A 144,179-nucleotide genomic window follows, 5' to 3' on the forward strand; every position below is an offset into this window, starting at 1 on the left:
GCACCTGGCTATCCGTAAATACATTTAAAAAAAAGAAAATTGTGCCATCTTGTTTGCCTGATATAAAAAATATGAAAGTATCTACCTTTACTTTTGATACTTCAGTATATTCAAAACCAAATACTTTTAGGCTTTTACTAATTCCCTCCCTGCATACACTCGATATTTACAGCGCTTTAATTGGCTCCAATGAGCCTATCATTAACCCACTCATTCGTATTTAATCTAACCCTCGAGCGATTGTACCATCGTTTCACCATGACTGCTCCTCCATCCCCCTCGTCTATCTATCTAACAGATTCTACTTGTCGGAATCTTCACAGAGAGGTTCTGAGTCACTTTGGTCCTTCTGAGGTGTCACCGAGCTTAGTGTCAGGGTGTCTGGGTGCTAACCTCAGAGCTCTGACCAAGGAGTCCCATCTGTGCCTGCTCTTCCTACCATCTGGTCCTCTCTCCGCTCTAATTGGGCAATCACCTCATGAGTCATTGTTTCAAAATGGCCTCTGTGTAACATTGATGGATGGAGAGACTGAGGTGAGATGAAAGATGACTGAAGGGCAACATAAAGCTTTACAGTGTTAACCAGGATTTGGTTATGGCTTCCTAATTGATTAAGTCAATGTCGCTTTATGCTACTGCACACAGTATGTCTCAGCAGAACTTTCCAATCTGTCATAATATAAAGTTAATGTGCTGACTGTCTTAGGAGGAAGATTACTTAGAGAACAATACAGAGTTTGTGCCTAGTCAGACCTAGGCGGTTTCCTCAAATAAAAAAAATGACCTACTGCCAAACTGTTTGGAAAGGGAGAGAAAAGGGGCTAAAATAGACTGCGGTGGACACCATGCCTGCGTGTGCCAGAGAGAGGATGGTGATATAGGTGATCAATAGTGACGATGATGATGATGTGCGTGTACCAGGGGTACTGAGAGGAGATGGAGGTTGTGATTCTGCTGGTGATGGTTGTGATGTTGGTGATGTTGGCTCGGGCTCTCCTGTCCTCTCTATGCAGTTGAGTGTGAGGAGAGCAGCCTGTATGAGAAACATCTTATACAGGCTGTACAGATGCCATGCCCTGGGAGTCCCACTGAGGGACAGAGCTGAGACTATTAATGGTATTATTACTGGGTCTCTGAAATGCCTTAACCCCATTTAACACTGATCAATCAATCAAATGTATTTTATAAAGCCCCTTTTACATCAGCTGTTGTCACAAAGTGCTTATACAGATACCGTGCCTAAAACCCCAAAGTACAAGCAATGCAGATGTAGAAGCATAGTGACTAGGAAAAAACTCCCAAGAAAGGCAGAAACCTAGGAAGAAACCTCGAGAGGAGCGAGGCTCAGAGGGATAGCCAGTCCTCTTCCCTGTGCAAAATACCCCTGTATCAACATCTGACAGGTCTTAACACACATTCCAACACAGCATATGTCCTTGAGTATCCAAATGTGTCCAGGTCTGATACGGACCACATTAACACTTCAACACACAGTTGAACACACTGAGAAACTGTGTGTATCAGACTCAATGAACACATTCAGACACATCTGGGTTACATGCTGTGAAAAGCTTCGACCCACCTTGATAGAGCCCGTCACTCACCATTTCATATTTGTTGACACATCCTGGCATTTCAAAAGTAAGTATTTGATCCCTTATTGAATAATTGTATTATAATGTATCATTAAAATAAGTGTGCTCATTGCTGTAAACATCAAAATAGTTTATGTTCCACGCCCTGTGAGAAAATGTAACTGAAGGTCTAGGTTCTACTGTAGCCTACTGAGTTACAGGCCAGGATTTTTATTAATTACATTTATAAACAGGTCGAAAAAGCTTGAATAAAAAGTTGACACGTAGAGCAGTATCCTTCCTATAAGCCCTGTGGATTCACATTATGCTCTTTTAAAGCTGAAATTGTTTACTTCATTCTCAGTTTCTGGTCATCGGGCTGTCAGATGTAAAACACGTACAGTGTTAACAGTGAGTGGGCCAGGGGTATCCTACTATCTTGGAAAGCAACTTGATGTGTAGTTTTTTTCCCCCAGCCCTGCAATAACACTCTTGATTCAGCTAATCACAGACCAGACTTAAGACCATGATTCTTTGAATGTGTGTTAGTGATGATGGTATGAAGCAAAAGCCTTACCACACTTCTATTGGTAAATGTTGAAGCTAGGATAGGCGGGAGGCGGGAGCGCTCCTGTACAGTAGGTGGCGTTAATGCACAATAAGCCGCTGATAAACCCTGTCGGGCACTGTTTTCCCTCTGTTAACGACGGCGAGGGGAGGTGTTCGGCAGAAGGGAGCGTAGGACACTGTGTGCTAGCTTAGTCGGCCAGTCTGTTAAACAGCAGCCAGGAAGCAGGGGCAACGCTGTGTGCTAGCTAGCTAACAAGCATGCTACCTAGCTAGCACATGGTGTCCCTAACGAGCAAGCTAGCTAGTTAGATAATACACGGTGTCACACCAGCGGGAGGCGGTGGTGACCAGTAGACAGTGTCCTTCGTCCTGCCAGTCGGGCATGGTTTTCTCCGGTATAAAGCAGGCAGGAGCGACACCGTGTGCTAGTGACACGCAGCCTTCCGCTATTGGTACATTTCGACCAGAAGCGGTGCCTCGGTTTGACAACTGTTCACTCCAAAAGATTGGCCACTTCGTGGGCATGGGCGTAGGTGTCAACCTATTCAAGTAAGTCAGTAAGTAAATGAATACATATTGAAAATGTAATAACAAAATATATACGGTTGAAGTCGGAAGTTTACATACACTAAGTTGACTGTGTCTTTAAACAGCTTGTAAAATTCCAGAAAATGATGTCATGGCTTCAGATGCTTCTGATAAGCTATTTGACATCATTTGAGTCAATTGGAGGTGTACCTGTGGATGTATTTCAAGGCCTACCTTCAAACTCAGTGTCTCTTTGCTTGACGTCATGGGAAAATCAAAAGAAATCAGCCAAGACCTCAGAAAAAGAATTGTAGACCTCCACAATTTACAAACGCCTGAAGGTACCACGTTCATCTGTACAAACAATATTACGCAAGTATAAACACCATGGGACCACGCAACCATCATACCACTCAGGAAGGAGACGTGTTCTGTCTCCTAGAGATGAACATACTTTGGTGCGAAAAGTACAAATCAATCCCAGAACAACAGCAAAGGACGTTGTAAAGATGCTGGAAAAAACAGGCACAAAAGTATCTATATCCACAGTAAAACGAGTCCTATATCGACATAACCTGAAAGGCCGCTCAGCAAGGAAGAAGCCACTGCTCCAAAATTGCCCTAATAAAGCCAGACTACGGTTTGCAACTGCACATGGGGACAAAGATTGTACTTTTTGGAGAAATGTCCTCTGGTCTGATGAAACAAAAATATAACTGTTTGACCATAATTACCATCGTTATGTTTGGAGGAAAAAGGGGGAGGCTTGCAAGCCAAAGAACATCATCCCAACCGTGAAGCACGGGGGTGGCAGCATCATGTAGTGGGGGTGCTTTGCTGCAGGAGGGACTGGTGCACTTCACAAAGTAGATGGCATCATGAGGTAGGAAAATTATGTGGATATATTGAAGAAACATCTCAAGACATCAGTCAGGAAGTTAAAGCTTGGTCGCAAATGGGTCTTCCAAATGGACAATGACCCCAAGCATACTTCCAAAGTTATGGCAAAATGGCTTAAGGACAACAAAGTCAAGGTATTGGAGTGGCCATCACAAAGCCCTGACCTCAATCCTATAGAAAAGTTGTGGTCAGAACAGAAAAAGCATGTGCGAGCAAGGAGGCCTACAAACCTGATTCAGTTACACCGGCTCTGTCAGGAGGAATAGGCCAAAATGTACCCAAATTATTGTGGGAAGCTTGTGGAAGGCTACCCGAAACGTTTGACCAAAGTTAAACAATTTAAAGGCAACGCTACCAAATACTAATTGAGTGTATGTAAACTTCTGACCCACTGGGAATGTGATGAAATAAATTGTTATCTCTACTATTATTCTGATATTTCACATTCTTAAAAAAAATGGTAATCCTAACTAACCTAAGACAGGGAATTTTTACTAGCGTTAAATGTCAGGAATTGTGAAAAACTGAGTTTAATTGTATTTGGCTAAGGTGTATGTAAACTTCCGACTTCAACTGTATGTATTGATGTATTATTAGCTAGCTAACTAGCTACAGCAGATCACTGTGTGTAGGCTAATGAGCTGCTTGTTAGCTAGCTAGTTAGCTAGCCAACTTTACATACTATAACTAAGTGAAATATCATCAGTTCCTTGATGTAGGCCTATTTATCGTTGCAAATTAAAAACTCATGCTCCAAATGCATTTGTAGATAACAGCAAGGGAAGAGGGTGAAAGTATTTTCTGCTCCAGCTGTCAGAAAAATCAGTAGGTGTACTAGTTAGGGCAGGTTGTGGAATGACATTATGAAAACTATGAAGACTGACAGAGAGATAATAGTCAGAGCTGTCTAATAGTAATAAATGAAGCCTTGTTCTTTGTGATATCTGTCCTCAGATATGGAGAGCTGTGAAAGCCTGTCTGCAGATGAAGAAGTCCCAGAGAATGTCCCAAGAGACTGCTGGCACATCCTTGTATGCCATGGGTTGAATGTTGTATACAACAATACAGTTTAAAGTCACACGCAATGTAGGCTACAAACTTATTACAACTGTAGCCAATCCTTCTCCTGGAGGTCTGCTGGGTGTGCAGGTGTCTGTTCCAGCCCTAACACACCTGTTTCAACTTATCAAACCTAATGAGTTAATAATAATGTGTATTATTGCTGGACTGGAATAAAAGTCTGCTCAACTTATCAAACCTAATGAGGTGATAATAATGTGTATTGTTTTGCTCCGGCTGGAATAGAAGTCTGCTCACCCAGTAGATCAGGGAGTGGAGTGAGGTTGGCCACTTCTGGTATGGACTTTCTTGTTCACCTGATATTATGTTTTAATAATAATAGCCTACTTACTAAGATGTCTAACATTAAAAAATAAGTTTGATTATTTGTACATTTTGAAAATATATTTCCATTCATTCAATGTTGATTCATTATTCAGATGAACTGGTGTCAATGTTCATTCATCACAGATCCCAATTCTGCAATAAAAAAGTGTGAATGGGATGTCTCATTTTTCTGTGTTTCAGTATTGCTTTCTCAAATGAACATTACCTTTTTGTCCAGTTGTGAGCTCTCCCAATCGGTTTTATTTTTGTCACTCTATCTCAGGATATGAGCCATGTGAACCCATTTTGCAGCTTATCATAATGGCATGCATCACCAATGCAGCCATAGGCCTACAGTATGATGACATTACTGGCCTAATGGGAATGTGCAATAAGGTTTCTTTGTAAGGCAAAGAGTTCAACTTAGAACTTACCCCTTTCCTGCAGTCAAATGACCTAGAGGCCTCATGGGAGGAATGTTATTAATATTTTTCAGAATTTCATAAGTAATAAACATTATTTCCAAAAACCCGTTGAAAATCTGGTGATTCTATGTTAAACAGTTTTGTTCTATTTCAGTCTTCCTTCCGGCGACGCCTCAACACCTTCTCACTAACAGCCAATGATGTTACTTGGAGGGAATACTGACACTACTGTAAACTGTCAGACACAATGTGTCATATGTATCAGGATGTATATAAGCACCTGGATTCAATGTGTCAAAGAGTGCCACTATGTATCAGAATCTGACATAGTGACCCGTAATAGGGTCAGAGGCAAAGAATCCCAGTGGAGAGAGGGGAGCCGGCCAGGCAGACAGCAAGGGTGGTTTGTGACCCCAGTGCCTTTCCGTTCACCTTCGCACCCCTGGGCCAGACTATACTCAATCATACTGTAGGACCTATTGAAGAGATGAGTCTTCCGTAAAGACTTAAAGGTTGAGACCAAGTCTGTGTCTCTCACATGGATCGGCAGACCATTCCATAAAAATGGGTCTCTATAGGAAAAAGCCCTACCTCCAGCTGTTTGCTTAGAAATTCTAGGAATGAGAAAGAGGCCTGCTTCTTGTGACCGTAGCATATGTGATGTGTAGCTATGTATGGCAGGACCAAATCGGGGAGATACGTCGGAGCAAGTCCATGTAATGTTTTGTAGGTCTGGAGTAAAACCTTGAAATTAGCCCTAGCCTTAACAGGAAGCTAGCACCGGAGTAATATAATATTTTGGGGGGTTCTAGTCAAAATTTTTGCAGCCGTATTTTGCATTAGCTGAAGTTTATTTAGTGCCTTATCCTGGTAGCGTACAGCATTGCAGTAGTCTAATGTTGAAGTGACAAAAGCATGGATTAGCTTTCCTGAATACATTTTGGACAAAACGTTTCAGATTTTTGCAATGTTACGAAGTTGGAAGAAAAGTTCCTCTTGAAATATTTTTTATATGTTTGTCAAAAGAGAGATCAGGGTCCAGAGTAACATTGAGATCCTTCAGTTTTATTTGAGACGACTGCACAACCATTGAGATTCATTGTCAAATCCGACAGCAGATCTATTTGTTTCTTGGGACATAGAACTAGCATCTCCAATTTGCTGCCATCCACTTCCTTATATCTGAATAGGGTTCCCAATCCCTCCAAAAGAATGTGGTGATCGATGGTGTCGAAAGCAGCACTAAGGTCTAGGAGAACGAGGACAGATGCAAAGCCTTGGTCTGACGCCATTTAAAGGGCATTTACCAACTTCACAACTTTGGGTCTCAGTACTATGTGGGATCTAAAACCAGACTGGAGTGTTTCATATACATTATTTGTCTTCAGGAAGGCAGTGATTTGCTGAGCAACAGCTTTTTCCCAAAAAATTGAGAGGAATGGGCGATTCGATATAGATAAATAACTATATATAAATATATATAAATTAATATAGATATAGATAAAGTTTGGCATTTTCCGGAGAGGCTTTATTATTGCCACTTTTAGTGAGTTTGGTACACATCCGGAAGATAAGGAGCAGTATATTATATTATACATAGGAAGTACAATCACAGGAAGTAGCTCTTTCAGTAGTTTAGTTAGAATTGGCTCCAGTAGACAGCTGGCAGATTTAGAGGCCATGACTATTTTAGTGAATGTGTCGAGAGATACAGGATACAAAAAAACTGAAGTGTCTTCATTGATCCAAGGTCCTGGCAGTTCTGTGCAGACTCAGGACAACTGAGTTTCAGAAAAATATGCATATTCAAAGAGGATCCCGTAATTCTAATAATCATGATTTTCTTCGTCGAAGTTCATGAATTCTTCACTACTGTAGCGAAGGACATCTTCACTTGGGAATGCTGCTTTAAAAAATATATATATTCTCCTCAATCAGTTTGTAAAGTAGTCTGATCGAGCTGCAGTGATGGCCATTCGATAGTGTCTTTCCAAGCTAGTCAGAAGAACTCCAATTTGGTGGAGAGCTATTTCCATTCCAACTTTCTGGAATCTTGCTTCAGTACTCAAGTATTTTTTGTATACCAGGTAGCTAGTTTCTTGTGACATTTTCTTTACGCTGCGACTGCATCTAGGCTATTATGCAAGGTTAAGTTTAGATCCTCAGTTCACTGATGTTTCTTCTCCGACGTCCTTGGGTAGGTGGAAGGAGTCTGGAAGGGCATCTAGCAATCTTTGGGTTTATCTTTGAGAATTTACATCGCAGCTTTTAATAATCCTTGGTTGGGGTCTAAGCAAATTATTTGTTGTGATTGCAAACGTAATAAGATTGTGGTCCGATAGCCCAGGATTATGAGGAAAAATATTTTGATCCACAATATCTATTCCACGAGACAAAACTAGATTAAGCATAGCCTGAAGGTAGGGAGGGGAAGTTCCTTTTACTGTTCTGCAGGGAAAGTACCATGTTCTTGCAGTAGATGCGAGCTTCGACTGGAAGCCAGTTGAGTGTGCAGAGAATCGAGGTGACATGGGAGAACTTGGGAAGGTTGAACACCAGACGGGCTGCGGCGTTCTGGATGAGTTGTAGGGGTTTAATGGCACAGGCAGGGAGCCCAGCCAACAGCGAGTTGCAGTAGTACAGACGGGAGATGACAAGTGCCTGGATTAGGACCCGTGCCACTTCCTGTGTGAGGTAGGGTCACACTCTATTGATGTTGTAGAGCATGAAGCTGCAGGAGCGATTCACATTTTGTATGTTTGCAGAGAATGACAGGGTGTTGTCCAGGCTCAGGCCAAGATTCTTTGCACTCAGGGAGGGGGACACCGTAGAGTTGTCAACCATGATGGAGAGGTCTTGGATTGGGATGAAGAGCAGCTCCGTCTTGTCGAGGTGGAGCTTGAGGTGATAGGTCAACCTCCATGCTGAGATATCTGCTAGGCATGGAGAGATGGGTGTCGCCACCTGTGTGTCAGAAGGGAGAAGGAAAAAAGTAGTCGAGTATCATCCGCATAGCAATGATAGGAGAAACCATGTGAGGATATGACCAGCTGAGTGACTTGGTGTATAGAGAGAAGAGGGCCTAGAATCGAGCCCTGGGGGACACCAGTAGTGAGAATATGTGGTGCAGACCCAAATCCTCTCCACATCACCTGGAAGGAAGTGTCGGCAAAGTAGGATGCAATCCAAGAGTGTGCGGAGTCTGAGACACCCCAGCCCTGAGAGGGTGGAGAGGAGGATGGTTCACGTGTCAAAGGCAGCAGATAGATCTAGGAGGATGAGAACAGAGGAGAGATAGCTTTGTTGAGTGACTCGTCTTGAAGCCTGACTGGTTATGGTCAAGAAGATCTTTCTGAGAGAGATAGCGAGAGAGTTGGACAGAAACAGCACGCTCAAGTGTTTTGGAAAGAAAAGATAGAAGGGATACTGGTCTGTAGTTTTTTACGTCAGAGAAGTCGAGTGGAGTGGAGGCTGCTGAGGGGAGGATGCCTCATAATAATTGATGGAACGGAGTGTTATGGAGGGAATGGAATGGTATCAAACACATGAATGAACACATGAATGTGTTTGGTACCATTCCATTCACTCCATTCCACATATTATTATGAAACGTCTTCCCCTCAGCAGCCTCCACTGGTCGAGTGTTGGTTTCTTGAGGAGGGGAGCGACTCGGGACATTTTGAAGTCAGTGGTCAGGGTTGAGTTGAAGAGGGCAGTGAGGAATGGAGAATGGTGGAGGGGTTGGATTCGAGTGGGCAGGTTGTCGTGTGGCCGGACCTGACTAGTTGTCGGATTTCATCTGGAGAAAGAAGGGAAAAAGAGGTCAAGGTGTAGTGTAGTTCTGTGTGAGTGGGACTATTGAACTCAATAGGCTGAGTGAATGAGGAGCAGATGTCGTAAACCTTCTTTTCAAAGTGGTTGACAAAGTCGTCCACAGAGAGGGAGGAGAGAGTGGGAGGGGTGGAGGATAAGTTAATGGCGCCGGAGGGGTGGCTACCGTTTTATGGGCTCTTAACCAACTGCGCAATTTTGTTTGTTTTTTCGCATTGTTTGTAACTTCTTTTGTGCATAATATCGCTGCTACCGTCTCCTATGACCGAAAAGAGCTTCTGGACATCAGAACAGCGATTACTCACCTTGTACTGGACAAATAATTTTTCTTTAATGAGTCGGATGAGAATATTTACGCCAGACACCCGAACAGGCCCTCATCCTTGTCAATCGCATGAGAAAGAGACGGAAGTTTTGCGGAAGGGGATCGGGGTGCCTTGTGAGGATCCGGCGACGAGTGGCTAAACTGCCTTTGACATCGGTACTATTGGCCAACGTACTATCGCTGGATAATAAAGTGGACGAACTACAAGCATGTATATCCTACCAATGGGACGTTAAAAACTGTAATATCTTATGTTTCACCGAGTCGTGGCTGAACGACGACATGAATAACATACAGCTGCCGGGTTATACACTGTATCGGCAGGATGTAATGGCAACTTCTGGTAAGACAAGGGGTGGAGGTCTATGTATATTTGTAAACATCAGCTGGTGCACGATATCTAAGGAAGTCTCAAGGTTTTGCTCACCTGAGGTAGAGTATCTCATGATAAGCTGTAGACCGCGCTATCTAACAAGAGAGTTTTCATCTGTATTCGTAGCTGTCTATTTACCACCACAAACTGATGCTGGCACTAAGACCACACTCACACTCAATGAGGTGTATACGGCCATTAGCAAACAGGAAAACGCTCATCTAGAGGCGGCACTTCTAGTGGCCGGGGATTTTAATGCAGGGAAACTTAAATCCATTTTGACTAATTTCTACCAGCATGTTAAATGTGCAACCAGAGAGAAAAAAAACTCTAGACCACCTTTACTCCACACACAGAGATGCGGACAAGGCTCTCTCTCGCCCTCCATTTGGCAAATCTCACCATAATCCTATCCTCCTGATTCCTGCTTACAAGAAAAAATTAAAGCAGGAAGCACGAGTTACTCTGTCAATAAAAAAGTGGTCAGATGAAACACATGCTAAGCTACAGGACTGTTTTGCTAGCACAGACTGGAATTTGTTCCGGGATTCTTCCGATGGCATTGAGGAGTACACCACATCAGTCACTGGCTTCATCAATAAGTGCATTGATGACGTCGTCCCCACAGTGACTGTACGTACATACCCCAACCAGAAGCCATGGATTACAGGCAACATCCACACTGAGCTAAAGTGTAGAGCTGCCGCTTTCAAGGAGCGGGATCTCTAACCCGGAAGCTTATAAGAAATCCCGCTATGCCCTCCGACGAACCATCAAACAGGCAAAGTGTCAATACAGGACTAAGATCGAATCGTACTGCATTGGCTCCGACGCTCATCGGATGTGGCAGGGCTTGCAAACTACTACAGACTACAAAGGGAAGAACAGACTAGAGCTGCCCAGTGACACAAACCTACCAGACGAGCTAAATAACTTCTATGGTAGCTTCGAGGCAAGTAACACTGAAACATGCATGAGAGCATCAGCTGTTCCGGACGACTGTGTGATCACGCTCTCCGCAGCCGATGTGAGTAAGACCTTTAAACAGGTCAACATTCACAAGGCTGCAGGGCAAGACGGATTACCAGGACGTGTACTCCGAGCATGCGCTGACCAACTGCACGTGTCTTCACTGACATTTTCAACCTCTCCCTGTCTGAGTCTGTAATACCAACATGTTTCAAGCAGACCACCCTAGTCCCAGTGCCCAAGAACACTAAGGTAACCTGCCTAAATGACTACTGACCCGTAGCACTCACATTTGTAACCATGAAGTGCTTTGAAAGGCTGGTCATGCCTCACATCAATGCCATTATCCCAGAAACCCTAGACCCACTCCAATTTGCATACCGCCCCAACAGATCCAAAGATGATGCAATATCTATTGCACTCCACACTGCCCTTTCACACCTGGACAAAAGGAACACCTATGTGAGAATGCTATTCATTGACTACAGCTCAGCGTTCAACACCATAGTGCCTTCAAAACTCATCACTAACTAAGGACCCTGGGACAAGACACCTCCCTCTGCACTGGATCCTGGATCTGTCCCCAAGTTGGTAAGGGTTAGATAACAACACAATCCGCCATGCTGACCTCAACAACGGGGGCCCCTCAGGGGTGCGTGTTCCAGGTCCTCCTGTATTCCCTGTTCACTTATGACTGCAACGGCAAGGCCAACTCCAACACAATCCTTAAGTTTGCCGATGATACAAGCATCGGTAGGAGGTCAGAGACCTGACCGTGTGGTGCCAAGACAACAACCTCTCCCTCAACGTGAGCAAGACAAAGGACACTGAATTGTGCACTAAGGAAATGAGGTTCCGAGCACAACCCCCATTCTCATCGACGGGACTGTAGTGGAGCAGGTAGACAGCTTCAAGTTCCTCGACAACAAACTAACATGGTCCAAGCACACAAGACAGTCTTGAAGAGGGCACGACAAAACCTATTCCCCCTCCAGGAGACTGAAAAGATTTGGCATGGTCCTCAGATCCTCAAAAGTTTTCCACAGCTGCACCATCGAGAGCATCCTGACAGGTTGCATCACTGCCTGGTATGGCAAATGCTCAGTCTCCGACGTAAGGCACTACAGAGGGAATAGTGCGTACGGCCCAGTACATCACTGGGGCCAAGCTTCCTGCCATCCAGGACCTCTACACCAGGCTTGGTTTAGGAAGGCCCATAAAAGGCCCATAAATGTTCGAAAGACTTCCAGCCACCCTACTCATAGACTGTTCTCTCTGCTGCCGCACGGGAACGGTAAACGGAGCGCCAAGTCTACTTCCAAGAGGCTTCTCAACACAGCTTATACCCACCACGCCATAACGAACTCCTGAACATGCTAATCAAAATGGGCTACCCAGACTATTTGCATTGTCCACCCCCCCCCCCCTCTTTTACGCTGCTGCTACTCTCTGTTATTATCTATGCATAGTCACTTCAATAACTCTACCTACATGTACATGTTATCTCAATTACCTCAACTAACCGGTGCCCCCGCACATTAACTCTGTACCGGTATCCCTCTTTAATTATTTGTTACTTTATACATATTTTTTGTATTTTTCTTAAATCTGCGTTGTTGGTTAAGGGCTTGTAAGTAAGCAATTCACTGTAAGGTCTAAACCTGTTGTATTCGGCGCATATGACAAATACAAAACAATTTGATTTAATTTGATTAAGGAGGGAGCCTCCCTCCTTAATCAAAGGAGGGAGGGTGGAAAAGGGTGGAAAAGAGGGTGGAAAAGAGTTTCCTAGGGTTCGAAGCAGAAACCTGAAATTTAGAGTGATAGAAAGTGGCTTTAGCAGCATATACAGAGGAAGAAAAGCTAGAAAGGAGGGAGTGAAAGGATGATACATCACTCAGCCACGGAGCAGGAGAGGAAGGCCCAGAAGTCTGAGAAGAAAGGGGACTGTGCGAGTTATCGGATGCGGAAAGGGAGGAGAGTAGGATTTCGAAGAGGCAGAATGAGAAGACATGCGGGAGAAGGACTAATAGAATGAGGGATTATAGGATAGAAGAGGAGAGAGTAGTGGGAGAAAGAGAGCGAAGATTGCGACGGCGCATGACAATCTGGGTAGAAGCTGAGTGGCTAGGGTTGGAAAACAGAGTAGTTATGAGAGACCTGGAGGGGGGTTGCCATGAGATCAGTAGATGAACAGCCTCTTACATTGATAAGGTTCGGCATATTTCCTGCCTTGTGAGTGGGAGGGGACCGGAAAAGGGTTAGGTCAAATGAGGCAAGGAGGGGAAAGAAAGAGTTGGAAAGAAATTAATCGAATGCAGACGTCGGGAGGTTGAAGTCAAGCTCATTGAGGAACTCTCTAAGGGCACCTGGTGGGCGATAGACGACGACAATGTTCAGCTTAAGTAGACAAGTAACAGTGACAACCAAAATGAGGAGAGTTGAGTGAGGGAGAAAAGAGGGGAAATGAGTAGCCCTGTGCCACCACCACGATGACCAGATACTCTCGGACTATGAGAGAAAATGTGATCAGAGAGCAGCTGGAGTAGCAGTGTTCTCTGGAGTGATCCATCTCTCCGTCAGGGCCAAAAAGTAAAGGGACTGAAGGGAAGCATAGGCTAAGATGAACTTGGCATTCTTGACCACAGATCGGCAGTTCAAAATACTACCAGAGACTAGGAATTCCACATAGGTTGTGCACGCAGGGTACACTAAATTAAAAGGGTTGCAAACAAGGGGTGGGAAGCGTCTGTAAAGCGTACAGAGAGATGAGCAAACAGGGATAGAAAACACACAAATAGTTGCCAAAGCTACAAAAAAGCAATTAACTAGCTAAAATACTCAAGTGAGAGATTGGTGTGGAGCCTTGCTCTCTTTCCTTCCTCAAATAACTCGGCAGAACAACTCAGCAGAACCGTCTTTGTTTTGGCGACAGTCTTAGTTTTGCGACGAGACTGCCATAGAGACTGGTATTAGCTTTGCAATGAGAAAGCTGTGGAGCGACCTGGTCTTAGTTTTGCGTCGAGGCCGCCATATAAAATGCTTCAACACTCCCAAATCTAAACCCTTCTTCTCCAGATTGCAGATCTGCATATTAAATCCCTCTTTCCATGAGTTCTCTGTTTGGAATTCCTTTAGAGCCTGGATCCAGCAGACCAGAAATATGTGGTTTTCTGCTAATGATTTCTCCCCAACCCCTTAATGGGTTTGATGAGATGGGGGAGAGCAATGCAGCGAAGCTGCTAACTATTACACCTTCTCTGTAAAAACCGCAAGCATCCGTACACACACTCTTACAAATGAAAGCATGCACACACACACATGCACGAGCACATACACATCCTGGGGCACACACAAACACACACATTCACACAAACTTCAAATCAACAGAGCTGCTACAGTGCTGTACCACCTGCCTCTCATCCACCCCCTCATCAAGCAGAATAAGATCACTGCTAATACAATTGTCTCGACCCACAGCCTCCCTACAGCCTTCCTACAGCTTTCCCACTGCAGGAATGGGCTGTATTGGGTTTTTCCCTCAGGGCATTCGGGACGTCAAGTGAAAAGTGAAGCGCTACTGGCCTATATGTACATTGATTTATAATTGTCTCTGGCTATTTTGCCATGTTTCTCGCACTTTCTTTCTCCCTACTGCATCTCTTTCTCTATCTTCTGTGTGTGCAGTGGAAGTGGACCTCTGAAAGAGACAAGCAGAACCCCGCAGGGTCTCTGGGTCTGATTAGAAATATCACTTAAAATTCTCTGTGACTGAGTGTCCTATCTACCTCATGGGAAGCTCTCTAACCATCAATCTAACATGTGGAACTAACAGAGGCATCAACTAGCCACTCCCTGCTTACCATCCCAAACCCTCCCAACCACCCTCTCACGAGTCTTTCTGATTGTGTTGATCTACTGGCACTGAGCTGCTGTTTTAGTTGGCTGACGAGGTGAGGTCAGTCCTGTGCGTAATGTGTAATTACGTAATACGTCATGTGGAGGGGGGTGCTGGGAGTTCTTTTACCCCTGTAGTCCTCACTGTAACGGCCAGGTAATTTAATTCGAGGCTGCGGCTAATGATTTTTGTGACAGGCAGACATTCCCCCAGCCCTATAAATGCAGTGCACGATTGCAGTGTGTGTGTGTGAGTGCGTGTGCCTGCAGTACATATGTTCAAATAGTGTTAAGTCAAGCATAGCCAAAGCTTCTCTCTCAGACGACCACTAAATCACCCAGACGCGCTATAGAAATACTAAGCACCTCATATACTTTTTACAAACTCTGATGTAATGAAACTCGTTAATATGACATACTGTATACTGGTCCACACATATATAGGCTACTCTAAGTTGCCATAAAACTACATTCATTGTTATAAGACCAGGGCCTCCTTGTTAAAAAGCCAATCAGAGGTTGTTGAACCTTTAACCCTGAAAGAGGGTGACTGAGGCACTATTAGACCCTTTTACACAATGTCCTCAATCAGCTTTTTGACTTTGTCATGCCTTAATAGCTAAGGAAACATCATTAAGCATGTACAATAACCAATGTCCTGTCCTTAGAATGACCGGGCCCCATTAAGACCCCATTTGACCGAGGTTATCTGCTTAGGAACGAGAAGGTTCATTTAGAGCAGTAGAGAACCAACGGAGGACTATCTTGTTGACTCTTAAATGAGTTTGTTGAGTTTGTCGCAGTTAATTGTTTACAGAAACAGCATTTCTGAATGTTCACAGTAACCAATGAACTGTCTTTAGAATGACCACATGCCTACAAGAGCCAATTTGTCACGAGGCCCATTTGGAGTAAAAGAACAACACCTTCCTTGTGGAGGAAGTGGAGTTACAGTAATTCAGTAACTCGTCTTGAACCTTACTACCATTGATCACTAATATACTAGCGATTATTGATACTCTCTACTGGTACTTCCTTCTCTCCTTTTTCTTTTTCTCTCTGCCAGTTGTTAGCGTGATGGTCCCTCCTACCATACTGGTGATGTCATCCATAATGAGTTGACTCCCCACATCAATGTATGCCTCCCGGGCCCCACAAAAACAGAAACACTTCGCTAAAAGCTACCAGATCCACCTCGTTAGTTAATTGTGTGTTGTGTAAAGGTCTACATCTGCACACTGCAACTAACACCACACTGACATTTACACTAATGCTAATAGATTGCCTCTGAAAACCACCAAATTAGGCCCATTTTCACACTCTGTTATTGTCATGTTGGACATCCGTAGGGGAGACCGGTGTTGGTTGTATTTTTACTCGCATGTATATTTCTCAGCACCAGTGTATCCTACAAGACTCTTTTCAATATTAGGATAAGGCCACGGTCTTGAGTTGAAATAGGGACCCATTTTATCCTCATATCTTATTTCAACATAGAGTTATAACCCATCAAACAAACATCACAGACGTCACACAGTATGGGGTTGATTGTCACATTGTTTGCAAGTAGCTTTTTCCTTTTGTAACAGGAAATGAAGCAATATAGCATACAGAGTCTTAGAAATAGCCTTTCTTTGATCTTATTTTATTTTATTTGACCTTTATTTAACTAGGCACGTCAGTAAATAAGAACAAATTCTTATTTACAATGACAGTTTACCCCGGCCAAACCCGGACGACGCTGGGACAATTGTGTGCCGCCCTATGGGACTCCCAATCACGATCGGTTGTGATACAGCCTGGAATCGAACCGGGGTCAATAGTGACGCCTCTAGCACTGAGATGCAGTGCCTTAGACCGCTGCGTCACTTGGGAGCCCTAAAATTATTCCTAACCAAATTCATAATTTTATGCCTCGAGAATAAAATGTGGATAGTCCATCTTTAGATGCTCTACAGACTATCAGTAACATTTCAATCTACTAACCCTAGCCCTGACCCTAACCTTAACCTTAATCCTAACCCTAAACTTAACCTTATCCTAACCCTAAACTTAACCTAACCCTAAACCTAACCAACAATCCCAGATAGCACAGATACTTCTGCCCAACGGATTCATACACGATGCATCGGGAAGATGCAGTTTAGACATTGTTTGCTGGCAAGAAGTCTCACAGATGTATTTATAATACCTGCATTCTAAATTCTACAGTTCTAAGTCGTTTATATGTTGGCCAGGCATCAACATTCTATTCTGATATCTCAGCGACGTCTTCCTAATGCGCAAATGTTCTCCACACTTCATATTTTGATGTCGGCCAAAGGTGTTCATGTTTAATGGGAAGGAAGGTCTTAATAGCAACAGCCTAAAAGAGCTTCGGATTTATTGTACACAGGCAGTGGTAATGTCCCAGAAGAATATGGTTAAAATGGAGTTGATGGTGACAACCAGAGCCATATATGGAGAGAGTTATGTCAGGTTTTAGAACAGCTGCCATTATTCTCGAAATGAAGGTGATGTATCAATACAAGAGCTCCTCTGGCAATACCCTATGAAATGACCCGCTGTAAACAGGCAAAACAGAGCAGCGAATTTAACAGACATTTTTATTGATTAGCATTCAGGATAATGTGGACCCAAGTCTGTACTGTGTTGTGCTATCAACAAACTGCATATCTGATTTCACTTGATATCTTCATAGAGAAAGTGGGGCTCTCAGAACGTTCAGACAGAAACCGCATTGGCCCAACTCTCTATGTACAGTGTATGACTCTGGAGACAACCAACCCCACATTTCATGTGACATCCATCCCCAACCAAACCCCCAATGCTATATAAGATGGTAGTTACCACATGGCTTGATTTAGCAACTCAGAAATATGTTTGGAATGTAGTGCTACCTCTTCTCTTTTCAACAAGCATAAGTGTTCATGTATACTCCCACAATTCAAACATTTATGAAGAAAATCCCAAGACATTTTTCACCTATGAAAAATATGAATTCTCCTCACCTGAACGTTTTGTCATGCTGACATGAATTGACAAGGTGGATAAAGAATTAACACGTTTTAATCTTGAAAATTATTAGACAGCACCCTCTAGATTGGGTGTAATAAGCACTGTGACAACCAACCCATGAGACATGAATCTATGAATCATCCCCGGTATCCCCTTATCCCACAGTTTGTCAGGAATTCTAGTTTGATGAACCCTAGTGAACTTTGGGATGACATTTAATGTAGTAGGTCATTTAAAAGAGCTCTATTTGTGAGGACAGACACTGGGAGACGAGAAGCAAGTATAGGGAGTGAATATTTAATAAATGACAGACAGGAAACAAACAACATTAATGCGGACACGGGGAAGAAACTGAGGAGGTGACAGATACAGGGGAGGCAATCAGTAAGAGTCCAGGTGAGTCCCATGAAGCATTGATGCGTGTAACGATGGTGTCCTGTGTGCGTAATGATGGGCCGCCTTGCGCCCTTGAGCACCAGAGGGAGGGAGTGGGAGCAGGCGTGACAGTACCCCCCCTCTAGGGGCGCAACCCGGCGTCCCACCTGGGTGAGCCTGACGGGCCCGGCCGAGACGTGGGAGCCCGACGAGCCAGCTGAGGCATGACGTGGGATGGGAGCCTGATGAGCCGGCTGAGGCGTGGGAGCCCGACGAGGCGGCTGGGCCATGAGTAGGATGGGAGCTTGATGAGCCAGCTGAGACGTGGGAGCCCGACGAGGCGGCTGGGCCATGAGTGGGATGGGAGCCTGATGAGCCGGCTGAGGCGTGGGAGTCCGACGAGCCGGCTGAGGCATGAAATGGGATGGGAGCTTGCCGAGCCAACCGAGGCAAGAAAACCTCTCGAGCCAGCTATGGCATGGAAGCCCGACGAGCCAGCTGAGGCACCCCCGGTTCCTTAGGCAATGGCACCCGGACCCGACGTCACCAACCCCCCCAAAACAAAACAAAAACTCCCTGATGCTTCCAATATTGGTGTCTGCATTCTGTGAGGACAGACGCTGGGAGACGAGAAGCAAGTATTGGGGGGAATATTTAATAAATGACAGACAGGAAACAAACCACGGACAGGGTAAACAAAACGGCATTAATGCAGACACGGGGAAGAAACTGAGGAAGGGACAGATATAGGGGAGGCAATCAATAAAGTAACAGAGTCCAGGTGAGTCCCATGAAGCGGCAATGAGCGTAACGATGGTGACAGGTGTGCGTAATGATGGGCCTCCTGGCGCCCTCGAGCGGGAGCAGGCGTGAAACTACTAAAAGCTTACAATGCCCAATATCCATTTGTAATCACCCTCTGGTTCTATTCTGGTCCTGTCTCTTCTATCCTAGACACCATGCATCCCTGTTAGTCTAAATCTTTCGTCTCACGATCAAATAATCAGCTATAACATCAAACACCACATAGTAGGTTGTTCAGAAAACACCTACAGATGTAGGATCTTAAATTGATTAAACTGTTGATGGTGAACTTTCCTGCAATGCGGGACATTTCAAATGTGTCGTGTATTTCCACTTCGAAATTTAAGACTTGATTTTCCCTTAAGACAAATATATCAACCACTACAAAAATTAATTATAGTTTCACATAATAATTAGCATTTCCTGTTGCTGCAGGATTATTTTCCTGCTGTAAGAAACTGGCTAAGATCCTACATCTGTAGTAGTTGAAGAACCTAAAACTATGGCAACACCTGGAATGGTATGTTACGTAAACACATTTTTGTTCTACTACTTCTACTTGCTTTTGTGAGTTAGACTTGGTCTATGGAGATCTCAACAATTTGTCTTGTTTCATTGTCTGCCTTCTTTTTAAATGGTGGACTGTCAAAGTCAAATCGGGTCTCTTTGTGAGTACTAGAAAGAAACTGACATGAGCCATTACATGGCCATTGTTGATGACATGGCTACACAATGGAGCTGGTTTATAATAAAAGCAGTAACAATGGGACAAGGTTTTAAATGAATCATGCCTTGAATGAGTGTTACTTTTGTTGTTGGGATGGATTGGTAGCCAAGCACAAACTGTTGCATGAGATTCCCCAGACATTAGACTACAAGACAACCTCCTGCCTTTTACATGGTCGGGCTTATGTGAAATATATCTTACTCAAAGCAATTATTCCCAGGTCAATGACATTAACATGATAGTTTATTCTCTACATAGACTATCATTCTGGTGTCAAATATTAGCAAATGGAAATACAGGTGACAATATGCCATCATCATGATAAAGGTGTTTGTGATACTGTAAATGCAGTTACAGTATGTATATTTGTATTTATATATTTTTTTATTTCATCTTTATTCATACAAGAAAGTCAATTAAGTTAACTATTTGCACGTACTTCACTGCCAATGAAATATATTAAAGAGTTTATTTCCAAAACTCACATTTTTCACATTTGTGTTTTTTCATCAGAAATGATTGCTTATGAGTACCTTCACGTGTGTAAAATATTGCTGTTTTCAGATTTTTTAATACATACATTTTAGATGTGTATGAAAATGTGTTCCCCCCCCCAAAAGGCTATACTGTATATCCATTGTATAGCTGGAATGGAATGTTCGTATCCTGTATATTTGACTGGGATATGTGGTTGTCTCACCTACAGTGCCTTCAGAAAGTATTCACAGCCCTTGACTTTTTCCACATTTTGTTGTGTTACAACCTGAATTTAAAATAGATTAAATTGAGATTTTGCATCACTGGCGACCATAGTGTAAAAGTGGAATTGTGTTTTCAGACATTTTAAAAAATGTATTAAAAATGAAAAGCGGAAATGTCTTGAGTAAATAAGTTTTCAACCCCTTTGATATGGCAAACCTAAATAGGTTCAGGAGTAAACATTTGCCTAACAAGTCACGTAATAAGTAGTATGGATTTAATCTGTGTCCATTAATAATGTTTAACATAATTTTTTTATGTACCCCACACACACAATTATCTGTAAGGTCCCTCAGTCGAGCAGTGAATTTCAAACATAGATTCAACCGCAAAGACCGGGGAGGTTTTCCAATGCTTCATGAAGAAGGGCACATATTGGTAGATGGAAACATTTTTTTATAAAAAACAGACATTGAGTAGCTCTTTGAGCATGGTGAAGTTATTAATTACACTTTGGATGGTGTATCAATACACCCAGTCACTACAAAAAAATAGGTCACCTTCCTAACTAAGCTAAGGACCCTGTGACTAAACACCTCCCTCTGCAACTGGATCCTGGACTTCCTGATGGGCCACCCACAGGTGGTAAGGGTAGGCAACAACACGTCTGCCACGCTGATCCTCAACACTGGTGCCCCTCAGGGGTGTGTACTTAGTCCTCTCCTGTACTCTCTGTTCATCCACGACTGCGTGGCCAAACACGACTCCGACACCATCATTAAGTTTGCTGACGACACAACAATGGTAGGCCTGATCACCAACAACGATGAGACAGCCTATAGGGAGGAGGTCAGAGAACTGGCAGTGTGGTGCCAGGACAACAACCTCTCCCTCAACGTGAGCAAGACAAAGGAGCTGATCGTGGACTACAGGAAAAGGCGGGCCGAACAAGCCCCTATTAACATCGACGGGGCTGTAGTGGAGCGGGTTGAGCATTTCAAGTTCCTTGGTGTCCACATCACCAACGAACTAACATGGTCCAAACACACCAAGACAGTCGTGAAGAGGGGACGATAAAACCTATTCCCCCTCAGGAGACTAAAAAGATTTGGCATGGGTCCCCAGATCCTCAAAAAGTTCTACAGCTGCACCATCAAGAGCATCCTGACCAGTTGTATCACTGCCTGGTATGGCAACTGCTCGGCATCTGACCGTAAGGCATTACAGAGGGTAGTGCGTATGGCCCAGCACATTACTGGGGCCAAGCTTCCTGCCATCCAGGGCTATATAATAGGCGTGTCAGAGGAAAGCCCATAAAATTGTCTGAGACTCCAGTCATCCAAGTCATAGACTGTTCTCTTTGCTACCGCACAGCAAGCGGTACCGGAGCACCACGTCTAGGACCAAAAGGCTCCATAACAGCTTCTACCCCCAAGCCATAAGACTGCTGAACAATTAATCAAATGGCCACCGGACTATTTACATTGACACCCTCCCCCTCCATTTGTTTTGTGCACTGTTGCTACTCGCTGTTTATTATCTATGCATAGTCACTTCACCCCTACCTACATGTACAAATTAGCTCAACTAACCTGTACCCCTGCACACTGACTCGGTACCGGTACCCCCTGTATATAGCCTCGTTATTGTAATTTTTTTGTGTTACTTTTTATAATTTTTTACTTTAGTTTATTTGGTAAATATTTTCTTAACTCTTCTTGAACTGCGCTGTTGGTTAAGGGCTTGTAAGTAAGCATTTCACAGTAAGGTCTACACTTGTTGTATTCGGCGCATGTGACAAATAAAGTTTGATTTGATAACTCAGTTGCCGGAGATGAAGGAAACTGGTCAGGGATCTCACCATGAGGCAATTGTGACTTTAAAACAGTTACAGATTTGAATGACTGTGATAGGAGAAAACTGAGGATGGATCAACATCATTGTAGTTACTCCACAATACTAACCTAATTGACAGAGCGAAAAGAAGGAAGCCTGTACAGAATACAAATATTCCAAAACATGCATCCTGTTTGCAATAAGGCACTAAAGTAAAACTGCTTAAAAATGTGGCAAAGAAATTAACTTTATATCCTGAATACAAAGCGTTATGTTTGGGGCAAATCCAACACAACACATCACTGAGTACCACTCTTTATATTTTCAAGCATGATGATGGCAGCATCATGTTATGTTATGGGTATAGTTGTCATCGGCAAGGATTAGGGAGTTTTAAAAAAAGAAAAGTAAACGGAATAGAGTTAAGCACAGGCAAAATCCTAGAGAAAATCCTTGTTCAGTCTGCTTTCCAACAGACATGGGGAGACAAATTCACGTATCAGCAGGACAATAACCTAAAACACAAGGCCAAATATACACTGGAGTTACTTACCAAGATGACATTGAATGTTCCCGAGTGGTCTAGTTACAGTTTTGACTTAAATCTGCTTGAAAATCTATGGCATCTTGAAATCTTGAAAATGCTACCAGCTTGACAGAGCTTGAAGAAAAAGAAAAAAATGATGGGCAAATATTGTACTACCCAGGTGTGCAAAGCTCTTAGAGACTTACCCAGCTGTAATATCCGCCAAAGGTGATTCTAAGATTTATTGGCTCAGGGTTGTGAATAATTATGTAAATTAGAAATGTCTGTATTTCATTTTCAATAAATCAACAAAAAAAAAATCTAAAATCACGTTTTAATTTCGTCATTATGGGGTATTGTGTGCAGGTGGGTAAGACATAATAATAAAAAATGTAAATTACTTTTTGAATTCAGGCTTTAACACAACAAATGTGGAATAAGTCAAGGGGTATGAATACTTTCTGAAGGCACTGTGGCTATCTTAAGATGACTTTAAATTGCTCTGGATAAGAGCATCTGCTAAATGACTAAGATGTTAAATGTAAATGTTTTACATATAAATCTCATCAGGGCCGGCTCCAGGCATAAGCGATATAAGCGATCGCTTAGGGCCCAGGCTGCTAGGGGTCCCCCGACCAAAAATATTTACTGACAGTCACTGACTGTCACACAATACTCATGTCAGCTAACAATTTTTAGATTGGTAAGTTAGTCTAGCCAGTTAGCTAAACTTGAAGTAATCATGGCCAAATACCAACAGGGCACTCCAGGGGGCCCCCATTTGATTTTGATAGTCACTCTCACTCAGATATCATTAACATGGCATAAGTCATGGCAAAATGTGTATAATTGCAGGAAAGTTGCTTTAAAACTGCAACAATGTCTCTCTGCCCCATGGAAAAATTAGTAGAATTGCATAAAATGTGTTACAAAATAGCAATATTTTCTCTCCGCCCCATGACAAAATGTGCAGAATTGCAGGAAATTAATGTTAAAACTTAAAAGTTAATTTATAAAAAAAAATTGAAAATAGATAGCATTTATGACTTTATTTATTTCTGGAATGAGAATGCTGAGAGTACTTGCTACTGGCAAGAGAGGACACATCTGTCCTGTTCAATCAGCCTGGTCTCACAGACAAGACGTAACACAGTGAATTTAAATACAGAACACTGAAATGAGTGTGAGATGTTACGTTGGTTATGGTTACATAAGACAGATAGTTACTTAAGGCAAAAATGAAAGTAGGTTGGTTGGGTGGGTGTATAACACAAATGTCTAGCAACCCAAACGTTGTGAGTTCAAATCTCATCACGGACAACTTTAACATTTTAGTTAATTAGCAACTTTTCAACTACTTACTACTTTTATTTACTTTGCAACTACTTGTTAGCTAACCCTTCCCATAACCCTAACCATTTCAGCTAACCCTTCCTCTAACCCTAACCTTAACCCTTTAACCTAACTCCTAAACTTAACCCTAACCTTAACCTTAACCTTAACCTTAACCCTAACCCCTAATCCTAACCCTAGTCTAGCTAACGCTAGCCAGCTAGCTAATGTTATCCACCTAGCCACCAACTAGAATTTATCCAACTAGAATTTGTAACATATCATACATTTTGAAAATATGTGACATTTTGTACATTTAGAAAATCCATAACATATTGTATGTTTTGCAAATTGAGAACATATAATACGAATTGTAATTCGTAACCTATCATACTAAATGGAGTGTTACAGATTTACGTACAGAATAATACGAAATGCTCTGAGACCAGGTTGGTTCAATCCAAAATGTTATCACTCAAACAGGAGAGGAGAATTTATGACTTCTTGCTGCTTCTGAGAACATTCACAGTTATATAGAAGCGAAAAAGAATCTGATCGCTGAAAGTCTCAAAGGATGATATTTTTTGATTTAGTGAAGAGGTTTCTTTGTGTGTGAAAATGACTGTCCAGGCACTTTCTCAACAACGTACTGTCAGAATACAGCCTCATTGTCTTGCATAACTGCCAGGGTTCTCCGGATTATTTAGAATAGTGGCGTTTGGAAGGTTTAGAAAACTTTAACACCGCTAACATTCTAAAGGGGGATAAAGCCCTTTCCTCTGTACAGTATATAGAGAGATCGTGCTTTGAGAATGTCCATGACCACTGGTGCTGTATATACAGTTTACTAATCCTCAGAGCCCTTAGTGGTGAAGCATTACATTATGAGCACTCAGCTCAGCTCACTGAGGGTTTATGTGAAGAGGCTGGTGGGAGGCAGGGACGTGTAAAAATGCATAGCAACAGACTCTCTCCTCTCCCTCTCTCTCTTTCACACACACAATCACACACACACACACACACACACACACACACACCACACACACACACACACACACACACACACACACACACACACACACACACACACACACACACACACACACACACACACACACACACACGCCCAGATTAAAGATTCAAAAGTCAGGTAGTGAATCATCAGCAGGATACAGAGGATATGTGTCTCTGCTCTCCCTGCTGGATCCATTCTCCCAGTCTTAACAATGGAACTAGTGACAGTTGGCTTTGTACTTGCATTACACTGCTTTGTGATAAACAGGTGTAGACTAACAGTGAAATGCGTACTCACCGTCACTCTCACCATCACTCTCCTGTTATTGCATCCACTCCCATCCCACTGTGCCTCGCCTCCTGTCATATTACCTTATCGTGCTTCTCTCCCTGTAATACATATCAATATGGCACAATACCTACAGGGAGGATGGGGAAGGAGAGATGTGCAGAAGTAGAGGGAGTAGGGTATTCATTTCCTCTCAGTTTCTCGCTGAGTCCTATTATTCCAACATTGATTCCTGACTGTGCTGTGGCGTGGTATGTACAGTACTTGAGTGTGATTTGCCTGCCTGGTTGGTGGCACCCAGGGATTCTATTTTAGGTCATCCCACACACTGTGGGAGAGGAACCCGCATTTGTCAACTGTTAACTACAGCTTTTTTACTTCCTGAGAAATAATGTTGTGCCTCTGTAGACTGTAGGTAGGAGAGTCCTACTTAACATTTCAGGAACCAATAGGCCTCTGGCAATTGTCACTTCAAATCAAATCCATTTTTCTTGGTCACATACACATGTTTAGCAGATGTTAATGCGAGTGTAGCGAAATGCTTGTGCTTCTAGTTCCGACCATGCAGTAATATCTAACAAGTAATCTAACAATTTCACAACAACTACCTTATACACACAAGTGTAAAGGAATGAATAAGAATATGTACATATAAATATATGGATGAGCGATGGCCAAACGGCATAGGCAAGATGGAATAGAGTACAGTATATAGTACATATGACATGAGTAATGTAGGGTATGTAAACATTATATAAAGTGGCATTGTTTAAAGTGACTAGTGATACATTTATTACATCCAATTTTTTATTATTAAAGTGGCTAGAGATTTGAGTCAGTATGTTGGCAGCAGCCACTCAATGTTAGTGATGGCTAATTACAGTCTGATGGCCTTGAGATAGAAGCTGTTTTTCAGTCTCTTGGTCCCAGCGTTGATGCACCTGTACTGACCTCGCCTTCTGGATGATAGCGGGGTGAACAGGCAGTGGCTCGGGAGGTTGTTGTCCTTGATGATCTTTTTGGCCTTCCTGTGACATCGGGTGGTGTACGTGTCCTGGAGGGCAGGTAGTTTGCCCCCGGTGATGCGTTGTGCAGACCGCACTACCCTCTGGAGAGCCTTGCGGTTGTGGGCGGAGCAGTTGCCGTACCAGGCGGTGATACAGCCCGACAGATTGCTCTTGATTGTGCATCACTTCAAGGAGATGTACTGTTAGTGTGTGTGTGTGTGTGTGTGCGTGTGCGTGTGCGTGTGCGTGTGCGTGTGCGTGTGCGTGTGCGTGTGCGTGCTCCTGTGTATGTGAGCATGCATTCGTGTGAGGATTGAGCCCGCAGTTTTCAAAAGGATTCTTAACATTTTCCTTATTGTCGTCACTGCAACCAAATAAGATTTGGATCTAAAGTAAATAACTGCTGCTATCTGTGAGTTCTATATTTGATACTGTATGCATTTCTTTGTCTATTGTTTTCTCCTCCCACTCCATCCCTTTATTCCATGCTGATATCAGTCTGTCTAACCATGGAGGTTTGGTTTACTCTCATGTGCTTAGGTTTTATCCAGATGAAATTTATAAAGGATTTAATCCTTACGTTTGGATTATGCGAATTGTACTGTAATTGAGCTGTGTATAGTTCCTGTAAACAGTTACATACGGTACACATGGCCAGTCTACCTTTAATGGTCCCATCCACTTTCTTCTGTAGTTGGTCAAATTTAATCCCTTGTTTCTGGAGGTATTTTAAGCCTTTTGTTGTCGTATTAATCATTAATATACTTTCTGATTATATGTATTATGCACTGATTCCATTCTTACCTTAAAAATCTGTTATTCTTAGTTTTAAACAAGTCAGAAGGTACAGATTTCAGAACGATGGGGCAGCTTTGCTCGCATAATGTGATGTAAAGGCACATAGGGCTATTCAGTAGATAAATTGTTACTGATGTTAGCGAGGACAGTGCAGTGTGGATATCCTCTCACATTGGACACAAACTGGTTGAATCAACATTGTTTCACCATCATTTTTGTCACGTATACTCCCTCTCCGGCCTCTATGTCATCAGGCTGCTGATTATCCCGCACACCTGTCACCATCGTCAAGCGCACCAGCGCTTCATGACACTCACCTGGACTCCATCACCTCCTTGATTATCTTCCCTATATCTGTCACTCCCCTTGGTTCTTTACTCAGGTGTTATTGACTCTGTTTTCATGTCGATGTGTTACGTGTTTATTGTTTCATTTATTATTAAAACACTCACTCCCTGAACTTGCTTCCCGACTCTCAGCGCACACGTTAGAGAATAACACCTCACCTAAGGGAAGCATCAGGGAGTGATTTTTTTCTAGGGTTTATTGTGTCAGTGTAAATGACATCGGGTCCAGGAGCCGCTACAGGCTCTCATGCCTCAGCCAGATTGCCAGGCTCCCCTGCCTCCACCGGCTCGTCAGGCTCTCATGCCTCCGCCGGCTCGTCAGGCTCTCATGCCTCAGCTGGATCGCCAGGCTCCCCTGCCTCAGCCGGCTCGTCGGGCTTTCATGCCTCCGCTGGATCGCCAGGCTCCCATGCCTCAGCCGGCTCATCGGGCTTTCATGCCTCAGCTGGATCGCCAGGCTCCCCTGCCACAGCCGGCTCGTCGGGCTTTCATGCCTCCGCCGGATCGCCAGGCCCCCCTGCTTCCACCGGTTTGTCAGGCTCTCATGCCTCAGCCGGATCGCCAGGCTCCCCTGCCTCAGCCTGTCTGTCAGGTTCACGCACCCCAGCAGGCTCGACAGGTTTCCACGCCTCAGCCGGCGTGACAGGTTCCCGTGCTTCAGCAGGGGTGACCGGTCCGCTCCTGATCCCCGGGTTCATCCCCTTTGTCGGTGTCCTGTGGCTGGAGCCGCGCGCCTGGGAGGGGGTACTGTCATGTATACCTCCCTTCCGGCCTCTAGGTCATCAGGCTGCTGATTGTCCCGCACACCTGTCACCATCGTCAAGCGCACCAGAGCCTCATGACACTCACCTGGACTCCATCACCTCCTTGAATATCTTCCCTGTATCTGTCACTCCCCTTGGTTCTTTCCTCAGGGATTATTGACTCTGTTCATGTCGGTGCGTTGTTTGTGTTACGTGTTTATTGTTTCATTTATTAAAACACTCACTCCCTGAACTTGCTTCCCGACTCTCAGCGCACTCGTTACAATTTGTTAACTATATTGTGACGTCGGGATCTACATAGAAAATATATTGGATTTGAAAAAAGTAATCAACAGTTGTTTTGAGGTTGAAATTTCAACCACAGGATTCTGTCATCGTTATAACCTATTTTCAACACAAACAAACCTTGTATAAAACATGTTGAATTTGTACCTTTAAAACATTGACAGATCTTTAATGTTATATCCACTATCAGAAAACATTAACAATAGGCTGGGCAGCACCTACTACTGGTGCGTCGATCTACAACTATTAATTTGGTCTCGCATCAATGTGCTATCGTGAGAATGATTATTGAGAGATCTTTTAATAACATTTTCACAGTTGCTATCGAAGTCATTCCAAACGGTAGGTTTAAAAGAACAAATTAAATGTAACCATACTTTAAAAGTCATATCTTATAAAAAGTAATATCTTATATCTACTGACACTGCTTTGCGTGATGTATTGTTACATTTTTACATTTTTAGTCATTTAGCAGACGCTCTTATCCAGAGCGACTTACAGTAGAGTGCATACATTTTTATTACATTTTTACATACTGAGACAAGGATATCCCTACCGGCCAAACCCTCCCTAACGACGCTATGCCAATTGGGCGTCGCCCCACGGATCTCCCGGTTGCGGCCGGCTGCGACAGAGCCTGGGCGAGAACCCAGAGACTCTGGTGGCGCAGCTAGCACTGCGATGCAGTGCCCTAGACCACTGCGCCACCCTTCTTGCCCTTGTGCTGTTGTCTGTGCCCAATAATCTTTGTACCATGTTTTGTGCTGTTGTCATGTTGTGTTGCTACCATGTTGTCATGTTGTGTTGCTACCATGCTGTGTTTTCATGTGTTGTTGCCGTGCTATCTTGTCTTAAGTCTCTCTTTGTGTAGTGTTGTGATGTCTCTCTTGAAGTGATGTTCTATATTGTTCTATATTTTAATTAAATGTTTTATTTTTAATCCCAGCACCCGTCCCCACAGGAGGCCTTTACCTTTGGGTAGTCCATCATTGTAAATAAGAATTTGTTCTTAACTGACTTGCCTAGTTAAATAAAGGTTAAATTCAAAATTCAAAAATAATCAATGATACTATTTAGGCCTATACAACATTTGCAAAGTCATTAACAGCTATTATTTCAATTCAACCCAGGGTTCAACAAAAAATAGACAATACATATAGGCTTAGGGTTTCAAGCTTTGGTTGATTTCAAATGTAATCTTCAAGTTAATCATTAATATGTTGGATTCATGTCTCCATCTCAATCAAAAATCTCAGTTAAAGAATAGAACAAAAAAAACTAACTTTATTTAAAGTGCATTTAAAATTGGATTAGATTAGATTTAGTCCTATTCTTTAACTTCTTTAACTCAACTTTTGGTTGAGACAGAGACATGAATCCAACATATCAACTATACATTTGCAGACAAACTGGATATTGAACTGTGTTTGGTTGTCAACACAACTAAATTTAAACATTTGAAGGAGATATTCAGCTTGGATAGTTCCATCTGTGCCACTGACTTAGTCTGGTTTTAATTCAAGTTTGTGTACAAATTCATAATTAATATGTTGGATTTGGGTCTAAATGAAGTCAAATTCAACTTTAAATGCACTTTAAATAAAGTTTGATTTGACTTAGTCATATTCTTTACTTGGATTCTTGGTTGAGATGAAGATGTGAATAGTCATGTGCCGCCGCAGTCTTCGCTCTCTCTCCCACTACTCTCTCCTCTTCTATCCTATCATCGTTCCCTTTGACCCTACTCTCCTCCCTTTCCGCATCCTATGACTCACACTGTCCCCTTTCCTCCCGGCCAGCTCGGCCCTCGCCTACTCCTTCGTGGCTGAGTGCCTCATTGTGAGCTTACAGAACAGGGCTGAGCAGAGGGGAAATGGAGGAAAACTAAACTTCTAGAGGACCTATTATACTTTCACTACCTCCTCTCTACCTCCTCTTCCTCTGTACCCGCTGCTAAAGCCACTTTCTATCACTCAAATGTTCAAGCTTCCGCCCCTCTAACCCTAGGGAACTCTTTTCCACCTTCTCCTCCCTCCTTAATCCTCCACCCCTCCTCCTCCATCCTCCGTCTATGTCGACCACTGTGTCAAAGAAAAGAAGGTTGAAGACATCCGCTCCTCATTAACTCAGCCTATTGAATCCACTCAACAAAGCTGACTATCTCTCCTCTGTTCTCATCCTCCTAGATCTATCCGTATCTTTTGACACCGTGAACCATCCTCCTCTCCACCCTCTCAGGGCTGGGGCGTCTCAGGCTTTGCAAACTCTTGGATTGCATCCTGTCTGGCAGGCCGCTTCTACCAGGTGACGTGGAGAGGATCTGTGTCTGCACCACATACTCTCACTACTGGTGTCCTCCAGGGCTCGATTCTAGGCCCTCTTCTTTCTATACACCAAGTCACTCGGATTCATCATATCCTCACATGGTCTCCCATATCATTGCTATGCGGATGACTATCAACTACTATACTTTTCTTCTTCCCCCCTTTTGACACCCAGGGGGCGACTCGCGTCTCTGTGTGCCTGGCAGATATCTCAGCTTGGATGTCGGCCCACCACCTCAAGCTCAACATCGACAAGATGGAGCTGCTCTTCTTGCTGGGAAGGCCTGCCCGCTCAAATAATTCTCCATCACGGTTGACAACTTCACAGTGTCGCCCTCCCAGAGTGCAAAGTAAATTGGCCAAACCCTGGACAACACCCTGTAGTTCTCTGCAAACATCATAGCAGTGACTCGCTCCTGCAGTTACATGCTCTACAACATCCATAGTGTACGACTCTACCTCACACCGGAAGTGGCGCAGGTCCTAATCCAGGTACTAGTCATCTCCCGTCTGGACTACTGAAACTCAGTGTTCCGCTGGGCTCCCCGCTTGTGCCATCAAACTCCTGCAACTTATCCAGAACCTTCCAAAGTTCTCCCATGTCACCCCACTCCTCCGAACACTCCACTAGCTTCCAGTCGAAGCTAACGTCCACTACAAAACCAGGGTGCTTGCCTACGGAGCAGAAAGAGGAACATCCCTCCCTATCGTCATGCTATGTTCAAACCCTACACTCCAATCCGAGTACTCCGTTCTGGCCATCTCTGGTGTCTTGGCCCTCCCACCCCTGCAGGAGGGAAGCTCCAGCTCCGCCCAGTCCAAGCTCTTCTCTCTCCTGGCACCCCAATGGTGGAACCAGCTTCCCACTGAAACCCTACCTCTTTGAAGAGTATCTTAAATGATGCCCCTCCTCACCTTGACCCCCCCAATAAATAAAAAGATATATACCCTGAACCAACACTTTCACTTGATCTCCCCCCCAGCTCTGCTGATAGCTACTGTACTTTATTGAGGAAAAGTGTACTAACTATCCCTGTGAAAATATCATATATGTGGTTGTCCCACCTAGCTATCTTACCTGTAAATCAATCTGGATAAGAGCATCTGCTAAATTACTAAAATGTCAAATGTGAATCCAACATATCAATTATTAATTTGTAGACAAACTGGAATTAAAGCCAGACCACGTCATTGGCACAAAAGATACATCTCCTTCAAATGTTGGTTGCGTTGTCAACCAAACACAATTCAAGAATGCTTTTGTAATACAGTAAATAGCCTAAAGTTAAAGTTATCTTACAAACTAATGTAAGAGTATTTACTCAACCTTAAAATAAGTGTTTTCTTGTGAAACCATAGAACGCGTGCATCGTTCACGATAGAATGCAAAGGTCGCAGGTCTGCTATAATATACTGTGCAGAATGTTTAACAGCATTGATCACTTTTAATGTATGTACTTTTAATGTCAACTCAACCTCCATCCAGGTCAATTGGTTGTGTTATTAGATGAATCACAGTGTAACAACACATTAAGTTGTGTAAATACAGCATATCTGACATTGTATTCCCATTTCAACTTTGTGCTTTTAAAATGGTTGAAAGTGCATTGATAACACATTTAGATGACAACTAAACCAAAAAGCTGACATTGTTTTTCCATTGAAATGTGGTTTAGATAGTTAAAAGCATAGTGAAGCATTGGGAATTCAACAAACTTCTGGCTGTCATGAGTAGGTGAATAAAGGTTGAAATCTTACTGATCCTTAACCAAATATTACCCAAATGTCCATCTTGGAATGATGTGATGTGCCCAATGGGATGTGTCCTTGACTGTATTCTCCTAAACAGACTTCAGAGGCTCACAGTACACACACCTATCCACAAGACCTGCTGCTATGTATCCTACTTCTTAACACATGGAAGATGGGAGAGGGATGGCCGGTGGGCTGGAAGCAGAAAGAGTGGTTGCTGGGTTAATTGAAACCCATGAAAATTGACAACGTGATCACAACACAAATTGTACACTTAACGGCCACTGCAGTCAAACACGTGATTTTCCTGTGTTTTACATATTTCCACACTATTACTGCTTTCACATAGGATTGGCGGTATTTTGTCTGTAAATTATTATTATTATTTATTTTTAAATTGGGCAATGTTTATATGACCCCCTTACAAACAGGCCGAATTTTACCACATTCTTGCCTGCATGTGCCTTTTACACCTCCCGTGAGCATTCTGGCGACAAGTGGTGTGCAGATGTGGGTGGGTGTCTATTTTAATAAATCCATTGAATATACACCATCAAAAATAAATCCATTATTAATTTATTTAGGCAGGTAATAATAAAGAATAATAAAATGTATTTTCAAAACAATAGAATGGCATATTTTGTGTTTAATTATGTTACATCCAAGTGAATGAATTATGTTAATTAAATCCAATAGCTCATTAAACAGACAAGATACACCTATCCCGATCAAAGTCAACACACATACTATAATGAATACACAGGGAGGAAAAGGTGTAGATTCACACGCAGAGCGTGGCAGGTGTTTATTTCGCCTTCGCAGAAGGCAGGAATCGTGGTCACAGGCAGGCAATGGTCATACACAGGTAGGCAAACAGGCAGATGAATCAAAACTAGGACTGAAGGCTATAACTGGTTCTCACAAACGAGCTAGGAAAAGGCTTAGTAGAGTCAAAACGAATAAGACCTCACAAAGGCACAAACAGAATGAACAGAACTAAATGAGGAGCTGATGAGACCAGGTGAGTAACTAACACATGTGAAATCAATAATCAAAGAAATGAAAGACAGGGCTACGTTCAAGAACACAAAGAAACAGGGCTACGTTCAAGAACACAACGGAACAGAACAACACAAGGTTGACTAAGAAAGTAAATACAGAACCATACACTGAGTACGAACATGGAGACCTTCCTAATATTGAGTTGCACCCCACCTTCTTTTGCTCTCAAAACAGCCTCAGTTCAACGGGACAAGGTGTCGAAAACATTCCACAGAGATGCTGGCCCATGTTGACTCCAATGCCTTCCACAGTTGTGTGAAGTTGGCTGGATGTCCTTTGGGTGGTGGACCATTCTTGATACACACAGGAAATTGTGGAGTGTGAAATACTCAGCAGCGTTGCAGTTCTTGAGACAAGCGTGGCACCTACTACTTAAATATTTTGTCTTGCCCATTCACTCGGAATAGCACCTACACAATCCATGTCTCAATTGTCTCAAGGCTTAAAAAGCCTTTTTTAACCAGTCTCCTCCCCTTCATCTACACTGATTGAAGTGCACTTAAAAAGTGATATCAATAAGGAATCATAGCTTTCACCTCTATGTCATGTAGAAGAGCAACGTTGTGTACACTCAGTCTATATTTTGTAGTAAGAACACAATGAAATGGAACAGAATCAAATAAAAATTATAATTTTCCCACACAACTTGCATCACGGCAACGTGTGGAACCGCTGTCCTACAAAAAAAGGTATATTTTAAATAGAACCCAAGGTAAGCCCATGCTTTCTTGATGCACGTTTAATCTACATTTGAAGTCGGAAGTTTACATACACCTTAGCCAAATACTTTAAACTCAGTTTTTCACAATTCCTGACATTTAATCCCAGTAAAAATGACCTGTTTTAGGTCAGATAGGATCACCACTTAATTTTAAGAATGTGAAATGTCAGAATGGCATTAGAGAGAATGATTTATTTCAGCTTTTATTTCGTTCAGCACATTCACAGTGAGTCAGAAGTTAACATACACTCAATTAGTATTTGGTAGCATTGCCTTTAAATTGTTTAACTTGGGTCAAACATTTCGGGTAGCCTTCCACAGGCTTCCTACAATAAGTTGGGTAAATATTGGCCCATTCCTCCTGACAGAGCTGGTGTAACTGAGTCAGGTTTGTAGGCCTCCTTGCACACACTTTTTCAGTTCTGCCCACAAATTTTCTATAGGATTGAGGTCTTGGCTTTGTGATGGCCACTCCAATACCTTGACTTTGTTGTCCTTAAGCCATTTTGCCACAACTTTGGAAGTATGCTTGGGGTCATTGTCCATTTGGAAGACCCATTTGCGACCAAGCTTTAACTTTCTGACTGATGTCTTGAGATGTTGCTTCAATATATTCACATAATTGTTCTTCCTCATGATGACATCTATTTTGTGAAGTGTACCAGTCCCTCCTGCAGCAAAGCACCCCCACAAAAAGCACCCCCGTGCTTCACGGTTGGGATGGTGTTCTTTGGCTTGCAAGCCTCCCCCTTTTTCCTCCAAACATAACGATGGTCATTATGGCCAAACAGTTCAATTTTTGTTTCATCAGACCAGAGGACATTTCTCGAAAAAGTACAATCTTTGTCCCCATGTGCAGTTGCAAACCGTAGTCTGGCTTTTTTATGGCGGTTTTGGGGCAGTGGCTTCTTTCTTGCTGAGCGTTCTTTCAGGTTATGTCGATATAGGACTCATTTACTGTGCATATAGATACTTTTGTACCTGTTTCCTGCAGCATCTTCACAAGGTCCTTTGCTGTTGTTCTGGGATTGATTTGTACTTTCGCACCAGAGTACGTTCATCTCTAGGAGACAGAACGCGTCTCCTTCCTGAGCGGTATGACGGCTGCGTGGACCCATGGTGTTTATGCTTGCGTACTATTGTTTGTACAGAGGAAGGTAGTACCTTCAGGCGTTTGGAAATTGCTCCCAAGGATGAACCAGACTTGTGGAGGTCTACAATTTTTTTCTGAGGTCTTGGCTGATTTCTTTGGATTTTCCCATGATGTCAAACAAAGAGGCACTGAGTTTGAAGGTAGGCCTTCAAATACATCCACAGGTACATTTCCAATTAACTCAAATTATGTCAATTAGCCTATCAGAAGCTTCTAAATCCATTACATAATTTTCTGGAATTGTCCAAGCTGTGTAAAGGCACAGCCAACTTAGTGTATGTAAACTTCTGACCCACTGGAATTGTGATACAGTGACTTATAAGTGAAATAATCTACTTGTCTCATGCACAAAGTAGATATCCTAACTGACTTGCCAAAACTATAGTTTGTTAACAAGAAATGTGTGGAGTGGTTGAAAAACAAGTTTAAATGACTCCAACCTAAGTGTATGTAAACTTCCGACTTCCACTGTATTTTCTACCCTCACTCCACTTTGTTAGGGAGCAGGCCTAGGGCCTTAGATTGAGAGTATCTTCATCATGACACCAATAAAAAATAATATCAATCTATATTTTCAAAAGCATGTGAGTCGTGTGAGTCACTGGCTTTTTGAGTCGCATTTCCACGATCGAGCAAAATAATAGGACTACACTTGATTTAGGCTACATTATTGCATGTTAAAAGTTTCTGATTGGTGAAAGATGAGCAAACGAAGAGATGAGCTCTACCACCTCCACTTATATGCCCAGCCAGAGAATAAATCAAATATACAGACGTACCGTGCCTTCGGAAAGTATTCGGACCTCTTGACTCTACACACAATACCCTATAATGACAAAGCGAAAACATGTTTTTACAAATGTTTGCAAATGTATTATAAATGAAAATCAGAAATATCTTACTTACATAAGTATTCAGACCCTTTGCTATGAGACCTAAAATGGAGCTGTTCTCATTAATCACCCTTGAGATGTTTCTACAACTTGATTGGAGTCCACCTGTGGTAAATCCAATTGATTGGACATGATTTGGAAAGGCACACACCCGTCTATACAAGGTCCCACAGTTGACTGTGTATGTCAGAGCAAAACCCAAGCCACGAGGCCGTACGAATTGTCCATAGAGCTCCAAGACAGGATTGTGTAGAGTCACAGGTCTGGGAAAGGGTACCAAAACATTTCTGCAGCATTGAAGGTCCCCAAGAACACAATGGCCTCCATCATTCTTAAACGTTTGGCCCAACCCTCAGTTTGGCCCAACTCGGATCAAACTGAGCAATCGGGGGAGAAGGGCTTTAGACAAGGAGGTGCAGCACTCCACCAATCAGGCCTTTATGGTAGAGTGGCCAGACGGAAGCCACTCCTCAGTAAAAGGCACATGAAACTCCACTTGGAGTTTGCCAAAAGGCCCTTAAAGACTCTCAGACCATGAGAAACAAGACTCTCTGGTCTCATGAAACCAAGATTGAACTCCTTTGGCCTGAATGCCAAGCGTCACATCTGGAGGAAACCTGGCACCATCCCTACGGTGAAGAATGTTGATGACTGTATCATGCCGTGGAGATGTTTTTCAGCGAGCAGCAGGGACTGGGAGAATAGTCAGGATCGAGGCAAAGATGAACAGAGCAAAGTACAGAGAGATCCCTGATGAAAACCTGCTCCAAAGCGCTCAGGTCCTCAGACTGGGGCGAAGGTTCACCTTCCAACAGGACAACAACCCTAAGCACACAGCCAAGACATTGCAGGAGTGGCTTCGGGACAAGTCTCTGAATGTTCTTGAGTGGCCCAGCCAGAGCCCGGACTTGAAACCGATCTAACATCTCTGGAGAGACCTGAAAATAGATGTGCAGCAATGCTCCCCATCCAATCTGACAGATCTTGAGAGGATCTGTAGAGAAGAATGGGAGAATCTCTCCAAATACAGGTGTGCCAAGCTTGTAGAGTCATACTCAAGAGGACTGTAAATTGCTGCCAAAGGTGCTTCAAAAAGGTTTTGAGTAAAGGGTCTGAATACTTATGTAAATGTCATATATAATTATTACTGATGTTTTTACAATTTGATGCCTTCAATTGCATTAGCCTACTTTATTCCAATATGTTTGTAATTCAGTGATATTTATTCCCATATTAAGTCTTTATGGATCCATCCAGTTGAGGTTAAGAAAACAGTGCACGTGGTGGGCTATGCAAAGAAATTACGGCATTACGGCTACATTTCATACTGAGCTGTAGGCAGAACTTTACCGCAATCATGACTAGGTTGGTTGGTGGAAATAAAACTAGAGGCTTTGTCACCACCAATACCTTTTATATATAAAGAAAAGTCAACAAAAATTTGTCGGGATGCTGAAGTTAGCAGAAAAACGTAGTGGTTTGAAAGGTGTATATGAGGTTGGAATAATACTGTGAAACTGTGAAAAGGATGCTGTTTGAGCTGTTTGAGCCAAGTTTTGGTGGGATGGATTTTTGGCTTGCCTGATGATAGACCAATAAGAATAATAGGTTGTTTTCAATTTCTCCCTCCTCTCTCAGACCACTGTCCTAGCAAAATTCTTGCTTGAGAAATTGCTCTTTGCTAAGAAGCTATTTTTGCTTATTTTTGAACATTTCAATTGACAGCAATCACAGTAAGGTATCTAATTGTTACCCAAAAATGATTTGATATTGACATAAAAATGCATTTGACCTTTAAGGGTATTCAACGGGCGTGAATGTCTTTGACCACACATCATCACATCAGTATGGAAAGTCCTTTTTATTACTTTATCTCCATCTGCATCTCTTTGTCCCCACACTCAGATAAACAGAAGACAGACATTCTGTGCGGTTCCTCCATCTTTGCCATTGTGTAATTGAGTTTTCGCTCTCTGGTGTACCAGGGAGGGCTGGACTGGGGTTACCGTGGCTACTCGCATGAACTGACTCCATGGAAACCAGCTCCATTGGCACACAGAGAGGGGGAAGGAGAGAGGAAGAGAAGAGGGGTGACACGGCTGTCTTCTGGAACGCTGGTTTCTTGCTAAATGAAAAAGGTGTTAAGATGTAAGGAGGGAAGCGGGAGGAGACCGCTGTGTTCTGGAATGCTTTCTTTCTAAATTAAATAAGGGAAGGGGGGTTGGGAATGCTCTTGCCCTCCCTCTCTCCCTCACTCCCATCCCTCTATCACACTTCATTATTAATCGGGGATGGCTGTTTGTTCAAATGGAGAGAGAGGATGATATTTGGACTGCTGCTGTAAGTGCACTCCCTCTCACAATGTCACCACTGCTTTCTCCAGAGTCACCGTGACTCTGTGAAAATGTCATAAGTGTTTTACTTCTTATTGTAGCACAGTGTCACAGGGACGAGGTTACATTCTAGCAAAGCCCAACAGTAAAACAACCGATCGGTCATTGTGCATTATTTCAATGCTGCCTTTGTGAAAGATGTAGACACCGTGTCTGCTCTAAGGTCACATTTGCACCTGTTTGTCAGACTGAAATGTTTTAGTGCCATTTCAGTGACTCACATTGAATAACATGGGCCACAAGAGAATGCTGCACAATATTTGCTGTTGAACAACGACAAAATAACAGTGTGGTCTCAATTGTCTGTAGTGTGATTTCCACCAATCCTTGGGTAGTTTGGATGGCCTTCTACATCAGGAACCTCATTAGAGTGGGTTGGTGTCAGGTACGGTAGCATCTATCTGTTGTCCCATCGTCATTTTCTGTCTCTGTGTTGGCTACTTTAGACCAAGAATATGTCTCAAAGGGAGACAACCCTTTAATAAACCACCAAATCAACTCTCCACACAAGAGAAAATGGCCTTTCAGTCCAAGGTTATTACTGAACAATGGTCTTATTAGCCAAATGAATGTTTATGAAGGTTTAATCCATGCACTGCTGACATCAGCAGATACTTATGTCATTAGAGGAGAGCACTTTTCAACATAAATTCTACATTTATTTACCTCAACTCTGATAATTCAGGCTATTATACACCGGATTTTCAGTTTTGCAATAATTGACCCTTAAGCGCGTTGGTAATTTATGCACTTGTCTGCCACAGCTTTCTCAACGGCCCAAGGGCATATTATAGAAGTCTTTGATGTTTAACAGTATTGCAAAGGAAGGACACAGCAGGCCTAGGGTGGAACTAAGCCACTAGTACTGTTTAACATGAGGAATAAATACACACACACACCCTCTCATCTAGTAAAGGGTATGGCTTAGTGGCTTCACAGATATTCTTTCTTCAATATTTCATTGGATGAGCAGAATCATTGAAGTTCCTCTATAGCTGTGAGTGACAAAGTGCTGTCAGTAGAGCTGGGGAGAGAGAGAAGTGTCTTTATATCTGTCACCCAGACAGACCAACATGCTGTGTGTTCAATCCAGGCAGACTGCTCTCTACAGGTCACACAGCTGCCAGAGGAGCCTAGTCCATCCTGGCCTCAACAGTTAGGCTGTTATATCCATTATTCCTAGGCTTCTAGATCCAGCATTTGTGTGACACAGGCTTTAGGTTTCCGTATCCCACATCCAGCTCTGTCGCTGCTCTCTCAGCAAACCTGTCTGACATAAGTGATAGCCAATGTGTGTACTGTAAAGGTGAGAGGGATATGAAATACAGTATATGGCTTTATTAAATATATGGCTGTACTCAGACAACCCATGAAGTGGTTTATTGGATAGTACATTAAAATCACATACATTATAGAGCTTGTTTTATGGTGCAATAACCCACATTCTATACAGTTAGAGCAAAAAGAAAGGACCATTCTAATGTGTACCACACAATATTTATCATCTCACTCTGGCCCACATATTGGTTACTGATTGATGTACAGTGCAGGAGAGGAGTGAGTGACAGGTCACGTATATAAACGTGACCTATATCTAAATACAAATGAATGGATTTCAGGTGTCTTCATTGAGGATGTAGGGGCTACATCTAGTAAACGTTGGCACGGCAACTTGCTGACATCATCTCTCCCATTCTAGATCATAATAGAGTACGTGGGCAGGTTACGCAACTGCTGATATATCTGTGGCTGCAAATAGAATAAATCACCATTTAGATGTTGAATTTCATTGTTGGGCATAAGATGAGAAAATAACTACTGACCAGTGAATAGAGAGTATTTTCTCATAACTTTGAAGCAGATTAATGTTTTGTAGCCTATAAAAAGATTGGCATGTGTTTATGTATAGCTGCCATGTATAAGATGTAAGAGAAACATGTGTTTTTAAATAACAACGGTGTGACATGGAGAACTCACAACAGTGTGTGATTTGTGGAGATATGTCAGTCAAGAATTAATAAACCATAGTTATAGGTTTTCATTCATCTCAGTTTGTATTTGTATTTGTTTTGGATCCCAGTTGGCTGCTGTCAAGACATCAGCTGCTCTTCCTGGTATCCTGCAAAAATTAAGGCAGTAATATACATTACAATAACATTTTTAAACATTCAAATATATTGTACAACATATTTCACAATACATTAAGTGTGTTCCTTCCGGCCACTACTCTACTACATCACACAATCCAGATGTGCATGTGTATGTTGTGTCCGTTTGTATGTGTGTGTGTTGTACCTATGTGTGTGACTCTTCACAGTCCTTGCTGCTCCATAAGGTGTATTTTTATCTGTTTTTTAAATCTGATTTTACTGCTTGTGTGAGTTACTTGATGTGGATTAGAGTACCATGTATTTTAATTTTTTTAATTTTTTAATTTCACCTTTATTTAACCAGGTAGGCTAGTTGAGAACAAGTTCTCATTTGCAACTGCGACCTGGCCAAGATAAAGCATAGCAATTCGACACATACAACAACACAGAGTTACACATGGAATAAACAAAACATACAGTCAATAATACAGTAGAACAAAGAAAACAAAAAGTCTATATACAGTGAGTGCAAATGAGGTAAGATAAGGATATTACTTTTCTGACTTTCGTGACCAATGTACTTTGCTGCTAACTGTTTGTAATGTTTTGTCTGCTGAGAGCTGTCCTCACATAATCGCATGGTTTTCTTTCACCGTAAAGCCTTTTTGAAATCTGACACGCCAGGTGGATTAACAACAAGCTAAGCTGTGTTTTGGTATATTGCACTTGTGATTTTATGAAAATGTATCATTGTCATTTAGTTTGAATTTGGCGCTCTGCAATTCACCGGATGTTGACGAAAATGATCCCGCTAAAAGGATCGGTGCGCCAAGAGGTTATTAAAAGCTAGTGAAGGAGATATGAGTCTCCAGCTTCAGAGATTTTTGCAGTTCGTTCCAGTCATTGGCAGCAGAGAACTGGAAGGAAAGGCGGCCAAAGGAAGAATTGGCTTTGGGGGTGACCAGTGAGAAATACCTGCTGTAGCGCGTGCTACGAGTGGGTGCTGCTATGGTGACCAGTGAGCTGAGATAAGGCGGGGCTTTACCTAGCAGAGACTTGTAGATAACCTGTAGCCAGTGGGTTTGGCGACGAGTATGAAGCGAGGGCCAACCAATGAGAGCGTACAGGTCGCAATGGTGGGAAGTGTATGGGGCTTTGGTGACAAAACGGATGGCACTGTGATAGACTGCATCCAGTTTGTTGAGTAGAGTGTTGGAGGCTATTTTATAGATGACATCACTGAAGTGAAGTGTGAAGAGTGAAGGATGCTTTGTTGCGATATAGGAAGCCGATTTTAAATTTAATTTTGGATTGGAGATGCTTAATGTGAGTCTGGAAGGAGAGTTTACAATCTAACCAGAGACCTAGGTATTTGTAGTTGTCCACGTATTCTAAGTCAGAGCCGTCCAGAGTAGTGATTCTGGACGGGCGAGCAGGTGCGGGCAGTGATCAGTTGAATAGCATGCATTTAGTTTTACTTACGTTTAAGAGCAGTTGGAGGCTACGGAAGGAGAGTTGTATGGCATTGAAGCTCGTCTCGAGGTTAGTTAACACAGTGTCCAAAGAGGGGCCAGAAGTATACAGAATGGTGTCGTCTGCGTAGAGGTGTATCAGAGAATCACCAGCAGCCAGAGCAACATCATTGATGTATACAGAGAAGAGAGTCGGCCCAAGGATTGAACCCTGTGGCACCCCCATAGAGACTGCCAGAGGTCCGGACAACAGGCCCTCCGATTTGACACACTGAACTCTATCAGAGAAGTAGTTGGTAAACCAGACGAGGCAGTCATTTGAGAAACCAAGGCTGTCGAGTCTGCCAATAAGAATGTGGTGATTGACAGAATCAAAAGCCTTGGCCAGATCGATGAATACGGCTGCACAGTAATGTCTCTTATCGATGGCGATTATGATGTCGTTTAGGACCTTGAGCGTGGCTGAGGTGCACCCATGACCAGCGCTGAAACCAGATATCATAGCGGAGAAGGTACGGTGGGATTCGAAATGGTCGGTGATCTGTTTGTTAACTTGGCTTTCGAAGACCTTAGAAAGACAGGGTAGGATAGATATAGATCTGTAGCAGTTTGGGTCTAGAGTGTCCCCCCCTTTGAAGAGGGGGATGACCGCGGCAGCTTTCCAATCTTTGGGAATCTCAGACGATACGAAAGAGAGGTTGAACAGGCTAGTAATAGGGGTTGCAACTATTTTGGCAGATCATTTTAGAAAGAGAGGGTCCAGATTGTCTAGCCCGGCTGATTTGTAGGGGTCCAGATTTTGCAGCTCTTTCAGAACATCAGCTATCTGGATTTGGATGAAGGAGAAATGGTGGGGGCTTTGGCGGGTTGCTGTGGAGGGTGCTGGGCAGTTGACCGGGGTAGGGGTAGCCAGGTGGAAAGCATGGCCAGCCGTAGAGAAATGCTTATTGAAATTCTCAATTATAGTGGATTTATCGGTGGTGACAGTGTTTCCTAGCCTCAGAGCAGTGGGCAGCTGGGAGGAGGTGCTCTTATTCTCCATGGACTTTACAGTGTCCCAGAACTTTTTTGAGTTAGTACTACAGGATGCAAATTTCTGTTTGAAAAAGCTAGCCTTAGCTTTCCTAACTGCCTGTGTATATTTGTTCCTAACTTCCCTGAAAAGTTGCATATCACGGGGGCTATTCGATGCTAATGCAGAATGCCACAGGATGTTTTTGTGCTGGTCAAGGGCAGACAGGTCTGGAGTGAACCAAGGACTATATCTATTCCTAGTTCTACATTTTTTGAACGGGGCATGCTTATTTAAGATGGTGAGACAGGCACTTTTAAAGAATAGCCAGGCATCATCTACTGACGGGATGAGGTCAATGTCATTTCAGGATACCCCGGCCAGGTCGATTAGAAAGGCAGGCTCGCAGAAGTGTTTTAGGGAGCGTTTGACAGTGATGAACGGTCGTCGTTTGGTCGCAGACCCATTACGGATGCAGGCAATGAGGCAGTGATCGCTGAGATCTTGATTGAAAACAGCAGAGGTGTATTTGGAGGGTGAGTTAGTTAGGATGCCATCTATGAAGGTGCCCGTGTTTACGGATTTGGAGTTGTACCTGGTAGGTTCATTGATAATTTGTGTGAGATTGAGTGCATCTAGCTTAGATTGTAGGATGGCCGGGGTGTTAACCTTTCTCGCCCCGGGGTTCCGCTAGCGGAAAACCCACAACATTCCGCTGCCTTCGCAGAGCGCGAAATTCAAAAAATATTTATTAATATTAACTTCCACACATTAACAAGTCCAATACAGCAAATTGAAAGATAAACATCTTGTGAATCCAGCCAACATGTCCGATTTTATAAATGTTTTACAGCGAAAACACAATATATATTTATGTTAGCTCACCACAATAGCCAAACACACAACGCTATTTATCCACCGCATAGGTAGCTTTCAAAAAACCGACAAAATATAGATATAATTAGTCACTAACCAAGAAACAACTTCATCAGATGACAGTCTTTTAACTTGTTATGGCTGCAGGGGGCGTATTGAATAACTGGAAAGAGGTGCCCATTTTCAAACGGCCTCGTACTCAATTCTTGCTCGTACAATATGCATATTATTATTACTATTGGATAGAAAACACTCTCTAGTTTCTAAACCCGTTTGAATTATTTCTCTAAGTGAAACAGAACTCTTTTTACAGACCATTTCCTATCCGGAAGTGAGATTTCCAAAAGCGATGTCTCTCTTCAAGAGCTTGTCTATAAAAGGGCATGTCACTTAGGACTGTAGAAACACGTCATACACCTTCCCCTGGGTGTCATGCGGAAGTGAGAGCAGAAATGACTTGATTATCTCGTTCTGGGATTGAATACAACCTCTTGGAGTGAGAAGTGCGGCATACATTTTTTTTGGAAGGCGCGAAGTTGGATCTGGAGTCGCCTCCTGGAAAACTGTCGTTATAGGTGAATATGATCTCTGGCTTCGATTTTATTTGATACATGTCACAATATCATCCTAAAGTATGTTTTTTCAATATAGTTTAATTATATTATTGAAATTTATTCTGGACTTTAGACGTGATGCGTCGCAAGAATTAGTTCAAGAAGGAGAGGTTAGCACCGCACGGCCAGTGTGCTTGCTAATTCAAGAGGGAAATAGTTCGTTCTGGATCCAAATAAAGACGGTTCTGAACAAAGGACCCCTTGGAGAACATTCTGATGGAAGATCAACAAAGATAAGGACCCAATTTGGGATACTATTTCATATATCTGTCGAACTGTGCTATCGCTACCGTTTGACTAGAATCAATGCTGCTGTGTGTTAGCTATTGTAGTAAGCTAATATAACGATATATTGTGTTTTCGCTGTAAAACACTTCAAAAATCGGAAATATTGGCTGTATTCACAAGATCTTTGTCTTTCATTAGCTATCCACCATATATTTTTCTGAAATGTTTTATGATGAGTAATTAGGTAGTTGATGTGTCTGTATTTTCTCTGGCTACTCCCGTGCGATTTCTGACTGTAGCTATGATGGTGGCTATGATGGTAGCAGTAATGTAAAACTGATTTATAGCTAAAATATGCACATTTTTCGAACAAAACATAGATTTATTGTGTAACATGTTATAGGACTGTCATCTGAGGGAGTTTTTTCTAGGTTATTTAGGTTGGTTCTAGGTTAGTTAGGTTGGCTTGTGCATGCTACCTGCATCCTACTTGTGCTGTGAAAAATGTCTGTCCACTTTTTTATTTGGTGGTGAACTAACATAAATATATGTGGTGTTTTCTCTGTAAAACATTTTAAAAATCGGACTTGTTGGCTGGATTCACAAGATGTTTATCTTTCAAATGCTGTATTGGACTTGTTAATGTGTGAAAGTAAAATATTTAAAAAAAAAATAGATTTTGAATTTCGCGCCCTGCACTTGAGCTGGATGTTGTCATAGGTGTACCGGCGTCGGGCTTGCAGCCATAACAGGATAACATGTTACACAATACATTTATGTTTTGTTCGAAAAATGTGCATATTTGAGGTATAAATCATAGTTTTACATTGAAGCTACAATCACAAATAGCACCGAAGCAGCCAGAATAATTACAGAGAGCAACGTGAAATAGATAAATACTCATCATAAAACATTTATGAAAAATACATGGTGTACAGCAAATGAAAGATAAACATCTTGTGAATCCAGCCAATATTTCCGATTCTTTAAGTGTTTTACAGCGAAAACACAATATAGAAATATATTAGCTTACCACAATAGCCAAACACACAACCGCATTTATTCACCGCAAAGAAAGCTTTAGCAAAAACCAGCAATAAATATAAAATAAATCACTAACCTTTGGACAACTTCATCAGATGACAGTCTTATAACATCATGTTACACAAAACATTTATGTTTTGTTCGAAAATGTGCATATTTAGAGCTGAAAACCGTGGTTATACATTGTGAAAATGTAGCAACTTTTTCCCAGAATGTCCGGATATATTTCTGACACTCACCTAATCTGACCAAATAACTCATCATAAACTTTACATAAAAATACTTGTTGTATGGCAAATGAAAGATACACTGGTTCTTAATGCAACCGCTGTGTTAGATTTTTAAAAATAACTTTAGTACGACATACAGCTTGCGTTATTGCGAGACAGCGCCCGCTAAAAGGGCGGAGAATAGGACTAAACATTTCACACAAAAATACGATATAACATCATAAAATGTTCTTACTTTTGCTGAGCTTCCATCAGAATCTTGTACAAGGAGTCCTTGGTCTAGAATAAATCGTTATTTGGTTTTAGAATGTCCTTTTCTCCAGTCGAATTAGCAACCTTAGCTAGCCAAGTGGCGCGAACATGTCCATCTTCTCTCGACGCAAACAACGGAAAACTCCAAAAGTCCCGATAAACGTTGAATAGTCTAATAAAACTCGGTTGAAAGAACATACTTTACGATGATATTATCACATGTATCAAATAAAATCAGAGCCGGAGATATTAGCCGTGTATACCGAACGCTTTTCAGAAGGTAATCTGGGGTTCCTTCTCGCGCCTTCGAAGACAATGAAATTTCCAGACCTGTCACTCCAAAAGCTCTTGTTCGACCTCAGATCAAGCTAGACACCCCATTTCACCTCCCACTGCCTGTTGACATCTAATGGAAGGCGTATGAAGTGCATGTATATCGATAGATATAAGCCAGTTGAATAGGCAGGCCCTGGAACAGAGCCTCGATTTCAGATTTTTCACTTCCTGTCTGGAAGTTTGCTGCAAAATGAGTTCTGTTTTACTCACAGATATAATTCAAACAGTTTTAGAAACTTGAGAGTGTTTTCTATCCAATAGTAATAATAATATGCATATTGTACGATCTAGAACAGAGTACAAGGCCGTTTCATTTGGGCAAGATTTTTTCCCAAAGTGAAAATAGCGCCCCCTACACACTAACAGGTTTTAAGCATGTCCCAGTTTAGGTCACCTAGTAGCACGAGCTCAGAAGATAGATGGGGGGCATTGGTATATTGCATATGGTATTGAGGGCACAGCTGGGGGCAGAGGGAGGTCTTTAGCAAGCGGCAACAGTGAGAGACTTGTTTCTGGAAAGGTGAATATTTGGAAGTAGAAGCTCGAATTGTTTGGGTACAGACTTGGATAGTAATACAGAATTCTGCAGGCTATCTTTGGAGTAGATTGCAACACCGCCCCCTTTGGCAGTTCTATCTTGGCGGAAAATGTTATAGTTAGCGAAGGAGATTTCAGGGTTTTTGGTGGTTTTCCTAAGCCAGGATTCAGACACGGCTAAGACATCCAGGTTGGCAGAGTGTGCTAAAGCAGTGAGTAAAACAAACTTAGGGAGTAGGCTTCTAATGTTAACATGCATGAAACCAAGGCTTTTACGGTTACATAAGTCAACAAATGATAGCACCTGGGGAGTGGGAGTGGAGCTAGGCACTGCAGGACCTGGATTAACCTCTACATCACCAGAGGAACAGAGGAGAAGTAGGATAAGGGTACGGCTAAATGCTACATGAACTGGCCGTCTAGCACGTTCGGAACAGAGAGTAAAGGGAGCAGGTTTCTGGGCACGATAGCATAGATTCAAGGCATAGTTTACAGACAAAGGTAAGATGGGATGTGAGTACAATGGAGGTAAACCTAGGCATTGAGTAATGATGAGAGAGATATAGTCTCTACAGACGTTTAAACCAGGTGATGTCATCGCATATGTAGGAGGTGGAACAAGGCACATTGAGCAGGGCTAGAGGCTCTACAGTGAAATAAGACAGTAATCACTAACCAGGACAGTAATGGACGAGGCATATTGATATTAGAGAGAGGCATGCGTAGCCAAGTGAACATATGGGTCCAGTGAGTGGTTGGTCTGACTGGGGACACGGCGATTCAGACAGTTAGCAGGCCGATGCTAACAAGCGAACAGTTAGTAGGCCGGGGCTAAACAAGCTAGCAGTTAGCAGACCGGGTTAGCAAGCAAGCAGTTAGCAGGGGCTAGCAGTTAGCAGACAGGGGCAGGCAAGCTAACGTTAGCAGTTAGCAGACCCGGGCAAGCAAGCTAGCAGTTAGCAGATGGGTGTAAGTCTGTTTTTGCCTCTTCGTGCGGTGACGTCGATAGACCAGTCGTGGAATTAGTAGGGTTCCAAGTAGCTCTAGGTAGCTAGCAGGCCTAGCAGGTTAGCAGAATGGACCTTCAGCGGGCGTCGCTCCTGAGGGGCCTGTTGGAATCCTCGGGCAGATTATGTCAGTATTCCAGTCGTAGAGGATCGGCGGGTTCGGCAGTAGAAGGGGTCCGGATATTGTAGCCCAGGAGTGGGCTTCGGTGGTAGCACAGGAGCCCTGGCCGGGCTAGCTTCAGGCTAATTGGTGCTTGTTCTGGGATGGAAACGATAGCCAGGTGGTCATCCAGGATTGCGGTTAGCTAGTTGCGAAGATCCAGATGAAAATGTTCAGAGTTTGAGGTAGGAATCCGGGGATATGGAGAGAAATAGGTCCGTTATGCTCTGGTTTGAGTCACGTTGTTCGAACTGGCGAGAGCTTTCCGAGCTAAAGGTTAGCTGATGACCGCTAGCAATGGTTTGCTGACTGATAGCTGGTAGGTAGTTAGCTGGCTAGCTTCAGTTGAGGGATTCCAGATCTGAAGTAAATATAAATACTTTAGAAAAAAGCAGATCTACGCCACATTGGGTGAGGCGGGTTGCAGGAGAGTATTTAGAAGTTGAGGTTTAGGAAAATATTTTAAAAGATATGCGAAGAAAAAGATGTTAAAAGATATATACAAGGGACATAGCTCTATGTAGTACTGTGCAACTCTGTCAGGCGGTGGGTGTAGCTGGTGCATGAAGTCAGGCGCAGGAGAGCAGAGACGAGTGAACAACGTACTTTACTTTAGAAAAAAATAGCACAAAAAATAGCACAAAGTAACAATACTTATGTGCGAACAATAACGGTTGCCACAAAACACGGGTGAACACAGCACCCGGAAAAAACCAGTCGGAAATGTACCGACCTAAACAGTAAATAATCACACACTGTCACGCCCTGACCTTAGAGAGCTGTTTATGTCTCTATTTTGGTTTTGTCAGGGTGTGATTTGGGTGGGCATTCTATGTTCTATTTTCTATGTTTTTGTATTTCTTTGTTTTGGCCGGGTATGGTTCTCAATCAGGGACCGCTGTCTATCGTTGTCTCTGATTGGGAAACATAGAGAGAGAGAAGCATATTTCAACCCTGCAGGCGCGACACAAAACGCAGAAATAAAAATATAATTCATGCCTTACCTTTGATGAGCTTCTGTTGTTGGCACTCCAATATGTCCCATAAACATCACAAATGGTCCTTTTGTTCGATTAATTCCGTCGATATATATCCAAAATATCCATTTATTTGGCGCGTTTGATCCAGAAAAACACCGGTTCCAACTTGTGCAACGTGACTACAAAATATCTCAAAAGTTACCTGTAAACTTTGCCAAAACATTTCAAACTACTTTTGTAATACAACTTTAGGTATTTTTTTACGTAAATAATCGAAGAAATTGAAGACGGGATGATCTGTGTTCAATACAGGATTAAAACAAACTGTGGCTAGCTTTCTGGTTACGCGCCTCTATCTAACAGTACACTTCAAGTGACCCTCGTTCAAGATGGCCGTACGAGGAAAAAACCTCAACCAATTTCTAAAGACTGTTGACATCCTGTGGAAGCGGTAGGATCTCCAAGAAGGTCAATTAGAAATCTGGATTCCCAATGAAAACCCATTGAAAAGAGAGTGACCTAAAAAAAAGGAAAATCTGAATGGTTTGTCCTCGGGTTTCGCCTGCTAAATAAGTTATGTTATACTCACAGACATGATTCAAACAGTTTTAGAAACTTCAGAGTATTTCCTATCCAAATCTACTAATAATATGCATATCTTATCTTCTGGGGATGAGTTGCTGGCAGTTGAATTTGGGGATGCTTTTCATCCAAACGTGAAAATGCTGCCCCCTATCCTAGAGAAGTTAAGCAAGCAGAGCAGCGCTTTATTATGGACAGATCTCTCCCTATCTTACCTACTGTTGCATCAATATATTTTGACTGTAACAGTTTACAATCCAGGGTTACTCCAAGCAGTTTAGTCTCCTCAACTTTCTCAATTTCTACATTATTCATTACATTGTTTAGGGTTTAGAGTTTAGTGAATGATTTGTTCCAAATACAATGCTTTTAGTTTTTGAAATATTTAGGACTAACTTATTTATTGCCACCCATTCTGAAAATGACTGCAGCTTTTTGTTAAATGTTGCAGTGATTTCACTTGCTGTAGTAACTGACGTGTATAGTATTGTCAACCGCATATTCAGAGCCAGTGGCAGGTCATTATTAAATATGTAAGTAAGGGGCCTAGACAGCTGCCCTAGGGAATGCCTGATTCTTCCTGGATTATGTTGGGGAGGCTACCATTAAAGAACACCCTCTGTGCTCTGTTAGACAGGTAACTCTCAATCTTCAATATAGCCGGGGGTGTAAAGCCATAACATATACGTTTTTCCAGCAGCATAGTATGATTGATAATGTCAAAAGCCGCACTGAAGTCTAACAAAACAGCTCCCACAATGTTTTTATTAGCATTTTCTCTCAGCCAATCATCCGTCATGCCGTGCATGTTGAATGCCCTTCCCTATAAGCGTGCAGAAAGTATTTTGTTAATTTATTTACTGCGAAATAGCATTGTATCTGGTCAAATACAAGTTATTCCAAAGGTTTACCAAGGGTTGGTAACAGGCTGATTAGTCAGCTATTTGAGCCAGTAAAGGGTGTTTTACTATTCTTGGGTAGCGGAAGGACTTTTGCTTCCCTCCAGGCAGGACGGCACACACTAATTTTCCACCCAAGTTGTCAGACCCAGATGGCTTTTCATTGTTGATAGACAACAAAATAAATGTCACCTCTTCCACGCTCACGAATCTTGTCTTTCATAATTTGATCAGTTGTACTTGGATGTGTAGGTTCGGCGTTTGTTGCTGGCATGTCATGCCTCAGTTTGCTAATCTTGCCAATTAAAAAAAACATTATTAGTCCAGAACTAAAGTCTTAAGTTATTAGTCAGTTGCTCGATTCAGTTCTGGGTCCATGCGTGTTTTTAGAGAAGAGATTAAGAGATGCTACAACTGGGAACGGAACTGGAATGAGGAGCTCCACCCTCTCTCTTTGCAAGTTGCGGGCCTTCCTCCCATTCCGAAATTCTAAAGATGCTAACACCTGCGAAATTGCGATTTGTCCAAATAACCAGTGACGAAAAACACAAAACACTGGAACTACTGCTGCATCCCATTCCTTCGTGACGGATTCTACGGTACCAGTTGTTTACGTAGATCTGTCCATGAGAGATTAGGTTTTCAGTGCTTCAGACGAACACCTCTCCTCATGTCAGCTTTTACATGAATAAAAGGCTCTTCCTCTATTACTCCCTCCCTCCCTCTCCCTCTCTAACTCTCATGCCCACCCACACAGAGCCTGTCAGATCCACACGAGGATGGAAGGAGGAGTTGGGAGGGAGGTGAAGCATGACACGTGAAAATGGAAAAACATTTATTTTGGCACTGCATTGACAGCTCTTTATCACTATTTTTCTCTCTCACTAAATCAATCTCTCTATCCATTTACAGTATCTTCAGCTCTTATTCTCTCACTTTCTCTCTCTGAAGATGAAGTCCTTTGTAGTTTTGGACACAGTTGAAAGAATACTTCTGTCATTTGATTGAAATGGAGTAATTACCATCTTTTCTCCAACAGACAATTGCTATTTGTTTGATCAACTTTTTCTGAAACCACGGCGAAGATATGTCATGGTGATTATTGACTGAACCTCCTTGAACTTTCCAGTATGTAACAAGAGTGGTAAAAATTATGCTCCTGAACAGAGCTGTCATTCATGTGGTGCAGATGATACAGTTGATATCGGAAGTTTACATACACTTTAAACAAATACATAAACTCAGTTTTTCACAATTCCTGACATTTAATCCTAGTAAAAATTCCCTGTCTTAGGTCAGTTAGGATCAATACTTTATTTTAAGAATGTGAAATGTCAGAATAATAGTAGAGAGAATGATTTATTTCAGCTTTTATTTCTTTCAGCACATTCACAGTGGGTCAGAAGTTTACATACACTCAATTAGTATTTGGTAGCATTGCCTTTAAATTGTTTAACTTGGGTCAAACATTTCGGGTAGTCTTCCGCAAGCGTCCCACTATAAATTGGGTGAATTTTGGCCCATTCCTCCTGACTGAGCTGGTGTAACTGAGTCAGGTTTGTAGGCATCTTTGCTCGCACATGCTTTTCAGTTCTGCCCATACATTTTCTATGGGATTGAGGTCAGGGCTTTGTGATGGCCACTCCAATACCTTGACTTTGTTGTCCTTAAGCCATTTTGCCACAAGTTTGGAAGTTTGCTTGGGGTCATTGTCCATTTGGAAGACCCATTTGCGACAAAGCTTTAACTTCCTGACTGATGTCTTGAGATGTTGCTTAAATATGTCCAGATAATTGTCCCTCCTCATGATGTTATCTATTTTGTGAAGTTCAGCAAAGTACCCCCACAACATGATGCTGCCAACCCCGTGCTTCATGGTTGGGATGGTGTTCTTCGGCTTGCAAGCCTACCCCTTTTTCCTCCAAACATAACGATCAAATCAAATCAAATGTATTTATAAAGCCCGTCTTACATCAGCTGATATCTCAAAGTGTTGTACAGAAACCCAGCCTAAAACCCCAAATAGCAAGCAATGCAGGTCTAGAAGCACGGTGGCTAGGAAAAATTCCATTGAAAGGCCAGAACCTAGAAAGAAACCTAGAGAGGAAACAGGCTATGAGATGTGGCCAGTCCTCTTCCGGCTGTGCCGGGTGGAGATTATAACAGAACATGGCCAAGATGTTCAAATGTTCATAGATGACCAGCAGGGTCAAATAATAATAATCACAGTGGATGTTGAGGGTGCAACAGGTCAGCACCTCACAAGTAAATGTCAGTTGGATTTTCATAGCCGATCATTCAAAGTATCATTATGGCCAAACAGTTCTATTTGTGTTTCATCAGACCAGAGGACATTTCTCCAAAACGTAGGATCTTTGTCCCCATGTGCAGTAGCAAACCGTAGTCTGCCTTTTTTATGGCAGTTTTGGAGCAGTGGCTTCTTTCTTGCTGAGCGGCCTTTCAGGTTATGTCGATATAGGACTAGTTTTACTGTGGATATGGATACTTTTGTACCTGTTTCCTCCAGCATCTTCACAAGGTCCTTTGTTGTTGTTCTGTTATTGATTTGCACTTTTCATACCAGAGTACGTTCATCTCTAGTAGACAGAACGCGTCTCCTTCCTGAGTGGTATGATGGCTGCGTGGTCCCATGGTGTTTATACTTGCGTACTATTGTTTGTACAGATGAACATGGTACCTTCAGGCATTTGTAAATTGCTCCCAAGGATGAACCAGACTTGTGGAGGTCTACAATTTTTATTCTTAGGTCTTGACTGATTTCTTTGGATTTTCCCATGATGTCAAGCAAAGCGGCACTGAGTTTGAAGGTAGGCTTTGAAATACATTCACAGTACACCTCCAATTGGCTCAAATGATGTCAATTAGCCTATCAGAAGCTTCTAAAGCATTGACAAAATTTTCTGGAATTTTCCAAGCTGTTTAAAGGCACAGTCAACTTAGTGTATGTAAACTTCTGGCCCACTGGAATTGTGATACAGTGAATTATTAGTGAAATAATCTCTCTGTAAACAATTGTTGGAAAAATTACTTGTCATGCACAAAGTAGATGTCCTAACCGACTTTCCAAAACTATAGTTTGTTAACAAGTAATTTGTGGAGTGGTTGAAAAACAAGTTTTAATGACTCCAACCTAGGTGTTTGTAATCTCCTGACTTCAACTGTATGTGCTCATCTTCATTATCATTGCACATAATGGATATTATCTTTGATTGACTGTGACTGATAGACAAGCCTCTGTTTTTTCTCTAGAAAGCAGAACTGAACACAAGCCAGCGAGCAAAGCGAGAGACCTTCCCTCCCCCCGAATCCCCCCACCCCCTAATATGTTGCCTAGGCAGATCAGAGGAGTGTGTTGATGACTAACCACTCGGTACAGTGAGAGTGTGTTACGTCAACAAAAAAAACACTCCCTCCAGGTCTCTCCCTCTCTCTCCACTCAGCCTCCATACAGTGGTGATGTAAGTAGTGCACTGCCTGCCTTCCTCAGGCCAGGCCAGGGGCTAGCAGCTACACCAGCTTTACCTAGTCCCTTAGAGGAATCAGCAGCGTCCATTTTAGAGAGAGATAAACAACACACCACAGTACCTCATGCACTCTGACTCACTCACCGGCTCTCCCTCAAAGCACAGAGAGGGAGACTAGTTAAGTCATTGTCCTTTCATAGCTTTAGTTATCTCATTTGTCTTTGTGTGTGTTTTGTAAGAGGTTCTGAGAAGCTGTTTTAGGTATCTGTTAGATTACAAGTATTGGATGTTTCACAGGGTTGTGGTGAGGGAATTATGTTTTGGATTCATGTGGACAGATCATGTTTGAGTCTGGTCTGTGGCATGTGATGGGGTGGGACTGATTCTATTGGAACTGAATTCGCTACAGTAAACCCATGATCTTGTTTTCCATATAAACCAATTTACTGTAAGGGCCTCCTGTCCCTTTATCACCCACCCTCCATTCCCTACTTACACTTTTGACTTGTCCTGTTAATAGTAATGTGTCCAGCTGTTTTACTCTCCAGCCAGAGACCCTCTCTTTTCTCCATATCTGATAAATGATCACTTAACTTAGGTCGGTTGTATTTGTTTTTTGTGTTTGGACTGTACATTCGTTTTGAAAACTATAATGGCATAAACATAATGTGCTTTTGACAGTTTTAATAAAGTCTGAGCCAATGTGTGCGTTAGTGTGTGTGTCTCTGTACAATATTCATGTGTAATTGCTTGTAACAAATTGCTTAAAATGTTTTAATATATCTGCCATAGCCCTGATGTATGCCACTGGGAAATCTGAGCCCTCAGCCTGTAGTCTAGAATACTAATTATTCTATCTCTCTATTTCTCTCATGCTCTCTTCACTTTCTCTTTTTCCCTCTCCCTCTCTTGCGCTCTCTCGCACGCTCCCCTTTTCCCTCTCTCACTCCCCCCTCTCTCTCGCTCTCCCTCTCTCTCTCTCTCTCCCTCTCTTTCACTCTCCCCTTCTTCTTTCTCTCACAATCTCTGCTAAAAGAAGACTGGTGTCCACTCTAAGAGTCCCAGTGAGGAGCATGTGGTGAGGGCCATGTCTCTGGAGATGGATAAGAGTGTCACTAAGTTGATGTACGACTTCCAGAGGAACTCTACTTCTGACGACGACTCAGGCTGCGCGCTGGAGGAATACGCCTGGGTGCCCCCTGGCCTCAGCCCTGAACAGGTACACTACCCACCTCTCTGTTACCCACTCTTTTGTACCCCTTTTTTCCCCCTTCTCTTACACTGCTGACTACACCCCTCGGTCTCAGCCCTGAACAGGTGCACAACCCAATTCTGACCTCTCTGTTACCTCTTTAACCCAACTACCCACGGTAAACGAGCAGCAGAACTGATGATTAATTAATTTTCAATCCCCTCGATCATGCGCTGAGTGCCACGTGTGGTTTGAGGAGAGAAGAATAGAGGAGAAAAAGACAGAAACCATGACCAAACTGAAGATGAGCTGGAGGATAATCTGTGGAATGCATTGTCTGAAGGACATGAAAATATGAAAGTAATGAAATTATGGTTGTATTTTGTATTTTGGGGGCGGCAGGTAGCCTAGTGGTTAGAGCATTTGGCCAGTAACCGAAAGGTTGCTGGATCGAAACCCACGAGCTGACAAGGTCAAAATATGTTGTTCTGCTCCTGAACAAGGCAGTTAACCCACTGTTCCCGGATAGACCGTCATTGTAAATAAGAATTTGTTCTTAACTGACTTGCCTGGTTAAATAAAGGTTAAAAAAAAAAAAAGATTTCAGTGGTCTTTAATTCTTTGTTACTTTTATATATATATATTTTTTTTTATTAAATTAAAACTGCATTGTTGGTTAAGGGCTTGTAAGTAAGCATTTCACTGTAAGGTCTACACCTGTTGTATTTGGCGGTGTGACAAATAGCATTTGATTTGATTTGATTGAAAATACTCAGCTTAGATCATTTTTAATTATAACATGTATTCTAAATGTACACCAGTCAGGTTTCAGACCTGGTCATAGCACCATCTATGCTACTTCTTTGGACCTGTCTAAAGCATTCAACACAGTAGAACACTCATTACTTATTCAGAGGCTTTCATCAATTGGTCTGAACCAGGCAACATGTAGATGGTTTGAAAAAAAATGTAAGGACAGAACACATAACAAAGGGTGTCCCACAGGGATCGGTTCTTGGTACGGTTCTTTTCACTATTTACATGAAAGGGGAAAGGGGGATACCTAGTCAGTTGTACAACTGAATGCCTTCAACTGAAATGTGTCTTCCGCATTTAACCCCTCTGAATCAGAGAGGTGTGGTGGGCTGCCTTAATCGACATCAACGTCTTCGGCGCCCGGGGAACAGTGGGTTAACTGCCTTGTTAAGGGGCAGAAAAACAGATCTTTACCTTGTCAACTTGGGGATTCGATCCAGCAACCTTTCAAACAATATTGGTTTACTGTATCTGTAATAATTCAAACTTTCATCTGTCTGCAGATGACACTGTGGTGTATGCTATTGCCCCCACAGCTGACCAGGCTCTGTCAGAGCTTCAATTATTGTAATTGTCTCATATCCCTTCCTGTTGAACGTGGAACCAGGGAGAGCTTGGTTTGTTGTTTTGGATAGTTTGTTGTTTTGAAAGTGTATTGGAAAGCTTCTTAGTAGCTGGATAACTTTTGAGTTTGGATCATGTGATGCAGTTAGCATCAGTAGCTGGGACTGCTACTCTCTGTCCAATGATCCTGCCGACCAAGGCCGGGTCTGAGGACCTATTTGGCATAGCATGATAGGCTAGCTAGCTGCCTGTCATGCTAGCAGCCTGTGACTGGAGCCCGTGACTGCAGCCCACAACGCGGTTAGCCATTGTGGCTGGGACCGCGGATTGACCGGGTTTGTGGCTGTCTAGATCCCTGCTATTTGTTGTTGTTTTCAATCTTCCTTGTGACCTGCCCTGTCTGGAACTGCGAGGAGTACATGGTTTATAGCTACCATGACAAATACCAAAGCCGGGGGGAGTACCGTTGAGGACAGTGGTGTTTCTCTATCACAGTTGAAGGATCTTTTAAAAAAACACAAAGAGTTCTATAAGCAGAAAATAGCTTCAACTGTTTTGTCCAAATACTGGTGGATTCAACTAATAAAAGAATGGACGACCTGACCAGAGAGGTCCAGGATCTGAAGAACAGTTTGCAGTTCTCCCAGGGTCAGCTCAATGAGTTGAAACAGGAAAACGGCAAGATGACAGCAATCTGTAAGTCATTGAGAGAGGACATCAGTTCTGTGTGTGAATCCATGATAAATAACAATGATGGAGGAATCAAATCTCAAGCGACAATCAAGGCGCAACAACAAGGTTGTGGACGGAATTGCAGAATCTCCACATGAGACCTGAACGTAGTCCGAGGACAAAGTGAGGGAAATRATCTCTGAGAAATTGAAGATGGACCACAGGAAGATTGAGGTGGAGCGCGCCCATAGGGCTGGAAAACCCACCACCGGCCCAGGTGATAGACCCAGGCCGATAGTGGTAAAGTTCCTGAGGTTCAAGGACAAGGTAGCTGTTCTGGTAATAGCCAAGAACTTGAGTGGAACATATATCATCCTCAACAAGGACTATCGTGAAGCTGTGCACCAAAAGAGGAAATAACTTATCCCTGCCATGAAAGCTGCCAGAACACGTGGGGACATTACTTACATCCACTATGACAGGCTCATTGTCCACTCTCCCTCCCAGAAGCCTGGAAGGGATGAGAGCCAAGCCTATGGGTTCGTAGCTTCAACCCCGCAGCACACACACACACACACACCAATTGATTAATGGACTGCTGAATGTATATATTTTTCTATTACTTTTCCATATTATCTCTATCTCTGATAAGCTACCCAAGGAAAGGGCTGAAAAATAGCCCATATTAATATATGTAGCCTTAGAAATAAGGTTCATGAAATCAATAACTTGCTAACATCAGATAACATTCATATATTAGCCATTTCTGAGAGTCACTTAGATAATTCATTTGATGATACAGCAGTAGCAATACAAGGATATAACATCTATAGAAGAGACCGACATGCTTATGGGGGAGGTGCTGCTGTGTAAATTCAGAGCCATATCCCTGTAATGAAGATCGTATTACTATTATTATTATTCTTATTGAATTGTTGTGGTTGCAGGTTCACTTGGCACATGTAAAGCCTTTTCTTTTGGGGTGTCGCTATAGGCCACCAAGTGCTTACAGTCAGTATCTAGATAATATGTGTGACATGCTTGATGAATGAATGAATGAAAATCGCCAGTTGGCAACCTTACATCAAATTGTATTTGTCACCGCCGAATAGAACAGGTACCTTACAGTGAAATGCTTACTTACAAGCCCTTTAAACCAGCAATGCAGTTCTAAGAAAAAAAGTGTTTAGAAAGAATTTACTAAAATAAACTGAAGTCAAACCTTTTTTTAAAGTAAAGTATAGGTAGAGGTAAAGTTACTATGCATGGATAATAAACAGAGATTAGCAGCAGCGTAAAAATGGGGGTGGGGGAGCAATGCAAATAGTCCAGGTAGCCATTAGATTAGCTGTTCAGCAGTCTTATGGTTTGGGGGTAGAAGCTGTTAAGAAGTCTTTTGGACCTATACTTGGCGCTCCAGTACCGCTTGCCGTGCGGTAGAAGAGAGATCAGTCTATGACTAGGGTGAATGGAGTGTTTGCTCGCACACGCTTTTTCAGTTCTGCCCACACATTTTCTATAGGATTGAGGTCAGGGCTTTGTGATGGCCACTCCAATACCTTGACTTTGTTGTCCTTACTCCATTTTGCCAAAACGTTGGAAGTATGCTTGGGGTCATTGTCCATTTGGAAGACCCATTTGCTGTAAGGGGTGCGTAACTGGTGGCAGGGAAGTCAGACGCAGGAGAGCAGAACTAGGTAATAGCCGGAACAGTTTAATGGCAAAACCAAAGGCATCAGAAATAACAACACATGGGTACAAAACCCGTCGCGCACCAGTCAACATGTGCACAAGCACTTACAACAAACAAACACGCACAAAGACATGGGGGAAACAGAGGGCTAAATACACAACACATAATGAGGGAAATGAAACCAGGTGTGTGGGAAAACAAGACAACACAAATGGAAAATGAAAAATGGATCAGCGTTGGCTAGAAGACCGGCGACGTCGACCGCCGAACACCACCCGAACAAGGAGAGGCATCGACTTCGGCAGAAGTTGTGACAGTACCCCCCCCTTGACACGCGGCTCCAGCAGCGCGCCGACACCGGCCTCGGGGACGAGGCACAGGGCGATCCGGAAGGAGACGGTGGAACTCCTGCAGCTTTGAAGGGTCCATAATGTCCTCCACCGGAACCCAGCATCTCTCCTCCGGACCATACCCCTCCCAGTCCACGAGGTACTGAAGGCCCCTAGCCCGACGTCTCGAATCCAGTATGGAACAAACGGAGTACGCTGGGGTCCCCTCGATGTCCAGAGGGGGCGGAGGAACCTCCCGCAAATCAGACTCCTGGAGCGGGTCAGCCACCACCGGCCTGAGGAGAGACACATGGAACGAGGGGTTAATGCGGTAATCGGGGGGAAGCTGTAACCTATAACATACCTCGTTCACTCTCCTCAGGACTTTAAATGGCTCCACAAACCGCGGACCCAGCTTCCGGCAGGGCAGGCGGAAAGGCAGGTTTCGGGTCGAGAGCCAGACCCGGTCCCCCGGTACGAACACCGAGGCCTCACTGCAGTAACGGTCGCGCTGAAGGTGAACATGGGCGGCGTCCCATGTTTCCTCTGCGTGCCTGAACCAGTCATCCACTGCAGGAGCCTCGATCTGACTCTGATGCCAAAGAGCCAGGACAGGCTGATACCCCAATACACACTGGATAGAGGAAAGGTTAGTGGAGGAGTAGCGGAGCGAGTTCTGGGCCATCTCTAACCAGGGCATGAACGCTGCCCACTCCCCCGGCCGGTCCTGGCAATAGAACCTCAGAAACCTACCACATCCTGGTTCACTCTCTCCACCTGCCCGTTACTCTCGGGGTGAAAACCCAAGGTAAGGCTGACCGGAGACCCCCAAACGTTCCATGAACGCCCTTTAGACCCTCGACGTGAACTGGGGACCCCGATCAGACACTATATCCTCAGGCACCCCGTAGTGCCGGAAGACGTGTGGAAACAAGGCCTCCGCAGTCTGTAGGGCCATAGGGAGACCGGGCAAAGGGAGGAGACGACAGGACTTAAATAAATGATCCACAACGATCAGGATCATGGTATTACCCTGTGAGGGAGGAAGATCGGTCAGGAAATCTACCGACAGGTGCGACCACGGCCGTTGTAGAATGGATAAAGGTTGTAACTTACCTCTGGGCAGGTGCCTAGGAGCCTTGCACTGGACGCACACCAAGCAGGAGGATACATATACCCTCACGTCCTTAGCCAAAGTGGGCCACCAGTACTTCCCACTAAAACAGGGCACCGTCCGACCGATACCAGGATGACCAGAGGAGGGTGACCAGAGGAGGGTGACGTGTGGGCCCAACAGATCAGCCGGTCGCGGACAACAGACGGAACGTACAGACGCCCCGCTGGACACTGGAGGGGAGCGGGCTCTGTACATAATGCCTGCTCAATGTCCGCGTCCAGCTCCCACACGACCGGCGCTACCAGGCAGGAGGCCGAGAGTATGGGAGTATGATCCATGAGCCGCTCCTCTGTGTAATACAGCCGGGACAGTGCGTCTGCCTTCACATTTTGGGAACCTGGTCTGTAGGACAGGGTTAAACACAAAACAGATAAAAAACGTGGCTCACCTTGCCTGACGACGATTCAGTCTCCTTGCTGCCCGGATGTACTCCAGGTTGCGGTGGTTAGTCCAGATGAGAAAAGGGTGTTTAGCCCCCTCAAGCCAGTGTCTCCACGCCTTCAAGGCTTTCACCACAGCAAACAACTCCCGGTCCCCCACATCATAGTTCCGCTCCGCCGGGCTGAGCTTCTTCGAGAGGTAAGCACAGGGGCGGAGCTTCGGTGGCGTGCCCGAGCGCCGAGCGTATCCCAGCCTCGGACACGTCCACCTCCACGATGAACGCCAAAGAAGGATCCGGATGGGCTAGCATGGGAGCCGAGGTAAACACAGCCCTTAGGTGAGCAAAAGCCCTGTCCGCCTCAGCTGACCACTGCAAACGTACAGGACCCCCCTTCAGCAGTGAGGTAATGGGAGCTGCCACCTGGTCAAAACCCCGGATAAATCTCCGGTAGCAATTGGCAAACCCTAAAAACCGCCGCACCTCCTTTATCGTGGTGGGAGTCGGCCAATTGCGCATGGCTGAAATGTGGTCACTCTCCATCTCCACCCCTGATGTGGAAATGCGGTACCCTAGGAAGGAGACGGACTGCTGGAAGAACAGGCATTTCTCAGCCTTAATGTACAGGTCATGCTCCAACAATCGTCCAAGCACCCTGCGCACCAGGGACACATGCTCGGCGCGTGTAGCAAAGTATATCAGAATGTCATCAATATACACCACTGCCCGTGCAGGTGCCTGAAAATCTCGTCTACAAATGCTTGGAAAACTGATGGAGCATTCATCAACGCGTACGGCATGACGAGGTACTCATAATGCCCTGAGGTGGTACTGAACGCTGCCTTCCACTCGTCTCTGTGCCAGATACGCACCAGGTTATACGCGCTCCTGAGATCTAGTTTCGTGAAGAAGCGCGCCCCGTTCATTGACTCAATCACCGTGGCGATGAGAGGTAGCAGGTAACTGTACCTCACCGTGATTTGATTTAGACCTCGATAGTCAATACACGAGCGCAGACCTCCCTCCTTCTTCTTCACAAAAAAGAAAATCGAGGAGAAGGGTGAGGTGGATGACCGAATGTACCCCTGACGCAGGGATTCGGAGACATATGTTTCCATAGCCACCGTCTCCGCCTGTGACAGGGGATACACGTGACTCCTGGGAAGTGCAGCGTCTACCAGGAGATTTATCGCACAATCACCCTGTCGATGGGGTGGTAATTGAGTCGCCTTCTTCTTACAGAAGGCGAGAGCCAAATTGGCATATTCAGGGGGAATGCGCACGGTGGAGATCTGGTCTTTACTTTCCACCGTAGTAGCACCAACGGAAACCCCTAAACACCTCCCCGACCACTCTCGTGACCACCCCGTGAGAGCCCTCCGTTGCCACGAAACAGTGGGATCATGACATACTAACCAGGTTAGGCCTAGCACCATGGGAAACGCAAGAGAATCAATAAAGAAGAGACAGATTCTCTCCTTATGACCTTCTTGCGTCACCATGCCCAGGGGCGCGGTGACCTCCCTAATCAACCCGGACCCTAATGGTCGACTGTCTAGGGCGTGAACTGGGAAGGGCATATCCACTGGAACAATGGGGATCCCTAATCTATGGGCAAATGATCTGTCAATGAAATTCACAGCTGCACCTAAATCGATAAGCGCCTTATGCTGGGAATGTGGGGAAAACTCAGGAAAAGTAACGTTCAAAAACATGTGGGCAACAGAGAGCTCTGGGTGAGCATGGTGCCGGCTCACCTGGGGTGACGCGGGAGTGCCCTGCCTGCTACCTCGACTGCCAGAGGAACCTCCTCAGCACCGACCAGCAGTGTGCCCTCTGCAGCCACAGATAGTGCCTGAAACGGAACCGGTCTCCCTAAGCGCAGCACCTCATGGGCGTCGGAGCGGTGGGCGTCGGAGCGGTGGTACTGGGGGATGGAACCGACAGACCCTGATCTGGACGTCCGCGGGTAGCCAGCAGGTTATCCAACTGAATGGACAGGTCCACCACCTGATCAAAAGTGAGGGTGGTGTCCCTGCAGGCCAACTCCCGACGGACGTCCTCGTGCAAACTGCAACGATAGTGGTCGATCTGGGGCCTGTCGTTCCATCCCACGCCAGCGGCCAGGGTCCGGAAGTCCAGAGCGAACTCCTGGGCGCTCCTCGTCCCCTGCCTTAGATGTATAAGACGTTCGCCGCTCTACCCTCATGGTGGTCGAAGACTGCCCGGAATTGGCGGGTGAAATCTTTGAAGTGGTCCAGCGCCGCGTCTCCTTCCTCCCACACGGCGTTGGCCCACTCCTGGGCTCTCCCTGAGAGGCATGAGACGACGGTGGACACCCTCTCTCGGTCCAAAAACGCTGGGTGGACGGTTGCTAGGTAGAGCTCCTGCTGTAATAGGAAGCCCTGACATTGTGCAACCGTCCCATCATACTCCCTAGGGAGGTTCAGACGAATCCCACTGGGACCGGGTGAAAGAGGGGCGAGTAGTGGAGGCCTTGTTTGCTCTGGCGGAGACGCTGGAGGACCTCCCTTTCTCTCCCAGCGATCCATATTCTTTATGACGCGATCCATGGTGGCGCCGAGCTGATGAAGCATCACCGCTTGCTCCTGGATGCGCTCCTCGACCCCAATAACAGGGGTACCTGCTCCTGCTGACTCCATGACGATTGGGGTGCGTGATTGTGTCAGGCGGTGGGTGTAGCTGGTGCATGAAGTCAGGCGCAGGAGAGCAGAGATAAGTGAACAACGCACTTTAATAAAGGCAAATGCACAAAGTAACAAACCCAATGTGCGAACAAAATAACGGTTGTCACTAAACACGGGTAAAACAGCACCCGGGAATAAACCAGCCGGAAACGTACCGACCTAACAATAAACAATTGTGCACAAAGACATGGGGGAAACAGAGGGCTAAATACACAACACATAATGAGGGAAATGAAACCAGGTGTGTGGGAAAACAAGACAACACAAATGGAAAATGAAAAATGGATCAGCGATGGCTAGAAGACCGGCGACGTCGACCGCCAAACACCGCCTGAACAAGGAGAGGCATCGACTTTGACAGAAGTCGTGACAAGTATATCATGAGTAAGTATATAATTTGTATCTACTGAACAAAAATATAAATGTTTTAAGCAACAATTTCAAAGATTTTACTGAGTTACCGTTCATAGGAAATCAGTCTATTAAAGTAAATTCATTAGGCCCTAATTTATGGATTTCACATGACTGGGAATACAGAAATGCATATATTGTTCACAGATGCCTTAAAAAAGGAAGGAATCAGAAAATCAGTCAGTATCTCCTTCACATAGAGTTTTTCAGACTGTTGATTGTGGCCTGTGGAATATTGTCCCACTCCTCTTCAATGGCTGGGCAAAGTTGCTGGATGTTGACGGGAACTGGAACATGCAGTTGCACACGTCAATCCACAGCATCCCAAACATGCTCAATGGGTGAGAATGCAGGCCATGGACGAACTGGGACATTTACAGCTTGCAGGAATTGTGTACAGATCCTTGCGACATGGGGCCGTGCAATATCATACTGAAACATGAGGTGATGGCGGCGGATAAATGGCACGACAATGGGCCTCAGGATATCGTCAAGGTATCTCTGTGCATTCAAAATGCAGTTGTGTTTGTTGTCCGAAGCTTATGCCTGCCCATACCATAACCCCACCGCCAACATGGGGCACTCTGTTCACAATGTTGACATTGCCCACACAATGCCATACTGCCACGCTGTCTACCATCTGCCAGGAAAGGTTGAAACCGGGATTCATCCATGTAGAGCACACTTCTCCAGCATGCCAGTTGCCATCGAAGGTGAGTATTTGCACACTAAAGTTGTTTAGGACGCCAAACTGCAGTCAGGTCAAGACCCTGGTGAGGATGACGAGCATGCAGATGAGCTTCCCTGAGATGGTTTCTGACAGTTTGTGCAAAAGTTCTTGGGTTGTGAAAACCCACAGTTTCATCAGTTTTCCAGGTGGCTGGTCTCAGACAATCCCGAAGGTAAAGAAGTTGGATGTGGAGGTCCTGGGCTGGCGTGGTTACACATGGTATGCAGTTTTGAGGCTGGTTGAACGTGGTACCAAATTCTCTGGCAACAGCTCTGGTGGACATTCCTGCAGTCAGCATGCCAATCTGTGGCATTGTGTTGTGTGACAAAACTGCACATTTTAGAGTGGCCTTTTATTGTCCACAGCTTCAATTCTGTTGTTTTTGTCGCACCCTGACCTTAGAGAGCTTTTTATGTCTCTATTTTCGTTTGGTCAGGGTGTGATTTGGGTGGGCATTCTATGTTCTTTTTCTATGTTTTTGTATTTCTTTGTTTTGGCCGGGTATGGTTCTCAATCAGGGACAGCTGTCTATCGTTGTCTCTGATTGGGAACCATACTTAAGTAGCTTTTTCCCACATGGTTTTTGTGGGTAGTTATTTTCTGTTTAGTGTTTTGCACCTGACAGGACTGTTTCGGTTTCGGTTATTCTCTTTGTTATTTTGTTATAGTGTTCAGTTTCAATAAAAAGCATGAACACTTACCACGCTGCGCTTTGGTCCGATTCCTCTTCTTCAGACGACGAAAACCGTTACAGTTTCTCTATGAACTATTGTAATTCTGGGAGTGAAATAGAAATTAAAATCTATAACCAGGAATAATAAAACTGAGAAACAGAATTTGGAAAAATATAAAACAGAATTTGGGGGAAAAATCATAGATTTTATAGGGCCCCGCTTACAGTTGTTTATGAACCATTATTTTACCAGGTATATTGACAGAAACATAGTACACTACTTTCTCTTGTAAACTAAAGACCCGGGGTGGAGAGGAGAAGAGAAGGACGTACCTATTTGAAAGCTGGAAAAAATTACTAGCTCGTAACATTTTTTTAAGTAGCTCTCATTCTAGGAACGGTTGGAGACCCTTGCTCTAGGGCAATTCAGGTGGATGTTAGAGGGCGGAAGAATGTGTTTTGTTTTTCATGTTTTGTGTTTGCTTCCCATGTATTGTGTAATTGATGTGTACAGTATATACTGTAGCTATGTATAGTGTAAATGTTGTTTATTGATGTGTTCATGCAGGGCTCATATGCAAAAGAGGCCGTGGTCTCAGCATGAATCCCTGGTTAAATAATGGTTCACTCAAATAATTTCATTTTCTGCTGTTTGTTGCATTGCAATGTTTTTATTCGATCAGGAACAAAATTGGAACAAACTAAAGCGTAAACTTCCTGCACAGAGAGAAAATAGCACAGACATAAGCATTCCTTGTGCTTTCCATGAACGGGAGCTGTCCAGATGATGGAGAAATTAGTTCTGTGTTTGTTCTCAGGCCGATCAGGCTGAAGTTAAAACTCCTGTCTCCACAGTAAAGTGCTGTACCTCCCGCCCTTGCTCGCTCGCTCCCTCGCTCGCTCCCGGGGCTCTATTAATAGACGACAGGCATTGCTGATGATAGTTATTTTCTCTAGTCAGCCATCTTGACAGGATGCTGATGGAAGCTGTGGCCTTTCTCTGAACCGACAGGAGATTAATGAAATCAAGACAACTTAGTTTGGCGTTTACTGTTGCCTAAGTGATTGTTTTCTACAGGATTGGAGAGCCTTAGTGTTTTGGTGCAATGCTAGCCCACATGAAAAATACTATAGTATTCTATGGTATAAATACTGTAGTATTGCTATATTTATATACTATAGTATTCACTGTAGGGTTATTTCAGACTCTACTGTAGTATTTACAGTGTTTTTGCGGATATGACTAGTATACTGTAGTATTTACTGCCGTGTTTTGGGGACATTAGTGTATTAAACTGTTGTATTTACTGCAGTGTTTTTGCAGACGTGACTGTATTATACTGTTGTATTTACTATACTGTTTTTGTTTTATTATGTTTGACATAGAAGTTTGGTCTTTCACATTGAGGAAACCTACTGGATAATTGCTAAAAGAGCACATTTTCCATAACCTGTAAGTAGGTAGGACTGGCGTCTAAACGGATAGTTCAGAGCTTCTGCTCTACTTCTTCGATAGGGTTTAACGGCGATTGGCATCCAACGTTAATGTCACGCCCTGACCATAGAGAGACTTTTTATTCTCAATGTTGGTTAGGTCAGGGTGTGACTAGGCTGGGTAATCTAGGTTGTTTTTTTCTATGTTGGCCTAGTATGGTTCCCAATCAGAAGCAGCTGTTTATCGTTGTCTCTGATTGGGGATCATATTTAGGCAGCCATTTCCCCACTGTGTTTTGTGGGATCTTGTTTTTGTGTTGTTGCCTGTGAGCACTCCTGAACGTCACGTTTCGGTTATTCTTTATTGTTTTTTTGTGCGTTTCATTAAATAAATATGTGGAACCCAGATCACGCTGCGCTTTGGTCCGAGTATGCTTCCAACGACGATCGTGACAGTTAATGGTGCATTATTATTAATGGAATCAAAAAATATAATTAAAAAAAACATTGCGGGAAAGGGGGAAAATGACATCATACCAAATATCGAAAATTGACATGTCAACAAACAAAACCCATCCCACTTCTTCAATCACAGTCCATTCCAAAATGCATCCCTAACACAGGCTCGGGGACCTGTGAGGGAAGAACATTCACCAACAGGATTTCTTGCAAGGCCTCAGCTGTGAAATTTCAGCTGCATTCACAATGATTCCAATTTTCTCTTCTACGCTTGTGCTGTACAGTTTATGACCAATGTAATAAATAGCCAAATGTCCACCTTTTTAACATGTAACATTTTATGAGAAACCTTCACTTGTGGTGGTGGCTCGACAACCTTTGTTTCTTGCTTGCCACTCGTTCCTTCCGTTCTTCTAACCGCCTCCAGATAGGGAACAAGCTGGACACCCCTTACTCTTGCCACCTCGATCACCTTCACCCTAACAGGGCACTCCAGGAATTTAGGGGGCGTGTTCGCCACCACAATTGCAGCATTTCACTTAATCTGGGCATACTATACTCTTCCCGTCTGCACACACTTGACAGATGACAAAATCTTCTGCATTTATGACACTGAAGGGGCTTGTGCACAAAAGCTCTTACAGGGATATCTCATGAATCCTATCTTTATATGAGAAGGGAGAAATTCTTCATCAAAGAACAGTAGTATGGATGAAGGGATTTTTATTTCTCCATCCACCTCTCAGATCAGTCAACGGGCACCAACCACTCCATCTACAGTATGTCTCCAGTTACAGTATCCTCTGCCTTTTCTCATGCGCCACCCCAGAAATGATACCCTTGACAGGCGCCTTGCTTTGAGAATCCATACAGGAAACACTCTACTCTGATATCTTTATGAGACGTATGACCCGCTTCCTCTGCTACGCAGACACACACAAAAGAAATCTAAATAACACCACTTCTTGTGACTCTCAACACTTTCCTCCAACACATTCCAGATTTTCCTCGAGACGTTAAATGGATTTCCCAGGTAGCATTGGTCCAATACCCTCACTCCTATTCAAAAACGAGTCTAGGGGGTTTGCTAGCTTCCACCGCAACAACTACATCTCTTGTTAACCTTCTTCTTCTTCGCCTCTGTACCCTACTCATTCTCACTCGCTGTGCTATTATCTTCACCCGACTGCCTAGCAGTTTCAAACAAAACATCACTTTCCACTATCTTGTCAATCCATATCGAGGGCTCCTCTATTACCTGTAGGGAACATAACATATGGTCTATACTTGGCATGTAGGTTTCTCACTCATGGGAGGCACAAATTGGGATATGGGGAAGGGAATGGGTGAGGTATATGCAAACAGAATACTGTAGTATTACTATATATTTTTTTAAATGTTGTTTTTTTTGCAGACACTGTAGTGTGGAAATACTGTAGTATTTACACAGTGTTTTTGGAGATAATACTGTATTATTTACTAAAGTATTCAACAGTATACTACAAAATGCTATAGTAAAGACTACACATGATAAGGGGATAGTACAGCATGTAGTATAGTATTCTATAGTATACTTCACAGTTCTATATTAAGCACTACATGATCGATGGACACTACAGTGTGTAGTATAGTATACTATACTATAATAAACAATTATATAGTAAGCACTACATGATCGAGGGATACTACAGAGTGTAGTATAGTATTTTACAGTATACTACAAAATTATATAGTAAGTACTACACATGATCGAGGGATACTACAGTGTGGAGTAGGGTATTCTACATTATAAATTGGGAAGTTCGATTGGCTAACAGCCATGGTATACCACGGGTATGACAAAACATTTATTTTTACTGCTCTAAATACATTGGTAATCAGTTTATACTAGCAATAAGGCACCACGGAGGTTTGTGGTATATGGCCAATATACTACGGCGATGCGAAGTGCCTAAGAACAGCCCTTAGCTGTGGTATGTTGTCCATATACCACACTCCCTTGTGCCTTATTGCTTAAGTATAATACAGTTTACTACAGAATTATATAGTAAGTACTGAAGAATTCTATGGTAAACTGTAATTTTATTTCATGTGGGAGGTGTGAGCCACAATATGATTTTAGTTTAGATCTGCTCTGTATGTGTCAAGGATTATGTTGCAAATCATTATAATAATATGATCAGATCATTGTGTTCTTGGAGAATAATTACCTGAAGCGTTTCCCCTCCATTTCATCAAGTGACTTTAGCTAAACAAGTTTAACTGAATGCCTGTAATTACTTTGATTGTCGCCTACAGTAAAGTCATAGATACCATAGATACAGTACCAGCCAAATGTTTGGACACACCTACTCATTCAAAGGGTTTTTCTTTATTTTTTGTATTTTCTACATTGTAGAATAAAAACTAAACTATGGAATAACACATATGGAATCATGTAAAAACATCAAAACTATTAAACAAATCAAAATATATTTTAGATTTTAGATTCTTCAAAGTAGCCACCCTTTCGCTTGATGACAGCTTTGCACACGCTTGGCATACTCTCAACCAGGTAGTCACATGGAATGCAGTTCAGTTAACATGTGGGCCTTGTTACAGTGGGGAGAACAAGTATTTGATACACTGACAATTTTGCAGGTTTTCCTACTTACAAAGCATGTAGAGGTCTGTAATTTTTATCATAGGTACACTTCAACTGTGAGAGAAGGAATCTAAAACAAAAATCCAGAAAATCACATTGTATGATTTTTAAGTAATTAATTTGCGTGTATCCATTTTGACTGGTAGTGTACTTTTTTATTTTCCCATTACTAAGTAGAATAGGGGCCTACAGTCGGCACTCTACAAACACAATCCAAAACATGACTCAGTTCTACATAGCAACAGGGTTTTATCGAGAGCTTCAAGTTCGTTGGTGTCCACATCACCAACGATCTATCATGCTCCAAACACACCAAGAGTACCAAAAGGCTCCTTAACAGCTTCTACCCCCAAGCCATAAGACTGCTGAACAATTAATCAAATGGCCACCGGACTATTACATTGACCCCCCCCCCCCATTTGTTTTGTACACTGCTGCTACTTACTGTTTATAATCTATGCAAAGTCACTTCACCCCTACCTACATGTACAAATTACCTCTAACCTGTACCTACCCCCACACACTGACTCGGTACCGGTACCCCCTGTATATAGCCTCATTATTGTTATGTTATTGTGTTACTTTTTATCATTTTTTATGTTTTCTTAACTCTTCTTGAACTGCACTGTTGGTTAAGGGCTTGTAAGTAAGCATTTCACGGTAAGGTCTACACTTGTTGTATTCAGCGCATGTGACAAATAAAGTTTGATTGGATTTGATCAGTCAGCTATTGAAAGAGAACATTGCTCTCCATGGCTGCATCTGCTGCAGTGGCCACAGGATCCTTTGTCCCAGACACTCACGGTTCCAGCCATTGTTCTCAAGAATAAGGCTGATGGAGGACAGACCAATAACCAACACAGCAGAATATGAAGCCCACGATCAATTCATTAGAAACAGCTGCTTTCAGGTTCATCTGGGAGGGCTCTTTAAAACTCAAGGTATGCTTTCAATCGACAGACATTTGACCATTAGAAACCAATTCTGTTTTTATTTTCCATCCAACGGCGACAGAGATAATGACAGGGATGCACATGTCTTACTTCAGGAAGGGAGGACCACACTAGCCACTCAAATCAAATCAAATCACTCATCTATGGTTTGTGTCCCTGTCAGGTGCATCAGTACTACAGTTCTCTACCTGAGGACAGGGTGCCGTATGTGAACAGCCCAGGAGAGAAGCACCGCATCAAACAGCTGATTCACCAGCTGCCCCCACACGACAACGAGGTGACACACTAGTTTACCTGAAACTCTGTGTCTAGTGACTATTGACACATTCACGCAGGTATGGCTGATGTGTTTGATAATGGTGATGATGGAGTATGTTGATCTGGTTGTCAGGTCCGGTACTGTAACGCCCTGGACGACGAGGAAAAGAGGGAGCTCAAGCTCTTCAGTAACCAGAGGAAAAGGGACAACCTGGGCCGAGGCAATGTCCGCCCTTTCCCACTGTCCGTCAGTGGGGCCATCTGTGAACAGGTACACACTGCTGACACAAAACAATCATCACAGAAATCCTAAATCATAAAGAGCAGACACATATTGGGTTCCACTAGGGCAGGTATTCCCAAACTGGGGTACGGGGGTACACGCAATGCTGTCGGGGGTACGCCAAATAAAAATGTGATTCACATATAAAAAAATATATGTCACAATAATAATTCTTTACATTTTCAAACAGTCCATTTATATTTTCCAACGGGGCTATACATTTGGGCGAGGTTTTTTTCACGCTTGAGTAGCCTCGTTTCACTGCCAAAAATAAAATTAAACAATCTAGTGTTCAGCGAAAATACAGGTAGCCGACTCAAATAATTAACATCCAATCACATTAACTGTTACTCTCTCGCAGCTGCTGCTCATTCCACTTGCTGGAAAATGGATGAATCATAAAAGAAAGTAAGGCCCGCGTCCGTAGAGACATACCAACTCTACTGGTAGTACTGCTACTACCAGCAGTACTACACCTGCACCTGTCGACAACACAAGTTGTTCTGCTTCCACGAAAACATCCAATGCTAGCATCAGTAATTCTACATTTGGTGTTAGCCCAGCTAGCATAGACACTGACGGTTGTGACTCTGATGCAGTCGAAGAACTGCTGCCCCCATACCCGGGAAAGCACAGAACAACAGAACAGAAACGTTTGACCATCGTAGAGGCACAAATATGATGAGAAATACATTGATTTGGGGTTCACTTACACTATCGTTCAAAAGTTTGGGGTCACTTAGAAATGTCCTTGTTTTTGAAAGAAAAGCAAATTTTTTGTCCATTAAAATAACATCAAATTGATCAGAAATACAGTGTAGAAATTGTTAATGTTGTAAATGACTATTGTAGCTGGAAACGGTAGATTATTTATGGAATATCTACATAGGCGTACAGAGGCCCATTATCAGGAACCATAATTCCTGTGTTCCAATGGCACGTTGTGATAGCTAATCCAAGTTTATCATTTTAAAAGGCTAATTGATCATTAGAAAACCCTTTTGCAATTATGTTAGCACAGCTGAAAACTGTTGTTCTGATTAAAGAAGCAATAAAACTGACCTTCTTTAGACTAGTTGAGTATCTGGACCATCAGCATTTGTGGGTTCGATTACAGGCTCAAAATGGCCAGAAACAAAGACCTTTCTTCTGAAACCCGTCAGTCTATTCTTGTTCTGAGAAATGAAGGTGATTCCATGCAAGAAATTGCCAAGAAACTGAAGATCTTGTACAACGCTGTGTTCACAGAACAGCGCAAACTGGCTCTAACCAGAATAGAAAGAGGAGTGGGAGGCCCCGGTGCACAACTGAGCAAGAGGACAAGTACATTAGAGTGTCTAGTTTGAGAAACAGATGCCTCACAAGTCCTCAACTGGCAGCTTCATTAAATAGTATCTGCAAAACATCAGTTTCAAAGTCAACAGTGAAGAGGCGACTCCGGGATGCTGGCCTTCTAGGCAGAGTTGCAAAGAAAAATCATATCCAGACTGGCCAATAAAAAAAAAAGATTAAGATTGGCAAAAGAACACAGACACTGGACAGAGGAACTTTGCCTAGAAGGCCAGCATCCCGGAGTCGCCTCTTCACTGTTGACGTTGAGACTGGTGTTTTGGGGGTACTATTTAATGAAGCTGCCAGCTGTTCTCTGTCTGCATTAACAAGGACAACACTTTCCATAATTGTATGATTTTTTGGTGTACAAATGACCCCAAGCTTACGTACAATGTCAATTGTGATATACCAAAGCACCTAACTTAGTTCGGTGAGCAATTCCGCAGGAACTTTCCCGAAACGGATGACACAAACAACTGGATTCGTTATCCGTTTCATGCCCTGCCTTCAGTCCACTTACCGATATCTGAACAAGAGAGCCTCATCGAAATTGCAACAAGCAGTTCTGTGAAAATGGAATTTAATCAGAAGCCACTGCCAGATTTCTGGATTGAGCTGCTCTCTGAGTATCCTGGCTTGATTTGTACTGTTAAGACACTGATGCCCTTTGCAACCATGTACCTACAGTATGTGAGAGTGGATTCTCGGCCCTCACTAGCATGAAAACTAAATACAGGCACACAAATGATTCAAGACTGAGACTCTCCAATACAACCCAACATTGCAGAGTTACAGTAGAAGTCGGAAGTTTACATAGACTTAGAGTAGAGTCATCAAAACTCATTTTTCAACCACTCCACAAATTTCTTGTTAACACACTATAGTTTTGCCAATCTACTTTGTGCATGACACAAGTAATTGTTCCAAAAATTGTTTACAGACAGATTATTTCACTAATAATTCACTGTATCACAATTCCAGATTAAATTTCAGGAATTGTGAAAAACTGAGTTAAATGTATTTGGCTAAGGTGTATGTAAACGTCCGACTTCAACTGTATATGCATCCTTTAAAACATACCGTTCTCATTAACCTGTGGTTAGTTATTCACAATTTTCGATTAACAAATAAGGTTTTATATGTAAATGGATAAATAAAGAGCAAAATGATTGATTATTATATTATTATTTGTGCCCTGGTCCTATAAGAGCTCTTTGTCACTTCCCACGAGCCGGGTTGTGACAAAAACTCACACTCATTCTTATGTTCAATAAATGTGTCATATGGTGTAAGTGTGGCAGGCTTAAGATGGCAAAAAACAACATTTGAAAGTGTGCTGACCCTGGTGCTACAGGGGGTATGCAGCTGGAAGATGAATGTTTGAAGGGGTACGGGGCTATAACAAGTTTGGGAACCACTGCACTAGGGATAGTGCAAATGGGATAAAATCTTTGCTAAAGAAAATCAAATATTTGAAAATAATCAGCTTGCCTTGGTTTTCTGTTTTATGTCTAATCATAAGGATTTGCCATAGAAGCCCTTTTGTGATTAGGTCATGCACATTTAAAAAGATTGGATTATTTCTATCATGTAACTGGCGTCTCGCTCCCCCTCCCCCTCGGTCAATTCCCTTCTTTGACTCTCTCGTTCTCTCTCTTTTCATCTATTTATCTCTCACTCCCTCTCCCTGTCTCCCCTGCCCTTTCTCGCTCCCTCTCTCTCAGTGTGGGGGCCAGATAAATGGAGGGGACATGGTGGTGTTTGCGTCACGGGCAGGCCACGGCCTGGTGTGGCACCCTCACTGCTTTGTGTGCAGCATGTGTGAGGAGCTCCTGGTGGACCTCATCTACTTTCACCAGGAAGGGAAGATCTACTGCGGCCGGCACCATTCAGAGATACTCAAACCCCGCTGCTGTGCCTGCGATGAGGTGAGCCCGGCTGGGCTTAGAGGGCCGGGGTGGTGGGAGGGTTGGCTGGGTTAGCTGGAGCTCAGAAGGTTGAGATGGGGTTTAAGGTGGTGGGAAGTTGGGAGGAGCTGGAGCTGGAGCTCAGAAGGGTGAGATTGGGTTTTACAGGGTAAAGAGTGTTGAGAGATCTCATCCGTCCTTCCACACCGCAGTTATCCAGCTCTGCAGAAGTTTTGCTCCGTTTGACTGAGTCTTATTTCTGCTAATGCTAAGGTGCGTGCAAGCCCAGAATCTGTCACCTCTTGGTGTCTATCTCTCTCCCTCTCTGGTGTTCTATGGTTTGACAGTCTGTTCTCTGTCTCTCCTGCATATTATATTTCATTGTCTTTGCTGATGAGCTTGGTGTCTCTCTAATAGCTTCAGATGATGTTTGCTGATGATTATCTTTGCTCTCTGTCTATCTGTCTGTCTCTCTATCTCTCTCTCTCACACTCTTTTTTTAGATTATTTTTGCTGATGAGTGCACAGAGGCAGAGGGCAGGCACTGGCACATGAAGCACTTCTGCTGCTATGAGTGTGAGGCTCCGCTGGGCGGCCAGCGCTACATCATGAAGGATGGACGTCCACACTGCTGCCACTGCTTTGAGTCCCTGTATGCAGAGTACTGCGACGCCTGCGGTGAACACATAGGTACACGGTTCGAGATGTTTCCGAAACACGATGTGTACATGTTTACTGCACTCTTCTCTTTCTTTCTATTGATTAGTATCAGATGGTACGTGTAGACATGGAAATAGATAAATAATGCAAAGATTCTATTGTTCAAAAAGCACCTGCGTCCTTTTCCTGTTTTTCTATCTTACCCTCTGTATCTGCCACTCTCTCCATTGCTGTTCGTCTCCTGCCATCTCACTCAGTCGCTCTTGTTAACTTTATATCAATCGCTGTTTTTCTTTGTACCATTTCTTCCCTTGCTCTATTTTTCACCCTTTCTTTGTCTCTGTCTTCCAGCCTCACTCTTTGACTGTGTTGTTCCCACACACACTACCAATCTCACTTTGTCTTTCTCTGTGTCATTTAACGCCATCTCTCCGTGTCTCAGCTAATTTCATTATTGACATGTTTTTCGTGTGACAAAACGCAATGGAGTTATTCAAGGACCCTGTAGTCGTTAAGAGAGAATAGTCATAAAATCTGAGAGAGAAATCCATAGCTTCAAGCATTCATGACTAAAGCTTATAATAGAAAACATTACATACCAATTTACAGTAGAAGTCATTTGGAAAGCAGCTGTCACTCGATAGCAGAACAGAACACTCAGAGCCCTGTGCATCATTCAGCTGTGCTAAGACATGGCTGGCTAGGGAAATGAAGGTGGTTATTATCTGCTGCCCAGAATCCAGTTAGATAGGGGGAAGCTATGAGCCATTCAGACCCAGAGGATGCCATGTTGTGTCCAGATGGACCATGTGAAATATTATTAGTTCCCTTGGTTTAGGAGGAGGGCTTTCTATTAATGTATTTTTAAATTATTATATAGACCGCATAATCCCAGTTTTGGGTCAAATCCCAATATCAGTCACCTTCTGGGAAATAAAACAGTGTTTGTACTGTATTTAATTTCTTCTTCCAGTAAATATCATAAAAATATTTTGCAGGCTCATATTTTACAGATTAGCTGTTGTCTTACTGAGGAGTGATACAGTCTCTCACTGTAGATAATGGGTTCATTAGACTCAGTATGTGATATCCCGACACTGAAACCTTATTAGTAGTAAGTAGTAGTATTATTTCTAATTCTAATTGTAACCGGTGTGAAATGGCTAGCTAGTTAGCGGGGTGCACGCTAGCAACGTTTCAATCAGTGAAGTCACTCGCTCTGAGACCTTGAAATAGTAGTATCCCTTGCTCTGCAAGGGCCGCGGCTTTTGTGGAGCGATAGGTAACGATGCTTCGAGGGTGTCAGTTGTTGATGTGTGCAGAGAGTCCCTGGTTGGTACTATAAGGGCGAGACCCCAATGCAGACACAGGAGGCAGATGGTTAAAGTCCAAGATGTTTATTAACAATCCAAAAGGGGTAGGCAAGAGAATGGTCGTGGACAGGCAAAAGGTCCAAACCAGTTCAGAGTTCCAGAGGTACAGAAGGGCAGGCGGGCTCGAGGTCAGGGCAGGCAGAATGGTCAGGCAGGTGGGAAGGGAGTCCAGAAAAACAGGCAAAGGTCAAAACCGGGAGGACTAGTAAAAGAATAGAAAAGCAGGAGCACGGGATAAACACACAGGTTGACTTGAACACACAAGACGAACTGGCACAGAGAGACAGGAAACACAGGGATAAATACACCAGGTAAAATAAGCGACACCTGGAGGGGGTGGAGACAATCAGAAGGACAGGTGAAAGAGATCAGGGCGTGACAGTTCGAGGCCAGGTTAGAGCGAGGAGAGGGATGGAAGCAATACTGTTACATTGATGCTGTTGACCCGGATCACTGGTTGCTGAGGAAAAGGAGGAGGTCAAAAGGGGGGTGAGTGTAACCGGAGTGAAATGGCTAGCTAGTTAGCGGGGTGCGCACTAGTAGCGTATCAATCGGTGACGTCACTCACTCTGAGACCTTGAAGTAGTTGTTTCCCTTGCTCAGCAAGGGTGGCGGCTATTGTGGAGTGATAGGTAACGATGATTTGTGGGTTGCAGTTGTTGACGTGTGCAGAGGGTCCCTGGTTCAAGCCCAGGTACATATTGACAGGATCTAATCCTTTCCCCAGGCATTGACCAGGGCCAGATGACGTATGACGGGCAGCATTGGCACGCCACAGAGGAGTGTTTCTGCTGTGCCCGCTGTAAGCGTTCCCTCCTGGGGCGCCCCTTCCTGCCCAAACAGGGACAGATCTACTGCTCACGCTCCTGCAGCGCCGGACAGGTGAACAACCAGCATTTGACTGAATGTTCAGTTGTATAGTATGTGTATTTTATATGTATTTCAATTCTATGTTATAAATTCTATAAATTCCATGAATCAGGACCCAGATGAGTCAGACTCATCTGACTCGGCCTTCCAGAGTGCCCGCTCCCGTGAGTCTCACCACAGCATCAAGATTCTAAAACCGGAGCGCCGAAATGCCGAGCAGGAGCGTCGCCAGCCAGCGCCCATGACTGATCGTCTGTCTGTTGAGGTGGACCCCCTGTCTATTCAGATGGACCGTCTGAGCCTTGGCTCTAGCCAGACACCCTGTCGAACACCCAGCCGCACACCCAGTCGCGCCCCCAGCCGCACCCCTAGTCTCAACCAAGTGTGGATGAGCCGGGATGAACCTTACCCCCCAGCCTATGAGACAGCCTACGAGGGCTCCCAGCAGGATGCCTCTCCAACCCCCACATCCCTGCTCCTGGGCCTGTGTAACCCCAGGAAAGGCTACAGCCCCAGCCCCCACAACCCTATGCCCCCAGCCCAGAGCCCTGTCAACCCAGGAAAAAGGCCTGAGTCCAGGGCTAAAGTGCAGGGCAACACCAAGCGAACGCCCATGGCGGCACTGAGGGGTCAATCCTTCCAGGACAACTGGATCCACCACAGCCAGGACGAGTTCCGCACACCCAAGCTGAAGACCCAGATGAGCTTCAACGAGGTGTCCAGCCAAGGCCAGGGCTTCTCGGACAAGAGGAGCATCAGCATGCATGGCTTCCAGAGGGACAGCAGGCCCCCCCTGACCAGGACCAGGAAAGCAATGAGCAATGGCATGAGCTTCACAGAGCCCCTTACCCCTCTGGAACAGACCCCCCGAGGATCTATGGAGTCTCTGGCCCTGTCCAATGCTACAGGTACTGTACCCTCTCAACTGAGTTTAGAAGCTACATTGTAGACAAGGGTTTTTAATTTCGGCGGGTGTTAAGCCAGCACAATTGTCAAATGCATGCTCGTTTTGCAATTTCGACCTGTTAAAGCCGGCGCTCTTCTGTTTTCAAACCCTAGCATCAGGATTGGTAATTTACATGTCTTAAATGACCTATCATGCGCTGAGGTGGGAGGGTTGGCAATATCTGGGGTGTATCCTTAAAAACTTGTGCCAAAGTGCAAATTTCAGGTAACGCTGGTCCCCACGATCTAATGAAACATTCTGGCAATGTTTAAAGAAAGAATTAGGCCTCCCGAGTGGCGCAGTGGTCTAAGGCACTGCATCGCACTGCATCACTGTGCCACTGGAGATCCTGAGTTCGAGTCCAGGCTCTGTCGCAGCCGGCTGTGACCGGGAGACCCATGGGGCAGCGCACAATTGGCCCAGCGTCGTTCGGGTTAGGGGAGAGTTTGGCCAGCAGGGATGTCCTTGTCCCATCGCGCACGAGTGACTTCTGTGCCGGACGCAGTGCACGCTGACACGGTCGCCAGGTGTACGGTGTTTCCTCCGACATATTGGTGCGGCTGGCTTCTGGGTTAAGTGGGCATTGTGTCAAGAAGCAGTGCGGCTTGGGTGGGTTGTGTTTCGGAGGACACACGGCTCTCGGCCTTCGCCTCTCCGTACGGGAGTTGCAAGGATGAGACAAGACTGTAACTAACAATTGGATTCCACGAAATTGGGGAGAAAAAATTGGTAAAAAATAACAAATTAAATGTGTTCTAGGAACATTCTTGCAACATCAGGCGAATGATTTATGCAAACATTCTATAATCATCAGTACGACTGCACGGTTTGTGTGTTATGAGAACATTTGCCACGACCTATCAAATGTTCTGGGAACGTTCACAGAACCAATTCTGGTTTGCTGGGAAAACATTACAGGTACATTGTGTTATTACATTACTTGGAAACCTATTGAGAATGTTTGGGGAATGTTCTGTGGTGGTTGTTACAGATGTTGTGCACAACATTTTAGTGAATGTTAGGAGAACATACCAATGTTATTTCCTTAAAAAAAATGTTTTTAGGATGTTTTCATCCTAATGTTAGATAAAACTAGAAGTTATTGGGAATCTTAGCTAATGTTCTGGGAATGTTCCCGGTTTGCTGGGAAGACTATCATAAAGGGTTTGGCTCGTGTGACTGTTTTGAAATAAATCTTAATCACCAAAGCTTTATTAAAAGTTCAAGTTTGGGAGCATCCATTTTTTATATATGTGGGCTATTGTACATTATTTTATCCAGCTACTGTTATTATTTTTATGTATGTAAAAACCACTCCATGCCCATCATGGAACGAGAGATAGGATGATCCGGTGACACTCGTATTTAAAAACATTTAAGTGAATATCCTATAACAATTGCTTGTTTTCATATTTTTTTCGATTAAAAAACAAGTCCTTATTGCAGGGGTTCCCAAACTTTTCTGTCCCATGATTCCATTTTGATATTTAAAAATTCCCGTGACCCGAACCAAAAAAATGATGTAATTAACAGCCTATGTTTACTTAGTCAATTGCAAAACATTCTAACAGTATTTCTGAACTCACCATCATGTACTTTAAATGTGGGGCTATGACAGTCAATTGCAAATGAGTCTGACATAATTTCTCTTATCTCACCAGCACTAATGCGATGGGTGTGCTTAATGCATGTCGCGTCGGAGCTTCACAAAGTCAGGGGGCGTGGTTGACAGTGCACACCTCATCTCTCCTGTCACATCCAACCTGGATCGATATTTGTTTTTAATGCAGAGAGCACTGAATCAGCGCACCATGAGTTGTAATGCTCGGAGGGAGACGGCACAGTATTCCCTTTGAGTCCGGAACCAAAACTCCTCCATAGTGACCCGTGAATGCATTGTCTGCAGAATTCGGGCACATGACAGTGTGATCAGCTGATTGGTTTCACTTAAGGGCATGTCAAATGAGCCAGGATCACAGTCAAATGGATTTCACTGATATGGTCACTCATCTGTATAATGTTTTTGCATTTGCCCTGCATGCTTGCGTTCTTATCGTTCAGTTTCCCAAATATGTCTATTACGTAGGAAAGGAGACACATGCTCTGTTCATTACACAGTCAACAAAGTATGTTTTTTATATCCAGTGTGAATGACAACAGTTCCTCCGTCACGACTTCTACCCAAGTCGGTTCCTCTCCTTGTTCGGGCGGTGTTCGGCGGTCGACGTCTCCGGTCTTCTAGCCATCGCCGATCCATTTTTCATTTTCCATTTGTTTTGTCTCGTTTTCCCACATACCTGGTTTTCATTCCCTCATTACGTGTTGTGTATTTAGCCCTCTGTTCCCCCCATGTCTTTGTGTGGTATTGTTTGTTGTAAGTGCTTGTGCACATTGTTGTTCTGGTACGCGACGGGTTTTGTACTCATTTTTTATTATTCTGGATGCCGGTGGTTATATATATATATATATATATATATATATACATATATATTAAACTGCTCCGGTTATTACCCAGTTCTGCTCGCCTGCGTCTGACTTCGCTGCCACCAGTTACACACCCCTTACATCCTCTCGATAACCACCAAGCCTTGGTGTCATTGTAAATAAGAAGTTGTTCTTAACTGACTTGCCTAGGTAAATAAAGGTTAAATAAAATAGAACATTGTCATGCTCTGATCCCATATCTCCACATACAGTGCATTTGGAAAGTATTTACCACATTTTGTTATGTTACAGCCATATTCTAACATGGATTAAATAAATAAATGTCATTCTCATTCTACACACAATGCACCATAATAACATAACTGTTTATTTTTGCAAATGTATTCAAATATAATAACAGGCATACCTTATTTACATAAGTATTCAGACCCTTTGCTATATAACTCGAAATTGAGCTCTGGTTCATCCTGTTTCCATAGATCATCCTTGAGATGTTTCTACAACTTGATTGGAGCCCACCTGTGGTAAATTAAATTGATTGGACATGATTTGGAAAGGCACACACCTGTCTATATAAGGTCCCACAGTTGACATTGAATCTCAGAGCAAAAACCAAGCCATGAGGTCGAAGGAATTGTCCGTAGAGCTCTATGACAGGATTGTGCCGAGGCACAAATCTGGGGTAGGGTATCAACAATTTCTGCGTCATCGAAGGTCCCCAAGAACACAGTGGCCTCCATCATTCTTAAATGGAAAAAGTTTGGAACCACCAAGACTGTTCTTAGCGCTGGCCGCCCAGCCAAACGGAGTAATCGGGGGAGAAGGGCCTTGGTCAGGGAGGTGACCAAAAACTCAATTGTCACTCTGACAGAGCTTCAGACTTCCTCTGTGGAGATGGGAGAACCTTCCAGAAGGACATCTATCTCTGCAGCACTTCACCAATCAAGCTTTTATGGTAGAGTGGCCAGACAGATGCCACTCTTCAGTAAAAGGCACATGACAGCAGGCTTGGAGTTTGCCAAAAGGCACCTAAAGACTCTCTGACCATGAGAAACAAGATGATCTGGCCATACAGTGAGCATGGTGGTGGCAGCATAATGCTGTGGGAATATTTTTCAGCGGCAGGGACTGGAAGACTAGTCAGGATTGAGGGAAAGATGAACGGAGCAGAGAGATCCCTGATGAAAACCTGCTCCAGAGCGCTCAGGACCCCAGACTGGTGCGAAGGTTCACCTTCCAACAGGACAACCACCCTAAACACACAGCCAAGACAACGCAGGAGTAGCTTCGGAACAAGTCTCTGAATGTCCTTGAGTGGCCCCGCCAGAGCCTGGACTTTACGCAATCGAGAGACCTGAAAAAAGCTGTGCAGCGACGCTCCCCATCCAACCTGACAGAGCTTGAGAGGATCTGCTGAGAAGAATGGGAGAAAATCCCAAAGTACAGGTGTGCCACACTTGTAGCATCATACCCAAGAAGACTCAAGAATGTAATCGCTGCCAAAGATACTTCAACAAAGTACTGAGTAAAGGGTCTGAATACTTGTGATGTGATATTTCCACATTTTATAAAAACCCGTTTTGCTTTGTCATCATGGGGTATTGAGTGTAGATTGATGAGGGGGAAAAAACAATTTAATCCATTTTAGAATAAGGCTGTAATGTAACAAAATGTGGAAAAAGTCAAGGGGTCTGAACACTTTCCGAATGCACAGCAGTTTTGCAAACAGGCATGAGCAATGGAGTTTACAACCGGAGTTACCTGCTACATATCTCAAAGTTCGGCGCTCAGCTCTTTTGCCTGCCAGTTGCTCTCAGTGTATCCATTATAGCTCAGTGGGTGTATCATACAATGCGTCCATATGGCAGAGGGAGACATTCATAACTAGAGTGCAGAGGCCTGCCCGCCATCCTGTGATAGATGGAGCCCCATTTTGTGTCGCCCTCTTGATTGCTAGCTACAGAATCAATTCTTAGTTTCACAGTGTTATCTGACAAAGGTGTTGATGTGAGAGTGTGCCAAGAGTGTGCAAAGCTGTCATCAAGGCAAAGGGTGGATACTTTGAAGAATCTAAAATACATTTAGATTTGTTTGACACTTTTTTGGTTACTACATGATTCCATATGTGTTATTTCATAGTTGTGATGTCTTCACTATTATTCTACAATGTAGAAAATAGCAAAAATCAAGAAAAATCCTTGAATGAGTACAAACTTTTGACTGGTAGTGTATATATATATGTATATGTATAACCAGGATTTTGTAAATTCTCCCGCTACCTAATTTTCTTATCAGACGACCCCTAGTTTGGGAAGTGCTGCTTAATAGGCCACCCTTACCCTACTATATTGAAAGCTGGTTCAACAGCAATGAGTCTGGTGTCTTTCTTATCCTTGGCCCAGGGTGGCAGGTAGCCTAGCGATTAAGAGCGTTGGGCCAGTAACCAAAAGGTCGCTGGTTGAATTCCTGAAATGACTTGCTGAAAAAACTGTCGATGTGCCCTTGAGCAAGGCACTTAGACCTTAATGCTCCTGTAAGTTGCTCTGGATAAGAGCATCTGCTAAATGTATTTGTATTTCCATGCATTAGTCAAGTAGCCTGTTTCTAAATGGTCTACTTGTGAGGCGTTGGCATTATTCACATAGGCCTACCTGCAGTGTATAGGCTACTCCATTTGGCTTGTATCCACCCCCGCCTCTTGTCCGGTTATCCGACATATGTGCGGCTCCTCCAAACATATGCAAATGATTCTGTCCTATAACAGCAGGCCTAGGTTATATCTTGCTTATTGAGAACATGCCTCACACATACAATACCATTTACAGTATGGGCCCAGTATTTTTTATTTGAGGATACGTGCGACGCGTAAAGGCCTGTACTATACTGAAGTCAATTACAACAGCGTTGACCATCAACACTCAAAACATATTGAGCAAACACTGGATTATTTTGATTGTTTTACTATTGCTGTTACTCGTTACTGTAGCCTATGCTATTTAATAAAAAACGGTATCAATCCACAATGGACTAGGAAAATAATATTCGGTGACCACGGCCGAATTGGAGTTGATGACAACGCAAAGACCATTAATAAGCGACAGAACTTGAGACAACGGCATGCGGTATTGACCAGTGAGGGGTCATGGACTCGTCACACCTATCATTGATGTATTCATCAAAACCCAGCCCTTTCGAGCCACTGTCAGCTATTGAGCTTATAATTCCCGCAGTGAAAATAGTAAAAATATTTCTGACAAACCCCCTAACCTATAGCCTTCCCCTAGCACTAAGATTTACCATTGCAATAGGTTTGTTAAAATAGAGCCCGAAGTGTCAATCATTTTCTAACATTTCCATGTCAAGATGTAATATGATAATAGTCCCGTGTGGCTCAGTTGGTAGAGCATGGCGCTTGCAACGCCAGGGTTGTGGGTTCATTCCCCACGGGGGGACCAGGATGAATATGTATGAACTTTCCAATTTGTAAGTCGCTCTGGATAAGAGCGTCTGCTAAATGACTTAAATGTAAATGTATAATAGGGATCATGATTGATTATTTAATACCTTCAGTATCTATATACATGAATAACCTGTGTGTGTATCTTTCCCAGGTAACTCACTGGATGGGGTAAGTAAGCGTCAGGAGCACCTGTCCCGATACTCCATGCCAGACCTTAGTAAAGACTCTGGGATGAATGTGTCTGAGAAGAGTAACATTGGCACACTGCGTTCCTCTGTCCAGTTCCGCAGCTCTGAGTCCCTGACCTCTCGGCCCTACGGGTACCTGAATGCGCCTGTGCAGGTGGGGTACCCTCTGGGGTACTGGGATTCCCCCCAGCCCCTGGCCTTTAAGGGTACAGGTCGCGTGGGCCTAATGGGGAGTAGTGGTAACCTCCGCATGACCCCCATGAGTGAGAGGATCCCTCGTCGTCGACCGAATGGGCCAGAGCCCATACAGCAACAACAGCCAACACAATCGCGGCGACGCAAACACCGTGGCAATGGTAATGATGGAAACGGCAACCACCGCAGCAGCGGTCGCCACTACCGGCGTTCTCGACGCTCACGCTCTGACAATGCCCTCCACCTGGCGGCCGACCGGGGAAGTCATATGATGGAACCCCCGCACCGTCGTGTTCAGGAGGACTATGGCCGTTTCCCTGCCGGCCGTACCGCCCGGGACCTGTTTGGGGTGGAGGACACAGGCGGGTACAGACAGCAGCCTTACCGGCCCTGCCCCCGCACCACCTCAGACCTCACCCTGCACAATGCAGCGGGGGGCGGGGGGATTCAGCCGCTGGGCCTGGGGGGGCCATACTGTGGTGGAGAGGGGTACGGGGAGGGGGCAGACCCCTGGTGCTCTAGCTGCTCCTCGTCCTCTGAGTCTGAAGAAGATGAGGGGTACTTCCTGGGTGAGCCCATCCCCAGACCTGTCCAGCTACGCTACCTCCACAATGAGGAGCTGCGCCACAGATACAGCCCTACAGGGATGGGAGGGATGGGGGGCCACCATGGACCCATACATGGACCCCTACATGGAGGAAACCAAGGGCAGCTGCACGGACAGCTCCACATGCGCCAGAGGAGGAAGAGCAAGAACTGCATCATCTCATAGAGAGTTAGGGATGGTGAGAAAGGAGAGAGAGGGAGTGGGAGGGTGACAGAGAAAAATAAAGTGAGAAAGAAAGGAAGAAGAGGGAGTGGGAGGGGGAGAGAGAAAGGGGGGAGAGAGAGTAAATGAAAGAGTGACCGTGTGTGTGTCAAAGAGAGGCCTTATATATATTTGATGTGTGTGAGTTAACAACACTAGCTCTATGCGGGGGGGGGGGTATACGCCTACACAGCATGAGCTAATCAGGACAAGAAGCCTGCAATGGACTGGCTTCTTAACAACTGCAATGTTTACAATAACTGGAGTCAGGTGACTAACAATTGGCAAAAACATCAATTGTATTGTTGACCGTTTATTATTATATAGCCCAAGAAAGGTTACGGCATTTGATTGATAAACAGTGTGTGTGTGTGGTGTGTGTGTGTGTGTGTGTGTGTGTGTGTGTGTGTGTGTGTGTGTGTGTGTGTGTGTGTGTGTGTGTGTGTGTGTGTGTGTGTGTGTGTGTGTGTGTGTGTGTGTGTGTGTGTGTGTGTGTGTGTGTTATGGTGGTGTGTGTGTGGTGTGTGTGTGTGTGTGTGTGTGTGTGTGTGTGTGTGTGTGTGCCTTCCACAGATACATAACAGAAATATGGGACTTATTCGTAACATTTTACTGCTGTAGTAAATTTACCAGCTGTTATTTAAAACCAGTTTAAAACATTTCTAGAAATTGGATTTATGCATGCATAATGTTCAGTATGTCAACAAGGCATACAAATAATACAGCAAATAATTGCAATTCATGCTGGAGTTTAGCAACTCTTTAGCATTATATTTCTGTCTTGAAACCGACAAGGGATAAATTCACCATGTCTGTAAAGTTTAATGAATGCTCCGAAATAACTCAGTTTCAAATAAGTATTGGTACACAACTCCAAGAGCACTAATGGCTGAAGTGCTCACATATTTTATGTACCTACTGGACCTTGGAAAACCACCTGAGTGGACCTTCTCATAGCATTGACCAACCAATGACTTATAATCAGTCCATCACTTACTAAGGAGAACCAAAAACTGTCTGGCAAACACCACAGCCCTCCAAAACCAGTCAGCTGGAAGTGTGATTGTGGACGGTGTGTGCTAGATAGCTGCCCATACAGTGTTGTCGTTTACCTCATCAGTGGAAACCAAGAGCTGCTGGATCTACCGTACAGTTGGCTAGCAGATCGTGTTATCACCCTGTATAAATAGCCTGTTGAACCTAACTACACTGCCCTGCTTTCCACGCTTACCAAGGACAGCTCTAGCCAATGCTCCTTGGCCATTCAGGCACTGTAACGTCCCGTATAGTCCCGTTTTCTCCCGCCACATGCTTTGTTTTTCAACGTTATATTATTACTACTAGATAAAACAAATAATAACAATAGTAATACCTGTTAAATGTATATAACAGTCAAATAAATGTTATTTAAGTTTTTGATGTGGTAATGTAAATGTTCTGTACATAATGGTCCTAAATATTTATATATATTTTGTAACTACAGAACCATTATTTGTATATCATGATGTAGAGATAGAAAAGGCTTGCATGTTTATTTGTTGATGTTGTGTCATATTGGAATTAAAGTGGATTTCAATGAACAATGGAAATGTCACATCTTTTGGTGACACTATAAAAATACCCATGTTTAATAGGCCATTATAAACGCTTATAAGTGTATATGAATGCTGTAATGCTGCTTGTTCCAGATTTCTGTGGTTGGTTCTAGCTGGAATCCCATGTTGTTTTGGTTGACTGACAGTCTCCGTTCCTCCGGACACCGCTCCAAATACTGGTGTGGAAATACGATCTGTTCATTACCAGTCTGCTGCTATTAGACTGCCTTACTGGCTGGCTGCTTAGTGATCATACATCAATCTAAACGCAGCAAAAAAAGAAACGTCCTCTCACTGTCAACTACGTTCATTTTCGGCAAACTTAACATGTGTAAATATTTGTATGAACATAACAAGATTCAACAACTGAGACATAAACTGAACAAGTTCCACAGACGTGACTAACAGAAAAGGGGGGGGGGGGAATCTAAATTAACAGTCAGCATCTGGTGTGGCCACCAGCTAGCTGCATTAAGTACTGCAGTGCATCTCCTCCTCATGGACTGCACCAYATTTGCCAGTTCTTGCTGTGAGATGTTACCCCACTCTTCCACCAAGGCACCTGCAAGTTCCCGGACATTTCTGGGGAGAATGGCCCTAGCCTTCACCCTCCGATCCAACAGATCCCAGACGTGCTCAATGGGATTGAGATCCGGGCTCTTCGCTGGCCATGGCAGAACACTAACATTCCTGTCTTGCAGGAAATCACGCACAGAACGAGCAGTATGGATGGTGGCATTGTCATGCTGGAGGGTCATGTCAGGATGAGCCTGCAGGAAGGGTACCACATGAGGGAGGAGGATGCCTTCCCTGTAACGCACAGCGTTGAGGTTGCCTGCAATGACAACAAGCTCAGTCCGATGATGCTGTGACCACCTCCAAATCAATCCCGCTCCAGAGTACAGGCCTCGGTGTAACGCTCAATCCTTCTACGATAAACGCGAATCCGACCATCACCCCTGGCGCGACTCGTCAGTGAAGAGCACTTTTTGCCAGTCCTGTCTGATCCAGCGACAGTTGGTTTGTGCCCATAGGCGAAGTTGTTTCCAGTGATGTCTGGTGAGGACCTGCCTTACAACAGGCCTACAAGCCCTCAGTCCAGCCTCTCTCAGCCTATTGCGGACAGTCTGATCACTGATGGAGGGATTATGCGTTCCTGGTGTAACTCGGGCAGTTGTTGCCATCCTGTACCTGTCCCGCAGGTGTAATGTTCGGATGTACCGATCCTGTGCAGGTGTTGTTACACGTGGTCTGCCACTGCGAGGATGATCAGCTGTCCGTCTTGTCTCCCTGTAGCGCTGTCTTAGGCGTATCACAGTACAGACATTGCAATTTATTGCCCTGGCCACATCTGCAGTCCTCATGCCTCCTTGCAGCATGCCTAAGGCACGTTCACGCAGATGAGGGACCCTGGGCATCTTTCTTTTGGTGTTTTTCAGAGTCAGTAGAAAGGCCTCTTTAGTGTCCTAAGTTTTCATAACTGTGACCTTAGTTGCCTACCGACTGTAAGCTGTTAGTGTCTTAACATTCTACAGGTGCATGTTCATTCATTGTTTATGGTTCATTGAACAAGCATGGGAAACGGTGTTTAAACCCTTTACAATGAAGATCTGTGAAGTTATTTGGTTTTATACGAATGATCTTTTAAAGACAGGGTCCTGAAAAAGGGACGTTTCTTTTTTTGCTGAATTTACATGTTCAATACGGCCCTGAGCTGACTGCTGCACATATTGACCATCTTTATTGGGTAGTAATGGGAAGATATGTAAGATCAGGTTGATTTAATACTGTAAATATAATTTTATGCCATTTAGCAACTTAAATTCATGCATGCATACATTTTACATACGGATGGTCCCGGGATTCGAACCCAGTATCCTGGCATTGCATGCGCCATGTGGTACCAACTGAGGTACAGAGAATTTGCAGTTACTGGTAGATCGAGGTGATTTGCAGATCAGGGGGTCTAGGGAATACCACTATACATTACAACACTGAATCAAACACCCATATCATTTTTAAGAGCAGATTTATTTTATTGCAGTGAAAACATTCAAAAGTTGTGCATAAATAGATTCTTCCTCTGTATTAGATATAATCATCCTTGTATATCGACATAGTATAGCTCATTTATGTACAATTATCATGTCATGTATTTTTTATTTTATTTTCAATATGTCACAGGGTTATGAATTCATTAACTGTACTTCAGTAGGAAGTCAAGAGAAATATTGAAAGTTGACAACACATCATAAATGATTGAGTTTCAGTAGCAGTCACGATCACAGGTCAAGACAGAGCGTCCAGAAGGCTGAGCACCAGGAGTGACTTTGGCCTGACTGACCAAGGACACTAGGACAGGCCAGCTCATGAGTCATGACATAGACTAGTGCTATTCGACATTGGCAATGTCACATACCCAATCAGCACGTATACAATATTGACTTTCATTACTGAGCTTTGTGAGATGTGACTGTGTGTGCATGTTTTGGTATACAAGCACACCACTTACACAGGTTAAGACAAAGGGGAGTGTGTGTCACTGTGGTGATGGTTCCCTGGTGTCATACTCCTCTATGAACTGTTGCATGGCCTCCACACAGCGCAGGCCGATCTCCCCGAGGTTCTCCTTCAGAGACGGCTGGATGGGCAGCTCCAGAGACGGGTCCTTGGCTATCAGCATCTTCACCACCACGCCAAACGTGTCACAGTCCTGACGGTACACCTGCATAAAAAAAAACACAAGACAGTCAGCATTTTCACCACCGCACTTACAGGCACACACATAAACAGATGTTCATGGCACGTGAGAGGTAGTTTCGTGGCTCCTAATCCAGTGAGGAGCTTAGCACAGATGGTCTAAAGAAACTCAGCTCACAGTGTTACCGGAAGTACTCAGACACAGGAGAGGAGCAGGCAAACAAAAGACTGGAGAACGGGAAATAGGAGTGAGGGAGCGATAGAGAGGGGGGGTGAAGAGAGAGGATAATCACTAGAGATAGAGGATGGATAGAGCGGATGTGAAGAGAGGGTGGAGAGAGGGTGGAAGAGAGAGGTTAGAAAGCAAGAGTGGGAAAGAGGGAGAGAGATAGTTCTGGGAGAGATGCTTGGGGCAAGAGGTCTCGTCATGTGTATGCCATTACCACGGAGTGGGTTAATAGTCCAAGGCAGCAGCACTCATGCACAGACAGCTGTTCACACCATGCAAAGGTGTATGTTGGTTGGTTCTTCGACCCTTTTGGGGACATTTCCCACATCTCATGAGGACAAAGGCTATTTTAAGGTTAGGGTTTACAATTAGGGTTGGTTGGTGCCTGCGTGCATGAACGCACAACCTAGCGGTTAGAGCGTTGGGCCAGTAACCGAAAGGTGGCTAGTTCGAATCCCCGAACCGACAACGGTGAAAAATCTATCATTCTGCCCTTTAGCAAAGCAATAATCCCCCACAACAACAAAAAATATATATTTAGTGTGTGTGTGTCTTTGGAGAACGAGTATATCAGCTACCTGTTGCCAGACTGCTCTCTCACAGAGCCTACCTTCTCCAGTTACCATGGAGATGTGAGGAGCGAGAGTGAACTTCTCATCAGTCGAGTGGATGGAGAGACAGCACCCAACACACACACACACACACACACACACACACACACACACACACACACACACACACACACACACACACACACCTCCCACTGACAACGCTTCATGTGATGTTCTGTCACATTGACTGTGACGTATCCATTACAGCACGTGTTTAAAAACCTATTGAAAGACAACCGAACTACGCCCATGTGATGACTGATTGATGATGAAAAAAAACGGACAAACAACCTGACAATAACAGGAGCTCCGTCTTAAGCGTAATTCAGAGTCCACAGAGGCAGAGACGCGACAGTCCGGGGTCCCATTGTGACATAGCTGCTCTGAGAACACCATCCGCACAGCCCAAATGCACACCTCCTCACAATTCCCGTCCAACGTGGCTCCGTGTACGCGTGTCCTCTATCCATTTCAATGTGTTGACAGTTGGAGAAATTGCTTTAGCCGCACAGAGAATTCAAAAAGTATGAAAACCAACGGTCCAATATTCTACAACACTGCTGTGTGTACACGTACACATTTTGGACTCGAATAGGCGCTTAAGAGTGATTGGAGGTAAACAACCCGGGGATGTGCAACATCACCATGTATTGGCTCTGATCATGACTGATTACCTATTCAACTGATTCAGCTGCTAAAAGGAAGAAACAAATGATGATAAATTCGAGGCAGCTTCAGCTGGCCATTTCTCAATTAGTTTTGGCACCGCAAGTGATCAAATCTCCCTTTCCTCTCCACAACCCCCTCTCTCTTTGTCTCCCTCCTCATCCCACCCGCTCATAATCCTACCCCCTCTTATCTCTCTCTCCTCTATGTTACCTCTCTAACCCTCTCAATCTCTGGTTTTTGGTGTTTTACACTACTGTAAATCCTTCACCTCTCTCCTCACCTGCTGCTGGCAATGTTGTACATCCCCTCTCTTTCTCGATCTCAATCTGTTCCACTGTAATATGAATGGTACTACACCTGCTCTATTTCTCCCCTCTTCTGTTGGATGGCTCTGTTTCGTGCTGTGGCCCTGCTTATAGTGGAGGGGAGCTCTCTATCCCGCTCTCTTTCTTTGCTGTGGGATCTCTCCTTCTCTTGAGCCACCTACAGAAACACAGAGGTGAGAGAGTTATAAGCACAGTTATAAGTATTCCTTAAGACTTGAACACACAGTCAGTACTCTTGACAGCACGTGGCTAGTCTGCCTGTGTTTGCCTTTCAGAACCCATCTGACTGTTGTTGAGTTCCTTAAAAGTGCATCTCTCTCTCTCTCTCTCATTAAGGTTAGCAGGCAGCCAGACTATTTGAATAACGAGCACGTTTAAACTGAAGGCGACGACGACCTTGTGCTCCTCTCCAAGTCAGACCACCCAATTACTCCACCTTTTTCATTCTTTATGCTGCATCTGTGCTCTCTCTGTCCTTCCAATTCCTATCACACCAAGGGGCGTGGAGGACACACACACACACACATGCACACACACGCACGTTAATAATCCTCCCGAGCAGTCTAGCCAAGATTGCTCAAATGTTTGAGGGTTCTTTTCATTCTGTGATTTGAAGGACGGTGAAAGACTGTGTGTGTACTAAATCTTTTTGATCGCGAACATCATGGGAAAAGAGACGCACTCAGGTTTCTATTCAACATGAGGAAATGTGTTGCAATGCGTACCTCCCAGTGTGGTGCATCTCACTTCTGAGAAATTGAAGCAGCAGTCAAGCTGGGAGGGATCATTTGTGTGAAGCTACATTAGTGGCTAAAAGTTTTTATGATGAAACAATGCATGTTGTTCTTTTTGGAAGATGAAGGGAATGATTCGAGTTTTTCGGCCACCACCATACACTACGGGAGTAGGACAGCAGATACAGTACGTGTGCCCTACTGTGTACAGCGCAGACTCCCCCCATCCCAGAAGAGGCAGAGAGGAGTGGTGGAATGTGGACTTACGATGAACGACACAGGCTGCTTCTCCTTCTTTCTGCTGGGGCCTGCAGAAGACCTGACAGCACCTGCAACATAACACAGACAAACCACGTCTTCACACAACAATTCAACACAACACACTCTACCAGCTCGGGAACAGATGGGGGGGATAAGTTAGAGCTAAACGACAGCAGCTGACATCTGTGATAAACTCCAATATCTTTGATTGGCACAGGTGGTATCTCTAAATTAACTATCTCTGATTGATGCTGGGACTCCTCAATCTACCCAGTGTCCTCCTCAACTATCATCACATTGGTGTCTCTAGCTGCAGGTACAATTCACGCCTAAGCTTCCCCATCTCCATCTCTCTGCGGTCAGCGGGAGAGTTATTGTCTACAGGCAGCGCGCAGGGGCTAAAATGAATGTTTCTGTAAGCACAACCCATTGGGCGTGATTTGAGAAAGCTGCCTAGCAACGTTCGACTGCAGTGTGCCTATGTGAGGCGATAGCTTTGTTACGGCTCATTATATATAGCTGGCTGTCTGCCCGGTACCTCACCCCCTCTTTCTCCTCATTTTCTTTTGCTTTCTCGCTCTCACTTTCGCTCTCTTTCCGTAACACACGGTAGAGATGAGTCACCATAATAGCATATCTCTCAGGCACATAGAGCAACCTGTTCCTCACACAATCTCGCTCTCTCACACACTTCCACAGCACCGCAGTCTGTGCAGAGACTTAGCAGCTGAATTGAGTAGGAGAAGACAATGCCACTGGGGTTGAGAATAGCAATACAGCTCATATTATCAACACCAAAGAGATTAGAGATGACATGTGCGGTTTCTATTGCAGGTAACAAGACAAAGGTCTTCTTCGGGCAATGCAAAGTTATTCAAGAAAGCACTTTAAAGCGTGATAGAGAATGGGGCTAAACCATACGTGCTAATTGTTGACTTGCAAGCACATGGACTTTGGCCTTACAAACCTCTTCGTGATAATACGGTGACGAGGAGAAACTGTGATGACCAGAAACATGTAGGAATATACAGCAGCTAAATACAAAATGGTTAATAGTGACCAAATCAAATGTTATTGGTCACATGCTCCGAATACAAGAGGTGTAGACTTCACTGTGAAATGCTTACTTGCAGTACGAGCCCATTCGCAACAATGCAGAGTTAAAAAAGTAAGACGAATACGTGCACAAAACAAATAAACAAAACAGTAACACAAAGAAAATGGTATGTGTGAGTGTGTGGGTAGAGTCTAGAGACCAATTAGTTATCCACTGATTCAAAACGCAAAGACAGCACCTATAATTTGATGAATATCTACCAATGCTGTGTGCGGCCAGCCTTATGTAACATTGTCATGTTGTTGCTTGGTGAATATCAACCACCAGGAATGCTGATGAGCAAAACACATTCCAAATGTAGCCTATATGTCAGAATGCAAATATTATTCCGAGTTGACATGGCCACTGCTTGCTCACACTGCTCTCTAGTGTTCACACGAGGAAAGTGATTTGGGTATAAGTATGTATTGCCTGTACTTTAAACTGACAAGATATTTGGATCATGGCACAGATGGTAGAGCTCTTACCCTGTAACCACCGAGTCATTTGGTCTAACCCTCCCCAAACTGCTACGTGAGTATAGACCTACTGCTGTGTTCTTTAGGAGTAGAGGTCCTGGCGGGACCGCTCCTGTCCATGTTCCTCTGGTCGTTGTACTGGTTGTTAGGGCACGGGGGACCTTGTGGTGGGCCGGACTGGTCCCTCCAGTTGAACCGTGTGCGAGGGGTGAAAGGGTGGTACCTTTGGAAGCCAAAACTGAAGCGGGGCTTCCGAAATGAATGATCGTCCCTTATGAATCTATACAGTAAGGAAAACAGTAGAAAAAATATTTACACTACCGTTCAAAAGTTTGAGGTCACTTAAAAATTTCCTTGTTTTTGAAAGAAAAGCTAAACATTTTGTCCATTAAAATAACATCAAATTGATCAGAAATACAGTGTAGACATTGTTAATGTTGTAAATGACTATTGTAGCTGGAAACGACTATTGTAGCTGGATTTTTTTATGGAATATCTACATAGGCGTACAGAGGCCCATTATCAGCAACCATTTCTACTGTGTTCCAATGGCACGTTGTGTTAGCTTATCCAAGTTTATCATTTTAAAAGGCTAATTGATCATTAGAAAACCCTTTCGCAATTATGCTAGCACAGCTAAAAACTGTTGTTCTGATTAAAGAAGCAATAAAACTGGCATACTTTAGACTAGTTGAGTATCTGGAGCATCAGCATTTGTGGGTTTGATTACAGGCACAAAATGGCCAGGAACAAAGACTTTTCTTCTGAAACTCGTCAGTCTATTCTTGTTCTGAGAAATGAAGGTGATTCCATGCAAGAAATTGCCAAGAAACTGAAGATCTCGTACAACGCTGTGTACTACTCCCTTCACAGAACAGCGCAAACTGGCTCTAACCAGAATAGAAAGAGGAGTGGGAGGCCCCGGTGCACAACTGAGCAAGAGGATAAGTACATTAGAGTGTTTAGTTCGAGAAACAGACACCTCACACGTCCTCAACTGGCAGCTTCATTAAATAGTACACACTAGTCTCAACGTCAACAGTGAAGAGGCGACTCCGGGATGCTGGCCTTCTAGGCAGAGTTGCAAAGAAAAAGCCATGTCTCAGACTGGCCAATAAAAAGAAAAGATTAAGATGGGCAAAAGAACACAGACACTGGACAAAGGAAGATTGGAAAAAAGTGTTATGGACAGACAAATCTAAGTTTGCGGTGTTCGGATCACAAAGAAGAACATTCGTGAGACGCAGAAAAAATGAAAAGATGCTGGAGGAGTGCTTGACGCCATCTGTCAATCATGATGGAGGCAAGCTCCGCCTTATCTCAGTTCACTGGTCACGATAACAACACCCACCCGTAGAACACGTTCCAGCAGGTATATCTCACTGATCATCCCCAAAGCCAACACCTAATTTGGCCGCCTTTCCTTCCAGTTCTCTGCTGCCACTGATTGGAACGAATTGCAAAAATCGCTGAAGTTGGAGACTTTTATTTCCCTCACCAACTTTAAACATCAGCTATCTGAGCAGCTAACTGATCGCTGCAGCTGTACATAGTCCATCTGTAAATAGCCCACCCAATCTACCTACCTCATCCCCCATACTGTTTTTATTTACCTTTCTGCTCTTTTGCACACCAGTATCTCTACTTGCACATCATCATCTGCTCATTTTATCACTCAAGTGTTAATCTGCTAAATTGTAATTATTCGCTCCTATGGCCTATTTATTGCCTACCTCCTCATGCCTTTTGCACACACTGTATATAGACTTTCTTTTTTCTTCTCTGTCATTGACTTGTTTATTGTGTTATTGGCTTGTTTACTGTTTACTCCATGTTATTCCATGTGTAACTCTGTGTTGTTTGTGTCGCACTGCTTTACTTTATCTTGGCCAGGTCGCAGTTGTAAATGAGAACTTGTTCTCAACTAGCCTACCTGGTTAAATAAAGGTGAAATAAATAAATATATATAAAGAAAATGTGTAGGTCTGGGGGTGCTTTGGTGGTGGTGAAGTGGGAGATTTGTACAGGGTAAAAGGGATCTTGATGAAGGAATGCTATAACTCCATTTTGCAACGGCGCTTAATTGGAGCAAATTTCCTCCTACAGCAGGACAATGACCCAAAGCACAGCTCCAAACTATCATTATTATTTTTTATTTTACCTTTATTTAACTAGGCAAGTCAGCTAAGAACAAACTCTTATTTACAATGACGGCCTAGGAACAGTGGGTTAACTGCCTTGTTCAGGGGCAGAACGACAGATTTTTACCTTGTCAGCTCGGGGATTTGATCTAGCAACCTTTTGGTTACTGGCCCAACACTCTAACCACCAGGCTACCTGCTGCCCCAAACCTGCTGCCCCAAACCTGCCGCCCCAAACTATGCAACAACTATTTAGGGAAGAAGCAGTCAGCTGGTATTCTGTCTATAATGGAGTGGCCAGCACAGTCACCGGATCTCAACCCTATTGAGCTGTTGTGGGAGAAAGCTTGACCGTATGGTACGTAAGAAGTGCCCATCAAGCCAATCCAATTTGTGGGAGGGGCTTCAGGAAGAATGGGGTGAAATCTGTTCAGAATAGATAGGATGCCAAACTAGGATGCCAAAGGTCTGCAAAGCTGTAATTGCTGCAAATGGAGGATTCTTTGACAAAAGCAAAGTTTGAAGGACACAATTATTATTTCAATTAAAAAATCCTTATTTATAACCTTGTCAACATCTTGACTAGATTTCCTATTCATTTTGCAACTCATTTCATGTATGTTTTCATGTAAAACAAGGACAATTTCTAAGTGACCCCAAACTTTTGAAAGGTAGTGTATATATGGATGAGTGAGTGAGTGAATATTTGAATAGGACGAATCTGAATAGGACGAAAGTGGGGGAAGATAAGGAAATGTTGAAATGATCAAGATCAAACCCTTGAACATTTACAAGGTTGCTCTGCAATGCCCTCTAATCTTACCGCGGTCTGCAGAATCGTCCTCCAAATCTCGGTCTAAACGAACCAGTTATTCTGGGCCTAGGTGGACTTCTCATTCTTCTGAAAGGTTGTTTCTCCTCCTGAAAATGTCACATAGCAATAAGCTAATTACTGTTCCTGGCGAGAAATTATTTTCACAGTGCTCTAGCCTTTATGCAGTAAATCTTTATGCAGTAAATGCAATAGAATGAATATGACAGAAGAGTTGGCAAAAGCACATACAGATCTGGGACTGTCTGGGACCATGCTACGGCGGCAGTTACACACAGGGAACATAACTACAGTTAAATTGATTGAATGACTGATTGGTTTATGGATTATATCACTGATACCTCGGTGTTATGTTTGATAGGTACGTCACTGGGCCTCTTGTCACGTGACTCGTCACCACGTTCTTTGTGTGGCATGGCGGAGCTCTTGAAAGTGAAAGTACAATCATATGAATTATAAGGGGGGGTTGAACTTTATTCTAGTGTTTTTAGCTGATGTGTAACTAATGCATTGGTTTCTGGGATGGGACTGCCAGTACAAACCGAATGTGCAATGTTTACTTGCGCTAGAATGACCACAATTCTTGAATAATATTCTTGCAACAATAATTTAGCCGATCCACAAAAACAATGCATGTTTGTTTCAGTTGTGAACAGGATATTGCATTGGCTGGACAATAATTCCTTCACAATGAAACAATCAGGAAGTGGAGTTTTGGGTAGGGATTACAGAATTAGGGTGCACTTCACTTCTTGTTTAAAACACTTGGTTAACAAAATAAACTAACTGACCGTTTGACAGATGTTTCCTTCAATGAGACAAACCAAAGTAGGCTTTGAATGATTACCCAGGTCAGTAGGACATAATAATAGCGGGTTTATTTACCTTGCCCAGCGAAGATTCCTGCTGCCGTGGATCCATTTCTTTTGTTTAGAGGGGCCAGTTGAATTGTTTGTCTCTGACTGTTGTCACCAGCAGCGGACGTCTGATCTTTAAGTGTCGTCTTGTATTGCTCTACGACATTCGTTATATTGTCACCTCACAGGATTTCTTTCGAGACAGCTTCATTTTAGTTTCGATTTCTATGCGAACAATGCAGAAGGTGTAGCCTAGTGGTCCATTGCGGACATTCAACTTCTCGTTTTAAAAGGCTGTGTAGGTAAGCTTTCAAGAGACAGCACACAAATGAGTGGATACAATTAGCTGACTAAACTCAACTACATGGTGAAGTAAATTTCTGATAACCTGATGAACCGTTGGTGGAGTTAATCGGACACTTCGTTCAACATGAACTATGTGCAAATGAGCCTGTCCTATCACCAGGTTTCCTTAAAAACGAATTTGCAAAACCAATAAACAAATGAATGCCGTTAAAGAAGGCTTGTTCAGCCATATTGTGCTACTCGGAGTTAGTTGTCACCTGTGATTTGCGTTCCTGACAAACTTTTACAGCAAACGCTGTCCGATTATTGCCACAAGATGGCGTGCTGAGATAACATTTTGACTTCTCAACTACTTTGTTTGATTATAGAGTGGATCATAGAGCTGGATCGACAGCTAATCTTTGTCATAATACCCATAAAACCTAGCGGTCAAACGGAAATGGTTCCAAACGTTTTTCCACCATACATTTTTCCCATAGGGGATTTTAGAAACACTTAAAATAAGGGCTTAGGCTTACCCTGGTGTGCTGTTTTGATAACTGTGTAAATCTCTCTTGGTAGGACAAGGTGACTTATCAATATATTCACCTGTATTTACCCCCCAAAAGTGAAACGCTAATTAGCTGATAATGTGGCTATCATAAAGAACTACAAATGCCATGATGATCTAGAGCAGGGGTTGATGAGTCCTCTATCTATCCACCATCTGGACCCACATGGTGAAACAAATGATTTGCAATGCATTCGGAAAGTATTCAGGCTTTTTGACTTTTTCCACATCTTTTTCTAAAATTGATTAAATCGTTTTTTTCCCCTCATCAATCTACACGCAATACCCCATAATGACACAGCAAAAACTGGTTTTTAGAACATTTTGAAAATATATATAAAAAAACCCAGAAATATCACATTTACATAAGTATTCAGACCCTTTACTCAGTATTTTGTTGAAGCAGGTTTGGCAGCGATTGCAGCCTTGAGTATTCTTGGGTATGATGCTACAAGCTTGGCACAACTGTATTTGGGGAGTTTCTCCCATTCTTCTCTGCAGATCCTCTCAAGCTCTGTCAGGTTGGATGGGGAGCGTGAGATGTTATTTAAACTTTATTTAACTAGGCAAGTCAGTTATGAACAAATTCTTATTTTCAATGACGGCCTACCAAAAGGCAAAAGGTCTCCTGCGGGAACTGGGATTAAAAATACAAATATAGGACAAAACACACATCACGACAGGAGAGACAACACTACATAAAGATAGACCTAAGACAACAACAACATGGTAGCAACACAACATGGCAGCAGCACAACATGGTAGCAGCACAAAACATGGTACAAACATTATTGGGCTCAGACAACAGCACAAAGGTTAGATCGGATTCAAGTCTCAGGCTGGGCCACTCAAAGACATTCAGAGACTTGTCCCAAAGCCACTCCTGCGTTATCTTTGCTGTGTGCTTATGGTTGTTGTCCTATTGGAAGGTGAACCTTCACCCCAGTCTGAGGTCCTGAGCACTCTGGGGCAGGTTTTCATTAAGGATCTCTGTACTTTTCTCCGTTCATCTTTCCCTCGATCCTGACAAATCTCCCAGTCCTTGCCGCTGAAAAACATCCCCACAGCATGAATTTGCCACCACCATGCTTCACCGAAGGGATGGTGCCAGGTTTCCTCCAGACGTGACTCTTGGCATTCAGGCCAAAGAGTTCAATCTTGGTTTCATCAGACCAGAGAATCTTGTTTCTCTCTGAGACTCTTTTGGTGCCTTTTGGCTAACTCCAAGTGGGCTGTCATGGGACTTTTACTGAGGAGTGGATTCCGTTTGGCCACTCTACCATAAAGGCCTGATTGATGGAGTGCTACAGAGATGGGTGTCCTTCTGGAAGGTTCACGCATCTACACAGACGAACTCTGGAGCTCTGTCAGAGTGACCATCGGTTTCTTGGTCACCTCCCTGACCAAATTCCTTCTCCACTGATTGCTCAGTTTGGCTGGGTGGCCAGCTCTAGGAAGAGTCTTGATGGTTCCAAACTTCTTCTATTTAAAAATGATGGAGGCCACTGTGTTCTTGGGGACCTTCAATGCTGCAGATTTTTTTGTTGTCCCCTCCCCAGACACAATCCTGTCTCGGAGCTCGACATGCACTGTCAACTTTGGGACCTTATATAGACAGGTGTGTGCCTTTCCAAATCATGTCCAATCAATTGAATTTTCCACAGGTGGCCTCCAATCAAGTTGTAGAAAAATCTCAAGGATGATCAATGGAAACAGGATGCACCTGAGCTCAATTTCGAGTCTCATAGCAAAGGGTCTGAATTCTTATGTAAATAATGTATTTCTGTTTTTCATTTTTAATGCATTTGCAAAAATAATTTACAACCTGTTTTCCATTTGTCATTATGGGGTATTGTGTCTCAGGTCAGGCAGTTTCTGTACCCTCAAAAACACATTTTAAGCCCAAGTCCACCTTTTGTCCCATCGTCCAGAATGCCACACTAAATACATTTGCCAAGAAGGTGAATTTTGATGTGGGGAATCTGTTTTCAGGGTAAAATTGACTCTAACCAAACACAACGTAATCTTTCTAAGACAGAGAGGGATGCAGTTCAATCATTGTTCAAAAATGGATGGATTGTGGTTAAAAAAGCAGACAGTAGTGTGGAGTAAGGACAAATATGTGACAGAAGCCTACCGTCAATTAGACAATGATGAATTCTACCAATCTCTTACCTTCAACCCTACAGAGGACCTAAAAACTGAATTGAAATGGATCCTCACAGAAGCTAAGGAGAATGGCTACATTTCAGACAAGGAGTTCAAATTTCTTTTCAATGGCAGGCTTATTTTTGTCTTCTTCCAAAAGTCCACAAGAATCTTGAAAATCCCCCAGGCAGACCAGTCATTAGTGGTAATGAAAGTCTGACAGAACCCATCTCTAAGTACATTGACTACTTTATTAAGCCTTTTCTGCCGTCACTCCCAGCCTATCTAAGATAACACAGATGTGTTTTGAACAAAATTAAGGAATTGAACAATATAGGTACAGCTTCCTTTTTAGTCACCATGGATGTGGAGTCTCTATAAACCACCATTGAACATGAACAAGGTTTGGCAGCTATGCACCATTTCTTGAGTACCCGGTCTGAGACTGAGATGCCTCCCACAGAATTCATTGTCTCACTGACTGAATGGACTCTTAATCATAACATCTTTATCTTTCAGGACCGTATTTTTAAACAAGTCAAAGGATGTGCCATGGGAGCTTGCTACAGCCCTTCCTACGCTAGTTTGTACTTGGGTAAATGGGAAATTGACTTCATTTTGGATCCTTCTAATAACCATTTATTTGAACGGATTATATGGTGGGGACACTATATTGATGATGTTTGCCTGTTCTGGTCCGGCTCAGAAGATGAACTTATTTCCTTCCACCAATACCTTAACAGCATCAACCCTAACATCAAACTAACTATGGAGTACAGCAAGGATAACATTCATTTTTTGGACCTTGACATCAGTAAAAATGTCAAAGGTTGTTTGCAGACTCACATTAAGCATCTCCAATCCAAAATTAAATCTAGAATCGGCTTCCTATTTCGCAACAAAGCATCTTCACTCATGCTGCCAAACATACCCTCGTAAAACTGACTATCCTACCGATCCTTGACTTCGGCGATGTCATTTACAAAATAGCCTCCAACACTCTACTCAGCAAATTGGATGTAGTCTATCACAGTGCTATCCATTTTGTCACCAAAGCCCCATATACTACCCACCACTGCGACCTGTATGCTCTCGTTGGCTGGCCCTCGCATCATATTCGTCGCTAAACCCACTGGCTCCAGGTCATCTATAAGTCTTTGCTAGGTAAAGCCCCGCCTTATCTCAGCTCACTGGTCACCATAGCAGCACCCACCCGTAGCACGCGCTCCAGCAGGTATATTTCACTGGTCACCCCAAAAGCCAACTCCTCTGGCCGCCTTTCCTTCCAGTTCTCTGTGGCCAATGACTGGAATGAATTGCAAAAATCACTGAACTGGAGACTCATATCTCCCTCACTAACTTTAAGCATTAGCTGTCAGAGCAGCTTACCGAACATTGCACCTGTACATAGCCCATCTGTAAATAGCCCACCCAATTACCCCATCCCCATATTGTTATTTATTTTTTGCTCCTTTGCACCCCAGTATCTCTTGCACATTCATCTTCTGCACATCTATCACTCCAGTGTTTAATTGCTAAATTGTAATTATTTCACCACAATAGCCTATTTATTGCCTTACCTCCAACATTTGCACACACTGTATATAGACTTTCTATTGTGTTATTGACTGTACGTTTGTTTATCCCATGTGTAACTCTGTGTTATTTATGTCGCACTGCTTTGCTCTATCTTGGCCAGGTCGCAGTTGTAAATGAGAACTTGGCCTACCTGGTTAAATAAAGGCCAATTCCAAAGAGTCCGCAGAATTTGCGATCAGGAAACAGGCTACAGTGTCAAATCTGCTGAATTGGAGAATTGCTTCTTGAATTGGGACTACAGCACTCAGGTCCTGAAAGATGCAGATATAAGGGCCCGACGACTTGACAAAGAGAACTTGTTGCGAAGGAGAGTGCCTCGTGATACATCAGAGAGTGCACTTTGGTACAAAATACAGCACTGAAGCAGAGAACATTAAAATAATCATTAAAAATAATTAGGGAATCATCCAATTTGTAAGTCGCTCTGGATAAGAGCGTCTGCTAAATGACTTAAATGTAAATGTAATCCAAAGCGATAGGCTACAACGCCAAGTCTTCCCAGAGCCACCAGTAATAAGCTTTAGTCCACAGCTGTTAGTCCATTAGTCCACAACTATCTTCATCAAAACTTGGCTAGACCACAAACCCAAGGGCTCTTTTAAATGCAACCATTGCAAAATACAGAAAAACTATTTTGTTGACACAGCTTCTAAAATGGAGTATCAAGTCAAGCATTTCATTAACTGCAAAACCACTCATGTCATCTACAGATTGGAATGTCAGCAGTGCAAGGTGTTCTACATTGGACGGACAAAGAGACGCCTTCAAGACCGCTTAGCGGAACACAAGTACGCCATACGGGGTAGGCAATGAAGACTACCCCATGGCAACCCTGCCTCCCTACAAGCTATAGGTATTGATCATGTTCCAGCCTAAATTAGAAAAGGGGACTGTCTTAAACAGCTAAACCAAAGGGAAAGTTTTTGTATTTACAAATGACATGCCACTACAGTGCCTTGCAAAAGTATTCACCCCTCTTGGCTTTTTTTCCTAACCAGCTTTATGTGGTAGTCACCTGAAATGCATTTCAATAAACAGGTGTGCCTTGTTAAAAGTTAATTTGTGGAATTTCTTACCTTCTGAATGCGTTTGAGCCAATCAGTTGTGTTGTGACAAGTTAGGGGTGGTATACAGAAGATAGCCCTATTTGGTCAAATACCACGTCCATATTATGGCAAGAACAGCTCAAATAAAAAAAGAGAAACGACGGTCCAGCATTACTTTAAGAGATCAGTCAATCCGTCAACATTTTTAGGACCTTTGAAAGTTTATTCAAGTAGTTGCAAAAAAACATCAAGCGCTATAATGAAACTGGCCCTCATGAGGAAAGGAAGACCCAGTTACCTCTGCTGCAGAGAATACGTTTATTAGAGTTTATCAGCCTCAGAAATGGCAGCCCAAATAAATGCATCACAGAGTTGAAGCAACAGACACATCTCAACATCAACTGTTCAGAGGAGACTGCGTGTATCAGCCCTTCATTGTCGCATTGCTGCAAAGAAACCACTACTAAAGGACACCAGTAAGAAGAATAGACTTGCTTGGGCCAAGAAAAATGAGCAATGGACATTAGACCGGTGGAAATTTGTCCTTTTGACAATGATCCAACACACATCCAGGCTGTGTAAGGGCTATTTGACCCAGGAGGAGAGTGGTATTATAATTTCTTTGTACTCCCTGACGAAGGCCATGCAGCCAAAACGCATCGGATTTTTAAAACTTTGTTTCCATTGAACGTGCCATACAAATAAAGGCATTTAAATTACTTATATGAAGAGTGCCTTGGTCCTCCTTTCTTTTTGATAACCAATTTACCCCTTCTATCTACCAAAATATACTATTGTGTACCTTAGCAGTGCTTCCCTTCCTCCTCTTCTTTCTACTGGGGTATTGTGTATTGATTGATAGATTTTTTTAAATCCATTTTAAAATAAGGCGGTAACGTAACCAAATGAGGAAAAAGTGAAGGGGTCTCAATACTTTCAGAATGCACTACTACTAGATACCTAACAGGAGGCGCTGTTTTGAAGCCACCACGCCTCCATCTTGGCACTCCTCCACTGTGTATTTTTTTGGGGGGGGAGCTATAAAAATGCATTTATTAATATCTGCATTTGTTTTTGCCAGGTTTATTCTATCACAGACACATTAATGCATACTTTAAAATTGTATTATGTAAACTGAACATAAAAATTGAAAACTATATTAACATTTTCCTATTAAGTATAATTGTTTTTAAAGTTCTAATGTTACTGTTCCCGACTACGTCAAAACAATGTGTCTTTAGAACATTTAATTGAAATACTATATAATTCCATTCATTCATATGGAGGACTGCTTCTTCTGGGGAGCACCAATATGGCTGACCTGTGGCTTCAAAGCCTCTCACTGGCCAATACATAGTATCAGTAATCCAGAGTTTATATAAAATCATTGGGTGAAACCCAGATGGATAAACCAAAGATGATCAAAAACAAAATCAAGCTGGTTTCAAACTTTATTTTTTCAAAATATTTTGTCGTCATTGAATGCATGTCAGTTTGAGCAGCAGCAATTGGAGAAACCTGTGATTTAAAATACAATATAGTTACCATATATAGACAACATATTGTACATATGCAATATATTCCATTCATCATATACTTATGATAACCAACATAATTTTTCTCTCTCTCGCTCTCTGGCTCTCATTCATCCATCAATTCATTACTGCACTTACCCGGACTTTTTATTCTCGTCTGGCTTACTTTCCACCATTTCCTCCTTCTGCAGCCCCTGACTGTCTTTCTCCTCATCCTTCACTTGTTCTCTCTCTGTCTTCTTCTTTTTCTTCTTCTTTTTCCCTTTGCCAGTCTTCTTTGCCTCATCATCCTAAGATTGGTAGATGGAGGGTTATTGTAGTGACTGACACTTAGATGTCTAAGTTGTAACAGGTGTACATACAGTCTATACACTACCGATGTAACTATACTGAACAGAAATATAAATGCAACATGCAACAATTTCAAACATTTGACTGATTTACAGTTCACACAGTATAAGGAAATCAGTCAATTGAAATCAATTCGTTAGGCCCCAATCTTTGGATTTCACATGACTGAGAATACAGATATGCATCTGTTGGTCACATATAATTTTTTTTTTTTAAAGGTAGGGGCGTGGATCAGAAAACCAGTTAGTATCTGGTGTGACCACCATTTGCCTCATGCAGCGTGACATACAGTTGAAGTCGGAAGTTTACATATACCTTAGCCAAGTACATTTAAGCTCAGTTTTTCACAATTCCTGACATTTAATCCTAGTAAGAATTCCCTGTCTTAGGTCAGTTAGGATCACTATTTTATTTTAAGAATGCAAAATGTCAGAATAATAGTAGAGAGTGATTTATTTCAGCTTTTATTTTTTTCATCACATTCCCAGTGGGTCAGAAGTTTACATACACTCAATTAGTATTTGGTAGCATTGCCTTTAAAATTTTTAACTTGGGTCAAATGTTTTGGGTAGCCTTCCACAAGCTTCCCATAATAAGTTGGGTGAATTTTGGCCCATTCCTCTTGACAGAGCTGGTGTAACTGAGTCAGGTTTGTAGGCCTCCTTGCTCGCAAACGCTTTTTCAGTTCTGCCCACAAAACTTCTATAGGATTGAGGTCAGGGCTTGGTGATGGCCATTCCAATGCCTTGACTTTGTTGTCCTTAAGCCATTTTGCCACAACTTTGGAAGTATGCTTGGGGTCATTGTCCATTTGGAAGACCCATTTGCGACCAAGCTTTAACTTCCTGACTGATGTCTTGAGATGTTACTTCAATATATCCACATATTTTTTATTTTGTGAAGTGCACCAGTCCCTCCTGCAGCAAAGCACCCCCATAATATGATGCTGCCACCCCCGTGCTTCACGGTTGCGATGGTGTTCTTCGCCTTGCAAGCCTCCCCCTTTTTCCTTCAAACATAACGATGGTCATTATGGCCAAACAGTTCTATTTTTGTTTCATCAGACCAGAGGACATTTCTCCAAAAAGTACGATCTTTGACCCCATGTGCAGTTGCAAACCGTAGTCTGATTTTTTTATGGCGGTTTTGAAGCAGTGGCTTCTTTCTTGCTGAGCGGCCATTCAGGTTATATCGATATAGGACTCGTTTTACTGTGGATATAGATACTTTTGTACCTGTTTCCTCCAGCATCTTCACAAGGTCCTTTGATGTTGTTCTGGGATTGATTTGCCCTTTTCGCACCAAAGTACTTTCATCTCTAGGAGACAGAACGCGTCTCCTTCCTGAGCAGTATGACAGCTGCGTGGTCCCATGGTGTTTATACTTGCATGCTATTGTTTGTACAGATGAACGTGGTACCTGCAGGCATTTGGAAATTGCTCCCAAGGGTGAACCAGACTTGTGGAGGTCTACAATTTTTTTCTGAGGTCTTGGCTGATTTCTTTTGATTTTCCCATGATGTCAAGCAAAGAGGCACTGAGTTTGAAGGTAGGCCTGGAAATTTATCCACAGGTACATCTCCAATTGACTCAAATGATGTCAATTAGCCTATCAGAAGCTTCTAAAGCCATTACATAATTTTCTGGAATTTTCCAAGCTGTTTAAAGGCACAGTCAACTTAGTGTATGTAAACTTCTGACCCACTGGAATTGTGATACAGTGAATTATAAGTGAAATAATCTGTCTCTAGTCAATTGTTGGAAAATGACAAAGTAGATGTCCTAACTGACTTGCCAAAACTATAGTTTGTTAACAAGAAATTTGAGGAGTGGTTGAAAAACAAGTTTTAATGACTCCAACCTAAGTGTATGTGAACTTCCGACTTCAACGGTATCTCCTTCGCATAGAGTTGATCAGGCTGTTGATTGTGGCCTGTGGAATGTTGGATATTGTCAGGAACTGGAACCCGGTGTCGTACGCGTCGATCCAGAGCATGGAAGAAGTGGGCCATTTTCAGCTTCCAGGAATTGTGTACAGATCCTTGCGACATGGGGCAGTGCATTATCATTCTGAAACATGAGGTGATGGCGGCGGATGAAGGGCACAACAATGGGCCTCAGGATCGGTATGTCTGTTTATTGAAATTGCCATTGATAAAATGCAATTGTGTTCGTTGTGCGTAGCTTATGCCTGCACATATAGCCCCGCCGCCACCATGGGGCACAGGAAACCGCTCACCCACACAACGCCATGCAGTTGTGAGGCTGGTTTGACGTACTGCCAAATTCTTCAAAACAACATTGGAGGTAGCTTATGGTAGATTAATCAGCTTCTTGATATGCCACACCTGTCAGGTGGATGGATTATCTTGGCAAAGGAGAAATGCTCACTAACAGGGATGTAAACACATTTGTGCACAACATTTGAGAGAAATAAGCTTTTCGTGCGTATGGAAAATTTTGGGGATATTTTCATGAAACATGGGACCAACACTTTACATGTTGAGTTTATATTTTTGTTCAGTGTATGTATGAGTTATAGTTTTATATGAAGAAACAATGGTGAAACATATTCCCATCATATAACTGAACTGACAAGTCATTGCCATGTCCCCATCATCACCCACCTGTTGGGCCTCTCTTGCCCATCCCTTGAGGAGCCTCCTGCCCGCTTCAGTCAGAGGGGTGACGGGGGCCAGACGGGGACTGTGGCGGAAGTGGAGATACTGCGCAGTCTGGGCAGACACTGACTTCTGGGCTGTTCTCCATCCATGGAGGTCCTGGAGCATGTTGTTGATCATGATGTCCCACAGCATGCCTATCTTGCCCAGTATCTCCTCGGTGCGTCTCTGGTAGACTGACTCCAAGCACTGCAGCAGGGTGGTCAACATCTTCCGATCCAGGACTTCCCTATTCTTGTTCTGCTCATAGTCATTCTTCATATCACGCTCAATATCCCCCATGATCAAGTGCATCTGCATCTTCATCTCCTTGTATATAGTCTCTATGCCATCCTCCTCCTCGCTCTCTTCATCCTCCTCACTATCCTCTTCATTCCCCTCCCTGTCTCCCTCCTCCACCTTCTCCTCTTTCTCCTTCTCTTCCGCTCCCTCTGTATCGCCCTCTTCATCCTCACTCTCCTCTTCCTTTTCACTTTCCTCCTCTTCCTCTGTCTCCCCCTCTTCCTCACCTTCTTCCCCCTGGCTCTCCGCCTCCCTCCCTATCATCCACTTTTCCATCCATCCTTTTATCTGCTCTTCTCTATTTTTCTGTCTCTCTCTCTTCACCTGGGCCAGACTGTGATGGTCCCTCTCTCTGCGCTGCCGTCTATTCTCTAGGCCCTCTCTAACCCGCTCCAGCTCCAGCTCCAGGTCACGTTGCAGGACAACTATCCCTTGGTGGGCGACCCTCAGGGTATCTGCTCTGAACTGGGCCCAGTGTCTTTCCCTGATCTGGCGGTTCCTGCTCTGGTAGAAGCGCTTCTTCAGGTTATCTAAGCAGCAAGGGAGGGGCATATCATGGTCTTTGTCCTTATCTCGGTCCTTATCTACTTGGATCTTTGAAGGTAAAACATAGTGACAAGTAGAGAAAAGCAATTTTGATCAAATGTTGTTGGAAAAAGATTATGCACACACACACACAGAGGCACAAATATCATGGGTATTTTACCTGTTCTTGGCCCTGTGCTGAAGCATATTCTACATCCTCAGTCTTTCGGGGAGCTGGACATTCCTTGTCAGGAGAGTCCTCCAAGTCCTCAATAATCTGTTTATCATATTTAGAGAGTCTGTAGGTCAGAGCTCCATTCTCCATATTCAGACAGACAGTAACACAAATGTGTGGCACTGATCTCTTACCAGTGGTTCACAAACAGGGGGGGTGTTCACATAGGCATTCTCCACTGCATCCACAGGGTGAGGGAGGAGGGTGTCAGGGTTGTGTTCCTCTACCTGGGTCTGTGCAGACATTTTGGGTCAGATATACTGATGCAGCGCAGACTGGGCAGTTCTGGTTAAATTAAATTGATAAAAACACAGCCTTATTACCAGTTGTTGGCCCTCGGTTGAAGCCTTATCTACATCTTCAGTGTCCTTTGGAGGAACTGGACTTTCCTTTACAGTAGACTCCTCCAAGTCCTCAATATCCTGAAGAATCTGTCAGAGTCAGCTGGTCAGAACTCATCTGCACACAGGCAGTCACACAAAGACATGGGTAGCAGTGACCTCTTACCAGTGGTTCACAGACAGATGGGGTGTTCACAGCCTCTGCATTTTCATCCTGCACCTCTTCTTCACACACTTTCATGTGTGCTGCCTGTCCATCCTCATCCTTTGGACTGGATGGAAGGACGATCCTGTCCCCAGAGGACCTCTCCTTCTTGTCACTGCCCTCTAGACTCTCTAAGATGGGCGGCTGTGGAACACAAGTACTATTGTTAGTCAACCTGTTGCTACATGTAACCCACTGTGAGCTCTTACTAGGTCATTTGTCTAATGATGCAAGCAAAGTTTAATAAATGGTTATTCATTTGGTTATTAATCAGTATGTTCCTTCGACATGTTGGCACTGTTGAATCAATCTATTTGACTTTCCAGTAATTTGGAAGTAAGGCTGGAGGAACACCTCACAAAGTCGGGATTCTTGCACACAGCATTGACCTGTTTATAACAGGGATACAAAGTATATAGAGAGCAGGTGCTTTCACACAGGTGTGGTTCCTGAGTTAATTAAGCAATTAACATCCCATCATGCTTAGGGTCATGTATAAAAATGCTGGGTGGGCTACCATGGCTATGCCACAAAAGGATGACAATGCCCCCATCCACAGGGCACGAGTAGTCCCTGAATGGTTTGATGGACATTAAAATGATGTAAACCATATGTCATGGCTGTCACAGTCACATTTACATTTAAGTCATTTAGCAGACGCTCTTATCCAGAGCGACTTACAAATCGTAAAGTTCATACATATTCATCCTGGTCCCCCCGTGGGGAATGAACCCACAACCCTGGCGTTGCAAGCGCCATGCTCTACCAACTGAGCCACACGGGACCACGGGACCACACGGGACCACCAGTCACCAGATCTCAACCCAATGGAACAAATACGGGAGATTCTAGAGTGACCGTGTTTTCTACCACCACCAACAAAACACCAAATTATGGAATTTCTTGTGGAAAAATGCTGTGGCATCCTTCCTATAGTGGTCCAGACAGTGTTGTAGTACACATATTGAGTGTCTCGATGTTGGATACATGTGTGCCTGGTCTTGACTCTGCCTCAGACAGTGAGGAATCGTCATTGCTTTCCCGAGACCAGCAGAGTAAAAAAAAAACTCTCAATTAACAGTCAGCGCATAAAACCACTTCACCAGGCCAAATATATACACTCCTTTCTTGAAACATGAATATCTTAACAGCCTTTATATCTATTATAGACAGGTTAGTGCAGTGGCAAACATATAGGCCTTCAGTGGCAAACCTATAGGTCTTCAGTGTGTGACAGGTTAGTACAGTGGTGGACCTATAGGCCTTCAGTGTACGACAGGTTAATACAGTGGTGAACCTATAGGCCTTCAGAGTATGACAGGTTAGTACAGTGGTGAACCTATAGGTCTTCAGTGTGTGACAGGTTAGTACAGTGGTGAACCTATAGGCCTTCAGTATGTGACAGGTTAAAACAGTGGTGAACCTATAGGTCTTCAGAGTGTGACAGGTTAGTACAGTGGTGAACCTATAGGTCTTCAGTTTGTGACAGGTTCGTGATTCTGAAAGGACAGCAACCATAATACCACTGCACTCATGTAGAGTGCATTTTTTGTAAAACACAAAGGGCCAGTGGTGTAGTGGAGGCTATCCGCATGTATAAACCGTATACACTTTTTTTCAGTGGGCATTGCGTATACTCACTTCTTAATCCCTACTGATTCGTATCAAAATAGTGTATACGACTTATGAATTTAGTACAATAGAGAAATCATACACTGAGTAGCCTACACAATCGCAAAGCACGTGGAATACATTCACAAGCGCGCTACACACTGCCTAGTTTCAGCGCAATATCATCTGCAGTCAGCAAGAGTGTGCAGCTCACAGAAGAATGACATCTGTAGCGGGTAGTGTAGGAAAGACGTTTCAACTTATGATATCTACCAGTAAATGCTCATTAAGGCAACAATGGGTAGCAAACTAGGTATTGAAAAAGTTTGCATCAGGGGCGTAGACATGGATGGGTCTGGGTGGCAGAGGCCCCCCTACTGGGGAGCCAGGCCCTGACAACCCCACCCAATCAGATTGATGTGGTTTAAGCATTGTTGTAGACTTAGAACATCAAATGTGTGTATTTTTTCCATTTTTATTTTTTTTTAGATCTTTTGAGTGAAAATCTCAAAAATCTTTTTTAAAACTCATTAAAAAAGACATAGGATTTTTCACACAGGATGCCTTTCTAAAAAACATAGGATTTTTCAAACAGAATGCCTTTCTAAAAAACATAGGATTTTTCAAACAGAATGCCTTTCCTTTGCTGGGCGGGCCATTTGGGAACATTTTAGCAAAGTTAGAGTATACCTAGCCTCGAACTCAGGTCCTGTGTGTACCTAACTGACCCTCTCTGCCTATTCATCGCCATTTACCCGTTGTTGTCTTAGCTCTGCCGATCAACTCCTGTGATTGCTTTATGCCTCTCTCTAATGTCAATATGCCTTGTCTACTGCTGTTTCGGGTAGTTCTTATTGTTTTATTTCACTGTAGAGCCCCCAGTCCCGCTCAACATGCCTTAGATAGATCTTCTGTCTCACCCCCCACACATGCGGAGACCTCACCTGGCTTAACGGGTGCCTCCAGAGATGCAACCTCTCTCGTCGTCACTCAATCCCTAGGTCTACCTCCACTGTACTCACATCCTACCATACCCTTGTCTGTACATTATGCCCTGAATCTATTTGAGAATTTCAATAAGCATTTTTCTGCGGCTGGCCATGCTTTCCACCTGGCTACCCCTACCCCGGCCAACAGCTCTGCTCCCCCCCGCAGCAACTTGCCCAAGCCCCCCCGCTTCCTGGCTACCCCCACCTTCCTGGCTACCCCCACCCTCTCTTTCTAAAATTATCCGCCGCAATTGTTGCAACCCCTATTACTAGCCTGTTCAACCTCTCTTTCGTATCGTCTGAGAACCCTAAAGATTGGAAAGCTGCCGCGGTCATCCCCCTTTTCAAAGGGAGAGAGACTCTAGACCCAAACTGTTACAGACCTATATCCATCCTGCCCTGCCTTTCTAAAGTCTTCGAAATCCCACCGTACCTTCTCCACTATGCAATCTGGTTTCCGAGCTAGTCATGGGTGCTCCTCAGCCACACTCAAGGTCCTAAACGATATCATAACCGCCATCGATAAGACAGTACTGTTCAGCCATCTTCATCAACCTGGCCAAGGCTTTCGACTCTGTCAATCACCGCATTCTTATCGGCAGACTCAATAGCCTTGGTTTCTCAAATGACTGCCTCGCCTGGTTCACCAACTACTTCTCAGATAGAGTTCAGTGCCTGTTGTCCGGACCTCTGGCAGTCTCTATGGGGGTGCCACAGGGTTCAATTCTCTGGCTTTTCTCTGTATATATCAATGATGTCGCTCTTGCTGCTGGTGATTCTCTGACCCACCTCTGCGCAGACAACACCATTCTGTATACATCTGGCACTTCTTTGGACACTGTGTTAACAAACCTCCAAACAAGCTTCAATGCCATACAATACTTCTTCCGTGGCCTCCAACTACTCTTAAATGCTAGTAAAACTAAATGCATGCTCTTCAACTGATCGCTGCCCATACCCACCAGCCCGGCTAGCATCACTACTCTGGACGGTTCTGACTTAGAATATGTGGACAACTACAAATACCTAGGTGTCTAGTTTGGTGGTAAACTCTCCTTCCAGACTCACATTAAGCATCTCCAATCCAAAATTAAATCAAGAATAGTTTTCCTATTTCGCAACAAAGCATCCTTCATTCATGCTGCCAAAAATACCCTCGTAAAACGGACTATCCTACCGATCCTTGACTTCGGCGACGTCATTTACAAAATAGCCTCCAACACTCTACTCAGAAAATTGGATGTAGTCTATCACAGTGCCATCCGTTTGTCACCAAAGCGCTATATACTACCCACCACTGCGACCTGTATGCTCTCGTTGGCTGGCCCTCGCTACATATTCATTGCCAACCCCACTGGCTCCAGGTCATCTATAAGTCTTTGCTAGGTAAAGCCCCACCTTATCTCAGCTCACTGGTCACCATAGCAACACCCACCTGTAGCACGCGCTCCATCAGGTATATTTCACTGGTCATCCCCAAAGCCAACAACCCCTTTGGCCGCCTTTACTTCCAGTTCTCTGCTGCCAATGACTTGAACGAATTGCAAAAATCACTGAGGCTGGAGAAATATCTCCCTCACTAACTTTAAGCATCAGCTGTCAGAGCAGCTTTCCGATTACTGCACCTGTACACAGCCCATCTGAAAATAGCCCACCCAACTACCTCATCCCTATATTGTTCTTTTTTTTGCTCTTTTGCACCCCAGTATCACTACTTGCACATCATCATCTGCACATCTATCACTCCAGTGTTAATGCGAAATTGTAATTATTTCACCACTATGGCCTATTTAATCTTACTACATTTGCACACACTGTATATACATTTTTCTATTGCGTTATTGACTGTATGTTTGTTTATCCCATGTGTAACTCTGTGTTGTTGTTTTTGTCGCACTGCTTTGCTTTATCTTGGCCAGGTCACAGTCGTAAATGAGAACTTTGTTCTCAACTGGCCTACCTGGTTAAATAAAGGTTAAATAAAATTTTGAAAAATACAAATAAAATACCCACTTATCCAGGCAACACTACACGACTGCATAGGACCGATGGAAAGACAGCAGTCACACACAGCATGATGTTAAAGGATAAGCAGTCCATAAACTCGGACATAATAAGCCAGTAGGTCCAAATCATAAGAATACAAAAACACAACCATTAAGCGTTTCCCAATCGAAATTTACAACTATTGCTGCCCATTGCAAAAAACATTTCACATTCAGCACACAAAAAAGTTTAAAGTGGAATTGACTGCGATTTAACTACTTTGCAGATATGAAACAAACAGACAATCATACTGTAATGAAACAGCAGGGAGCAGGTCTCGAACCCTCGACCTTCTAGCCCGAAGTTCGGCGCGCTATCGACTGTGCCGCAAAAGCATGCTCGTGTCGATTTCCGCGCTTATAAACCCAGGGTCGTTACACTACTCCCTCCTTTCAAAGAGCGCGTTCTCGCGCTAGCTTGCGACTCTACGTCTTACAGAAACGCGCTCACCGGACAAGCACACGCACTGTCGTGGATGCAAGGTCCGATCACTTCTGACACCAGTGTAACGAAACAGCAGGTCTCGAACCCTCGACCTTCTAGCCCGAAGTCCGGCGCGATATCGACTGTTCCGCAAAAGCATGCTCGTGCGGCAGAGTCGATGTCCGCGCTTATAAACCCAGGGTCGTTACACTACTCCCTCCTTTCAAAGAGCGCGTATATTTGACTCATCGCTCCATGACGTACACTAAGGCATGGTTGGCAGAATAGATGGATGCAGTTCAATGCATGATTCATATAATTCACCGATACACTTCTTGGGAATCCAAAAATATTGCTATCAGGATGCAAATCCCAGCTGGCCTGGTACATTTCTTGCTGCCTCCATTCGGAATCCACTGTTTCAGTTTCAATTACTCTATATTCTGGACGAAAACGGATGAATGTAACTAAGGCTGGCAATGTCAATACAATCAAACTAGCAAGGTCAATGATCACAAGTCAATCAAACGTGGCTAATTGGCTAGCGAATATATTTAGGCAAGCTAAAAACACGTAGCCTAACGTTAGCTAGCTAGCTGCTAGGAGGATGTCATAGCATGCCATTGGAGGAATGGGTGAGTGACTGACTTTTTACACTCAAAATGTTTTTGGGTGGCTATACATAGCTAGAGATGCATGTGTCATTTGGTTAGCTAGCAAGAACTTGAACGACTGTTATCCAGTTGACATATCTCTTGCGATCGCAAATTCACTCTGGCTATCTACTCTGATTTCTCTGAAGTGTGCCAGAGCACAGAACAACTTATGAATTTACAAACACTCAACACCCGCTGAATATGACCGGTGTCAGTAATCGTAGACACGTTTTATGGTTAGTCAAGAACGCTCTAGATAACATGTATACAGCCTAACCAGCTCTGCTACGGTGAGTAAAATGGTCAGAGTGAGGTGTTCTCTCATTTGTGTCTGGAACTAGCTAGCTAGCAAGTTACCTTGGGTGCTTGGTAGGGTCAATTGTGCATTGACAGGCAAGCTGCAGTAGGTTGAGGAGGCTACAGTTCCCCATGAGTGCAATTATGATGGCCAACTTGCTGAAAAAGTTTGAGAGGGTTTATCTATTATTCCTTCGTTAGATTTGAGCTCATCTTGCTCTAGCTAGCATTTGTTTTTAATCTAGTTGTTGTGCATAGCTGGTGGGAGGGAGAGCCTACCTTTTCATGGTTTTGTCAATAGGACTGTAAAGTTCCCAAATGTAAGAGGACTCCCGTGTTTACATATTTGCAGAAGTCCATTCAGTTGTATTTTGTGGCTTTTGGAGAATGCGTTCTAATGATCTAAAGTCGCATTGTTGCAACTGCCTGTAAACACACAGTCCAGTTCAAAGTGAATGTGCCAAATGTATTTTTGTATAAAGGCCTACTGGTGCTCTGATTGGCTATAGTGCACCGGTCTGTGTAGACTCAGGTCCTGGACAAGACAGATTTCTTTATTCGGTTTTATTTATTGCAGTGTCTTAATTGTCCAAACGCACGGCTGCTTTCCCACTCTATTACTATAGAATTTTCACAAATGCCTTAGTATACGTAATTCCCAAACCTTCTAAGAATTTATGAAAAGGTGAAAATTGCCATATCAAAGTGGTTGCTTGTCAGATTTTATTTTTGAAGTGTCATTCTTCCTGGGGGTGTATATGGAAAGATTTTAATAAGATTTAATGTGCCTAAATACTTTCAGTTCCACTAAATGCATAAACCGGGAGACCCATGGGGCGGCGCACAATTGGCCCAGCGTCGTGTGGCTTAGGGGAAGGTTTGGCCGGCAGGGATGTCCTTGTCCCATCTCACTCTAGCGACTCCCGTGGGAGGCCGGGCGCATGCGCGCTGACACGGTCGCCAGGTGTAAAGTGTTTTCTCCGACACGTTGGTGTGGCTGGCTTTCGGGTTAAGCAGGCATTGTGTCAAGAAACCGTGCGGCCTGGTTGAGTTGTTTCGGAGGACGCATGGCTCTCGACCGTCGCCTCTGCCGAATCAGTACGGGAGCGGCAGCGATGAGACAAGACTGTAACTACCAATTGGATACCACAAAATTGGAGAGAAAAAGGGGTGATGATCATTTGCAACGTAGCTTCTTGTTGAAAGTTATTCTTGAAAAGGGACAAGCTAACAAATTAGCAACAACATCCTCTTTGATAACACCTGCTGCAGCCGCTGCAAACTAGCCAACAACAAAAGCTAGCTAGCTAGACCTTAGGAAAACTACTGCGCAGTGACCTGTTGGTCTTCAAGAAGGCAGAAGTTTCCATTCGTTTTTTTTAAACGGTCCCACCCATTAAGTGTTAACCCTTTCCTTTCCAACAAAAACTGAAAATATTAAATCAGAACATCATTGAAAATAATTATATAATTATAATTACTATATTATTATAGTCATGATTTTATAAATCATAAACCCTTCTCTGAAGGCCCATTGTCCCCATTGTGTTTCTGTTAGAGCCATTACAAAAGAAAATACATTTTTCCAATTTTTTAAAAACTATTCTGAATTTCTAAAGATTCCAAATGTTCTTCTGAAATATGAACACAGAAATACTGGACATTTTGAACTCTTATTATGGTGGTGATTTGACAAAATTAAAATCATGGTCTTGAATTGGACACGCATTTTTCTGGTCTTAGTTTTGACTTGGTCTCGGAAACCTTGTCCCCCTCCCGTTCTTGACTTGGTTTTTAAATTCCAGTTAGGTAACTACTGACACAACATACAAAAATAAATACAATTTAGCTGTAAATGCTTTTGAATATATTGGACATGGTGTCAAACCATGAAGAAATAGGACATTGCAATAATCATAGGAATACCGGTAACTCAATACTTACATAAGACTGTCGCTTATATGACCTTTTGCTCTTTCTCTTCTCATCCATTTTGAGGTCTAGGTTGGAAGAGCACAGATTCTAAGAAGAAACTCCGCCACAAATCTTAAGGAAAATTATTATCAGGTGCACACGGTATGGTTAAATTGTTTCATTATCATGAGGGAGTCTTCTATCCATTCATGGCATGGACACTTTCCCTGCTGGAATGAGATGCCGATTTGAAAATGGTTGAGATGCTGTAACCTTGACTACCAAGCATTAGAATGTGTATGTCTAGAATTAGAACTAATGATAATTCTATAATTGTTTCATTATCATGAGGGAGTCTTCTATCCATTCATGGCATGGACACTTTCCCTGCTGGAATGAGATGCCGATTTGAAAATGGTTGAGATGCTGTAACCTTGACTACCAAGCATTAGAATGTGTATGTCTAGAATTAGAACTAATGATAATTCTATGGACTAATGACCCTCTAATTTTATTCATGGGCTCAATAAACAATGTTCACAGTATGAAACAAAAATAAAATCAACTTCACAACAGGAACAAAAGATTATTCATGTTATTTACACTTGTTACATAATTTAAAAAAGTTGTTTTGGTATTTGTATGTGATATACATAATTGATAAAATATTGCTTAGACCAGTGGTATCTGTCCTCTCTTGGTTGAAGTGATAAAAAAGTAACCCTTAAATTACCATGTAAGTTGACTGAGAACTGAGAATGTAGCCAGGACACCAGGGTTACCACCCCTACAATAAGTGCCACGGGATCTTTAGTGACCACAGAGTTAACATCCCATCCAAAGACAGTACCCTACACAGGGCAATGTCTCCAATCACTGCCCTGGGATATTATTTTTTTTAGACCAGAGGAAACAGGGCCTCCTACTGGCCCTCCAACAACACTACCTGCATCATCTGGTCTCCCATCCAGGGACCAACCAGGACCAACCCTGGTTAGTTTCAGAGGCAAGCCAGCAGTAGGATGGATGGTGGTATGCAGCTGGCCAGGTTACCTAAGTTTTTAAGGTACACAGCTGTGTATTACTACATTTTATAGGTACCATTCATGAGCAATGTGTGGCAGCATTCAAACAAATCTTCACTAATAGCAAATAAACACATTCACCACAGACACATTCCTTGCTTATTTCTTTCCGCCCATTTAGTCTCCACCCATCCCTCTCTCCCTCCCACTTTTCAGAGAGAGCATAGCCTTGCTATTGAGAGGCCGCTGTAGGCAGACCTGGCTCTCAAGAGAAGACAGGCTATGTGCACACTGCCCATAAAAGGAGGTGCAAAGTTAACTGCATGTCCTAACCTGCCAGATGTATGACCATATTAGAGACACATATTTCCCTCAGATTACACAGACCCACTTTTTTTTAATTTTTTTTACAAATCCAGTTTTGATAAACTCCCATATCTATTGGCTGAAATACCATGATGTGAAATCACAGCAGCACGATTTGTGACCTGTTGCCACAAGAAAAGGGCAACCAGTGAAAAACAAACACCATTGTGAATACAACCCATATTTATGTTTATTTATTTTCTCTTTTGTACTTTAACTATCGTTATAACACTGTACATAGCCACAATATGACATTTGAAATGTCTCTTTCTCAGAAACTTTTGTGAGTGTAATGTTTACTGTTCATTTTTTATTGTTTATTTTACTTTTGTTTATCTATTCACTTGCTTTGGCAATGTAAACATATGTTTCCCATGATAACACATCGACGGGAAGAGCCCCTGTTGCTCTCTAAACTCTTTCTCACTCAAAGGAGCACTTACAAAGGTAATACTAACATAAGGAACACTAGGCTGGGGTTGCTCACTCTGTGCTTTACCTGTGTTTTGAGTTGTAGACCTGTTGATGCAGGTTTTTATAGTGTTCTCAGGTTGGTGTTCAAATTCTTGTGTGTGTGAGAGCCACTATGTGTCCAAATTCCTCTTTAGCTAGCAGGGGTGGGTGGGGGATTTTGCTTTGTGATCACCCGATCACATTTTTTTTTTAAACTACCCAACACCTCACCAGCCTGGCTCCCTCTACACTATACTTCCGTTCTTGGTTACCAGAGGAAGCTTTGCCTAATCTCTGCACCCCTAACAAACATGAGGTGAGGAACTCAAAGTCACTGAAGGAGTGGATATAATAACTTGAGTCTTTGTGAAATGGTATGGGTGGCAGGTAGCTGAGCGGTTAAGAGCGTTGGGCCAGTGACCGAAAGGTTCGAATCCCTGAGCCAACTAGGTGAAAAATCTGTTGCTGTGCCTTGTGCAAGGCACTTAACCCTAATTGCTCTGGATAAGAGCATCTGCTAAAATATGGAAGAGAAAAATAACCTTTCAGTAGTTGATATACAGTAACTGATTGAGTGCCTTTAGTGAAGTGTTTTAGCCTATTGTTTTCTCAAGTCCAACCCAGAAGCATGGAATGATGGTATTAAGAACATTGTGGGTGTAGTCACTTGTAAAAACACAAATTTGAGGAAAATTGGAGCTCAATTTAGTTGTTTAAAAAAGTTTTTTATTGGCTGAGGACTGTTGCCATATTTCCACATAGAATAAGGGTGCTTTCACGGGCACATATACTACAGGAATTCCACCTGTGCTTTCAATCACTCGCTGCCAAAGGACAACAGTGGTTTGAGGTAAACCAAACTCACTAATCTAGGCCATCACACCATACGGTAGATGATTGTGCTTTGGAGTCTTTGTGCAGTGTCTGCTGTGACTGTTTCATAGTGTCCCATTAGCGGTTTATTCTTCAGGAGCTGGATGATGGTAAAGAACTCACTACCAGGGCTGGAGACCTGGAAGACCAACAGAGAGAACAGATACCCCTACATACTGCCTTGAGAGTATCATAGCACACACCATATCGTAGCACCACCACATGCTGCCCCTGAGTAATAGGAGTGTAATTACCATGACCATATAACCTGCTGTATCTAAGCACATGAAAACAACCTTCACATCTCTCCCATGTTTGGTAATGCTTCCCCTTTTCTGATCACGTTGATTAACAGTCCCTGTGATTTCAGATTACCACTGTCGAGTGAAGCTATATCAACGCTAGTTATGTCCTTGTAAGTACTCTGTCCATCTGTCTGTCCATATATTCATTCATCAAGTCAGCCGTCTGCTCTTCAGGGGGCTGTACAGAGCCAGACATAATCTGTAGCCAGGGTCCTATGCGCAGCACCATGGCTGACTTCTGGAGGATGGTGTGGGAGCAGAATGTTAGGATCATCGTCACGGTGACCGCCCTGAAACAGAAGGACGTGGTGAGTGAGAGATTTGATGGTGACTGGACACTGAACAACACTCAATGTATAAAACCTTCATGGGTGATATGTTGATTACATTCACAGCATCAAGTTCGAACAATAAACTTGCGTAGTTCTTCTGGTTTTACATTGCTCTCAATGCTGCCCATGAAGTTAAGAAGAATCTTCATAAGCATATTCTCGCCACTATTGATTTGGGTGCTGCACAGAGTGGTGGGTGTATCTACCAAAATGTGTCAAGTGTCACATTTCCTGCTGTGCATGCAGTAGTTTCTCTACTTGTATTAGTTAGACCATGTTACTCCAGGTGCTGTGTGATGAGTACTGAGTACGGAGTGGTAAAGGTTACCACAGTGTCTCGTAAACGGGGTCCAGAATACTTACGACAGGTGAGGCCGAGATTGTCATCTCCTGTTTTAATGTAACACCATTAGTCTCGGCCATTGGTCAACAGATTTAGGCTATTTCCAAGTTGAATTGTCTGTTGTGTGTGGTAGAGTGTTGATAGTGTGTCTGTGTTTCCGAGGGGCTGTCCCATAGACAGGACAGTAACACACTATTACTACTCTGCCTAGCTGGACCAGGGGGTTAAATGGAAACCACGTGGTTGACACCCTTCCATTGACTCCATTCCAGCCATTATTATGAGCCGTCCTCCCCTCAGCAGCCTCCACTGGTGTGTGTTAGGATTTAAGAGGTATCCTCTGCACTGTTTGAATCTCTCTCGGTGCAGGTGTGGAGCAGTCAGGGACGTTTGTGATTCTGCTGTGGCTGATGCAGCTGTGTGTGTAGCATCCAGCCTGACATTGGAGCAGCCATGGAGGACCTGAGACGACAGAGTCATGATGGTCCAGAACCTGGTCAGTCCACTAGTACTGGGATAGAACAAAAATGTGCACCACGACAGTGATTCATTAGGATCCTTGTTGTTACATTATCAACAGGTAGATGTTTGTCTCCAGGCCTTCAGTTGATGCTGAAAGTAGTTTGTCTCTAGGCCTTGTTTTATTCTGTTTTGATAATGGCTCCGGATTACCTAGCTACAACAACTTGATACCATACCGTATAACCATTCAGCTGCCCTATCCCTCTTTGAAGGCTCCTCTCAGTTGGCAAGTTTCTTTGTCAGAGAACATTGAACTCTCTTTTCTAGAATAACCCACACTCCCTGTGCTATATCAAGATTTACGAGTTCAAGAGCTCAGCTTGTTACAATGTTCCCTTCCAGTGAAATGCATAATCATGTCGTCTTCAGTACCTGTGGAATGTTCTTAATGTTTTGATCCCTCGCTGTGTGTCGCCAGGAGCAGTACATATTAGTCCATCAGTGTCTAATTCACTGGCTGACTGGAGGGAGTGTGGGACCTCCAGTAAGGCAAGACCAAAACAAACATAGCTCAAACATGTATTTAAACGGTGTGCTCCAAAAATATTGGGACAGTGACACATTCTGTTGTTTTGGCTGTGTACTCCAGCACTTTGGATTACAAATGACAATCAGTATGGAGGTTAAAGCCTTTAATATGAGGGTATTTTCATCCATATCAGGTGAACGGTTTAGAAATTAGAGCACTTTTTGTACATATTTGGTTCCATATTCATAGCACATCAAGCTTGTGACTACACATTTGTTGGCTGCCTTTGCTGTTTGTTTTGGTTGCGTTTCAGATTATTTTGTGCCCGATAGACATGTCTCTATTATAACTAATGATTAATAATAGTTAAAGCTCAGAAATCCAAACCATCAATGGGAAATAATGTAGTGTCTTTTATTGTAAATAAGAATATGTTTCTAAACACGTATACATTCATGTGGATGCTACCATGCTTACGGATAATCCTGAATGAATCGTTGATAACGCACAAATAACATACCTGTCAGAGTCGTGTGTATAGGTGGCAGGGAAGTCAGGCGCAGGAGAGTCAAACAGAGTGTAAAATGTCTTTTAATGAATGTCCAAATACATGCTCCATAACACTAATAAGAAACGAACATAAACAAATATGGGTACGAAGACCCGTCGCGCACCTATACACATAAAAAACAATACTAACAAGAAACAATCTCTGACAAAGACATGAGGGGAATCAGAGGGTTAAATACACAAMAGGTAATGGATGGGATTGAAAACAGGTGTGTTGGAAGACAAGACAAAACCAATGGAAAATGAAAAATGGATCGATGATGGCTAGAAGACCGGTGACTTCGACCGCCGAACACCGCCGAACAAGGAGAGGCAACGACTTCGGCAGAAGTCGTGACAATACCCCCCCAAGACATGCTCACCTTTCATCAGTCATTAGTGCTGTTAGACTCCCTCCTATGGTAGCTGCAGGCTGTGTTGTGGTCCACTAAAAAAAAAAAAAAATGTAAAGTGGTTTGTCAACCATGACTAAGCCTGGCTTGAAAAAAACATTTTCAAACAGAAAGCCAAAGTCAGTGTTCCTAAATGACAAATTCATGTGGCACCTCTTCCGTTTTCAAAGTGTTTTCTCCCATTTGCTCCAGTTGAACACAACCCTGGTCAGAGGGGCCAAAGGTCTGCAAGTCATTCACTGCCACTGTGGTGATAGTCGTTAAGGGGGGCACAATGGCCTGAGCATCATTCACTGTGCCTCCAGCCAGCTCAATGAGGTCATCACAGGTCTGTTCAGTCCAGTAATGCAAAGCTGGCTGGAAAAACAGAGAGGAAAGTACATCCTGAGTGTGAACTTTCAGGTGACTCCATATACCTGTTCACGGCTGGGCAATACTCAGGTCATGAAAACAATCACGAAAGTGAAAGAAAAAAAAAGGAAGAAACTGCAACAGAGGCATAATCATGACAAAGAGAAACAAGTAGTATTGAGCAAGACTGGTTAACACCAGCAAAAAAAATATCCAGAAATACAGTGCATTCGGAAAGTATTCAGACCCCTTGACCTTTTCCAGATCTTGTTAGGTTACAGCCTTATTCTAAGATGGATTAAATAATTAAAATCTTAATCTACACACATTACCCCATAATGACAAAGTAAAAAGTGTTTTTAATATATATTTTTAAATAAATTAGCAAAAATTTCAAACAATTGTTATTTACATAAGTATTCAGACACTTTGCTATGAAACTTGAAATTGAGCTCAAGTGCATCCTGTTTCCATTGATCATCCTTGAGATGTTTCTACAACTTGGGAGCTCCGAGAGAGGATTGTGTCGAGGCACAGATCTGGGGAAGGGTACCAAAAAATGTCTGCAGCATTGAAGGTCCCCAAAAACACAGTGGCCTCCATCATTCTTAAATGGAAGAAGTTTGGAATCACCAAGACTAACTAGAGCTGGCCGCCCCGCCAAATGGGAGAGAAGGGCCTTGATCAGAAAGGTGACCAAGAACCGGATGGTCACTGACAGAGCTCAAGAGTTCCTCTATGGAGATGGGAGAATCATCCAGAAGGACAACCATCTCAGCAGCACTACACCAATCAGGCCTTTCTGGTAGAGTGGCGAGACAGAAGCCACTCCTCACTAAAAGGCACAACGGTCCACTTGGGAATTTGCCAAAAGGCACCTAAAGAACTCCCAGACCATGAGAAACAAGATTCTCTAGTCTGATGAAACCAAGATTGAACTCTTTGGCCTGAATGCCAAGTGTCACGTCTGAAGGAAACCTGGCACCATCCCTACGGTGAAGCATGGTGGTGGCAGCATCTGTGGGGATATTTTTCAGCGGCAGGGACTGGGAGATTAGTCAGGATCAAGGGAAAGATGAATTGAGCAAAGTACAGCGAGATCCTTGATGGAAACCTGCTCCAGAGCACTCAGGACCTCCAACTGCGGCGATGGTTCACCTAACAGAAGAACGACCCTAAGCACACAGCCAGGACAACACAAGAGTGGCTTCGGGACAAGTCTCTGAATATCCTTGAGTGGCCCAGCCAGAGCCCGGACTTAAACCTGATCTAACATCTCTGGAGAGACCTGAAAATAGCTGTGCAGCGATGCTCCCCATCCAACCTGACAGAGCTTGAGAGGATCTGCAGAGAATGGGAGAAAATCCCCAAATATAGGTGTGCCAAGCTTGTATGGTCATACCCAAGACTCAAGGCTGTAATTGCTGCAATAAAGTACTGAGTAAAGGGAATTTTTTGGGGCAAAAGTCTAAACCTGTATTTGCTTTGTCATAATGTGGTAGTGTGTGTAGATTGAAGGGGAAAAAATAATTGTATACATTTTAGAATAAGGCTGTAATGTAACAATCTGTAATAAGTCAAGGGGGTCTGATACTTTCTGATTGCACTTTTGTAATTGCCACTCCTTTTTAGGAGAGTGGCTGTGAGACAGAGACAGAATGATGAGGGAGAAAGAAGGGAGAGAAAGGAGAGCGAGGAATAAGTCCTGACCTGTATTATGTCTTGGCCTTGCGGCATGGCTGTGGTCATATGGGGCGAGAGCTGCTGTCATGACATCACCTTCTGCTGGGACACCTCTACCTGCTATTGCTGAAGGTAGAGCACAATGTGGTTATAATATGGATATGTCACCAACTCCATCTTGTCTTTCACTAACTGTACCTTCTCTTTCCTGCCCTCAGTCTCTTACCGGACAGGCCAGTTCCAGCAGTGATCCAGCCACCTCGTTGCTGTCTGTGTAGATGCAGTTGACCCCCTGCTGGTAAACCATGGTGGTGGTTGTGGTGGTAACACCCCCTGCTGGTTGAACTCCTGCAGTGCCTCAGCTCTTGTTGGTCAGGGACTCCAGGAACTCCTTCATCCGATGCTGGGGGACACTGTGGACCTTCAGCCTCACTAGCTCCTCAAACGAGCCCTCCATACTATTCGCTACTCTAAGGTGATGGGGAAGGGGCGTCTGTGTGGACAGAGACAAACAAGAATGTCATGAAGGCGTAAGTTACAATGGCTGTACATAAATGGGGTTGTGGTACACAGCTAGTCAGATTTTGTTGGTTCACAAGAACAATTAAAACGCTTCATTTTTGTATGGAAAAATTTAGTTTTAGATCAATAATATTTGCTGAGGAAAATGTTAACTATTGTGGCCGTCCACTCACTGAAGATAGTAGGATCTAGATTCCTGTCCAGCAAGTGTTGCTTTCAATATGACAGAACAGTGTGCAACGTTGAATTAAACGGAAACGGTACTGTACGACCAGGGGTGTATTCATTAGTCGAACTCTGTTGCAAAACATTGTCTGTTGCAAAGGAGGGAACCTCCTTGCAACAAAGCTAATAATACACATTATTCCAAGTAGATGTTTGCTGTGCTAATTCCAAAAAGAGTCAATGTAAAATATATCCACAGGGAAATACACATGCAAGATATTACCGTGCTGCACGATTTTAAATTGTCACACCTCGCCATGCCCACCAAATGTACCGCAAAGGCTGTTGAAGAACTGTGTGCACGGTTCAGTACAAACCGTCATGCAACGTAGCGCGAACTCGACGGCCCTCAGGACTTTGTCAGTGGTTGAATCCAGGAACGTTTGACATCAGAAACTAAAGGGTTATATTTGATGCCCTGGGCGGTCAGGATTCAGCGGCTGACAAATTTGCATTAGCTAGTTACTACTGTTGAGTTGAAGGTGGGTTACTGGTGCTGACTAACGTTAACTGCCTACAAAATAATGTGCAACTTTTGAGCAAATAGAAGATGGCATGTCAATGAAAGTACAAAATAGATAATACGGTGGATAGAATAACTTGTTAGTTAAGTATTCCAGATACTGTAACGTTAACTGCAGCTAACCCCCCCTTCCTTTCCTGCCTTTACCTTCTTCTCCCAGACCGACCAACTTGACTGTTTGGACACGCCCGTAGAAGCGTTATTCTTGTGCATTGGAGTCACAAATTGTCTCTGTGATCTTTTAGACCTGGATTTCTCACGGTCTCTATTATTACGTTCCCTTTTCTTTTCCACTCAGATTTCACTGGGCGCCATTTTACAATTACACCCCAGTCGGCCAATCAGAAAGCGGTGTGATGCTAACGCGAGATTACCCCCACCCCCCCTTCAGATACTGCGAGAAATGTATGTGTTATTCATTTTAAAGGGGACATGAAGCGCAACAGGCCACACTGACATCCCAAGGGGTTCGTGCTGATTCTACAGTGATTGTGATTGCTGGTTAAATTGGAATACAGAGGTGGAATGCAGGGGGAAAAGAGGCAGGTGAGATCTGAGAGAGGGAGGAAGAAGAGGTTGAGCTTGAGTTGGTTAAAAAGGGTGGAGAAAAAGGGAGATGGTTTATTAAAGAAGAATGATAGAAAGTGTAAGCAGAGTTGAAGACCGGAGGAGAATTGGAAGTGAATGAGGGCGAAGTATCGGAGGTGGTAGGTGTGGTGTAGTTCTCGGAGCCCGAGGCTTGCACGGTCAGGATAAAGATGAGTCTGTGACAGAAGGAGTGAAGTTTTTGGAAAAAGGGGACCCTTGCCCTTTGGCTGACCCATTTGTGGTCTCAAGTTGGGTGAAAACAGATTTGGGTCCTGTGGAGTCGGTGAGGGTAACCAGAAGTGGTCTTGTGGTAATTGTTTGTTTCTGCAGGTCAGAGGGAGCAGGCGCTCCATGTTAAACGAATGGGGTCAAGAGATGTGAATTGTTTTGCCCTCAAGAACAGGGCGCCATTGAAAGGAGTGATTACTGGGGTAGCGGTAAATGTGAAAGCTGACCAACTGAAGGGGGAGATTCCCGGTATTTTCGATGCTCGTCGTTTGAGGCAGACTGGGTGACGTGAGTGGAGAAACAGAAGAGTCATTGTCTGTTCTTTTGAAATGTTGATGAGTCTTTACCCAATAAAGTGATGTTAGGATGTATACGTTATCATGCATGAGCTTTTGTGCCGAAATACATTACCTTTTTACAGGTGTCAAGCTTATGGGCATGTGGCAGCAGTGTGTAGGAGGGATGTTCCTAGATGTAAGGAGTGTGCAGAAGGGCATGAGACAAAGGAATGTGTAGCATTGGGGAAAGGAGTGATATGTATTAGTTGTAGGGGTGCCCATGTGTGAGAGAGGCAGGTTGAGGTTTCCAGGGTTAGAGTAGTGCAGAAGTTGTCATGCTGAGGCAGTGAAGACAGTAGAGAAAGATGGGTCAAGGGGGAGGGATCCTGAGAGGGGTGTTGTGAGTAGTAGATCTGTACCAGTACAGAGGGATAAACCAACAAGTGATATAGGTTTCAGTAAGTTTGGATTTTGGGCATTTATAGCAACTGTACTGCAGGGATTGAAAGTAGTGTCGCAGAAAATAGAGGTTGTGGTCGCAGAGAGGTATTTTGGTGTAACTTGACATCAGAAGGGGAACGGGGGATACCTAGTCAATTTTACAACTGAATGCATTCAACTGAAATGTGTCTTCCGCATTTAACCCAACCCCTCATAATCGACATCCACGGTGCCCGGGGAACAGTCGGTTAACTGCCTTGCTCAGGGCTATAACGACACATTTGTACCTTGTCAGCTCAGGGATTCGATCCAGCAACCTTTCAGTTAATGGCCCAATGCTTTACCACCAGGCTACCTGCCGCCCCCAGAAGAGATACAGAGTGTAGTGTTAGATGGTAGGGTATTTATTTTTGTCAAGCAATGTATAAGGGAGTTATACTCCATTCTAGTAGGTAGCGGTAATGCAACATTTACTGGATGCCAACCTCCATTAACCTCATTGAAGAAGAACAGGCCACACTGTTGTTGTCACCACTTCCATGACAAAAAAATAACTATTCCAGAGGAAGTGTAATTCAAGATTAAAAGGAATCTAATTTCTTGATAGTGTGAATGAAATGTCTTACCGGGAAGAGTGCAAAGAGAGTAATGCAACAAGGTCCCTGAGAGGCAGTACTAAGATGTGGGCGGGTGGATATGGCTTGTGCCGTGCCACAGAGTTCATCAGGGTTACAGTAGCTGGAAAGAAACTTCTTGAGCCTGCTAGTGCGGGAACGTAAAGACCTGTACCGCCTGCCTGATGGTAGGAGGGCACACAGTTTGTGGCATGGATGTGAAGGGTCCCTGATGATGTCGCACGACCTACGCAGACACCGCTTGTGTTTGAGGTCTACGATGGCAGGGAGCTGGGCACCAGTGATGTGCTGGGCGGTTTTCACCAACTGTTGCAGGGTCTTCCGGTCGGCCACGGAGCATCCGCCAAACCACACTGTGGCACAGTTAGTCAGAATGCTCTCGACCGTGCAGCGGTAAAAGTTCACCAGGATCTTGGGAGACAGGCGGACCTTCTTCAGCCTTCTCAAAAAATACAGGCGCTGCTGTGCCTTTTTGACCAAGGTTGAGGTGTTGAGGGTCCAGGAGTGGTCCTCGGAGGTGTAGACACCCAGGAATTTGAAGCTGGGCACACGCGCCACCTCAGTGCCATCAATGAGAACTGGGGCGTGGCTGCAGCTTTTAGACTTCCTGTAATCCACAATGAGCTCCTTTGTTTTCTTTGCATTGAGGACCATGTTGTTGTCAGCTCACCGTGCAGCCAGGTGCTTGATCACCTCCTTGTAGGCTGACTCGTCATTGTCACTGATCAGGCCTACCACCGTGGTGTCGTTTGCGAACTTGGTGTTGGAACCGTGTACAGGAACGCAGTCGTAGGTGAAGAGTGAGTACAGGAGGGGGCTCAGCACGCAGCCCTGTGGCACAACGGTGTTGAGGAGGTGACGTTGTCGAACCTGACAGATTGGGGTCTGTTAATTAGGAAATCCAATTACACAGAGAGGGGCTGATCCCTAGGTCATGGAGTTTGGTGTCCAGCCTAGAGGGAATGACCGTGTTGAATGCTGAGCTAAAGTCTATGATCAGCATTCTCACATATGTGTTGGTTTTGTCCAGGTGTATCAGGGCAGAGTGTAAAGCTGTGGAGATGGCGTCCTCTGTAGACCTGTTTGCTCGGTAGGCAAACTGGTGGGAATCCAGTGTTGGAGGGAGGCAGGACTTAAGGTAGGCCAAAACCAGTCTTTCGATGCACTTCATGATCGTGGGGGTGAGTGCAACAGGTCGGAAGTCATTCAGGCTTGATGCGGTCGACTGCTACGCCACTGGCACAATGGTTGCAGTCTTAAAGCATGTGGGGACAACCGCCTGGGCCAGTGACAGGTTGAAAATATCAGTGAAGACATCGGCCAGCTGCCCAGCACATGCTCTGAGCACACGACCGGGGACGCCATCAGGACCAGCAGCCCTGCGTGCATTCACCCTGCACAGTGCAGACAACACATCATCGATGGATAATCTGAAAGGGAGGTAATCTTAGAGGGAGGTCATCTGGGGGGAGCTCAACTTTGATGACTGGATCTTTGTTGTCCCTGTCGAAGCGATCATAGAACCTGTGTAACTCGTTGGCGATGGAGACGTCGCTGGCTGTGGGGGTAGGGTTTTTTGGCCGGTAGTCTGTGATGGCTTGGATGCCCTGCCACATGCATCGAGGGTCGGAGTTGTTGTCGAAGTGCTCCTCAATCCGTAGTTTGTGGTCATGTTTAGCCATCTTGATGCCTTTTTTCAGGTTGGCCCTGGATGAGCTGTAGGCTTCCGCATCACCGGATCTGAAAGCAGCGTCACGTGCCTTTAGCAGTAGTCGGATCTCTCTGTTCATCCAAGGCTTCTGGTTGGGGAAGGTCTTTATTAGTTTATGGGTGATGACATTGTTGATGGAATCCAGAATGGAAGAAGCATATGTTTCAATGTCTGTATGGGAGTCAAGGGTGGCCTGAGTGGCAAACAATCTCCAGTCTGTGTGTTGAAACTGGTGCTGTAGTAATGAGTCTTACCCCTCTGGCCACACTTTGACTGTCCTCACTGATGGTTTCACGCGTTTAATGAGGGGTAAATACTTGGAGTAGGAACAGTGAACGGTGTTCAGACTGTCCCATGTGGTTGAGGGGAATGGCTTTGTAATCAAGATAGTGTTTTATTTTTCTTCCACTTTGACAGAGTATTGTGTGTCGCTCTTTGACCAAAAAATGACCATTAAATCAATTTTAATCCCACTTTGTAACAACAATGTGGGAAAAGTCAAGGGGTATGAATACGAATGAATGAATACGATACGATCCTCGTTTGCTAAGTCAAACGACACCGCTGGTTCTGCTCACACTGCCCTACCCTGTGCTTTTGACTTTTTCTCCCCTCTCTCTCCAGATGAAATCTCGCGTCTTGTGACGGCCGGCCGCCAACAACCTGCCCGCTTGACCCTATCCCCTCCTCTCTTCTCCAGACCATTTCCGGGAACCTTCTCCCTTACCTCACCTCGCTCATCAACTCATCCTTGACCGCTGGCTACGTCCCTTCCGTCTTCAAGAGAGCGAGAGTTGCACCCCTTCTGAAAAAACCTACACTCGATCCCTCCGATGTCAACAACTACAGACCAGTATCCCTTCTTTTTTTCTCTCCAAAACTCTTGAACGTGCCGTCCTTGGCCAGCTCTCCTGCTATCTCTCTCAGAATGACCTTCTTGATCCAAATCAGTCAGGTTTCAAGACTAGCTCATTCAACTGAGACTGCTCTTCTCTGTGTCACGGAGGGCTCCGCACTGCTAAGCTAACTCGCTCTCATCCTTCTGACCTATCGGCTGCCTTTGATACTGTGAACCATCAGATCCTCCTCTCCACCCTCTCCGAGCTGGGCATCTCCGGCGCGGCCCACGCTTGGATTGCGTCCTACCTGACAGGTCGCTCCTACCAGGTGGCGTGGCGAGAATCTGTCTCCGCACCACGTGCTCTCACCACTGGTGTCCCCCAGGGCTCTGTTCTAGACCTCTCCTATTCTCGCTATACACCAAGTCACTTGGCTCTGTCATATCCTCACATGGTCTCTCCTATCATTGCTATGCAGACGACACACAATTAATCTTCTCTTTCCCCCCTCTGATAACCAGGTGGTGAATCGCATCTCTGCATGTCTGGCAGACATATCAGTGTGGATGACGGATCACCACCTCAAGCTGAACCTCGGCAAGACGGAGCTGCTCTTCCTCCCGGGGAAGGACTGCCCGTTCCATGATCTCGCCATCACGGTTGACAACTCCATTGTGTCCTCCTCCAGAGTGCTAAGAACCTTGGCGTGATCCTGGACAACACCCTGTCGTTCTCAACTAACATCAAGGCGGTGACCCGTTCCTGTAGGTTCATGCTCTACAACATTCGCAGAGTACGACCCTGCCTCACGCAGGAAGCGGCGCAGGTCCTAATCCAGGCACTTGTCATCTCCCGTCTGGATTACTGCAACTCGCTGTTGGCTGGGCTCCCTGCCTGTGCCATTAACCCCTACAACTCATCCAGAACGCCGCAGCCCGTCTGGTGTTCAACTTTCCCAAGTTCTCTCACGTCACCCCGCTCCTCCGCTCTCTCCACTGGCTTCCAGTTGAAGCTCGCATCCGCTACAAGACCATGGTGCTTGCCTACGGAGCTGTGAGGGGAACGGCACCTCCGTACCTTCAGGCTCTGATCAGGCCCTACACCCAAACAAGGGCACTGCGTTCATCCACCCTCTGGCCTGCTCGCTCCCTACCTCTGAGGAAGTACAGTTCCCGCTCAGCCCAGTCAAAACTGTTCGCTGCTCTGGCACCCCAATGGTGGAACAAATCCCTCACGACGCCAGGTCAGCGGAGTCAATCACCACCTTCCGGAGACACCTGAAACCCCACCTCTTTAAGGAATACCTAGGATAGGATAAAGTAATCCTTCTAACCCCCCCCCCCCTTAAAAGAGTTAGATGCACTATTGTAAAGTGGTTGTTCCACTGGATATCATAAGGTGAATGCACCAGTTTGTAAGTCGCTCTGGATAAGAGCGTCTGCTAAATGACTTAAATGTAAATGTAATACTTTCTGAAGGCATTGTAGATCATGTCAGGGAATTAAGGGACCGGGTTTGATTTGGGATTGGGATTACTTCCTCATGGGAAGTATGTGGCCCAGCTTGATCTCATCCCAACCGATCACGTCTTCCCAGAGTCCTCTTTGTGGGTGACCGTTCTGTTTGAATTGTAATTTTTTATTAAACCTTTATCTAACTAGGCAAGTCAGTTAAGAACAAAGTCTTATTTACAATGACGGCCTACACCGGCCAAACCCTAACCGGGATGACGCTGGGCCAATTGTGTGCCGATCACGGCCGGTTGTGATACAGCCCAGGATCGATCCAGGGTCTGTAGTAACATCTCAAGCACTGTGATGCAGTGCCTTAGACCGCTGCGCCACTCGGGAGCCCATATACACTACAGGGAGAGGAAGGTTGCCTGTTATCCTCTGACTCATTTTTTACAGTCAAATTTATTTTTGGTGTCACCAACTTCACAGGGGACAGGATGTACTAGTGTACATTTTAAAAGGATAAATTTAATAATACCCCGGTTCTCACTCCCTTTGCCATCTCTATCAATCAATCAACTAGTCCGTTTCTGGTTGGACCATACCTTGTCTGCTGTGCTGTCGGAGTCCAGTGCGAAGTAGCCCACTCTCTCAAATTGGAACTTATCAAACACCTTTGCCTTGCTTACCGAGCTGTCCACCAAGGCACTGTCAATCACTTGCTAGGAGTTCTGGGGGACAGAGAGGACATAGGAAACTTTTAGGCTTGGGTACATCTCAAACTTCCTCACCTTGTCTCCTGTCCTTTATCAGCATGTGTGTGTGTGTGTTTTCTTAGGCCTTGATGTGTCTGTGTCCTTGATAGTAATACAGACTCACAGGGTGGACGTCACTTAGGGTTCCCGACACCCCAGGGCCCAGGCCATCAAATGTAACCCTTTAGCTTCTGTCTGATGTCAAACGTTCCTGGATTCAACCACTGACATACTCCTGGGGGGCGTTCAGTTCACTTCGACGTTTGCTACGTTGCGTGATGGTTTGTTTTGAATCGTGCGCACCATTCTTCAAATGCCTTTGCGGTATGTTTGGTGGGTATGGCTTGATCAATATGGGTGTGACCATTTAGAAACTCGCGCAGCACGGTAATCGCTCTCTGGGCCACCTTAATGACAAGGTTTTTAATCTAGGGTGTATTCATTAGTCGGGTGTATCCATTGCAAAACGTTAGGTGTAAATGTTTGGAAACCATTGTAAAACTTTTGGAAACCGTTTCCACCAAATGGAAAACGTTTTGCAACGAGAATGAGTTTCTATTGGACAAATTCAGGTAGGTCAATACTAAACATACAGTATACAACTTTGATATCTTGCACGTGCATTTCCCTGTGGATATATTTTTACATCGACTCTTTTTGGAATTAGCACAGCAAACATCTACTTTGAATAATTTGTATTATTAGCTTTGCTGCAAGGACTTTTGTTTAAACGTTCCCTCCTTTGCAACAGACCAAATGTTTTGCAACAAAGTTCGACTAATGAATACATGTCACGATTCCTAATGAAGGTGGCTCCCCTTCCTGTTCGGGTGGCGCTTGGCGGTTGTCGTCACCGGCCTACTAGCTGCCACTGATTCTTTTTCCCCCCTTTTCTGGTAATTGGTTTCACCTGTTTTGTGTTTGGTTTATTAGTTGGGCTATATTACCCAGCAGGCCCGACTGCTATTCGTGCGGGAATGTTTGTGTAACTAGGGTGCACGTTTGATGTATACGTGTTTCTTGTTTTGTGGGTTTTGCTGGACTGTTGTTGTCCCCGGTTTTGGGGCATTTGTTTTGTGTGCGCCCTGTGTTTTGTGGGGTGGCTTATGTTCGCCGTTTTAGTGCATTAAATTAGCACTACCACTGAACTCTCTGCTTCCTGCGCCTGACTTCGCACCCACAACACCCAGAGTGTTACAATACACCCCTGGTCGTACAGTACCATTTCCGTTTAATTCAACCTTTGCACACTGTTCTGTCATACTGAAAGCAACACTTGCTGGACAGGAATCTAGATCCTACTATCTTCAGTGAGTGGACGGCCACAATAGTTAACAGTTCCCTCAGCAAATATTATTGATCTAAAACTTTATTTTCCATCCAAAACTGAAGTGTTTTAATTGTTCTTGTGAACCAACAAAATCTGACTAGCTGTGTACCACAACCCCATTTATGTACAGCCATTGTATATAAGTCATTAACGGCAGGGTTATGGTACAATACTAATTGACATGCATCTTGTTTGTCTCTGTCCACACAGACGCCCCTTCCCCATCACCTTAGAGTAGCGAATCGTATGGAGGGCTCGTTTGAGGAGCTAGTGAGGCTGAAGGTCCACAGTGTCCCCCAGCATCGGATGAAGGAGTTCCTGGAGTCCCTGAACAACAAGAGCTGAGAGGCACTGCAGGAGTTCAACCAGCAGGGGGTGTTACCACCACAACCACCACCATGGTTTACCAGCAGGGGGTCAACTGCATCTACACAGACAGCAACGAGGTGGCTGGATCACTGCTGGAACTGGCCTGTCCGGTAAGAGACTGAGGGCAGGAAAGAGAAGGTACAGTTAGTGAAAGACAAGATGGAGTTGGTGACATTATCCATATTATAAGCACATTGTGCTCTACCTTCAGCAATAGCAGGTAGAGGTGTCCAAGCAGAAGGTGATGTCATGACAGCAGCAGCTCTCGCCGCATATGACCACAGCCATGCCGCAAGGCCAAGACATAATACAGGTCAGGACTTTTTCTTGCGCTCCTTGCTCTACTCTCTTTCTCCCTCATCACACTGTCTCTGTCCCTGCCACTCTCCTAAACATGTGTAGAAATGATTGCTGAGAGGATTATCCTGGTTAACCAAAATGTATATGGAAAAGATACTGACAGCAGACAAACCCCTCTTTCACCCTCTCCGGTAGGTGCAGGTCAGGGGGCAACAGTAGGGCCAGGTGCTGAAGCTGCACTCCTCCACCTCCTCCCATCGACAGCTACAGGGGGTCACCATAGCCCAGCTATTACAGTCTGGGAACAGCACCAACAGGTAAACACACACAGGCCCACCGATTGGTGTACACACATACCTAACCTTCGGCTGCAGGCCGGGTTGCTGGCAGCGGTGGCAGGTGAACAGCAGATCCAGATCCAGACAGAGGAAGCTCCCCCCCCGCCCCACGCAGCAGCAGTATTCTCCCCAGAGGAGCACCATCCAGACCACCTCCCTGCAGCCAGCCAAGAAGCGTAAGGTGGACATGCCATCACAGTGTCCAACACCCTGCCTGGTCAGCAGCTGGCCACTGTACTAGCCACCCGCAGGGTCAGGGACAGCAGCAGAGCTACGTGTCTCTGAGGCCAGACGTGTTAACTGTAGATCGCAGCCACCGGTACAGCGTTACAGGTACCATCACCAGCCCTACTAGAGAGACCTGGACCATCCCTGTCTACTCTTACCCGCCAGGGTCACGTGGTCAGTGTGGCGTTACACACATTCCCATCCCCCAGGAGGCATACAGTGCCATGCAGGTTGCCGGGGGAACTACAGTGTTAATGGCACACACTGCGCCAATGCAAGTTCCTATTGGCTCGGGTCATGCGGTTTCCACGCTGACGGGGGGGTCATGAGGAGGTGCAGTACCAGACAGTGGCGGGCAGCTCTGTTTCCAGCCCAGTTCATGAACGGGAACATTCACATCCCGGTGGCGGTGCAGGGGTACGGCAAGCAGTCACTCATCTGGGACCCCCAGCAGCAGGTATTGCACACACAGAGAGGGGTGCAGGTCCAGGACTCACAGCAACTACAGGTAACTTTAAGCCGTTACAGATTAGAATTCTAAAAGCCCCAATCATCTACATCAAGATTGTTATAATTTATATAATCTTGATTTAGTTTTTGAATGTTTTTGGGGGGGGGATAATATCAGTCAGTTAACATGACATTTATGATGAAGTCTTTATTTGCTTGTTATGATTACATAAATACTTCAAATTTCACAAAAAGTGATGTTAGCTGATGAAGATGATCTCATAGAACAAAATGTTAGAAGATCTCCTAAGCCTGTTAACCTGTAACCTTATTTTCGGCTTTAATCCCCAAACCCTCTTCTTTCACCATTAATTTCCCCCGTCATTTCCTCTTTTTAGGGCTACAAGCTGTTGAGCTCAGATGCGTGGTGTCCTACTGTATATAGAGCTACATGACTGACTGATTAGTGTCTGTAATGTGTAAAGGATGTTTATAATAACCCCCCCCTGCATTTTGATTTTGGATTGTTTATTTTTGTTGTATGGCAAACGGATGATGGTGGTTCCCACTTTGTATGCATTGAATCAAAGTTGGTTCTCTTGTGATTTCTCTATTACTAGGGACGAGTTCACGTCCTCCAATGTCATCTCATCCGATATCTCTGATACTGCAGTATGTGGTGAGTTGTCGAGCACTTTGTCCCAGCATACATTGCTGTCGGTGGGGACTGCTCACGGTCAGAGCTCCGCCTGGACCTCACACTGGGCTGCGGACAGAGCTTCTAGGTAAGTTCCTCTGACCACTGCTGCTTTCTAGAGCAATGGCAGGACATATGTTACACGAGGGCTTTGGCCAGGGCATTAGCATATGTGTAGCCTACTGAAATTCCTTCCTCACCCTTTTTTTCTCCCTCCCCCTTTTTCCTCCCAACTTGCGAGAGACAGGTGATGGCCACTAGACCAGAGTTGTGGGGGTGACGAGTGAGGACTCTCACCCACTCTATGGTACTACACCTACAATCGTCCCAACACCACAGGAGACGGGGATGGGAGGAGGGGCAGGGGCCCCGCTCCAGGGGTCAAAGGGGTCAGGGAAGAGATCCAAGGGAGGGATGGAGGTGGAAGTAGGAAGAGGAGGCGCTAGTTGGCTGTGAGCTTTGACCCAGACATGAAGGAGGAAGAGCTGCTGAATTATTATTTCCAGCTGGAGGTGAAGTTGGGGGATCTGTACACAGTGGGGAGCAACCGACCCACACTTTCAACACATCGCCAACATCTTCACAGGTATGTGTGTTCTTCACCCCAGGTGTGAGAATGCTGTTCCAGGACACCACGGAGTGCCTGTTCTCCTTCATCTGCACCTCCAACAACCAGATCTCTCATATCCAGGGCAGTTGGACCAGACCATCTACCACAACTTCCCGTCCCTGCATGCCCTTGCAGGTACCACCTCAACTACCACCAACACCACTCCGGCTGTCTGTCTGATAGCCATCTCGCTCTTTCAAATCCTTTATGCTTCTCTTTGTGTCTATGGCTCTGACATGTCCACTGTGCTCTGATTGGCAGACAGCAATGTGGAGGCATGTCTGAAGGAACTGGGGTTTGGGTACAGGTACAGGTTTCTGCAGCAGATCCTGGATTCCCACGGTGGACCCCAGTGGCTACCTGCAGGCCGGGGATTCGCTGCGCACTCTGCCCAGGGTATGGCCCCAAGGTATCAACCCTTCAGGGCAAGTAAGGGTGCATCTCCAAAGGGTGCAGCTGAGGAATGGCTTTCTATGAACCAACTGTATGTAGTGCATTATTATGAATTATGAATAATTTTTGGGGAAGGAGCCATGCCTATAGCAAGTCTTGGAATGAATAGGGTTGATAGAGGCCACCACTGTGTATGCATTATACACAGGCATAGAAAGTGTTACCTGTGTTCCACCTGTAGGTGGCAGACTTTGTGTGTGTCTGATGGACAAGGCCTGTGTTGTGCCTGTGGACACGTGTGGCAGATTACTGAACAAGACTACAGCTGTGCGGGCTGGTAACAGGCAGAAGAGCCTCACAGACAAAGTCTGCTGTGAGATTGGTGAGGATTCACCCTACAGTATGTGCTTAACAACCTCAAACTGTCATTCTGAACAAAACATCGCTGATTGATTTTATTTCTGCGTAGGGGACTTCTTCAGACAGCCATTGGGGTCCTTACACTCGGTGAGTAGCACACAAACTAGTGGTCAGAATCCATCCCCTCTTCTGTTCACTCTCCCTCTACTCTTTAGAGAGAGATAATCTATAAAGGCAGTCCTTACTTGGGACACCAGTTACTTGAACTTTCACGAAGTCATGCATTGATGTCAATGGAGCACGACTCTCTCCCACTCTCTCAGGTGTTCTGTGCTGACCTGAAGAAGTTCCAGAAGCTGAAAGAGACACCCTCTGAAACAGGAGGAGGAGAAGGTCACGACAAAGCTAAAGGTAGAGGGAATGGGGAAGGACAAGAAAATGTGTAATGGAAAGGTCTGTGAAGAAAGAGGTGGATGTGGCGTGAGGTCAGTAAAGGTTATATGTTGATGATTTATGTTCGCTCAGGAGGCTAAACTGAATATCTGTCATTCTCTGCATACCTCTCTCGGGAGCAACTAGGCTGTGAGGCTGACCGGGTCAGACTGTCTCCCCAGGTTTATGGCCTGATTGCATGCAAACCAAGGTCACTATCAATGGAGATTTTTCCTGATCACTTTGTAGAATGATGTAAGACGGATATATAAATGTGATAGATGTCATAAAAGAGACAGAGTTCACTCCGAACCAGACTTACATTGTCTGTCATATATTTCTGTGTTCAGGCTCTGAACTGAAGGCTACTGATTCCTTTTACAGCGATTTATGTCTGGGAATGAAGATCTACAGGTGTGTGTAATTTCACTCTTCTGTGTTTACATAGATACTTTCTCAGTGTTTAGTTCCTATCTATTATTTTCTAGATCAATGGACCACCAAAAAGACTTTGTATTTGTAACAGTTTATTTTTTTTACAATGAAATAAAAAGGTTTTGTACTCGTTTCCCTTTGTCAGTGATGTGAGATTATGCACACATTTTGATTCAGTCTAGTTGTGGATACTTCCAGTCTTTTGACACCCCTGTATTCATCTTCTACCAGTGTAGTAGACCCAGGGAAAAGGTAGAGTGTCAGAGGTGGCTTCTAGATGGTGATAAGATATGGGAAGATTCTTCATCACAGCATCATATGATTTCTTGGGCCAATTACTTTTAAATAAGACTCTACTTAATATCACATTGAGTTTTTTGCTAAGCTTAGGCTACATTTAAAGGGTCAATCTGCAGTTCAAGCCATAACGTTGAGGGATTGGGCTGGAGAAATGTAACCACTCTCAAATTCACAAAAACATGGTTTGTAGTCTAAACCATGTGTTAAGGCTATAAAGTGTTTGTTTACAATGACATTGTTTAAAACAAGCTTATATTTTGGTCCTGATGGGGTATTCATAACTTTTATATTCATCAAGAATCAATGGGTTTGTATCATTCATTTAAAAGTAAAAACACGTATGTAGCCATTTTAGATTGCCCCTTTAAGTAGTAAATGGTTCTCAGGGTAGCCTATGTGCAAATGCAATTAGCAATGTTGACGTGTGCATGTGCTGGTTCATATGTCCAAAAAATGGTGCCCATTGCCCCTCTGACGCAATACACACCCAGTCTCTTGCTGATTCGATTTGTTTACTGTGTATGTCTGCGTCTGTCCTGTAAAAGCAGTATGTCTGGCCAGCTCTGAAATGCCATGTTTATAGCTGGGATTGCAGGTATCTGCCCTCAGTGCTATTTCTTTTACATTTGAGTCATATAGCAGATGCTCTTACGCAGAGCGACTTACAGGAGGAGTTAGGATAAAGTGCCTTGCTATAAGTTTGTCACTAGGTGCTGTCACTGGTTTCAACTAGAGTATGGACGGTATAGGAGTCACTGAGAGTGTGACTAATACCCTAAATCCGTAACCATGGGCACCCTCATAGATATCATCCTGACCAATTTTGCTCTCTAAATACACCTCTGCTGTCTTCAACCAGGATCTCAGCGATCACTACCTCATTGCCTGCGTCCGTAATTGGTCCGCGGTCAAACGACCACCCCCTCATCACAGTCAAATGCTCCCGAAAACACTTCAGCGAGCAGGCCTTTAATCGACCTGGCCCGGGTAACCTGGAAGGATATTGACCTCATCCCGTCAGAGGATGCCTGGTTGTTCTTTAAAAGTGCTTTCCTCACCATCTTAAATAAGCATGCCCCGTTCAAAAAATGTAGATATAAGAACAGATATAGCCCTTGGTTCACCCCAGACTTGACTGCCCTTGACCAGCACAAAAACATCCTGTGGCGTACTGCATTAGCATCAAATAGCCCCCACGATATGCAACTTTTCAGGGAACCAACTTACACAGTCAGTTAGGAATGCTAAGGCTAGCTTTTTCAAACAGAAATTTGCATCATGTAGTGCTAATTCCCAAAAAGTTTTGGGACACTAAAGTCCATGGAGAATAAGAGCACCACCTCCCAGCTGCCCACTGCACTGAGGCTAGGAAACACTGTCAACACCGATAAATCTACGATAATTTCAATAAGCATTCTTCACCGCCTGGCCATGCTTTCCACCTGGCTACCACTACCCCGGCCAACAGCTCTGCACCCCCCGCAGAAACTTGCCCAAGCCCCTCCCCCTGCGACCTGGCCAAGATAAAGCAAAGCAGTGTGACACAAACAACACAGAGTTACACATGGAATAAACAAACGTACAGTCAATAACATAATAGAAAAGTATATATACAGTGTGTGCAAATGTAGTAAGATTAGGAAGGTAAGGCAATAAATAGGCCATAGTGGCGAAATAATTACAATTTCGCAAATAAACACTGGAGTGATAGATGTGCAGAAGATGAATGTGCAAGTAGAGATACTGGGGTGCAAAGGAGCAAAAAAATAAATACATAAATAACTAACAATATGGATGGGCTATTTACAGATGGGCTATGTACAGGTGCAATGATCTGTAAACTGCTCTGATAGCTGATGCTTAAACTTAGTGAGGGAGAAATTAGTCTCCAGCTTCAGTGATTTTTGCAATTCGTTCCAAGTCATTGGCAGAAGAGAACTGGAAGGAAAGGCGGCCAAAGTAGGAATTGGCTTTGGGGGTGACCAGTGAAATATACCTGCTGGAGTGCGTGCTACGTGTGGGTGCTACTATGGTGACCAGTGAGCAGAGATAAGGCGGGGCTTTACCTAGCAAGGACTTATGGATGACCTGGAGCCAGTGGGTTGGCGACGAATATGAAGCGAGGGCCAGCCAACGAGAGCATACCGGTCGCAATGGTGGGTAGTATAGGCAGAGTTCCTCTGTCCAGTGTTTGTGTTTGTTTGCCCTTCTTAATTTTTTATTTGTATTGGCCAGTCTGAGATATGGCTTTTTCTTTGCAGCTCTGCCTAGAAGGCCAGCATCCTGGAGTCGCCTCTTCACTGTTGACTTTGAGACTGGTGTTTTGCGGGTACTATTTAATGAAGCTGCCAGTTGAGGACTTGTGAGGCGTCTGTTTCTCAAACTAGACACTCTAATGTACTTGTCCTCTTGCTCAGTTGTGCACCAGGGCCTCCCACTCCTCTTTCTATTCTGGTTAGAAACAGTTTGCGCTGTTCTGTGAAGGGAGTAGTACACAGCGTTGTACCAGATCTTCAGTTTCTCTGCAATTTCTCGCATGGAATAGCCTTCATTTCTCAGAACAAGAATAGACTGACAAGTTTCAGAAGAAAGTGCTTTGTTTCTGGCCATTTTGAGCCTCTAATTGAACCCACAAATGCTGATGCTCCAGATACTCAACTAGTCTAAAGAATGCCAGTTGTATTGCTTCTTTAATCAGGACAACAGTTTTCAGCTGTGCTAACATAATTGTAAAAGGGTTTTCTAATGATCAATTAGCCTTTTAAAATGATAGCTAATCCAAGTTTAAAACAACGTGCCTTTGGAACACAGGAGTGCTGGTTGCTGATAATTGGCCTCTGTACGCCTGTGTAGATATTCCATAACAGAATCAGCCGTTTCCAGCTACAATAGTCATTGTTAATGTTGTAAATGTCTACACTGTATTTATGATCAATTTGATGTTATTTTAATGGACAAAAAATTTGCTTTTCTTTCAAAAGCAAGGACATTTCTAAGTGACCCCAAACTTTTGAACGGTTGTGTGAAATACGTATATATTATACTGAACAAAAATATGAACGCATGTGAAGTGTTGGTCCCATGTTACATAAGCTGAAGTAAAATATCACAGACATTTTTTCAGACACACAAAAAGCTTATTTCTCTCAAATGTTGTGCACACATTTGTTTACATCCCTGTTAGTGAGCATTTCTCCTTTGCCAAGATAATACAGCTACCTGACAGGTGTGGCATATCAAGAAGCTGATTAAACAGCATGATCATTACACAGGTGCACCTTGTGCTGGGGTCAACAAAAGGCCACTCTTAAATGTGCAGTTTTGTCGCACAACACAATGTCTCAAATGGTATCAAATACATTGGTTTCCAGGTGTTTGTTGCCATTCCATTTGCTACTTTCCAGCCATTATTATGAGCTATTCTCCCCTCAGCAGCCTCCACTGGCCTATGCCTTCCCAGGCCCACCCATGACTGCGCCACTGCCCAGTCATGTGAAATCCATAGATTAGGGCCTAATGAATTGA

General features: G+C 43.9%; 3 protein-coding genes and 2 pseudogenes across 5 annotated transcripts; 3 read left to right on the top strand and 2 right to left on the bottom strand.

The window, feature by feature from the left end:
- The first annotated feature begins 55,741 nt into the window (after positions 1-55,741).
- LOC111966173 (prickle-like protein 2) lies at positions 55,742-86,329 on the top strand. Its single transcript, XM_023990601.2, has 8 exons — positions 55,742-55,920; positions 71,699-71,812; positions 71,927-72,064; positions 75,133-75,336; positions 75,819-76,005; positions 78,076-78,230; positions 78,331-79,126; positions 85,221-86,329. The coding sequence occupies exons 1-8, from the start codon at positions 55,789-55,791 to the stop codon at positions 86,222-86,224; spliced, it is 2,730 nt and encodes a 909-aa protein (XP_023846369.1). The 5' UTR covers positions 55,742-55,788; the 3' UTR covers positions 86,225-86,329.
- A 3,538-nt stretch (positions 86,330-89,867) lies between these two features.
- Positions 89,868-99,494, bottom strand: LOC111966174 (uncharacterized). 3 transcript variants are annotated; one of them, XM_023990602.3, is made up of 7 exons: positions 98,819-99,494; positions 98,275-98,358; positions 97,925-98,022; positions 95,032-95,240; positions 93,392-93,453; positions 92,422-92,547; positions 89,868-90,580 (listed from the first exon to the last, which is right to left on the bottom strand). In XM_023990602.3, the coding sequence occupies exons 1-7, from the start codon at positions 98,852-98,854 to the stop codon at positions 90,395-90,397; spliced, it is 801 nt and encodes a 266-aa protein (XP_023846370.1). In that variant the 5' UTR covers positions 98,855-99,494; the 3' UTR covers positions 89,868-90,394. The 3 variants fall into 3 exon arrangements, with proteins under 3 accessions (XP_023846370.1, XP_070300449.1, XP_070300450.1); XM_070444348.1 differs by lacking the exon at positions 98,275-98,358; XM_070444349.1 differs by lacking the exon at positions 92,422-92,547.
- A 6,378-nt stretch (positions 99,495-105,872) lies between these two features.
- On the bottom strand, positions 105,873-116,833 carry LOC139027998 (cilia- and flagella-associated protein 251-like). Its single transcript, XM_070444317.1, has 8 exons — positions 116,676-116,833; positions 110,555-110,737; positions 110,371-110,478; positions 110,182-110,280; positions 109,994-110,089; positions 108,952-109,881; positions 106,113-106,264; positions 105,873-105,957 (listed from the first exon to the last, which is right to left on the bottom strand). Exons 2-8 carry the CDS (start codon positions 110,627-110,629, stop codon positions 105,915-105,917), a joined length of 1,503 nt encoding a protein of 500 aa, XP_070300418.1. The 5' UTR covers positions 110,630-110,737; positions 116,676-116,833; the 3' UTR covers positions 105,873-105,914.
- Positions 116,834-135,955: 19,122 nt separating this feature from the next.
- LOC139022619 (transcriptional regulator QRICH1-like) lies at positions 135,956-138,132 on the top strand (annotated as a pseudogene).
- A 462-nt stretch (positions 138,133-138,594) lies between these two features.
- On the top strand, positions 138,595-140,488 carry LOC111966877 (N-glycosylase/DNA lyase-like; annotated as a pseudogene).
- The last annotated feature ends 3,691 nt before the right edge of the window (positions 140,489-144,179 follow it).

Source organism: Salvelinus sp. IW2-2015, linkage group LG7 (assembly GCF_002910315.2).
Source record: "Salvelinus sp. IW2-2015 linkage group LG7, ASM291031v2, whole genome shotgun sequence".
NCBI lineage: Eukaryota > Metazoa > Chordata > Actinopteri > Salmoniformes > Salmonidae > Salvelinus > Salvelinus sp. IW2-2015.

Excerpts from the sequence above, each read along its gene's own strand:
- LOC111966173 (XM_023990601.2), top strand. The coding sequence starts at position 55,789 with ATGTCTCTGGAGATGGATAAGAGTGTCACTAAGTTGATGTACGACTTC. Across the intron at positions 71,813-71,926 it reads TGCCCCCACACGACAACGAG|GTCCGGTACTGTAACGCCCT; the intron begins GTGACACACTAG and ends TCTGGTTGTCAG. Across the intron at positions 78,231-78,330 it reads GCTCCTGCAGCGCCGGACAG|GACCCAGATGAGTCAGACTC; the intron begins GTGAACAACCAG and ends TCCATGAATCAG.
- LOC139027998 (XM_070444317.1), bottom strand. The coding sequence starts at position 110,629 with ATGAAAGTGTGTGAAGAAGAGGTGCAGGATGAAAATGCAGAGGCTGTG. Across the intron at positions 110,090-110,181 it reads CCCCTGTTTGTGAACCACTG|ATTATTGAGGACTTGGAGGA; the intron begins GTAAGAGATCAG and ends TATGATAAACAG. Across the intron at positions 106,265-108,951 it reads GGGCAAGAGAGGCCCAACAG|GATGATGAGGCAAAGAAGAC; the intron begins GTGGGTGATGAT and ends TACCAATCTTAG.
- LOC111966174 (XM_023990602.3), bottom strand. The coding sequence starts at position 98,854 with ATGGATCCACGGCAGCAGGAATCTTCGCTGGGCAAG. Across the intron at positions 98,023-98,274 it reads CTATCAAACATAACACCGAG|GAGGAGAAACAACCTTTCAG; the intron begins GTATCAGTGATA and ends TGACATTTTCAG. Across the intron at positions 92,548-93,391 it reads AGCAGCCTGTGTCGTTCATC|GTGGCTCAAGAGAAGGAGAG; the intron begins GTAAGTCCACAT and ends GTGTTTCTGTAG.